The sequence below is a fragment of the Hemicordylus capensis genome, chromosome 10 (genome assembly GCF_027244095.1).
Source record: "Hemicordylus capensis ecotype Gifberg chromosome 10, rHemCap1.1.pri, whole genome shotgun sequence".
Taxonomy (NCBI): domain Eukaryota; kingdom Metazoa; phylum Chordata; class Lepidosauria; order Squamata; family Cordylidae; genus Hemicordylus; species Hemicordylus capensis.
The window spans coordinates 23,845,990-23,990,168 of NC_069666.1; the positions used below are offsets into that span (position 1 = coordinate 23,845,990).

General features: G+C 45.2%; 1 protein-coding gene and 1 non-coding gene across 4 annotated transcripts; one reads left to right on the top strand and one right to left on the bottom strand.

Annotated features, from left to right (window-relative positions):
- The first annotated feature begins 10,614 nt into the window (after positions 1-10,614).
- CHRFAM7A (CHRNA7 (exons 5-10) and FAM7A (exons A-E) fusion) lies at positions 10,615-104,684 on the top strand. 3 transcript variants are annotated; one of them, XM_053271643.1, is made up of 10 exons: positions 10,615-12,171; positions 19,046-19,185; positions 66,618-66,662; positions 77,564-77,673; positions 89,997-90,076; positions 91,215-91,382; positions 95,582-95,779; positions 100,407-100,493; positions 102,587-102,696; positions 103,920-104,684. In XM_053271643.1, the coding sequence occupies exons 1-10, from the start codon at positions 12,090-12,092 to the stop codon at positions 104,436-104,438; spliced, it is 1,539 nt and encodes a 512-aa protein (XP_053127618.1). In that variant the 5' UTR covers positions 10,615-12,089; the 3' UTR covers positions 104,439-104,684. The 3 variants fall into 3 exon arrangements, with proteins under 3 accessions (XP_053127618.1, XP_053127619.1, XP_053127620.1); XM_053271644.1 differs by having other exon boundaries at positions 10,629-11,537; XM_053271645.1 differs by lacking the exon at positions 10,615-12,171 and adding an exon at positions 12,347-12,404.
- TRNAA-GGC (transfer RNA alanine (anticodon GGC)) lies at positions 51,614-51,685 on the bottom strand. Its single transcript has one exon. It is a non-coding gene; the product is annotated as a tRNA-Ala (tRNA).
- Positions 104,685-144,179: the final 39,495 nt, after the last annotated feature.

The window sequence follows — 144,179 nt, forward strand, 5'->3', positions numbered from 1 at the left end:
TCTGTTGTGCTGCCTTGGTTGTGGAATTGTCTCCCCAGGGACACTCATCACATTCCTGTTAATTTTCAGATGCCAGCTCAAAACTATCTTGGTGGTTTTGGTTGACGTTTTCCTATTCTGCAGTCTCCTTCAGCACTTAGCCGCCTCGGCTGCCTTGCTCTTCTGCGACATCAGAGCAACTCAGCCAATGGCAGTCAGAGAGGCAGTAACAGTCCCACTGTGACCTCAGTCATTGACTGCATGCAGAAGGTTCCAGGTTCAATCCCAAGATAAGGCAGGGGAAGACTCCTGCCTGGAACCTTAGAGAGCCACATTGCCATTCAGAGTAGCCAGTACCAAGCTAGATGGACCAAGCTTAGATGATCTGACTCAGTGTAACTTAAGGCTGCTTTTCACATACCTATCACAGCAGACCAGCCATCCTCTTGCCCATGGGCTGCGAACATGCTAGTCATCACAGTGTTTATGTCTGCAAATCATGAGGCTGCACTCATGTTCCCCTCCATTGACTGAGGCTTTTCATGGATGAATTCCATTGGAGAATGAGGGATACATTTTAAAATACCCCATATGTTCCAAATTTTACAACTCACTGGTTTATTTTTCAATCCAATCCAAAACAACAGATTCAGTCCATGCGCATATCTTTTCCTCCCCCCCCCTCCATGAGCACTAATTACTTGGGATTTATGATTGGAAGATGACAGTCTAATTGTTTGTTTCCCTGGAAATGTGGCCTCACTCTATATTGCAGCTTAGTGAACTGTGAAATATCCCACAGATGCTAATCTGTATAAATGAAAGATTCATAAGGTCCTTGAAGAAAAGTGAACTGCCTGCTTGCAAATCTGCATTTGACAGAAGGCTTAACTAAGATCTATGCTTTGGTGTCAATTTGCATGCATTACTTTGTTTGTGTGTGTGTGTTCTCACATGCCTGAGGTTGTTACCTATCAAACAATCAGCAGAACTGACTACATTTCACAGACAAATGGAGCTGACCCTTTGGCTGATTTAATATTAAAATAACACGAAACGTTTCAGGGTCTTTTCAAAACGTCAAGAATAATGATCAGCCTTTGAGAACAGCAGAACTGGCTGTGTTTCAGAGTTCTGCACACATTCAGGCAAAGGACAGAAATTGGGGCTGGGGGGCATGTTGGGTGAGGGAATTCAGTGCCCCAACAACCTCAGTTTTCATTAAAGGTAAGTTTCTCATCCCTTGTGACTGTAAAGTATAGAGGCATCATGGGGAGGGCATGTTAGGGAGGTGTGTGTGTGTGTGTGTGTATTTATTATTATTATTATTATTATTATTATTATTATTATTATTATTATTATTGCTTGTTTACACAGTCAGTTGTTGTTGTAGTTGTTGTTGTTGTTGTTGTTATTACATTTATATCCCGCTCTTCCTCCAAGGAGCCCAGAGCGGTGTACTACATACTTAAGTTTCTCCTCACAACGACCCTGTGAAGTAGGTTAGGCTGAGAGAGAAGTGACTGGCCCAGAGTCACCCAGCAAGTCTCATGGCTGAATGGGGATTTGAACTCAGGTCTCCCTGGTTCTAGTGCAGCACTCTAACCACTACACCACGCTGGCTCTGTGTGTGTGTGTGTGTGTGTGTGTGTGTGTGTGTGTGTGTGTATATATATATATAGAGAGAGAGAGAGAGAGAGAGAGAGAGAGTTAGTTTATGTATTGTTAAATTTATATATCTGCCTTTCATTAAAAACAATCCCAAGGCGGTATAATTATAAAATTATACCTGGTGTGGAGAAAAAGGAGAGGAAGATTTTTTTGTTTCTTTCATAATACTAGAAACTGGAGCCCTATCCACATGTTCAATGCACATACAAATATGACAATATGACTAATACTTTCAACAAAAGTTCCCAAAGTGGTGTGTGTGTGTGTATGGCTCCCTGTCCCTAAAGGGTGCACAATCTAAAAAAGAATCATAAGATAGATGCCATCAACAGCCACTGTGCTGGGGATGGATAGGGCCAGTTGCTCTCCCCCTGCTAAATATAAGTCACCTCTTTAAAAAGCTGCCCTTTGCTCTGTTAGCTGGGACTGCAAACACACACACGATCTGTACACTGTACACTTGTGCAGACCTGAATGCACATATACTTCTTCACACATTGGCTGTATTCTTATGGTGAGAAAAGTTAGTCCAAGGAGTAGCTGGCTAAAATTCAGAGCCATAAACACTCCCAGAAACCGTGTGTGTGGTGGAAATCCTGGTCGGAGGACCAGGAAGTGATCATGTTCCAGGTGTGCAGTAATGGTTGGGAGCTGAGGAACCTCAGATCTGAAGTACAAATAGCTCAGGTTGTACTCAAGAATTCCCAGTCCTCTGGCCAGGCCTTCTGCTGCCACGTGTGTGGTTTTGGGAGTGCACATTTCTCTGAAATGTAGCTGGCCACTCCTTGATAACATTACCGATTGTAAGAACACAGTCATTTGGTTCAACGACTACCTCATGACTGTAGGTAGGTAAACTTACGAGCTCCTCTGTGCATTGAAGGGTTCACCTGGGTTCACTTCTAAAACGAATGCATGGGCAATCATTCACGCAAAAGCATGTACATGAGTCTGGATACCTGAACACACATATAGACCATGTTCTTATGATTGCAAAGCTAGCCTGAGGAGGGGTTAGTTAAGATGCCAGAGCCATGTATGCTCCCAAACAGTGATGGTGTACGAGGGAGATACCCTGGTTGGAGGATCAGGAAGTGAAACATTTCCAAGGCATGCTCATAGTTTAGTGTTGTTCTGAGTCAGCATCAGCAATCTTAGATCTCAGGTATGGTGGCTCAGTGCAGCACCAAACTGTGCTCATGCCTTGCAGATGATAACTTCTGGTTCCTTTGATCAAAATTTCCCCTTCACACATGATCACTTTCGGGAGCAGGTGTGACATCTTAGCTGTCTGCTCCTTGGACTAACTTTGTGATTGTAAGAAAATGGTCCGAGTATAATGTCTGTATTATAGAGACATTCATACAGATAATGTATTATACAGACATTAGGATGGTCTTCCAGTGGCACCGATTGACAGTCAATTCCTAACAGACAATAGGAAAAGGAATAAACTATGGAACTCACTGCCACTAGACATGGCAATGGCCGCTGGCTTGATTGATTAAGTGCTGTCAAGTCAGTGTTGACTCTTAGCGACCACATAGATAGATTCTGTCTATCCAAGTGGTTTTCTTGGTAACATACAGGAGTGGTTTACCATTGCTTTCTCCTGTGCAGTATGAAATGATGCCTTTGTCATTGTCACTGAAGTGATCATCCACCTCCCTAGCTGGCTTTAAAAGGGGATTAGACAAATTCATGGAGGAACAGTGACCTCGTTCACATGGTCATTCAAGGTCAGTAACCAGCATTAGTGGTTCCTAATTAGAACCCATGCCTAGATTTACCAATGTTGGTTTATGTCCTGAGAGGAATCTGAGTTTCCCACCTTGTCATAGGTAGGAATCATGATTATGATCATGTCAGTCACCAACTTTAAACCTAGATTTGAATGATTGTGTAAATCAGACCACACCTCTGTATACATAGACCTCTGAATACCTTGGGAGGCAGCAGAAAGGAAAGGCAGGGCCTTCCTTTCCTATTCATGGTCATATAAAAGTGACCTGGTTTGTCAATGCAGGAAGCCGCAGAGCTCAATTTGTGCATTAAGAATGGAAGAAGAAGATCCCCAGTGGGGCAGGCCAGGGGTCATCGGAGACAGCACCCCCTCTTCTGCAGTCACTCTGATTAGCTGTTCTCTGGGTTGGATTATTTTGGATCATCTACAGTGTCAGGACCCTGCAACCCCAAATCTGCATGGCTTCAAACAGAACACAGCAGATTATGATAATGTTGGCTTAGGAAGTGGATAATTCAGTGTTTTGAAGCAAGGTTTTAAATATTTGCCTAAAGATTAAGTTCCACTCTGTGTGAGAGCCTCCGTTTTTCACACACACACACACACACACACACACACACACACACCACAAGGATTTTGTTGTTGTTGTTGTTAAAAAGAAAATTGAACTGACCGGCTCTATTTTATGGGGATATGTGGATGAAACAGTGGCATGAGTTGTTAGGGAAACATTATACATTTTATACACTTTGGGATCAGTTAAAAAAACATGGAAGACGGAAACAATCTGCAGAAAAGGGCTTACTACCATGTTCTTTCTCAGAAACCTTTTCTCCCCCCCCCCCGCCTTTACATCTTTTTTCTTGGATACTCAGCTTGTTATGTGTAACTTGAGCACACAGTGAGGTTGGTGCTAATAAAAGCTTTGACCTTATCAAATAAGTGAATTTAGTTCAGCTAAACATTCTTCTCTCTTCAGACTTTATATGGTACATGTGTTCCAGTGTCTGAACACACGTACTTATGCTAGTGTGGTTGTGAATGACTGCACATGTGTTCATTTCCAAAACGTAACCTGGGTACAGGTCCCTCAAATGAATGCTAGCGATAGGAAGTGTACTGCTGTGCATGTGTAATGTGTGAATAACTGCACATGTGTATAGCTCTGGAAGTGCACACACTACTCATATGTTCATTAAATACTAGGGATGTGCACAAATCATTTTTTAAAATTCGATTTGTACCCGAATCGAATCACCCCCGACATGTTTTGGGTCCGAATCTGGCCAGCTAGCACAGGGGCGATTTGTTTTGTCCACAAATCTCCTGAAACAGGTAGATTTGGGTACAAATCATTTTGTACCCAAATCGATCTGCACAGACAGCAGTGATTCTCTCAGCAGCAGGAAGCGGGTGGAAAAAAATCTCTTCTCTTTTCCTCAGTCAGGAAAGCAGGAACAAAAAGCAGGGAATCCACTCCGGGCAGCAGGCAGGAAATGCAAAGCAAAGCTCCTCTGGCTCTCTCTCTCGCTCTCGCTCTCCCTCTTCTCCCATGAGGCAGGAAGGCAGAATGGTGGCTGCCTGCCTCCTTAAGTCAGTTTGAAAATCCCTCCTTCGAACTCCCCCACCTTTGTCCCTTCTTTGACCCTCCCCCTAGCCAATGTGGGGCCAGTCACCCCTGGCAACACAAGATTTGAATGGAAATAAGCCAATCAGGAACTAGGGGGGAATCGCCAGCCAGTCGTTGCACACTGTTAAGTCACCAATCTGAAGCTTGGGAGGGCGGGATTTTTTTTAAAAAAAAAATCATGACAAAATGGAGACAGCAAGAGAGATCACAACAAAATGGAGGTCTGAATCTACAAATTTTTCAAGTCTGAAATCTGGGCGATTTATTTTGGACCCGAATCTGGTCAGCTAGCACAGGGGTGATTTGTTTTGTCCACAAATCACCCCAAACAGGTAGATTTGGGTACAAATCATTTGATACCTGAATCCATTTGCACAACCCTATTAAATGCAATGTGTGAATAGGGTTACATGCAAAAAAGAGAGCCCTGACGGGATCAAACCAGACGCCTCAGCAAAATCCCCTCTTTTGTTTAAAAGTCCAGGAGCCATCCTGTCCTCCTTTGGGTTTTGCTAACTCTGGAAATGTTTTCACTTATGTTGAAGGGGATTACAAAATGTATATCATGAACGTATCTATCTATCTATCTATCTATCTATCTATCTATCTATCTATCTATCTATCTATCACATTTATATACCACCCTATATAAAATCTCAGGATGGTTTACAATCTAATCAAACCATAATTAAAAATCATATGAACAGATTAAAATGATCATGCATAAAGCTTTAAAACATCATAAATGATAAAATAGGTGTGTTTTCAAAAGTCATTTAGAAACCACCAGAGCGGGGGAGATTCTGATGTCATTCTGGTGGGTGTTCCAGAGCTCTGGGGCAACCCTAGGGAAGGCCCAGTTTGGGGTCACTACCAAGCGAGCCAGTGGCAATCACTACTGGACCTCCCTCGATGAGCTTCATAGGCAGTGGGGTCCATGAAGAAGAAGGAGCTCTCATAAATACCCTGGATAGTTCCCAGATATTGTTGGACTACAGTTCCCATCATCCCCTGCCACTATGGCTGAAGGCAATTGAGAACCCATACCATAGTCTTAGAACGCCTGCCTTAGTCCCCAGTAACCTACTGGTCTGGAACGAAGTCAAAGTACATCTAACTGAAACAAATACAGTCATATTCCTCCCCAGAATTAAATATATATCTTTTGCCTGTCCGTTCCACTCCTCTATGTTGTTTTTGCTGTGTATGGATTGTAAGCAGGGCAGGGCAGGGACCTGTCATCTTGTACTCTGCAAAGCATCACCTGCACTGATGCTATCCAAACAACAGTCTTATGTCAAATTCTGAAATCCTGCCCTAATTTCAGACTGGTGTGAAACTTCACCTCTGCTTTAGTTCTCATCGTAGCCTTTTGTACTCCTGGTTATGTGCTGTTCCACCTCATAGATTTGGATTCCCTCCCAAAACTGCTGGATAGCTCTGGGTATGTCTCACTCTCTCTCTGATTCACTCTCTTTGAAATGGAACTGATAAAACCTGCTTTTTAAAAATGTTGCAAGCGCAAGTCAAAGTCATATATGAAAGAGGGCAGATTCTGACAGCATCATACAGATCCACATGCATGTCTCGCCATTCAGAGCCAATAGGGGTGTGCATGGAACTGATTCAAGTGGTTCAAATTTGAACCACATTTGAATCGGACCACTGGCCCATGAGCTGGTTTGAGTCAGGCTGGGTCTCCCCTCCACCGCCTTTGCTAGTAAAAGGGAATCCTCACCAGTTTCCCCTTTACAAGCATGCCCCCTTGAATGGCTGAACTGGTTCTGAACTGGTTCTGAACTGGTTCCGTTAGAAATGGGGTTGGTTGACGCAAACTCAGACCGTACCACTTTTTTCGAGTCTGGTCTGGTGAGAGTCTGAATCGGGCAAACTGGGCAAGTTTGATTTGAACCAAGTTTGAATAGAACCAGTTCTGCACACCCTGGTGTAGCATCTCACTGTTAAGGAGAGAAATGTGAACTTGGTTGAAAAAGTTGAGAGCCAGCATGGTTTAGCAGTGCTTAGAAGATTGGACTAGAACTGGAGAGACCCAAGTTGAAATCCAGCCAGAAAACTCACTGGGTGACCCTGGAACAGTCACTTCTCTCTCAGCCTGGTCTACCTCACAGGGTTGTTGTGGGGATAAACAGAACCATGTTCACTAACATGAGCTCCTTGGAGAAAGAGCAGGATAAAAATGTAAAAAAGATGAGAATGGATGGGTTTGGAACATGTAAAGTAAAGTAAAGTAAAGTAGAGTGCGCCATCAAGTAGGTGTCGATTCCTGGTGCCCACAGAGCCCTGTGGTTGTCTTTGGTAGAATACAGGAGGGGTTTACCATTGCCTTCTCCCGCACAGTATGAGATGATGCCTTTCAGCATCTTCCTAGATCACTGCTGTAGGTGATTCCCATATAGGTGTTTCCCATAGACTGGGAAACCTACCAGCAAGGATTTGAACTGGCAGCCTCTGGCTGCCATTTCCCCACAGTGCCATTAGGTAAGGTGTGGGGAAATTGCTTGGGATAATTTGGTGAGAATGGTTACACACTCCATATATGACATTATTTACTTCCAGCCTAGACACAGCTCAGCTGAAAGAGGAGAAAACAAGCCTTCTCCAGTTGTCTGTGCTCTGCCCAGAAAATAAAGCACAAATCAAACATAGAAATAAAATGTGTAACATTTATTGCATCACATTGGGTTTAATAGTATGCAGATATAGGGCACTCTTTACAGTCTGTGCAAGGCCAGCTGATGAGAAATCAGGAGATTCATGAGCAATTCACCTTTCCAATTTCTGGTTATAAGAACCCAGGGTTTTTTTGTTTTGTTTTTTTGGTGTGTTTTTTTGTAATGTCAGATCAACACCATTATTAATAATAACCTATATTACATTTGCAACCAGCTTGAAGTTATTGGGACAGGAGGCGTAAGACTGCAGTGCTACGTGTGTCTAATCTGAGTATCCCTCAGTGTGCTCAATGGGACCTACTTCTGAGTAAACATGCACAGGTTCAGACTGTAAATCCATAATTTTGGAGTCCAGATGCCTTCATCTTTTACGTAGCAACCTGAATATGAAACCTGAATATGAAACCTGAAATGCAGAGAACTTGCATTTTGGGTGGTATAGAAATGTATTAAACAAACAAACAGACAAATAAATATATAAAATATGCCGGTGTTGGCCACTGTAAAATCTTGCCAATCTAAGGGAAGGTACTTGCACACAAACCCTCAAGGATATGCATCAGAGACCCGTGGCTTCCTAATGTGTGTCTGAAGTGCAGTTAGAGAGGAATGGATTTGGCACATAGGAACATAGGAAACTGCTATATATTGAGTCAGACCTTTCTAGCTCAGTATTGTCTTCACAGACTGGCAGCAGCTTCTCCAAGGTTGCCAGCAGGAATCTCTCTCAGTCCTATCTTGGAGGAGCCAGGGAGGGAACTTGGAACCTAGATACTTTCCCCAGAGTGGCTCCATCCCTTAAGGGGACTATCTTCCAGTGCTCACACTTCTAGTCTCCCATTCATATGCAACCAGGGCAGACCTTGCTTAGCTAAGGGGACAAGTCATGCTTGCTACCACAAGACCAGCTCTCCTCTCCATGCTCAGAGACACACTGGCCAATAATGTTGCATTCCAACCTGAGGTTTCTGGCACAGAAAACAGGAATGCCATTGAGAGAAGGAGCAAGAACTCTGTGTTTCGGACCAGGTGTGATTATTCCTGGGAAGAGCTCTTTATTTTTCTGACCAAATCATGGCTTCTCTCTATGCACTGTGATAAATTGTGAAATGTGCCTCTGTACCAAGTATGCATGCCAAAAGGGGGGAAATGTTTGCTACATAAAAGTGTGTGTGTGTGTGTGTAGGACTGACTTACAATGATCAGTGCCATAATTATTAGAAGATATCAACAAAGTGATCACAACAAATGCTCTAAAACATGTTTTATTGTATTTACAATCTGATCTCTAATGTATCTGAGAGGGAACTTAGAAATTTGTCCCAGCCTGCACAGAGAGAAGAGTACCTCAGAGCATGTGAAAACGGCCTCCACCTCAGTACTAAGTAACCATTGTATTTGCAGTGAATCTTTTCTTCCAGCCCCTGAAATCTCCTTCTCTCCACCCTTTCTGAAATCTGAAAACCAGGTAATTACGGCACATTTAATGGGAAATAATCCCGGTTTATTGTTTGTTTATTTATGCCTGTATTTATTTTATTCGATTTATATACCGCCCTTCCTAAAGGGGCTCAGGCTGGTTCACATTAAAATAAAAAATACATAAGAAAACAATTAAATTTTTTTTAAAAAACAGATTAAACATTACAATTAAAACTAGATATTAAAAGCCAGGCTAAAAAGATAGGTTTTTAAAGCTCTCTTTAAGGCCTCCAAGGAAGATAATTCTCTGATGTTCATGGGGAGCGTGTTCCACAACCCAATTGCGTCCAATGGATCTGTGATGTGCCTGCCCCCAGGGAGGGCGGTAGCTCAGCAACACAGAATATGTCCTCGGGCTTGTTTAAAGGAGGATTTGGAACAGTGCTTTAGTATATGATCGCAACTCATGCACATAAGACATTATGCCTCAACACACCTGTGCTTTCTGGTCCTTGAACTCTGCTGATGTTCAGAGACTCTTTCCTCCAGCCAATCTCATAAGATGACATGATAGATACATAGAAAGGGGAAATACGTTTGCAGAAGTTCTAGTGCAGTTCTACTTCAGATATTCCCTTGTGGCAAGGAGTTTTGCCAGCAGTATCAAGGCCAGGGGCTCTAGAGGAGCATGAACCTCTCGCTTTACTTTTCATCTTGAGAGCTGTCTCTCTCTCTCTCTCTTTTTTTACAATAGCTGACATAAGAAAACGTTGGCATGCTTTGAACCGTTGAACTCCACAAATGTTCTTTTTGTGGAGTCCACATTTTATTTATTTATTTATTACATTTATAATAATTTATTACATTTATAATCTTCCTCCAAGGAGCCCAGAGCGGTGTACTACATACTTAGGTTTCTCCTCACAACAACCCTGTGAAGTAGGTTAGGCTGAGAGAGAAGTGACTGGCCCAGAGTCAGCAATTCTCATGGCTGAATGGGGATTTGAACTCGGGTCTCCCCGGTCCTAGTCCAGCACTCTAACCACTACACCACGCTGGCTTTCATCCCTGTGTCCCCCCCCCCCCCCCAACTGCACATTTTGTGTCTGGTTGCACATTTTAAAAACCCTTGATATTTGTGACAAGAGAGAAGTTTATTCAGTCATTATCCAGCAAACATTTACAATAAAACAGTATGCATTTTACAAATTATAACCTGGCCACACCAGAGATAATGTCATTATCCACATTAGTTAAAAGATAATTTAAGTAAAATTTATCAGGCAAATTATCTACCATAGGAGATATAAGTCTTGAACGGAGTTCACTATAAAAATCACAATGAAGGATAACATGCGAGGTGGATTCTCTAGCCCCCGATATATGGGATGAAAGAGAAACCCAGGTTCAATCCCTGGCATCTATAGTTAGGGCTGGGAAAGGACCCTGCCTGAAACGTTGGGGAGCTGCTGCCAGTCAGTGTAGACAATCCTGAGCTAGAAGGAACAAAGGCCTGACTCAGTATTGGGCAGTTCCCTATATTCTGAGGATGGGGTTATAGCTCATTCCAAGCTCCCTGCCTGAAACCTCTCCCTGGCCGGCATCTCCCAGTCAGTGCAAAGAATATTAAGCTTGCTGAGCCAAAAACGGTCTGATTTTGTAGAAGCCGCTCCTTCCCTCCTCCCTCCCCCCGAAGCCCTGCAGGGCAGACCCGCCTGAAGTCGCACATCCAAGTCCCAGGAGGGCTCTCTCTCCACGCGGGGAACCCTCCGAGGCAGGCTCCTCCGAGGCAGGCTCTCACGGCTGCCGCAGAAGCACGAGACGCGCCTCCGGCCAGGCGGTCCCTGGCCCCGGGCCGAGCGAGCCGGCGAGCGGACGAATAACGAGGCTGGGGGAGGCAGGCAGGCAGGCAGCCTGGGCGGGAGGAGGAGGAGGAGTCCGCCTGCCTGGGGAGGCTCGCTTCTCCCTATAAAGCTGGGGCCGGCGGCCGGACTGCGGGAGCTGCATTTCTCCTGCTGCAGCGGCGGCCCCAGCAGCAGCCTCTTGGCAACTTGCGTCCCTCGCCCGCGCCGATGCTCACCGGTGGGGCTCCTCGGGAGGAGGGAAATCCGTCACGTGGAGCGAGGCGGAGGAGAGGCAAGGCAGGCGATTAGCATTCCAGCGACAGCTGGCGAAGGAGCCACTCGGCACTACCAGGAGGAGGAGTCCCTGCCCAGCCCGGCGGTGCCCGCGGGGCTCCCCCAGTCCGGGCTGCGCGGCATCCCTGCCTTGCGTGGCTCTCGCCAAAGCGCCGCCGCCGCCTGGGGACTGGCTGGGCAGAAGCGCCGCGGCCGCCGCCGAGGGATGGGGCTCCAGGAGCTGTCCGTGGTGCTGATCATCGCCGCGGGACTCATCCACGGTAAGCCGCTGGCGCTGCTCGGCGACGAGGCGCTGGGAACTGTCCGTGGTGCTGATCGGGGCTCGCCTCCCTCTTGGAGTTGGGCTCGCCTGCTCCGCGGTACTCCCCACCGAACCACCCGGCGCCCAGATAGGTGTCAACAGACAGAGCCCACCTCCTGCCATAGTGGGGGTGGTCCAGCCGCGGACTGGATAGGAAGGCGAGGGTGCCTCTGAGCATGGGAAGAGTACCTCTCCACCATCCTCCCCACTGTCCAGGTCCACACGTTTGGTGGTCTTTGCGGGGAGGAGGAATAGCAAACCAGAGCGTGTTAAGTCCCGAACCGGGAGGATTGCTCCATGGACGATTGTGCAGATCTGACATTTCTGTTTCTGAGTAGGCGTCACAGCGACTAACAAACAATAAAGCCAGGCATTAAAAAGAACAACAATAAAACTCTGATTGTCACTGCGAGTTTCCTCCTCGCCTGCAGTGCTCGGGACTTGCCTCTTGAACCAGCTTCTCCCTGTAAGACTGCAATTGGGCTCACCTGTGCATTATAGAGCATTCAAAATGCCCCAAAGGAGGTCCAGTGAGCTTCAGCTGGGAGGGATTTCGGATATCCACTTCTCTCAGTTCAGCCTGGAGCTCAGAGGTAGCATTTCCAAACGGCCGCTGGAATAAATTTTCCAGGGAAAGAAAATCACAGTAAAACTCCCCTGGCTATATCTTGCCTGCAATATTCAGAACTGACTGTTTTAAAGTGACTTTTTTGAACATTTCCAATTATAGATACTGTTGGATTTGGGGCTTGCAGAGAATAAAAAGCTTGAAAGTAATGCAGGCAAAAATAACTATTTTAATCCAGTTGATCTCACAGGGAAAGATGTAAGCATGTGCTTAATTCTCCAATCAAAATCCAAAATGCTTCATTTTGGACCATGCACAAGGTGCAAAAAATCTTATATTTAGGAAGTTAGTGCTTAGCATTATTGTTCTTTGGAAAAAAATAGAATAGCATTTCCTTTTTTAAAAAAAACCCATCTGTTCAAGTTGAATTGTAAAAGTGGTTTATACAGATATTGTTGATTCCTGCAGATTATGTGATGCTCTGCAGAAATGTTTATTTTAATGGGGTTTTCATGGTTGGGGTTTGGTGAAAGCAGCAAATAAAGAAGGAAAGGCATTTTTTTCAGAAGTAAAATGTGAAAATGTTTGATGTTCAGGAAGTCAAACAATTGAATGTTTGTCACATTTCAGATTGCTGTGAAACTTCAGTCACTTTTTGCACAGCAGTTTTCTGCACTCCTGGTTAAGTGCTATTACATGAAAGTGGGGCATATGAAACGTTGTGGGGGAAAGATTTTCCCGTAGGACTTCTCTATAGATTTGAATTCAGTGGCTATGAAGTTCTCAAACAGCCCCTTTGCTAAGCAGGGTCAACCCTGGTTGCATTTGAATGGGAGACTGCATTTGGGAGCACTGTAAGATATTCCCCGTAGGGGATGGGAACACTCTGGGAAGATCGCCTACATGCTTGCATGCAGAAGGTTCCAAGTTCCCTCCCTGGCATCTCCAAGATAGGGCTGAGAGAAAAACTCCTGCCCTGCAACCTTGGAGAAGCCACTACAGTCTGTGTAGACAATACTGAGCTAGATGGACCAAGGGTCTGACTCTGTATATAGCCACTTCCTATGTTCCTATGAAACCACCTTAAGTGGTGCAGTGGGGAAAATGCTTGACTAACAAGCAGAAGGTTGCCAGTTCGAATCCCTGCTGGTACTATATCGGGCAGCAGCGATATAGGAAGATGCTGAAAGGTATCACCTCATAGTGCGTGGGAGGAGGCAATGGTAAACTGCTCCTGTATTCTACCAAAGAAAGCCACAGGGCTCTGTGGGCGCCAGGAGTTGAAATAGACTCAATGGCACACTTTACCTTTACCTACCCTGTTTCCCCGAAAGTAAGACCTACCCCGAAAGTAAGACCTAGCAGTAATTTCTGATGTACCGCTAATTGCCCTAGTGCATTTTGGGGGGCTAAAATTAATATAAGACACTGTCTTATTTTCGGGGAAACACGGTATGTTCCTATGACTGCTAGATTGCCCTGGATAAGCTTCACTCTGTCTGACTCAGCTGACCATTTCCCTCCAATGGGACTGATCCAACCTGCCTCACTGAACATCTCCATTCATGCAGAGCCACACATGCAAGTACTAGGAGCATGCAAGCCTTTTTGTGATGTAGGAATGGCTACGCCAGAGTATTTTTTGGTGGTACAACTGACGCGGGATTGTTCTTGTTTTGTATACCATAGACAACGCATATATCAGGGGTTGCCAAACTTTTAAAAACAACTGTATCTCTTCGTTCATCAACCTTTAGCCTAGGTACCCCATAGAGATTTGTAGTGTGTGTGTGTGTGTACACAGACACACACATACAGGCACACACTTAAATGTTACAGTTATAAGACTGGCTACTCCAGCCACTGGTTTCCATCAAGACTGTTACTCATAAGTACCCTCACTGAAATTTCAAAAAGAATGCTTGTAACTATAATATAATTGTATTTCATAAATGTAATATTTAAGTGTGTGTATGCACATATCTACATAAAAACCACAAATCTAAGTGCTACGGTTAGGGATACACAGGCCACTACAGTCATTCGCTCACATGCACACGAAGTACTCATAAGCAATCTTATTGAAATTAATGGGGTGAGTTTACCTGCCCTATAAATTTCAACAGGAGTGCTCAATGCTAATTTTCTGAACCCTGTCAATCAGGTTGAGGGGAGGGGCTTGCAGAGATCCAGCATGCAGACAGCCAATGGGAAGTAGAGGAAGAGGATCTTCACCCACATATCGCTGAGGATGATTCAGCTTCAAGTTGGTGATCCTCAGACGGGGAAAAAATAGCAGAGCTGCAGTATGGGAAGGCAGGAGAGGAGGATGATTCTGAGTACCCCCAGGAGCCCTTCAAGTACCCCTAGAGGTACTAGTGCCCCCTGTTGGGAGCCCCTGATATAAATGATATTTTACCGAGTAATGTAACATGACAGGTCTCTGCCTGAATGAGCCTACAATTTAAATTTCAGCTGAGGACAGGAAGAAGAGTTGAAGGAGCTTTTCAATATATTTATCAGGATTGAAAACAAAACTGGTGTGCTAATTCATATCTTATACAATGGGGATGGGGCCATGCACACATCACCATCCATGAGACTAGGCTTACACGAGGAGAGGAGAGCTGGTCTTGTGGTTGCAAGCATGTCTTGTCCCCTTAGCTAAGCAGGGTCTGCCCTGGTTGCATATGAATGGAACACTTGATGTGTCAGCATTGTAAGATATTCCTCTTAGGGGATGGAGCCACTCTGGGAAGAGTATCTAGGTTCCAAGTTCCCTCCCTGGCAGCATCTCCAAAATAGGGCTGATTGATATTCCTTCTTGCAGCGTTGGAGAAGCCACTGCCAGTCTGTGAAGACAATACTGAGCTAGATAGACCAATGGTCTGACTCAGTATATGGCAGCTTCCTATGTTCCTATGTTCAGAAATGTAATGTGAGAATCAGGAACTTCGTTGAAAAGGTTGAAAGCCAGAGTGGTGTAGTGGTCAGAGCATTGGACTAGGACTGGGCAGACCAGAGTTCAAATCCCAGTTCAGTCATGAAACTCACTGTGTTACTTTGAGCCAGTTACTTATCTCTCAGCCAAATCGACCTCATAGTTGTTGTGAGGATAAACATTAGAGAGGAGAGCTGGTCTTGTGGTCACAAGCATGACTTGTCCCCTTAGCTAAGCAGGGTCTGCTCTGGTTGCACATAAAAGGGAGACTAGAAGTGTGGGAACTGTCAGATATTCCCCTTCTTAGGGGATGGAGCCGTTCTGGGAAGAGCAGAAGTTTCCAAGTTCCCTCCCTGGCAGCATCTCCAAGATAGGGCTGAGAGAGATTCCTGCCTGCAACCTTGGAGAAGCCGCTGCCAGTTTGTGAAGACAATACTGAGCTAGATGGACCAACTGTCTGACTCAGTATATGGCAGCTTCCTATGTATGTAACTGTATACTCTGGACTCCTTGGATGAAGAACAGACATACATGTTAGGGGAAAAAATCAAACAAACAGGTTGATATCTTAAGCCCTACAGATGAGGGCAATTAGGAGCCAATCACCCTTGACATAAGGGGCACCATAGTCACCCTAAAGTAAAGAAAGTTTAGTTTTGACTCCTGCAGACAAAGACTGCAAGACCCCCATATTTGTGGCCTCCTGTGGTTCCAATATACTAACATGAATTTACTAGGTTTTCTGTAATGGGGTTTCCTATAATGGAGTTCTAATATCTGCACATGTAAGAGTTGTTTTAATTTTTTTTAATCCCATATTTATGGATGGCTTCCCCCGCTCCGCCCCGCCCCACATGCTTGTTTTCTTAGTAGGTAAATAGACTTTCTCCCATGACTTAATGTATGGAAAATCAACAGAAATGTAAGAAGGTAATATTTGCCCAGGAGGCAGGAAGTCCCGGGCATGTTTTGAGGATGCATGGTAGAGCTATATTGCTGAAGCTAAGGAGGTCTGGTCAGTGTCCAGCTGGAAGGTCAGCGAGAACTCCCTGGGGCAGGTGGGGTGGGGGGAGACTGCTCCAACTCACCTCCCCCCACCAGATGATCCCTAAAAGGCTGCTGGAACCACGGATCGTGCCATGCAGTGTGGAGCTCCAGAGGCCTCTGGATATCCCACAATGCACCATGCCATGAGCGCATTGATGGGATCCCCTGTCAGACGGTCACTTTAGGTGCCCATCTCTGGGTCTCCTTGGGCTGTGTGGGGTCCCAGGAGACACACGCTCCCAGCAGCCGGGTTGAGGGAGAACTTGTTCCCGTAACTCATCTTAGAGCTGGACTTAGGAGTGTAGATCTCAGTGCTCCACATGGACAGCTCCCGAGGGCTAGGCTCCGGAGAACAGCCTCCACCTGGAGGTTCAGTGATGGAAGAAAGGTAGGCTATAAATGTTATAAAGAAATAGCTGTGATCCAGGTAAATGGACAGGAAATGTGCCTCTTTTCCAGATTGCATGGGGATTATCTTGAGGATGTGTATCTTGAGTTCAGTAGAGCACACAAACCGAATGCATTGAACAACAGGCACAGATGTGGTATTTGTGGTCAGCAATGGCTGAGGACCTGCAGAATTCTGGGGAGCAGTGATGACTCACTCAACATGGACAGGAGATAGTTGGACAATCTCCTGTTCCTGATGGGAGAGACCAGAGACAACATTCACACACTCTGTTCACTGTCACTAGGCACCTCTAGGCTAGTGGGAAATGGAAAATATATCAGAAGCCCCTTTCATCATTTCTGGGTGGGAGGTGGGCCTTGGCCATCACTGGTCCCTTTTGGTCCCATTGATGAGTCATGATGGGGAATCCAGTTAGGAAAGAGCCCATGATAGGGGGTGAAGGACATTCATGGACCCACTGGTGCCTGAGGGTCCCCACATACCTGCAGTCAGCCCTCTCATTGGCATCTCCATTTTTAAGAAAAGGTGGGAAATGTGTCATAATCTCCCTCCAGACCTCGAGAGGCTAATGTCGGTCAAAGCCAACGACACTGGGCAGAATTTCATCAGAGAGTTCCTTATGTCCCTGTAAGATCTGGCTCAATTTCATTTTTTCTGAACAACGTACACACTCATCAGTGTATCTTTGATGAATTTGTTGGAGACTTGTCAATAACATATTATTAGGATTAATTTGGAAGTGTGTCGGCTCTTGCATTTTGCTTTAGCCAATTTCCATTCTCTCTCATCCAGCCCTCTTCCTGCTTGGTAATTCCAGAATGATCTGACTGAATAGTGTCCCTCCATTTCCCCTGCAGCTGCAATTGGGAAGGATGGTTTACCTGTTGCCAAGTTCAGCAAAATATAACTTTCCTCCCAGAGGCAGTTGCTGGTTAGAGTGCTAGACTAGGATTGGGGAGACCCGAGTTCAAATCTCTGGGAAAAGCACTGGGTGATCCTGGGCCAGTCACTTATCTCTCAGCCTAACCTACCTCACAAGGTTGTTGTGAGGATAAATGTGCACCGCTTTGGGCTCCTTGGAGGAAAAGCAGGACATAAATGTGGCAAATAATTAAATATGGTGAGCTCTTTTGTGACAGGGAATGGTCTTTTCAATCCTTTGCTATGTCAACAACTTTTTGTGCTTGAAAAATGAAACATAAAAGTAAGAGTCACCACTTTAAAAGGTAACTTTCTGCCCAGTCAAGCAGGGGCTAACTCTATTGGCTAACGAACTGTACTGTGTATGGAAAGTATATAGATAAAATTGACACTGACCTATTAAAAAATAAAATAAAAAGCAGGTCAGTATCATCTGTTTTCCTAACCTTCCTCCAAGAAGCTTAGTGTCCACTGCTAACTTAGAACCTTTTTGAAGTCGTGATTCTCTTTGCTGAGCAGGGGGAGAGCAACTGGCCCTGTCCAACCCCAGCACAGCATCCCTCCAGTGGCTGTTGCTGGTGTCAATCTTACGTTTCTCTTTTAGATTGTGAGCCCTTTGGGGACAGGGAGCCATTTTATTTATATCTCAGTAAACCACTTTGGGAACTTTAAATATTCATAGTATAGTATAGTATGGTATTGTATAGTATAGTATAGTGTTTCCATGTTAACCTTGCAACAGTTCTTTGAGGTGGTCAGGACTGAGACAGAGAGAAGAAGACATGCCCATGGTCAACAAGTTAGTGTCATGGGTAAATGGGGATTTAAACCCATCGCTCTCTGGATCCTACTGTTTAAATGCTCCTTTATTGTTTTTTAACAGGGTTTCAATGGCTTTTTCACTGATTGTCAGCAAGTGGCCAGTAGATGGTGCTAATAAATAGCCCGGCACTTTTTAACACAGGAGAAGGCAACCTTGGCTCTCCAGCTGTTGTAGCACTACAACTCCCATCGTCCCCAGCCACAATAAATGGTGGCTGAGGATGATGTGAGGTATTGTTCAACCACAGCTGGGGAGCCAAGTTTGTCTACCATGGCTTTAATGTCTGGATCCCCCAGAAAATCTCTCAAACAAGGGGAGGTGGATGGCTTGCTTGGCAGAAAAACCTCATCTGGATCCCCCAGAAAATCTCTCATCGCAATTTGTGTTTATGGTAGAACAAATTTCCACCTGGAAATGCCCTTAGCCTCTGTATGTGCACTGCCCAGCACCCCCTGCAATGGGAGAACACCTCCACCACTCACCTGGCCTCTGTGGAGCTGATCCCCTGCTGGTGGCCAGGTGAGTGGTGGAGGTGATCTTCCATTGCTGGGAGGTGCACTGCTGCTCTGAGCAGCGTTCAGGTGTGGCAACAGCAGAGATTGATTTACTCTTAAAGGTGCCCCTGGCGGTGCCCGCACTGGCTGCTACTAACCCCAGCCATCTGGTGCCTGAGACAATGGCCTCCCCTTGCCTCATGAAAGGGCTGCCCCAGATCAAGTTTGTAAGCTTTTCTTCATGTGCTTCTGTATTTCAAGTGTCCCTGCAAGGAGAGTACCAGAGGAAACTCTACAAAGAACTCCTGAAGAATTACAACCCACTGGAAAGGCCTGTGGCCAATGACTCCCAGCCGCTCACTGTGTCGTTCAGTCTCAGCCTCATGCAAATCATGGATGTGGTGAGTCTTTTTCTGTTTGATCATGCTGCGTGCATTGTTGCCGAGTGTTGTTCCATGCTTCTGATTCCTTTTGTCAGAAGTAAATTCTGGGGAAGCCTCTTAGAGCAATCTGTTTCCTTGTGGGGAGAGAAAATGGAAGACACCATTGATAATAAAGTATTCTTTGGCAAATACATCAATGGAACAAATGCAAAGCATGAATGTAAGCGATGCTATTAAACAGCATCAGTCGCTCAAATACGACAGCACATACTTGCAGGTCCCCAAGGATGCTCTTTGTGAGTCAGCTCCAGGAACACATACTGCTTTTCTCACTTACTTGTCAAATCCGCTTGTAATTGATTTGCATAATTTATGCAGGTTTCAGAATTCAGATGTAAGCAGTTCTGGGTCCCAGAGCATGAGCTAAGGGCACACAATACAGCCACCTTGCTGAAGCTAAGCAGGTCTTGGTGTGCTCTGTGCCTGGATAGGAGACCCATGCATGCCACCACTTGGGGTGGACAGTAGCTCATTGGAGAAGGTCTCAGGTTCAATCCCTGGCAGCATCTCCAGGTAGATCTGGGAAAGCCCCCTTGCCTGAAACCTTGAAGAGCCACTGCCAGTCAGGGAAGACACCATTTGGAATCAACCAGAGAGGTAGGAACAGAACCACTGTAAAATGGTGCCACTCAATCCCTCCTGCTCCACGTGAAGGATACCATGCTCAATGGTACCGAAAGCTGCTGCGAGTTCCAAAAGGATCAGCAGAATCACACTCTCTCTGTCGATTAGGGGTGTGCAGAACCAGTTTGAATCAAACCCGGTTCAATTTGAATTGACCCAGTTCAACCAGTTCAAGCTCGAGCCTGACCGGCCCGCAAGAGAGGGGGCCATTCCAAGTTTAAACCGGTTCAAATCAAAATGGCCTAGTTCGACCAGTTTGAGATGTAAAAGGTCATCCTTAACAACTAAAAGGGGGTTGAAATTGGAATTGGAATCTGAATTTTTATTTCGGTCACTGACCAGACAAAAATACAACACAATAGATAAGTAGTAGGGGTGCGCATGGAACTGGCTGGTTCGGTTTGGTTCAAGTCCAAACCAGACCCAAACTAGACTGGGCTAGTTCAGTCTGGCACCCTCTCGAACCCCACTCCATCCAGTCCAGGTTGCAAACTTTTAATTTTTTTTAAAAAAATTAACTTACCCCCTCTGGGGGCTTCTCCAAGGCAGTGTGTGTGGGAGGGGTGGTTGACCGAGGTTCCCCCTCCCCCACTGGCCTTCCTTCCTTAAAAAACAGCCCTGTTCAGCCATGTTTGGGCATTTTCTCCGGTGTGGCATCCATTTTGGAGGCCGCCATGCTTGCTCAATGGGCCACTGTGTGGCCTGGGGGGAAGGCCTGAACTGGCCAAAGAATGGCTGGATGGGGCCATTGTTGAAGGAAGGAAGGCCAGTGGGGGAGGGTAAACCTCCGCAGACCCCCCCCCTTGCTGCCACCTCAGAGAAGTCCCCCCAGAGGGGATAAGTTTAAAAATAAAGAAATATTTTTTGTAAAAGGTCTGCAAACCCCCCGAATGGGCCAGGGGGGGTTGGTTTGGGGTTGAGCCAAACTGGTGGAGGGGTTCACTGGCCCTCCACCAGTTGAGCCAAACTGGTGGAGGGCTAGGGAGAGGGGTGAACACAGGCCCTCTCTCCCCTAGCTATGCCCCTGACCCCAAGGATTGGTCTAATAAATTGGGTTTGTACTAATTCTAGGGGGAGGAAATCCTTGGAATTGCTCAGCTGGGCTCCATATAGTAGTTGGGCAAAATTTTCCCCTTTTAAGACTTGAATTGCAGTGGGGACATAATCACCTCCCTTCCCGAAAAAGAATCTAATGAGCGCCATTGCACTCTTTTGTGTCTCTTGCGTAACGTGGCATTGATGTGTTCTCCAATAACCATTAAATTGGAAAACCACACCCAAATACTTGCCAAAGTTTATGTCCCTTTCTGTTTTCTTCATTTGGGCAGGATTTCCATTTTCTGCAGGAAGTCTTCTTCCCTTTTATAGCTTCCCTGTCTCTACTTGATAACCATGCTGGTGTCCCTCTGAACTTGATGGTACCTTTTCTCCTTCTTGGTATACATTCCAACTGTGCTTCTAGTATTGTGGTTTTAAATAAGTTTCATGCTTTCTAGATTGATTTGACCCCCCTGACTTTCCCTTTCAACTTCCTTTTTACCAGTCCTCTCATTTTTGAGAAGTTTCCTCTTCTGAAGTCCAACACATCTGTGTTGGACTTCCTTGACCAGGAAGCCAAGCAAGCACCAACCTAACAAGCAGTGTGGGAACTAGTTTTGAAGTTGAGCAGAGTGTGTTACCTTGATACATTTATTTATGTATTTATTTATTTTTCTGAGTCCTCCTGAGTGTAATGTGGTCTGCTTTCACTGATCTTAGCTAGCAGAGATTAAGACTGGTGTATTGAACCTGCTCCTATTGCATGGGAGAACATTCCATTGAAGTCCACTGACCTCACATAATTTGTAGAGAGACTTTATGTAATTTCTGCTGATGTTGCTCATAGAATCGTAGGCTACAAAGGACTTGGATGCAACCAAATTCAGCCCACATATCAAGACCACAGTCAGTCACAAGGATAGAGGGGAAAATGAACTTGTTTTCATCACACCACTGAGACAATAATTCATACTCAAGTAAATAAGATAACAATGGTTACAATACCATTGGTAGCCTTGTGGGGTGTGTGTGTTATTTTCTGATTCCAAATACGGTATGGTGTTTAATTGCAAGGTTATAAGAAGTGGCTATTTACAATATATACTGCCTTTCACTAAAATTAATCCCAAAGCTGTTCACAACATATTAAAAGCCATACAAATATGTTTTACAATTAAAAATACAACTATTATTGTGGGTTTTATTATGGGAAGACAAAGCATCATCTGAATCAGCCAGATATTACCTCTTTGCAGATTTTTGGTATTGTAAACATCTTGCCTATCATAGGATGAGAAGACAAGTTCTGTGTAGCTCTGTGATTCTTTTACCAGGTAAAGTAGCTATGTGTTCCTTCAAGTTGTGCAGGTTGTAGAATCCAAAGGAAAGAGTTGTGGTATGCAAGGACAACACAGTGGAGTGGAATCAAGAATATTAAATTGTTTAATGAAATAGGTATTATGTACAGAGACAAGTGCAGACTGCTCTTGCTGCTGGCTGTTTGTTAGCCCTGCCTCTTGTTAGCCCTGCCTCTTGTTAGCCCTGCCTCTTGCTGCTGGCTGTTTGTTGGCCCCGCCTCTACTTCAGTACGGAAATACAAGTAACTCAAGCCCCATTCAAAAGTTGGCCTAGATCAAGGAATAGATCAACCAAAAACATCATACAGGTGTGGGCAAAGGGTCTTTTTGATCCCAGTGGTGGCCACTGAGTTTGGCGCTGACGGGGAGCAAGAGGTGCCTTTAAAGAGTGATAGCAATAGCAATAGCAATAGCACTTACATTTATATACCGCTCTATAGCCGGAGCTCTCTAAGCGGTTTACAATGATTTTTAGCATATTGCCCCCAACATTCTGGGTACTCATTTTACCGACCTCGGAAGGATGGAAGGCTGAGTCAACCTTGAGCCCCTGGTCAGGATCGATCTTGCAACCTTCTGGTTACAGGGCGGCAGTTTTACCACTGCGCCACCAGGGGCTCTTTTTTTCCTTATTACTCTGCTGGCACCTGCAAGCTGCCACGAGCAGTGGCACCCCACCCAGCATCAAGTATGGTGGTTGCCATGGCTCTGGCAGTCACCTGGCCACCATGAGGCCAGGTGAATGCTGTGAGGCCAGGTGAATGCATTCACAAAGGCCAGGTGAATGTTGGAGCTGCAGCAGCTGCTATGTGGGATGCCAGGTGGGGCCCCACTGCTCATGGTGGCTTGCAGGTGCTAGAGGTACCACTGGGAATCACTTTTAAAAGGCCCCTTTGCCCCCCCCCACCAGTGGCCATCACTGTTTAATCCTCTTCTTTCTAGCTCTTTGTCCATAATGCATCCCTGATTTTCTCCCACAGGGAGAAATGATACAGGTCCCCATATCGTTTTCTCCCTCTGGAATAAAAGGATCTGGGGGAGCAATTTTGAGTCGACCGGTGACTGGGCAGAAAAGGGTTAGCCCCCCTTTTCCTTCCACCCCCTCATCCTCTGCTGGAACTTGAAGGCACCCTGTAGTTGCTCTACTCAGAAAGCCTTTGAAGTAAAATAATCCTGAAACCTCACATGATGAAGTGTCCGTCCACCCACACTCGTCTCTGTCGTAGCAAGCCAAGGGGATATGTGGCCACAGTTAAGTTTGACAGCACTTTATAACTGGATATTAAAAAAAATAAGTGTGTGTGTGTGTGTGTGTGTGTGTGTGTGTGTGTGTGTGTGTGAGAGAGAGAGAGAGAGAGAGAGAGAGAGACAGAGAGAGAGAGAGAGAGAGAGAGAGAGAGAGAGAGAGAGAGAGAGAGACTCCTTAGTGATAAAAAGAAAGAACCATAAAAGTATCTTTTCTACAGTCTAGAATTCAAAATCTGAAAGGGTGAGGGCCTTTTTCCACCATTGCTGTTTCCTTCTTTCATTGCATGCATGCAGTCATAAGTTAATTAATGATGGTTATTTAAAGATGAACTTCTGGCCTTCAAGAGCTCTTCCACTGCCTGAATTGCCTCAACAGATGTTCAATAACAAGACACATTAGGCACACTGGAACCGATCTTTAGATGGTGTTTTCCTCTAATTACAACAGAAACGGTCAGAAAATTTTTCCCACCTGATCATCCTCTCTCCGACTTAAGCCAGGTGTATAAGTTGTGGAAGAAGATGTGTGGTAGGTGCTGAGGCCAGAAGTCCTGTGTACTTTCCTTGCCTCTCCCCCGTAATTAGGGTTACCACCATAGGTCCTCATTTCCCCAGGACATGTTCTCATTCTCATGCAAAAGAGTAATGTCCTTGAGGAAGGTCCGTCTATCTGGTATTTGTCCACCCCACACGCAAGTCTTCCAGAAAATCTGGCCCCCTTCAAGGCAGTGTTGTGTGGGGTTAGGGTTAAACTTAGCGACCCCAAATGGTTTAGGTTCGATTTCCCTGGGGCAAGGTTGGAATGGACGCAGGAGGCTCAATTTTAGGTAAAACACTATTCATGAAGCTTTTATTCAGCATCAGCAAATATGACAATCAATAATGATAAAGGCAAAGAATATAAAAACAGGCAAGAAGACTGTGGCCACATTCGGAGACACATGTAACGGGGTCCAGAGTTGCAAGAACCTGTGGTTTCCTTATCATTACTTCTGAATGCATGCAACTCCAGTCCCATCCATTGTGTGACCGAAGAGTCAGTTTGGACCCATCTTTTGCAGTGGGTTTCACTGCTCAAAACTGAGGGGGCATGCAGAGATGTACCTTGGTAATTTTGGAGCCTGGACCTAAAGGTCTTTGGAGCCCCCTCCTGCCGCTGCAAGTTAAACATCATTTTTTAACATGTAGGTTCCTGAGGGCACAAACCACATCATCTAGAACAGATTAAAGAGGAGGAGAGCTTGTCTTGTGGTAGGAAGCATGACTTGTCCCCTTAGCTAAGCAGGGTCCACCCTGATTGCATATGAATGGGAGACTAGAAGTGTGAGCACTGGAAGAGATTCCCCTCAGGGGATGGAGCCACTCTTGGAAGAGCAGAAGATTCCAAGTTCCCTCCCTGGCAGAATCTCCAAGACAGGGCTGAGGGAGACTCCTGCCTGCGATCTTGGAGAAGCCACTGCCAGTCTGTGAAGACAATACTGAGCTAGATAGACCAATGGTCTGACTCAGTATATGGCAGCTTCCTATGTCCCTATGATTTGGGGTCCCCCAGGGAGTGTGGTGACCCTGGACTTTGGCCCCGAATTCCGGGGGTAAGAGGACCTCTGGGTCCATGGAGCCTCTGTTCCGTCCAAAAGCGGCACTGGAGGCTGCATTTTGCCAGACTGGAGTTGAGGGAGGAAGCTCTTCCTTCTCTCCCTCCCTGATTGGCTGTGCAGGATGTCCTTCAAGCAAGAAAGAAGCCCACACAGCCAGTTCCCCCTGCTCTCTGCAGTTTCACTGCATCATCTTAAATTGAGTCACCTTCTATTCGGGTAAGTACGGTATCAGTCATATAAGAGATATACTTGTCTAAATCAGCCAACCCAAATCTGATCCTGTTTTGTTGCCATTTTATTTATAAATATAAAAGCAGAAATATTACGAATGTCTAATATCAGTACCTAATAACCAGCTAGCATTAAAATTATATGTGAATTTTAAGCAAAACACCAGTCATATAAGAGCTAGCCTGGTCTAAGTCAGCCAATCGAAAGCAGTTATTTTTCATTGCCATTTATTTCATGTTTCAATATAAAACAGAAATCTCATATGTAGGAGACCCCGCCATGCATCTGTAGTGACGAACTCTCCCTTTTGGATGTGAAAACTGGCCATCATTCAGGCAAAATGCATCTGGTCTGGATTAGTCCTGGACTCAAGGGATCTGCATCAGAAACTAGATAATACCAAGTTTGCAGTCATTGGAACTGACAAGTTTGCAGTCACTGGAACTGGCATGGTTCTCTTTTTAATGTAAACAGCAGTTGCATGTGGTCCTGGTCACTGTTCCCTCTAACAGGGATTCCCAGATGTTGTTGACTACAACTCCCAGTACCCCCAGCTGCAATGGCCTTTGGCTGGGGATTCTGGCAGTTGTAGTCAACAACATCTGGGAATCCCTGCTAGAGGGGACGCTGGTCCTAATGCACAGCTAAGGGAAGCGGGGGGGGGGGGCTTTGCCATATACCCCTGCTGCAGTCTCACTCTGGAGAGTGGGAGGAGAGCTGCTCTTGTGGTAGTGAGCATGAATTGTCCCCTTGGCCAAGCAAAGCCTGCTTGGGTTGGATGGGAGATTACATGTGAACTTTGTAAAATAGGGGGTCATTGCTCAGTAAAAGAGCATCTGCAGAAGGTCCCAGGTCCCCTCCAAGGTAGGGCTGGGATAGCCTGAAATTCTGAAGAGCTGCTGCCAGTCAGTGTAGGCAATACTGAGCAATATGGACCAATGGTGTGATTCAATATATGGCAGCTTCCTATGTTCCTGTGATTTGAAACATGTACATAGCACACATAAGAACATAAGAACAGCCCTGCTGGATCAGGCCCAAGGAAGCCCATCTAGTCCAGCATCCTGTTTCACACAGTGGCCCACCAGATGCCACTGGAAGCCTATTATTTATTATTATTATTATTATTATTATTATTAATTCAATTTTTATACCACCCTTCCAAAATGGCTCAGGGTGGTTTACAATTAAAACCAAAACCATTAAAACCAATAACAGTTAAAACAAAAATAGAAACAATATAAAACATCAATTAATTAAAACACCATAAAAACAATTAAATAATCAGAACAATTAAAAAACCCTGAAAAGCAGGTTACAGCATTAAAACAATTAAAACTAATTAAAAACCTGGAAGGGCAGGCCAAACGGATAGGTTTTAAGGGTTCTCCTGAAGGTCAATAAAGAATTCAGATTGTGGATTTCTGCCGGGAGTGCATTCCACAGCCCAGGAGCAGCTACAGAGATACTGGTGGTAACTGGAGATGGACCTCCTCAGATAACTTTAACGTGCAATGGGGATCATGTAGAAGAAGGCGCTCTCTAAGATAACTAGGACCCAAGCCGTTTAGGGCTTTAAAGGTAATAACCAGCACTTTGTATTTTGCCCGGAAACATATTGGCAGCCAGTGTAACTGTTTCAAAACAGGCAAAATATGGTCTCTCCAGCTTGTCCCAGAGACCAATCTGGCTGCTGTATTCTGAACTAACTGAAGTTTCCGAACTACTTATAGAGGCAGCCCCACGTAGAGCACATTGCAATAGTCAAGCCGGGAGGTTACCAGCTGATGCACCACTGTTTTGAGGTCATTGTCTTCAAGCCTACAGCAGGAGTTGAGGGCATGCCCTCTCTCCTGCTGTTACTCCCCTGCAACTGGTACGCAGAGGCTTCCTGCCTTTGAGGCTGGTGGTGGCCCACAGCTTTCCAACTAGTAACCAATGATTGACCTCTCCTCCATGAAGTTATTCAAGCCCCTCTTAAAGCCACCACCTTTTGAGGTCTCCTGTCTCCCTTCCCCCTCCACACTATGACCTTAAAGAAGCGAGTTATCAGACATTTCTGTCAGTGATTAGGCCAGTGCTTTTTCCTGTATGCATCCCTCAGTGAATGTTCCATATTTTAAGGAAAATCACTGTCTCCTATTTATGTTGTGAGGTTCTTGATTTAACTGTGTTAAGCAGAGCATTTTGAGCGCATGTTTGGAACACTAAGATGAGGTCGGTTATGCAACTGCGACATAACTGCAAAATGGCTTTCTCCAACAGTTCCAGAAAACCATCTCGGAAATTATTTCTCTCAGTATGGCACTAATAGAAACCAGGATCCTGCTCAGCACCTGGTGCTCTTAAAAATGGAAGAACAGCCTTGCTCACATTTTAAGAAGAGAAACAAGGGAGACCCCTGCAGCAGCCAATAAATGGAGACAATGAGGCTATTCACACGATGGGAGGAAATCGGGCTAGTGGAGGCTAGCCAGATTTCCTCCCATCGTGAGAACCACCGGGCTTGGCTGCGAGCCCGGTGGTTCTTAAGTGGGTCACTCGCTTAAGTAGCCCTCCCCTAAGCCTGGGTTAGCGGAGCGAGCACTCCGCTAACCCAGGCTTCCTGATTGTGAGTTGCCACAGCGTGGCTCCACGGCACAGCTACTCACGAGGAGACCCCCAACTGGGAAGCTGAAAAGTAGCCTCCCAGATCGGGGGTCTCTCCAGTATGCCCTGCGGAGCCTCAGTGTGGGATATAAGGAAGGAGAGGAGAGCTGGTCTTGTGGTAGCAAACATGGATTGTCCCCTTTGCTAAGCAGGGTCCATTTTGGTATGGAATTGGAATGGGAGACCACATGTGAGCTCTGTCAGATATTTCCCCTTAGGGGGGTGGGACCACAGCTCATTGGAAGAGCATCTGCATGTTTGCACGCAGAAGGTCCCAGGTTCACTCCCTGGCAGCATCTCCAGGTTGGGTTGGGAAGACTGCTGCCTGAAACCTTGGAGAGCTGTTGCCAGTTACATTACTGGAGTGGACCAAGGGTCTAACTCAGTACAAGGCAGCTTCCTATGTTCCTGTCCCGCCAGTCTCCTGCCTCTTGTCCTTGTTTTTAATTGAGAGACAATCGGCAGACAGGAGCACACACAGCTCCCAGATGAGGGTAGGAGCCATCTCCTCTCCTATCATGTGAACTGCCCTACTGGGTTTGACTTCCTCTCATTTTACTCCCTCTTGACTACTGCGGTTGGGAGCAGTATCTCTTTGCTCCTTCCTCCACCCTGTTGTCCTTGGAGCAGCTCACCTTCTCTTGGTCTTTGCTGTGGACCAGATTCTGCCATCTCTTTGATCCTCCAAAGAACACGTTCCTCACTTGCTGGTGCTTCATTCTCCTGCTTGTCCCTGACAGCGAAATGGGCACAAGCTGACTGGCTGTTTATCCTCAGAAATATGAATATGATGGATACGCTGAATATTTATACACCACAAAAGTTCTCAAAGCAGTTAGATATTAGGTATTTATTCAATTTCTATACCGCCTTTCCAAAAATGGCTCAGGGCAGTTTACACAGAGAAATAGTAAATAAATAAGATGGCTCCCTGTCCCCAAAGGGCTCACAGTCTGAAAAGAAACATCAGATAGACACCAGCAACAGTCACTGGAGGTACTGTGCTGGGGGTGGACAGGGCCAGTTACTCTCCCCCTGCTAAATCAAGAGAATCACTGCATTAAAAGGTGCCTCTTTGCCAAGTTAGCAGGGACTGCTAACACACACACACACACACACACACACACACACTGTACACATGTGCAGACCTGAATGCATATACACTTCTTCACACATTGGCTGTATTCTTATGGTGAGAAAAGTTAGTCCAAGGAGTAGTTGGCTAAAATTCATAGCCATAAATACTCCCAGAAACCGTGTGTGTGTGTGTGCATGCACGCATGCGCGATAGATAGATAGATAGATAGATAGATAGATAGATAGATAGATAGATAGATAGACGGAAATAAAAAATGGCTCCCTGTTCCCAAAGGGCTCACAATCTAAAAAGAAACCTGGAACATAGAAACATAGGAAGCTGCCCTATACTGAGTCAGACTATTGGTCTATCTAGCTCAGTATTGTCTACACAGACCAGCAGTGGCTTCTCCAAGGTTGCAGGCAGGAGTCTTTCTCAGCCCTATCTTGGAGATACTGCCGGGGAGGGAACTTGGAAGCTAAATACTTTTCCCAGAGTGGCTTCATCCCCTAAGGGGAATATCTTACAGTGCTCACATGTGGTCTCCCATTCATGTGCAACCAGGATGGACCCTGCTTAGCTAAGGGGACAAGTCATGCCTGCTACCACAAGACCAGCTCTCCTCTCCTAAGGTAGACACCAGCAACAGCCACTGGAGGGATGCTGTGTTGGGGGTGGAGAGGGCCAGCTGCTCTTCCCTCTTGCTAAATACAGAGAATCACAACTTTCAAAAGGTACCTCTTTGCTCAGTTAGCAGAGAGAACAGTTTCTGTATAAATACTAAGGAGGAGGAAGAGGAGGAGGAGATAAATCTGGAAGGGAGAATCAAATCATGCTAAGCCAGCAGCTCCCTTTTTGAATTGGCACTCAAAAGATGCAGAAGCTGCTAATCCATTCCTGACAGCCTCTCAGGTCCCCGGCAGCCCTAGGAGAAGCTCACCACATTGGCATGGTGCTTTAGATTGTTTGCATTTTGTAGGCAGGCTGGAGGGAAAACTCATCCCTCTTTCTCCTGTTCTCGTTGGCATTGGCTCCTTGTGACTCAGAGCCAAGTGAGGCCACTTCTATTTTTCAGAAGACATTTTAGATTTATACATTGTATTAATGTTTAAAATTTCTGATGCATCTTTCTACTCCATGAGCTCTCAAGGCAGTAAAGAATCCAGGATTTGAGACCATCCTAAATCAAACCAGACTCTACGGGCCCAGCTAGCCTTGACACAGGAATTCTCTGGTGATCTCCGGAGGTGATTTCTCTGTTTGATAATCAGCAGTCCCATGTGGTTACTTTGAAGTCAAGACAGGGGAGAGGTGGGTGTTTAACCCTTTCCTCCCTTGCCTTTCCCTAGATTTCAGTCACCTCTCTCAAAAGCTTCAACCAATCATAGAATGGGGGTTGAGAGACAGGCAGGGCACCAGTACTTGCTTCCTTCAACAGGGGAATTTATATATATATATATATATATATATATATATATATATATATATATATATATATATATATACACACACACACACACACACACACATTTTCAACAGACATTCCCAACAAACTTTTCAACAAAAGTTCCCAAAGTGGTTTACATAGATATATACAAACCAGGGGCATAGCAAGGTTGGTGTGGGCCCAGAGACAAGATCTTAAAATGCCCCCCCACCCCACTGAAGCTCAGCTCATGAAGTAAAGAAATCTTAAATGAGGCTGAATAGTGGCAACCAAAAGCATAGTAAAATTTTTATCTATCTCTCTATCTCTCTATCTCTCTATCTATCTATCTATCTATCTATCTATCACCTATGTGCCACAATAGAACATCATCCTAAATTATTTTTAAAAAGGTTTTGTAAATTGTCGACGATGCAAGTCATTGAATGGTACTAGAGAAAGACCTGCTGTTCCTGTAGCTCCAGGTCTGAACACTCCCATCAATTTCGGAGGACGAATGCAACTGAAGGAAGCCCAGGTGGGTGCGCGGCTGGGGGAATCAGTCATGTGACTTGCCTCTGCCCCCCCCAGGCATTGGGACCCCAGACAACTGTCTTCCCTTGCCCTATTATAGTTATGCCCCTGATCCAAACAAACAAACAAACAAACAAACAAACAAACAAATGAAATGGCTCCCTGTCCCCAGAAGGCTCACAATATTAAAAAAGAAACATGAGAGAGACACCAGCAAAAGCCACTGGAGGAATGTTGTGCTAGGGATGGATAGGGCCAACTGCTCCCCCTCCCGCCTAAATAAAGATAATTACCACTTTAAAAAGGTGCCTTTTTGCTCATTTAGCAGGGGAACAGCTTCATGTGGCAGCTTCATGGGAGTGATTTAGGACCAAATCAGATGTGACCTTTCACTGCTACAGCATGTCTAGTGAGGATGTAAAGAGAAGTTATAGAGTTCCTTGATCTGCATCAGGATTACCTGGAGGCAGTCCCAATATGGGACCCCTCCCCCCACAAACACACATATACACACAACAGCTGCTGTTCCAGTGGGGAGGAAGCCTGAGGCCAACATTCACTGTGACACAATTTATATCAGAATTGCAGAAGAAACAGAAGGTTAAAAGCTTCTTCCCTATGTTGCTGACCCAATCTGGGTCATAGGAACATAGGAAGCTACCTTATACTGAATAACGCATTGGTTCATCTAGCTCTGTATTGTCTACACCAGGGGTTCTCAACATTGGGTCCCCAGATGTTTTTGGACTTCAACTCCCATAATCCCCAGCCCCAGTGGCCTTTGGATGGGGATTATGGGAGTTGAAGTCCAATAACATCTGGGGACTCAACGTTGAGAATCCCTGGTCTACACAGACTGGCAGCAGTTTCTCCAAGGTTGCAGGAAGGAGTCTCTCTCAGCTCTGTCTTGGAGATGCCAGGGAAGGAACTTGGAGCCTTCTGCATGCAAGTATGCAGGTGCTCTTCCCAGAGCGGCCCCATCCCCCAAGGGGAATATCTCCCAGTGCTCACATGAGTCTCTCATTCAAATGCAAACTTGGGTGGACACTGCTTAGCAAAGGGGAGAATTCATGCTTGATACCACAAGACCAGCTCTCTTCCATCGGGTCAGATGGTGTAATGGGAAATATCTTTGGGGGAGTGACCACTACTCCTTGCTACCTCTTGGATCCATCCTTGCCACCTCCATGGACAATAGCCATGGACAATTAGCAAGGGTTTGTTTTGGGATGGGGGGATTTTCACCAGGACCATGGCATGGAAAGAAAGGGTAACCTCCCCTCCGCCAGTCCAGATTCATATAACTGACTTTTCCATCTCCCTAATCCACAGTAAATAGCACAAATTTTCTGGACACTTTGCCAGAGTTCCAGATATTAAATCAAGGATCACCCTGCTCTGAACAGGGAAATAAAAATCTTTCTTCAAACATAAAATAGTATGTCTGGTAATATGTTTTAGATTAGATACTCTCATCTCACATTTTGGTACCTGAGCCTTTAATATTGGTCTGGAAACTCAAGTATTTTCCTCTTTCTAAAATGGGCTTAAATGATCACCTTTCTCTAGCCCTAGTAATTTTATATGGTACATCAGCTTGAAAGGTTTGAAACAGAAATCATAAACAGCATATAATATTATGTTTTTCAAGCAGATGTGGGATTCACCCCAGACAGACTCTAGCTGTTCAAAGTATCAAGATAATGCCGTTTCCTTCCTTAATGGTATAACATTACTTTCCAACAAATCCTCTGTTTTATGCAGCATATCGATCTTCAAGTATTCTAGTCTTCTTTATACATATATCATAATAATTATAACATTTAATGGAACTTGCTTCATCTCCAGATAATATTCATTATTGCTGTCTGCTCAGCATCTGTCTGTCTATCTATCTATCTATCTATCTATCTATCTATCTATCTATCTATCCCACCCAGAACTCACATCTCTGGATGGTTTATAATAAAAATATCATACCCCTGCTAACTTGGCAAAGAGGCACATTTTAATGTGGTGATTCTCTTTATTTAGAAGGGGGAGAGTAACTGGCCCTATCCACCGCCAGCACAGTACCTCCAGTGACTGTTGCTGGTGTCTATCTGATGTTTCTTTTCAGACTGTGAGCCCTTTGGGGACCGGGAGCCATCTTTTTTGTTTGTTATTTCTCTGTGTAAACTGCCCTGAGCCATTTTTGGAAAGGCAGTATAGAAATTGAATAAATAAATAAATAAATTGAATTGAATTGAATTGAATTGAGTAAATAAATAAATAAATAAATAAATTGAATTGAATTGAATTGAATTGAATTGAATTGAGTAAATAAATAAATAAATAATAAAAACAAAATCAAGACATTAAAACAACCTAAAATTTCAAACATGTTAATAGTGTAAACTATTAGAACTGTACATCTAATTAAAAGCCTGGGTGAATAGATGTGTCTTGACTAACTTTTAAAAAGTTATCCAACAGGGAGATTCTTATTTCAACAGGGAGTGCATTCCAAAGCCCTGGGGCAGCAACAGAGAAGGCCCGTCCCAGAATAGCCACCAGACAGGCCAGTGGCAACTGCAGACGAACCTCTCCAGATGATCTTAACAGGCCGTGGGGCTCATGGTGAAGAAGTCGTTTTCTTAAATACCCAGGGCCTAAGCTGTTTAGGGCTTTATAGGTTATAACCAAAACCTTGTATTTTGCCCAGACACTTATTGGCAGCCAGTGTAGTTCTTTCAATACAGGAGTAATGTGGTCTTTCCGAGATGACCCAGAGACCAACCTGGCTGCCGCATTCTGGACCTACTGCAGTTTCCAGACTACATGCAAAGGCAGCCCCACATAGAGCCATGTAATCCATTTGCCATGTAATCAGGTACCATTGCATAATTTTTAATTTGGAAAAAATTTTGTAATCTAAAGAATTCTACCTGCAAATCTGATTTTACTCCCTCTCCCTCTTCAGCTTTGGCATTTTCATCAAACCAGGAATGAGAAATAAAAAATTATCTACCTACCTACCTACCTACCTACCTACCTACCTACCTACCTATCATCTATCTATGTAAACAGCTTTGGGAGGTTTACACACACACACACACACACACACACACTTTTCAACAAAAGTTCCCAAAGCGGTTGACATGGAAATAAATAAATAAATAAATAAATAAATAAATAAATAAATAAAATGGCTCCCTGTCCCCAAAGGGCTCACAATCTGAAAAAGAAATACAAGACAGACACACTTTTAGCAGGGGGAGAGCAACTGGCCCTATCCAACCCCAGCACAGCATCCCTCCAGTGGTGGTTGCTGGTGTCTATCTTATGCTTCTTTTAAAGACACTGAGCCCTTTAGGGACAGGGATCCATATCTATCTATCTAGCTAGCTAGCTAGCTAGCTAGCTACATCTATTTAAACCGCTTTTAGAACTTTTGTTGAAAAGCCGTATATAAATATCCATCATATCTGCTGTATTGTATATTGCCAAGTACACTTGGCGAGGAGGAGCGTAAACATTATTGGTGTAACTAAGGACCCATTTTCCTTGGGTTCTTCGTTACACCATTTTCCTTGGATTGTCCATGAGCGCAATTTCAAATGTGAAAAATTAGGATACGATGAAGGAATTTCTTTGATTTTTATTGGCAAAAAAAGAACTGCCTCCATCAGTTTGAGACTAGTTTCACAATTCTCAAAGAATGGTTTTAATTTTCCCTGGTCCCATGACTGCAGAACTATCATTTGCAGCCAAGTAACAAATGGCCAAGCTTGAAGGAAATGGGAAACTCTGTAACTGTATGTTCTAAGCAGGATTTAAGGCTTCAGTAATTCCAAGGGCATAGCAGTTAACATGTACTATTAAAAATATATGCTAAATGAGCTTTTAGTAATACACCAGCTATGATTAAGGAGGTTTTGGTTGGAGTCTTGTAAAAATGAAGGTCCTAGAAGATACATTGCACATGATGGATTGCCATAGACTACCGGGGAAAGAACATAAAGCTTCCCTATTCAGTACTGGAACTATTACTGAAACAACAGAATCAGCAGATCCACATGTCATAGAATAGTTATCGTCACCATTAAGCAGCTAATGCAACAGAATTACAGCCCCATGCATAATTGTTATGCCTTGGGTGTGCACGGTTCAAGTGCCCTTTGCTCATGTCGTTTGAATTTTATAGAAGTGGGGGCAGAAATAAATATATCCAGTTGAAAAGAAACAGCACAGCCGGGTGCCACAATGCAAGCTAAGTGGAAGGCGGTTGCTAATTGCTGTGCCTTATTTACACATGATTTCCATGAATGGGTTTAGTGGCGATCCATGAGCAGCTGGGGAGCAAGTCCTTTCTCAGGGACCAATGGCTGATCCTGGAAACTGATGTTTGGCCCAGTGGTAGAATATCTGCTTAGCATGCACATGGTCCTAGGTTCAACTCCCAGTGTCACTAGGTAGGGCTGAGAAAAAGTCCTGCCTGAAGTCATAAGAACATAAAAAGATCCTTGCTGGATCCAGTGCAAAGCCTATCTAATCCAGCACCCTGTTTCACACAGTGGACCACCAGATGGCTTAGGAAGCTACACAATCAGGGGATCAAGGCATGGCCCCTCACCTGCTGTTGCTCCCCTGCAACTAGTATTTGGAGGCATCCTGCCTCTGAAAGTGCAAATAGCCTATAGCTATCAGAACTAGTGGCTACTGAGGTCATTCACACACACAAAAAAACTGTGTTCTACCTGGGTTTGGGAGCTGTGTGTGCTCCCAATTTTCAGTTGTGTCGAAGCAAAGTAGGAGGGAAACTTGGGCAGCTTTTCCTCCCACCTCGCTTCCACACAGTTACTTCTACTCAGGTTTTCCTCCTACCTTGCTTTCACACAACCAAAAATTGTGAGCACACACAGCTCCCAAACCCAGGTAGAACACAGTTTTGTATGTGTGTGTGTGAATGACCTCACTGATAGATTTGTCCTCCATTAATTTATCCAAGACCCTTTTAAAGCCATCCAAGCTGGTGACCATCGCCACATCCCATTGTAGAAAATTTCGTTGATTAATTATCTGCTGTGTGAAAAAGTACTTTTGTCAATCCTATTTCATGGGATGATCCCTGGTTCTAATGTTGTCTGAGAGAGGAAGAAGAACTTCTCCCTCTCCACATGATGCATAATTTTATAAACCCTATAATTTCTCCTCTTAAATTGTGGAGTGATGATACCAGTCAAAGTTGACAATACTGAGCTAGATGGGTCAATGTCTGACTGAGTAGATCTATCTATTATTATTATTATTATTATTATTATTACATTTATATCCCACTCTTCCTCCAAGGAGCCCAGAGTGGTGTACTACATACTTGAGTTTCTCTTTCACAACAACCCTGTGAAGTAGGTTAGGCTGAGGGAGAAGTGACTGGCCCAGAGTCACCCAGCAAGTCTCATGACTGAATGGGGATTTGAACCTGGGTCTCCCCGGTCCTAGTCCAGCACTCTAACCACTACACCATGATGGCTCTCATCTAGCTATCACAATGATAGTTTGGATAAGTCTAATTAAAAAATATGGAACACTTGACAAATTTGCGGGTCAAATGGCAGCGTCCATGGTAAACTGGAAGAGGAAGGGCTTTCTTTTTGGTAACAGACAAACTAGACCAGCTACTGTCCTAACCTGAAAAAGCTACTCACAGTTGTTGACCAACAGTTGCATGCCATCACCAAATCCCTCTGGACCACTAACAGAATCCCAATCCCTTTCTCCACTCTGCTTCCTCCAGCACTCACCTCAATTCCCCCAGTGGTCAAGGGCTCTAGGCACCAGTCTCTGTGTCAGCATAAGCTACATGTAGCCTGCGCTGACACACGATCCCAGGAGCTGGGTTAAGGGCACATTTATGCCCTTAACCTCAGCTAAGAGCTGGGCTTCAGCACTGGGTTTGGCACCACAGCACTGCCGGGTTCTGCATGGATTCCAGAGGATCACACGGGCAGCCAAGCCCAGGCATACAGACATGGAACACAGCAGGAAATAAATTCCAATCATACATTATTACGATCACAGACGCTTGTGCATTACACAACATTATACAAACGCAGACTAAATGAAGGAAAATTAAAAAGTTTCAATGTACAATACTACTGCTAATAGGGTGGCTACTAGGGAAAGGGCCTTTTCAGTGGTGTCTCCCTGTTTCTGGAATAGCTTCCCCAGCTCAGCTCTCCTGACACCATTACTTTGTTCTTTTTGATGCCAGGTGAAGACCTTTCTGTTCACCCAGGCTTTTAAAAAAGGTTTTGGGTTTTTTTTGCATTTTATTGTAATCTTTTTAATGTGCTTTAAATTTTATGATTAAACTGTATGTTTAATTGTTAAGTTTTATTGTTATGGGATGTTTTATTGTATGTCTTATGGGATGACCAACAAATTAAGTTGTTGTTGCTGTTGTTAGGGGAGAATCTCTACAAGGCATCTATTAGCAGGAGGGCTCTTGCACTTTCCTAGGTCCTGAAATAGAATCTGCTGTTTGTGATCTTTGAGCTTAGCAGCTTCAAAAATCTTCACAACAGGCATGGATATTTTGGGTCCATCTCCAGAAATCAAATGTACTCTCTGTGTAAAGGTAAAGTGTGCTGTCGAGTTGGTGTCAATTCCTGGTGACCACAGAGCCCTGAGGTTGTCTTTGGTAGAATACAGGAGGGGTTGACCACTGCCATCTCCCGCACAGTAAGAGATGATGCCTTTCAGCATCTTCCTATATCACTGCTGCCCGATATTGGTGTTTCCCATAGTCTGAGAAACATACCAATGGGGATTTGAACCGGCAACCTCTGGCTTGCTAGTCAAGTCATTTCCCCACTGCAACATTAGGTGGCTAATACTCTTTGTGTAGTACTACCAAAAGTTTTGATTGCCTGTTTTGGATTTTGGCCCTTCGCAGTAAACGAAAGACCTTTGGCACCCACAGTGAGGTGGAGGCCATGGCGGTGGAAGCAAGGATTACTCCTTCCCTTACTGGCAGCCCTAACCAACTTGGTGGCCCAAATCTCCCTGTAGTGTCCATTGCCAGGACTTGGAATACTTTCCACAGCTTTGTCTTTGACCCTGGGCAGTGTTCTCAAACAGGGGAAGGTCTAATCTAAAGTTTAAAATGTGATTTCAAAATTGGGATGTCGTCATTCAGTTGATTGCTTTTTGGCAGGCATACATGGGGGAGTTTCCCCTGTGAAATGGGCTTCAGTTGTTTCTTTAGTACCTTCTCAGTGGATGTTCCTTCTGGCAACTTGATCGATCCACTTCCTTAACACTCTGGAAAAATGCACTGTGGGACATGTTTATCTTGTGAACAGCTGAACCATCTTTTTTGTAGCTTGATTCTGTGTCGAACAGCTTTCAAGCATTTCTTAGCTTAGAAGCCTCAGGAAGATTCCCAGGGAATCTTCCATCATGCTGTCCAAGAAACAGGCTCTTCATTCAGATTGATGAGATAATTGTGTCACTAAAAGGCACCTGTTAAAAGTAGCCCATCCAGGTAATAGAAGGATGATGAATGGTCGACGGGCAAACAGTCATTGATTGGCTGGACAGAGATTCTCCCTCCCTGGTTTTGTTACATGGAGCTGTTTGTAGCAGCCTTTAGGGAGATGCTTGTGATTTTATGGCTCATGGGTTTAAAACACCCCCAGAGCATTTGCATGGATCGTATGCCTAGTACATTCATGCCATCCAAACAGCAAAAGTCATTATTAGAGCTGTACATATGCTATCGACTTGATGACAACAGCAATGAATGCACCACTGAGAGACCTTAAAGGCCAAGTTGAAGACAGATCATCCTGGAGAGAATCTATCTATGTGGTTGCTAAGAGTTGACATCGACTTGACGGCACTTAATCAATCAGTCAGTCAGTCAATCAATCAATCAATCAACATGTGCTATCATAGCACAGAAAAAGTGGAGGTGTCACTCGATTAAAGAAATCTTAGTCCATTGATTTTACAAGGTCTGAATTAATTAAACTGCAAAATTTGTAAGGGAATAAAACAATAGTTTGGAGGGGGAAATTGTTAGGTGGTGTGTGTATGTGTTGCAGCAAGTAGCATGTTAGAAGAGGCATCCTCATCTGAGAAGATGCCTGGCTTTGTACTTTGCTGCACTAAAAATAATATAGTTTTAATTAAATCTGCTTCTCACTTTAATCAGGGGCACATTTTTAATTGATCAGAAGATTTGCATTCAGTTAGTCTAACTGGTGAATCAGCTAAACATTGCAACTGTAACAAAAACACAATGTCCTGTTATCAGGCACATAACGGAGCTGCCAGGGAGGGAGGGAGGGAGGGAGGGTGTTGCTAGGTTGTTAAACTATCTGGGACCCAGGCTTACAGCCCCACTTTTGATAATTAAACTAAATCATTCCCCCTCAAGAATGATCATGCCTGACTCCTCCCCAAAGGGAAACTGGAAGATAGAAACGCCTGCATTGGGGGCTAAAACATCTATTTTGTCCCCAGCACAGCACCTCTTGGGGAGGAGGCAGATACAAGAAGTGGTTGCCTCCCCTCCCCTGCCACTCAATAGAGGTGCCTGATGGGATTTGGGGCTTTGAACCATTCATTGGAAGCCAACCCCTAATGAAGCCCTAGAGAGGATGGGAGGGAGGGCATTTCTAGCTTTTATGGCCGTGCAGGTGTGCTTCAGGGGACATCTCTCTTTGGCCATTTTTTCTCTCATTCAGTCTTTACTCATTCTCCTACTGGAAGTCAGCTTGAGAATTGCTGTGTTTGTTTCTACCAGCAATGCTCTGAGCCAAAGTTCAGTGGAGTTCTGAGCCACCAAAGCTGATTATCCCTTGTTCAGATCAGTGTTGTGGAATGTCCACTGCCTTTCTGCTCCTATCCTTTCCTGCCATTGGTTGAGACCAAGATTAATACTGTGCTAATGCCACGGACAACGATGCACCCATTCAAGACAGAGCATCACAGAGCTGAGCAGATGATCAGAGTTGCTCAGTCGCTTGGGCTCTGAGTTCACTTGCATAGGCCTTATGGCAAGGATTGTGGAGTAGCTTTGCATCATGTTCTAAAACATGGACTGGGGCAGCGGTTTGACAGCAGGGGGCGCTCCACATGTTGTGCAAGAAGCACCCCCTGTTGCACCAGTGCAACACTAGTCTGGAATGCGAGCTCCCAACTTAACAGAGCTGGGAGCACAACATCCTTCTGGCAGGCGGGATGTCAGCCATTGAAATCCACAGGAAAGTCCCTGCTCGTGCATAACTCCTTGGGGCTGTGTTCTGCACAAGCAGAGGGTTCTCTGTTCAGACCCATGTCTGCAGGTGCTCAGCATATTGTGAGGTTGTTCTCACAACAAAATGGGGCTGGGCTGGAGGGAATTCAGGATTCTACCTTCCTGCTTCCAGATGGCTGAAGTCTCCTTTGGATCTGCAGCTCACATGCTCACACGAATGCGCAGCGGTGGTCTCCAGAGCTGAAATTGGGAGCTGGGGCCTCCAAATATCCCACAATGCATTGTGTGAGCAGCAGAGAGGCAGCCCTTAGTACAGCAACAGCTCTCCTCTCCAGGCCCTGCCTTCTATTTGACTGCATGGTTAACATGCCTGCCAGTAGGGATGTGTGAACCAGCTCGAGGTCAAGCCAGTTCATCATTGAACCATGCCAGCTCAAGGGTTTGCCCTCAAACCAGACTATGCCAGGTTTGGCTTAGGGTCGAGCTGAACCCCCTAGGCTGGCTTGGGGCCAGTTTGGGGTTCTAAAAGTGAAAAAAACAACTGAGGCAGGGGGTGTCTCTGGCAGTTCCCCCTCCCCCTGCTGGCCTCCCCTGGTCTTCTATGGTGTGGTTCAGTCTGCTTTCAGGCTCTTTCAGCCCTCTCCATGGTCACAGGGCCATTTTGGAAGCTGCCGCATATGCACCCTGGCCATTTGCATGGCTGGGTCATGAGTTTAAGGTTTCTTTGTTTTAAAACAAACATGCCCAGTCTGATTCAAGTTCGGTTTGGACTCGAACCCAACTGGTCAAACCGGTTTTGTGCACACCCCTACCTGCTGGCAACCCAGGATCAGTTGAAAATTCACTGACTGCACAGTCGACCAAAGCAGAAGGTATCATGGGTGCCGTTTCTGTCCTACCTCACTTTTAACCTGGGTAGCAGATCTAGGCTACCCAGGTTTGGAACTGCTGGGCTGGGAGAACTCCTGGTGCCCCAGCTGTTCACAGGTTCTGAGTTAACCCTCTCCTATCCAGGAATCTGTGGTCATGAGAACAGGCTCTGTGTGTGAGGAACATCTATGTTCATGGGAAAGTCCCAATTTCATTCCATGTTTACTTTGGGTACACTCTCCTGTCATGCACACATCTACTGCTACCTCTGCTAGATCAGTAGGAATCTTCCATTTACTCCACACAATTTGAATAGGTTTCTCTGTTTTGCAGATTGTCCTGGATGGATGACTGGAAACTTCCATTAGTAGGAATCCATGGCTATGAGTAATTAAAACTCCCTTCAAACCACGAAAAGTTGCAAAAGCAGCTTCAGCTTTGAATAATCATTTCCACATTAACTTGCTGGAAGTGCAAATCTGGTTCCCAGAGATACTGCTTTACTATTTTTATTACCTACTAAGAAAGCTAATTTGTCTTGCATCAGTAAAAAGATCCAATTAGGATGGAGCAGATAAATCCTTTTTTATTTGATTAAACTGGATAAACTATGGTGTGTAAAAAAAATGCTGGAGATTTTCAAAAACTCCAGATCCATAGGGGCAGAGGCACCGATTATAGGGAGTTCTTTTAACAGCTTCTGAACAGTGAATTGCTCGGCACTAGGGAGAAACTCAAGCACAAGTTTTCTGCTATGACTTCATGAGACAAAAAAAAAAAATTGGCATGCATTTCCATATTCAAACACAAGCTTGAAAATATGCAAATATGACTAGAAACCAGGACAGCCTGTTTTAGTAAGAGTTTGTATTCTTCTTGCTATTGCTTTATACTCTTTTTGAAATGACTTTGAATATCATTTATTTACTATGTAAGTTATTACTCTACTGTGCTGAAGTCTATGCATTACTTATAGGGTGGCTTCACATAATCATTGGTGAGTCTGTAAGTCGAGACCATGTCAGCAAAATGTTGGCAATTGAGAAAACATGCTCCCAGCAGGCATGATGTCTGAACTCACCCATGTCGGGTTCCTTAAAATCTCTGGCTGACATTCTCCCATCATTTGGAGCCAGCGTAGTGTAGTGGTTAGAGTGCTGGACTAGGAGCGGGGAGACCTGAGTTCAAATCCCCATTCAGCCATTAAAAAAAACCAGCTGGGTGACTCTGGGCCAGTCACTTCTCTCTCAGCCTAACCTACTTCACAGGGTTGTTGTGAAAAGAGAAACTCAAGTATGTAGTACACCGCTTTGGGCTCCTTGGAGGAAGAGCGGGATATAAATGAATAATAATAATAATAATAATAATTTGTAAGGATGTGGACAAATTGAATTTTCAAATTTGATTTGACTGTTAATCGATTCTTGCTATTTTGGCACCTTTTTTGACCAATGTGCCTGAACGGTTTTTTAAAGGTGCCAAAATGTCCCTAAGCTGTCATTGAATTAATTCAGATTTTTCAGATTCATTTTATTTACAGTCAACGACCAAATAATTGAATTCATTCAAATAGATTCAAATTACCCTTTTTAGGGGTGATTTGATTAAAATTCAAATGGGCCCCAGGAGTCGAAATCAACTTGATGGCACACTTTACCTTTAATCATTTGTAGTCACCTTAAGTGGTGCAGCGGGGAAATGCTCGACTAACAAGCAAAAGGTTGCTGGTTAGAATCCCTGCAGGTATGTTTCCCAGTCTATGGGGAACATGTATATCAGGCAGAAGCGATATAGGAAGATGATGAAAGGCATCTTATATGCTGAAGAGGAGGCAATGGTAAACCCCTCCTGTATTCTCCCAAAGACAATCACAGGGCTCTATGGTCTCCAGGAGTCAAAATTGACTTGATGACACACTTTAGCTTTACTTTAATCATTTGTAACCAAGATATGAGTTAGACAGATTGCGCTCTGTGGTGTTTTTGGTTAATCCATTCCTTGATCTAGGCCAGTTTTTGAATGGTGCTTTAGTTCCTTGTATGTCAGTCCTGGAGTAGAGGCGGGGCTAACAAACTGAAAGCAGACTGCAATTGCCTCTCTGTAAATAATATCTATTTCAATAAACCATTAATATACCTGGTTCTACGCCACTGCTCTACAACATAACTCTTTCCTCTGGATTCTATACCCCCAGATCCCAATGAAGACAGGAATGCATAAGATTTTAAACCAGGCCCACATTTCATCAAATAACTGAGATCTGCAACAGTGCAAAATATTATCTATCTATCTATCTATCTATCTATCAGATTTATAGACCACCTGATATATAGTGTCTCCAGGCAGTTTATACAAAATTCAGAAAATTAAAACAGCCGATAACTACTACTGTTACTACAACAGATATTTATATACAGCTTTTCAACAAGTGTTCTCAAAGTGGTTTACATAGGAAAATGAATCATGAATAACTAACTAACTAAATAAAATAAGATGGTTCCCTGTCCCCAGAGAGCTCACAGTCTTAAAAGGAACATAAGATAGTCACCAGCAACAACCACTGAAGGGATGCTGTGCTGAGGTTGAATAGGGACAGTTGCTCTCTCCACCCTCACTAAACAGAAAGTGAATCACTCTTTTAAAAGATGCCAGTTAGCAGGGGGTAATTAAAACAACTACAAGCAATTAAAACAGTTAAGAAATATTAATGGTTTTAACTAAAAGCCTGAAGAAACAGGTGTGCCATGAGAACTTTCTTGATGGCAGTCAGAGATGTGGAGGCTCTTATTTTGACAGGAAGTGCATTCCCAGGGTGGGGTGGCCACCACAGAGAAAGTTAGTGGCAACTGCAATCAGGCTACTGATGATCTCAGTAATTGGCTAGACAACTACAGTGCGGGCAACTCTTTCCTCCACAGGGGTAGCCACTTAAGGAGGACTGCTTACCCACTGCAGGCAAAGCAACTAGGCTTTGAGGCAGCCACCTTTCTGCAATAGCTTTCCCCTAGACACCATCTCCCCTGTGTTGCCTGAGTCACTGCCTCCTGAGTCCCCAAGCTCTGAATGAGTGAGCCAAACAACTTTGTAAAGGGGTCCATTCTAGGACCATTGGACTATCCAGTTCATTGTTGCCTACACTTGCTGGTAGCCATTTCCCAGGGTTTCACTGGGGTCCAAATGGGGAAATTGTTTTTGTGGGTTGTTGTTTTTTAAAGATGAGACTAAAAGATGAATGGATGCCAAAAACAAAGGTGAGATGGGGACAGAGCTCAGTGGTAATGCATCTGCTTTGCAGGCAGAAGGTCTGAGGTTCAATCCCTGGCAGCATCTCCAAGTAGGTCTGGTAAAGATTCCTTCTTGAAACCTTGGTGAGCCTCTGCCAGTCAGCATAGACAATACTGAGCTAGCTGGACCAGTGGTCTGACTCAGTATAAGGCAGCGCCCCATGTTCCTATACATCAATCCATCAACTGAAATTAATGAGATTCAGTCATTAGAAGTAGACAATTCCATATACATAGGCTGTGTTAGGATGTAACATGGAACCACAGGTCCAATGGATGTGCGGTTCCATTCCCCCCTCACCCTGCTTTCCTGTCCACGTTCGGACATTGGGGAGAGCTGCCTCTCTGCAGTCAGTGAGACTACAAAGAGGTCGAGGAGCTGGCTGTGAGGGCTTCATTTTTGACAGAAGGACAGCCTACACAGCCAATTGGGCTAGAGAGAGGGAGGAGCTTCCTCTCTCAACTCCAGTTCCATCGGGCCCAAACTGAGGTGCCAGCATTCGGATGTAACACTGGCACTACAGAACAAGAGGTAAGGGCTCCAAAATTCCAAATCGACCGAAGGTTCAGTTTCTAGAGTGAAACTGTGGGTACCTTCTTACCCTTAACTCTGGTTTCTCGAATTCGAATGTGTGGTTTGGGAAACTGGAGGTGAAGGGAGCTCCAGTTTCCCCATATGTCTGGATTTAGCGAGTGACTGGCCCAAGCACAAATGAACCAAGAGTGTGATGCTAAATTTGCATAACACTGCTATGAGATGTTAACCAACTCTGCTCTCAGCCAAATGAGTTTATTAAGTTTGTAAATTCCAGGAGCTTCATACTTCATATGTATCTGCCCCCTTTCATCTTTTCCTTGAGTACAATGGTCAGGAATGAAAGGTCCTGGGAGATTTAAGAGTTTGCCCATAGGTTTCTGTTTATTTCCATTCCGTTCATCCAGCACATGGAAGTATAAGTTGGCAGCTATAATGACCATGGGCATAAAGAGAAAAATGGTATATGTTATAGCAGTATTTTTGTTCCACACACAGAAATTCTAGCAGAAGCCTGCTGCTGGAACTCAGCATGGACGAGTGTGTTTGGATGAGATTTAATTTTTTAGCCAGGATTACTTCCTAAGACCTGTCTTTAATTTTATGAGGAACATAAGAACAGCTCAGCTAGATCAGGCTCAAGGCCCATCTAGTCCAGCATCCTGTTTCACACAGTGGCCCACCAGATACTTCTGAGAAACCCACCAGCAGGGGATAAGGGCTTGCCCCCTCTCCTGCCACTGCTCCCCTGCAACTGGTATTTAATGGCATCTTACTTCTAAGGCTGGAGGTGGCCTATACCTCCAGACCATAACTTTGTCTAAAACCCTTTAAAGCCTCCTTTAAAGAAGGAGGGAGACAACCTCTAGATCCTGTCACCTAGAACAGGTCACTCCGAACGTCTGAAACAAACATAAGAACATAAGAACAGCGCTGCTGGATCAGGCCCAAGGAAGCCCATCTAGTCCAGCATCCTGTTTCACACAGTGGAACACCACAGACAGGAGTTGAGGGCATGCCCTCCCTGCTGTTACTCCCCTGCAACTGGTACTCAGGGGCATCCTGCCTTTGAGGCTGGAGGTGGCCCACAGCCCTTCGACTAGTAGCCATTGATAGACCTCTCCTCCATGAAGTTATCCAAACCCTTCTTAAAGCCATCCAGGTTGTTGGCTGTCACCACATCTTGTGGCAGAGAATTCCACAAGTGGATTATGCATTGTGTACAATGTTCCTCATAAACATGCCCAATGCAGAAAAAGTTAGCACTTTAACTTTTGGACATCAGGGCCTTTTCTTAAGAAAACATGGATGAGATTTAATTTGTTTTCAAAGCAATCTAGGTCATCCCTTGAATAAAACATGCGTGCAAACTTGATACCCTTTAGACAAAACCCTTATTAAATGGAATATCAGAGAAAGAAAGCAGAAAAACAGCATGTAAAGCAGCAAACTGAAGATTTACTTAGACTGAAGGATTTAGCAACACAGGAATAGAGGAAGCTGTCTTATACTGACTGTTGATCTCTCCAGTTCAGCATTGTCTATACTGACTGGTAGCAGCTCTCCAAGGTTTCAGGCAGGCATCTCAGAGAGCCAGCGTGGTGTAGTGGTTAGAGTGCTGGACTAGGACCGGGGAGACCCGAGTTCAAATCCCCGTTCAGCCATGAAACTAGCTGGGTGACTCTGGGCCAGTCACTTCTCTCTCAGCCTAACCTACTTCACAGGGTTGTTGTGAGGAGAAACTTAAGGATGTAGTACACCGCTTTGGGCTCCGTGGAGGAAGAGGCTCCTATCCCCTTCTGCACTGCTTGGCCTGGGTGTCATAGCAAGCAGAATGTAGAAGTTCCACAATTTTTTATTCAAGGGGTAACAGGGATTCTAACAGGACTCTTGACTACACTCCGTACAGGCATTGGAGAGAGTCCAGTAAAAAAGGAGAGGGCTTGCGGGGGGGGGGGTGGAGTACACTCCCTTTCCTGTCTCTTTCCAATCTTAAAGCCTCCTTGAAGGAGGAAAGACTGACCTACTTAAGTTATGTATGTATTCATTTAGCCTGTTTCTACCAAACCTTTTGCACAATGGCCCCAGGCTCAGATGCAAGATGCCTCTCAATACCAGTTGCAAGGGAGCAGCAGCAGGGAAGAGGGCAAGCCTTTCTCTCTTGCCTGTGGGCTTCCCAGAGTCATCGGATGGGCCACTGTGGGAAACAGGAGGCTGGACTAGATGGGCCTTCTTGGGCTGCCTGATCCAGCAGGGCTGTTCTTTATGTTCTTATGCAGCTTACAAGAAGACACAAACATACAAAATGAAGCAAACACGAGTAAAAAAAATGATTGGGAAATTTCACTCTTTGGGTGCAAAATGCCACTGCACCACCGGACTTGTGGTAGCAAGCATGAATTGTCCCCTTTGCTAAAAAGGGTCTGCCCTGGTTGCATTTGAATGGAAGACTACACGTGAGCACTGTAAGATGTTCCCCTTAGGGGATGGGACCACTCTGGGAAAAGCATTTGCATGCTTGCATGCGGAAGGGACCAAGGTTCCTCTCTGGCATCTCCAGGATAGGGCTGAGAGAGACTCCTGCTTGCAACCTTGGAGAAGCTGCTGCCAGTCTGTAGACAATACTGAACTAGTTGGGCCAATGGTCGTACTCGGTATATAGCAGCTGCCTAGGTTCCTAGGAGGAGGAAAGGTGGTGTTTGGTGACTCCCTAGCAGAAACTACGGAGGTGTCTTGTGCTGAACAGACTTGTTAGTTCATGAAGTTTACAGATCTAGGATGTGACAGATTGGCTGCCAAGACTTATCAAGCTCACTGATCATTATTGATGGGCCGTGATGGTGCTCAAAGTGCTTTTTTCAAAGGAAAGCCTGCGACTTTGAGTAATAGCCAATTTCAATACCAGAATACAGGCAAGATCTTTAAGGTGCTCCTGTTTCTTGCTGAGAAATGTCAGTGGGTTTTTTTACCCTTGCCTGTTATTGGGATGGAGGAGAAGTGGATGAGAGGTTATCTGCAGATCGCAGTCCTGTTTAATGTTTAAACACTTCTTTCCCTCCCAAGGATGTGAGTTCTTTTATTGTCTGCTCAGGAAAACAGAAATGCTGGCACACCACTCGGTTAGATAGAAATTTATAGCCTTGCATGCCTCCCTTGACACAAGTTCCTTCCCTTCATTAATTATTGGGTCTTAACCTATTACTGCAATTAACCGTGCAACAATTTAACCTCTGAAGTAGAGGGTCATTATTTGGACAATGACTGATGGAGGGGGAAGGGTTAGTCCTGCTCTGGGAAGGGCTGGAGCGAAGCAGAAAATAAAGGCGAGTAAATTAAAAGCTGCTCGAGTCAGCTAAATGGCTTGACCAATAATTTCTCAGCAGTCCCCACATCTATAATTCTTCTGTGATTTAAGGCCTGCATTATCCAAAGTAGATGGCTTTTATCCTATGGGCAAACAAACAAACGGAAAATCAAGAAGTCATTTCGCTGATAGATGTGTTGGAAGGCTTTTCCCCCTCTCCAGCCCTCCATAGAGATAGTGCCGCCTTGGAAATTCTGCACTGTGAAACCTGGAAGGATAAGGGCTGATATAGAAATCATCCAAAAGCATAGTAGAAAGCAAGGAGAGCTGGTCTTGTGGTAGCAAGCCTTTGCTAAGCAGGGTCCACCCTGGTTTGCATTCAAATGGGAGACTGCATGTGAGCACTGGAAGATTAGGGGATGGGGCCCCTCTGGGAAGAGCATCTACCTGCTTGCATGCAGAAGATCCCACGTTCCCTCCCTGGCAGCATCTCCAAGACAGGGCTGAGAAAGACTCCTGCTTGAAACTTTGGAGACAACTTGGGGTAGACAATGCTGAGCTAGATGGACCAACAGTCTGACTAGGTAGAAGCCAGCTTCCTGTGTTCCTATGAAGCAATAATCATAATCATAATCATAATAACTAGCTGGGCTGGGCACAGAGAACATCTGTGCCTCCTGCATCCTCCTCCCATCACTGCTGTCCCACCCCATGCCGGCATGCCCAGCTTTCTGGCTGGCTGCTCCCCCTTCCCCCCGCTTCTGCCCCCTTGTGCTTTCTGGTGGGCCAGCTGGATGGCCCACCTCCCCTCCCCCCTACCCCACGCTTTCTGGCTTGCGGGCTGGCTGGAAAGCCAACCCGCCACGTCCTCCTACCCCCTTCTCCCAGAGGCTGGCCCAAGCTGGCCCACCACCTCCTCCTGTCTCTTCCTCCCAGCGGGCGGCTGGGCCAGGCCAGCCTGCCAACTCCTCCTCCAGCTGACAGGCAGCTGGGCTAGGGTGAGGCCGGCCCTCCTCCTCCTCCTCCCAGTGGGCGGCCAAGCCAGGCCGGCCTGCTGCCACCTCCTCTGGCTGGCCAGTGGCTGGGACAGACCAGACCGGCCCTCCGCTGCCACCACCATTGTCTCCCGTCCTGTTGATATCCCCAGGCAGATAACACATGGGATTAGCGACAGGTACGTTTAGGAGAATTAAATATAATAATAATAATAATAATAATAATAATAATAATAATAATAATAATAATAAAGCCAGAGATAACTGTAGTCAAGAAGAAAGAAAAACAAGTTAAAATAATCGACATAGCAATACCAGGGGATAGCAGAATAGAAGAAAAAGAAATGGAAAAAATCACCAAATACAAAGATCTACAAATTGAAATTGAAAGGCTGTGGCAGAAGAAGACCAAAATAATCCCCGTGGTAATTGGCGCCCTGGGTGCAGTTCCAAAAGACCTTGAAGAGCACTTCAACACCATCAGGGCCACAGAAATCACCATCAGCCAATTACAAAAAGCAGCTTTAGCAATAGCAATAGCAATAGCACTTACATTTATATACCGCTCTATAGCCGGAGCTCTCTAAGCGGTTTACAATGATTTAGCATATTGCCCCCAACATTCTGGGTACTCATTTTACCGACCTCGGAAGGATGGAAGGCTGAGTCAACCTTGAGCCCCTGGTCAGGATCGAACTTGTAACCTTCTGGCTACAGGGCGGCAGTTTTACTGGGAACAGACTATATTCTGTGACGATATCTGTAATAATAACAGCAACAACACTGACAATAAAATTCAGCCATCCCAGGTCCTTGGGAAGGACTCGATGTCTGGATAAAACAAACCAGTCAATAACACCTGTCTGACTGTGTAAACAAGAAATAATAAATAAACAACTTTATTTGTTGACTGCCCCATAACAACCATTCTCTGGGTGGCTCACAATAAAACAATTGAATAAACATACTATTAAAACAATTTTAAAAATCTTTATTATTATTATTTTTTAGCTTTTTAAAAAGACCTGGGTGAACAGAAAGTTATTCTGGGTTCGTATCGTTTTAGAGAGCAGGTGGGGAACCTTGTGTTTGACCTTCTCCTGCATAAAAAAAATCCCCATTTGTAGGAAGCTAGCATGTAAGGCAAGTTTCTAGAGACCAGTGTTTTGCAGGGACATGTCTATATTGGCTCAGGAGGGCTATATTGTGTGCTTTTTCTGAATGAGAGTGTAAAATAGCTCTGCGACATTAAGCTTTCTAGAGAGGTTGGTAGAGACAGGGATCCAGGATTGTTCTCGTGGATGTAAATCCAGTGTGTTCTTCTGAATAATGAATCTTCCTTTATACAGATCAAGAAAGGGCTTCTGCTTCTCCCTTCTTGCTTCTTGGCCAGGTTACTTTGCGCCACTCAGCACAGTGGAAAATGTCTCTCACACTGAAGTTTTCTAGCCAAAAATTTGAAAAACACTTCACTTGAAAAACAGCGAAGATCACTGGCCTATTGGTTTTGCTTCTGCGCCATTCTGTTATTTAATTGCTGTGACATCTTCCCGGCTTAGCCATATGGGCAATCCCAGCCAATTAAGGATCACGTATGGGGTGATGCGATTACACAACATGCTAGTTACATTCCACGAATGGGTGTTTCTTTCCAGCACCCACCCAAGCAGGTGGAATGCCTTCAAAACTGAGTCGTCGCCACCCCTAAGGAAATTACAGTGCAGCATAGTCATTCCGATTTGGCTCCCTGGCACTGGGACTGAGAGCTAATCAAGCCGATTCAGAGTGAGGGTGATTGTTCCTGAAGGGGTGAACACTTTCAAAGCAATCTCAAAAAAAAAAAGTCTGAAGAGCGGGGGTGGGGGCACTTTTGTTGGTGAAAAACTGAGTCTTTCAGCTCTGCAGTGTCCTAAATGCTTTACTGATTTCATCAGCAAATTAATTTTTTTTTGGTGGGGGGAATGGGGGGTTGTGTGTGACCTGAGGCAATCTCAGCTACTTCACATCCCCATGGATATTATGGCAAGGGAACAGAAATGGCAAGATTTCACCATCACTTATACTTTTTGAAGCTTTACCTGTTGACATTTTGCCTGCCATATAACCTGATTCACATTGGAGTTGTGGCGGGCTGAACAGGAGCTTGCCCACAACTTGCCTTATGGCTTTCTTGTGAATGCTGGCAGAAGAATCAATATTGTCTAGAACACAGAAGTGTAGAAGAAAAGATAAATGTATTTTGCACACAGGAACATAGGAAGTTGCCTTATACTGAATAAGACCATTGGTACATCTAGTTCAGTTTTGTCTATACCGACTGGCAGCAGATCTCCATGGTTTCAGGCAGGGGTCTCTCCCAGCCCTACCTGGAAATGCCAGGAATGGAACCCAGGACCTTCTGCATGCCAAGCAGATGCTCTACCACTGAGCTACAACCCCCATCCCCTAAGGGGAATACCATGCAGCACAGCACTCACATGTCGAAGCTGTTCTCATGAGCAGCCAAGAGTAGCCAAGCCTGGCCTGGATGACATAAGAACCACTGGGATCCGTGCGGATCCCAGCAATGCTGTGCCAGCAAACCCCGTGCAAAAGCCTGGCTCTTAGCTGAGGTTCAGTATGCAGATGCACCCGTAACCCAGCTCCTGAGATCGTGTGTCAGCTCGTGTGTCAGCATGAGCTACTTGTAGCTCATGCTGACACAGAGAAAGGAGCCTAGAGTGCCCATCCCCTAGGGAAATCCTCCAGTGCACTGATCTCAGTGTGCAGTGCACTGTGGGATACCTGGAGGCTGGGATAATGAGTGCCGGCCTCTGAGCAATCTGCCCTGCTCCATGCTGTATGGAGCAGTGAGGATCGTGTGGGAGCATGGAGTCAGGGGTGCACCATTAACAAGGCAAAGGGAGATGAATGTCTTCTAGACCACAGCCTCTGAGGGACTCCCAAGGCCAGTCCTTGCCCTCTCTCCAGCATGCCTGCAAGGGAGAGCAAAGGCAGCTGTTTGCCTGCTCATCTCTCAGCATGCTTGCAAGAGTGAGAAGTAGCAACTGGGAGCCCGAGGCCATGGAAAGAGGGAGAGAAGCAAACTTCCCCTCAGTGAAGCTTCCTCCTTCCCAGAGGGCTGAGGCAGCTGAGAACTATTGTTTGGATCGCTGCTGAGCTCTGTCCTGCTCTTGGGGGAGGGGTATGGTTCTATCTGCCTCTTATTACCCAGGCTGTACCTGGAGGTGGAAGGGGGTGGGAGACGCTACAAGGAAGACAAGAAAAAGTAAGCCCCTTCCCTGGCCCCTGTTTTTGTTCTTTGCAAATTGTGGCGCTCAGACTGCAGTTTGAAAACTGTCTCTCTTCAAAGGGGGAAGGGGAAGAGTTTCATGTGTGGGGGTGTGTGGAGAATGGAGCACCCTTGTGGAGATCGGGTCTGTCTGTGTTGGTTTCATTTTTTGTACCAGTGTCTGCTCTCTCTGCTTGTAAAACTCCTGAACTCTACAAATGTCTTGAAAAAGCAAAAACAGCAGGAGCAGGAGGGAAGCTGGGAGAGGAGGAAAATGCCTTCCTTCCAAGCACTCCACTCAGCTATGCCAAGGCTGAGTTGAGGGGCTGCTTCCCTCAATGCCATGAGTGTACTTCAAAGTGGCTTTGCTCAACATTTACTCTGAAGCCTGAAGCCAAGTGTGAATAACCTCCAGGAGAGAAAGGTGTGAGGGAGCAGCTAAGCAGCTCCAATGTTTTGCTTGCATTTCTGAATGGTGGGTCTCTTTCCCACCCAGCCCTCAAGTTGCATTAAAAAATGACAAAAATCCCAAGGTCTCCCCCATCCTCCCTCACCCCCCCATTACCTTGTGTTTTTGCATCTTTATATTCTTGCAAATTCAGTTCTTTAAATATTTAGAGACAAAGATGGGAGTGGATGAAGCATTATGCGGGATGTGAGAATATGTTGTGTGTTGAAATGTTTCTGCTAATGCATATTTGCATGAATATACTTGTTTTATATTATTACATACTTGTGAGTTCAGTTGCTGTTTGTGCCCTCAAGAACTCACATGTGTCATGTGGTGTGTGTGTGTGTGTGTGTGTGTGTAGCATGGTGGGGGGGAGATGCTTGACTTCCCAGTCAGTGTACATAGGATTGCAGTTTTATTATAATGCCCCTCCTAAGGCCTGGTGCTGCAGGAGGGGAGTTTGTCTCAGCCCCACCTGTGCACAAGCTCTAGAAGGCACCCGATTGTCTGGGGCCTTCCTCAGGGCGGGGCTTGTGATACAGCAATTGCTGCTGCCCGCTCCAAGCTTCATTCGAAGCTGAGAGTTTCCCTCCTGCCCATCCCTAAGCTCAGAACGGGCTCTGCTGGTCATCCTTTTGGGGACCCGGTAGGAATTTTTTGCTCCCAAACACATTGGCCTGGTTTGGGGTTTTTTCCACCTACCCCGTTCTGAGACCTTTATGGTTAGGTAATAGTTGGCTGGTCGCAACTTGGCAGGGACAGTGCGGGCTGGGTATTAGATAATGAGATTGAACATCATGTAGCACCCTTGGGCAGTTAAGCAGGTTCAATGGTCAGTCGCTCCCTTGTGGTTTGTGGGGGCTGGCTGGCCAAGGAACCTAGTGACTCTGCAAATCCTAGGGCTCAGCGGTCCGGGAGGTGTGAAGTCATGGAAATGCCCAGACCCTTTGGGTTGACTGTGAAGGGACAGAAGCGGGTTTTCACCTGCTTCTTTCCTGAGTCAGAGTGTGTCACCCATTTAGGGCATGGGCTAGGACTATGGAGTCTGAACCCCGCCTTTTAGACCCACACTGTTGTGGGGGGTGGAGTTTCTTCCCTCCTATTGTCTGCTGCTCAAATCAATTACATTAATATGAAAATAAAGTTGTGGCCCCTTTTCATACCCATAAGATTGTTGTCTGTGTCTTCTTGGGCTAGGGTCTGGGGACAAAAGTATATCGGCACAAAGTCAGGCAGTGTGGTTGTGTTTTGAAATAATGGTCAAGGCTTGGTGACAACCCTAGTTCGGAAAAACTCTGAAAGAACCCCATCCAAGCACTGGTTTGCAGGATTGTTTGGATGTTAAATTAATTTGCATTGCTCTTTAAGACATGTTATGTTACCATGGAAAACCTCCACTGTGGAAAGCCAATATTCTAAAAATGCAGCATGTAATTTCTACAAGTCGCCTTTCCCATATTTTGCAAATTGTTTTGTTGGGCTTGAGAACAACCCCCCATCATTTGGTCCATATATCTTGGAGTGGATTGAGATGACAGTTTGGGTTGTCTGTTAATCTGCTACACTATATTACCTATGTTCTTCTGCAGCAGAGACATGGGGCCAGGAGAAGGAGAGGAAGGCAGCGACGAAGGGGCCCTTTTAAAATCTTGTCTCTGGGCCCGGACCTCAGTACACGCCTGAGTGTGCTCCCACCAGGCTCAGGATGCTAATCTGGGGGAAAGCAAGTTTTGCAAAGCCTTCCTCCTGCCCACCCATGCACCCAGAAGGTTGTGTGAATGGTCACATAGTCACCCATCCAAATGCAAACCAGAGTGGACCTTGCTTAGCAAAGGGCCGGGGACAATTCATGCTTGCTACCACAAGACCAGGTCTCCTCCCTTAAAGGAGATCTGCTTTTGGCTTTAACCCCGCCTTGATTTTCTATTTTAAAAACTCAACAGTATCAAGTAGTTGAATTTTATGAAAATCTGAGAAGTCAGTTCTGAAAAGGACCCATAAGGAGCGGATATATGGTTATTTATAATGAACCAACAACAAGAACTCCACCCAAATATTTGTGTATTTTGTCAAGAGGCAATTCCTTTTTTGCAGAAAGGCACAATTCCATTTTTTCTTGCAAATGTTTTTATTTATTGTTCAGTTTCTATACTGCCTTCCCAAAAGCATCCCAAGGCGGTTTGCAAAAGTTAAAGCGCAATAAAACTCTGTAAAAATCACCTTTAAAACCTTCAAATCAGTTAAACAGTACAAACCATAAAAACACCCAAAAAGTAGCAAACATAAAAAAGATAAGACAGAATAGCAGGAATGCTGGAAAGCCTGGCAACCCCTGAGGGGTAAAAGCCTGAACAAATTAAAAGGTCTTTAGTTTTTTGGGTTTTTTTTTTAAAAAGCAGCCACAGATGTCAAGGAATGAACATTCCTTGGGACAGCATTCCAGGGCCTGGGGGTGGCAACAGAAAGTTGTTGGGTTGGTTATCATGCTCATTGTTTGGCAAGAGATGTTAGCAACCTCAGGTCTGGCCCTTTGTTTCCAAAGGAAGCTGTTAGAAATACAACAATGGGGAAGGGAGCTTCTGAAAGTAGAGCCCTGTCTTGATGAGAAATGGCCAGAACTGTTTAGTGAAAGCCTGTGGACTCATTTGCTCATGGAGGGAGCCGTTACTGGCTAAGTGTCAGCGTGCTGCGATGTTTTTATGGCTAGGTAACACTTGCCTGGAAGATGGGATTTGGGGAGTGAATCTTCAGTGCAGTAATCCATAGGGGAGCTATTATGTCCAGAAATGCTCTCCTGCATTCTGAATTTTTTAAAGGAACGGAATACACAAGAGGCAACCAGTTGCTAAAAGTTGCCTGTTCGTCTTTGCTTATGCTCAGTTTGTCAGAGCATACAACGACAGTACAAATGAGTGTTTCTAGAACAAGAGCAAATACATGACTCTTCACTTCCTTCTTCCTGGCGCAGTTTTTGACATTTGAGTGGAGTGGCTGTTCAAAGCCCATGCAAACTGAACAGCACCTCACAGCACTGGATGAAAGAATCCGGGCACTTAGGTAGGTGTGGAGCTGCAAGAAGAGGGGTGATCAGAGGGGGAGGGCTACGGGGGAATTTGAGCAAGGCCAAGGAGTTCAAGGCTTGCAAATGTCTATGAGAGGCATAACAGTGGGGCTGGCTGCATGTCCATCACCCTGCCCTCCTGGGACACATCTAGACCAAGGAACTGCTAGATGGAGCCCGACAGGTTGGTTGACCAATAGAGGAGCAGAACCACCTCTAAAGAGAGAGATTATTGGGGCTTTGGGGTGGTGGCTTGCTGAGAGATACTGGCAGAAGTGGAGCACTATTTCAAGCTACAAAAAAGATGGCCATTAGCTTCCAAGCCACTGAAAGATCCATGAAAGGAGGCCAGATAGTGGGAAGGAGACTGTCCTTGTGAGCAGAACAGACACTGATGCCAAATTTAGATGTACTAGGAAACTAGAAGTCCCTTCACCTCTGATTTCCCAGCCGCACATCCAAATTGATTAAATAGGAGTTAAGGGTGAGAAGGTACCCAGAATTTCCCTTCCCAAACGCCACCCTGAACCTTTGGTCAGAGTGGAGTTTTGCTGCCCTTCCCTCTGATTTTGCAGTCCCAGAGTTATATCCGAACACTGGCACTGCAATTTAAGCTCCACAAAACCAGAGTTGAGGGAGGAAACTCTTCCCTCACTCCGATCTGATTGGCTCTGCGGTCTTGTTGACTGCAGAGAGGCAGTTCTCCTGAACATCCGAAAGCAGACCGGACGGAGGGAGGGCACAGGACCATGGGTTCATTGGACCCGCAGTTCCGTGTTACGTTGGAAGGCATCCTGAGTCTGTTCTCACAATCACATATACCTGAGTAGTATGGGGTTAACCCAGGGATCCATGGTCATCTGGGGAGCTGTGAGGCTTCCCGACCCAGCAGCTTTGAACCTGGGTAGCCCAGATCTGCCACCCAAGTTAAAAGTTACGAGGAAAACTGAGCTTGTTCTACCTTCTCTTCTGGCCACCTTAAAGTGCTCCCAGGCAGCCAGTGGCCATGTCAGCCAGAGAGTCCTGTGGCTTGTGGGGCCAGAGAGAGGAGACCTGCTGCAGTGCTGGGGGCTGCCTCTCCACTGCTCCCATACCATAGGACTATACCTCAGTGGAAGGCATCTGCTCTGCATGCAGAAGGTCCCAGGTTCACTCCTTGGCAGCATCTCCAGGTAGGGTTGAGAGAGACTCCTGCCTTAAACCATGGAGAGTCACTGCCAGTCAGTGTAGACCAGGGATTCTCTACCTTTGGTCCCCAGATGTTGTTGGACTTCAAATCCCATAATCCCCAACTAAAGGCCATTGGGGCTGGAAATTATGGGAGTTGAACATAGGAACATAGGAAACTGCCATGTACTGAGTCAGACCATTGGTCTATCTAGCTCAGTATTGTTTTCACGGACTGGCAGAGGCTTCTCCAAGGTTGCAGGCAGGAATCTCTCTCAGCCCCTATCTTGGAGATGCTGCCAGGGAGGGAACTTGGAACCTTCTGCTCTTCCCAGAGCGGCTCCATCCCCTGAGGGTGATATCTTGCAGTGCTCACACATCAAGTCTCCCATTCAGATGCAACCAGGGTGGACCCTGCTTAGCTAAGGGGACAAGTCATGCTTGCTACCACAAGACCAGCTCATGGTTGAGAATCCCTGGTGTAGACAACCCTGAGCTAAATGGACTGATCATCTGAGTTGGTATAAGGCAGCTTCCTCTGTTCCAGTTGCTGAGATTTCCAAGGCAGCTAAGAATCACATAAAGCCATTAGTTCCAAATAGCAGACAAAGTAGCCAAAAAAATCCAGTTCCACAGCACATATCCCACCCCATTAAAAGCCGGGGCGGGATGGGGGAGTGTTTCCAGATGTTTTCTAGGAATCACCAGAAAGTGCTCCAAGCTTCAAAGCATGCTTGAGCATCCATCCTTATGCCTGGATCCGACACTATCCCAAACTCCCAAACGATTTAGCAATATTTTGGTGTGTCTTTAAAAACGATGCTCTTCGGATCTGGATTTTTCTGCCTCACACACTAAATGGCCAGGATCTCATCTCCTAAGGAGATGAAGCAGCTGCTGCTGCTTCTCCGCCAGCTCTGTCACTCGCCTCTTCCTATGCTTGTTTTAATGAGTGCAGGATTCCAAATGTGGCAAATAGCAGGACAGGGAGAAGGTGGGGAATAGGGCCGATGGGGAAGGAGAAGCAGCAGCAGATTGCTAGAGGAAAAAGAGGGACACCAGTGTGCAACTTGCTTAGCCTAGTGGGAAGGATGTTTTCCCACCACTTTAGAAGTGTGTGGGGGTGAGGGGGGAAGGAGGGAGGGAGGGAGAGATTGGTTTAATCCCCTCATTCTTCCATATTTTGGAGAGGCTAAATTTGCCACCAACTGAGCAGATGATGGAGTTGCTGCTTTCCGACACAGCAGATGAGACCCCACACAGATATTTCCTTGCCAGGATCTCCACTGCAGTGACAAAATTCCACACGCATTTCATAATGGCACCACCGCCACCCTCCAGGAGTGCCAGCAACTCACGGCACTGCCTCCTTTGCTGTTTTTTTTTAATTTAGTATTTCCGTTAATGTGTATCCCTTTTCAGTGGAAGATATTCAAAGCATTTTACATATTACAAAATCTTCCCTATAAAACAATCATAATAATACGTGTAGAAAACAAGTCACAGCAAACAATGGCAGATGAACATCTGTATAATATTTATTTATTTATTTATTTATTTATTTAATTTTATTAGAAACATTTAATATACCGCCCACTCCGAAGACTCTGGGCAGTATACAAAAACATGCAAAGCATAACAGCATTAAAATTGCATTCTAAATTAAAAACTGAAGTAACTAACAAAAAAAAAAAAACAAATAGGTAAACTACAGGGCAAAAGCCTGCTGAAAAAGAAAAGTCTTCAATAGGGATTTAAAAATCAATAAGGAAGGAGCTAAATGAATCTGAAGGGGAAGGGAGTTCCAGAGAAGTGGGGCAGAACTGAAAAGGCCCTTTCATGGGTCCTAGCACCCCGAACTTCTCGGAAATCATGGACCGACAGAAGGGCCATTTGAGAAGATCTGACCAGACAGGATGTAACTGGATGGGAGAGGCGGGTCCGTAGGTAGACAGGCACCAAACCCCGCAAAACTTTGCAGGTCAAAACCAGGACCTTAAATTGAACTTGGAAGCGAATAGGCAACCAGTAATAATAAGGCATTCAAGCAATAGTCCAATGTCTGTTGAAGCAGGTAGATCTTCAGAGCCCTGCCAAAGTCAAAAAGCAATGGAGCCTAGACACACAGGAAACTGCCTTCTACCAAGTTAGGCCATTGGTCCATCTTGCTCAGGATTGTCTTCAGTGGCTTCTCCAAGGTTCTTGGAGTCTTCCGGAGTCTTCCTCAGCCCTATCTGGATATGTTGCTGGGAAGGAAGAAATCTAATAGCTGTCCCCCTTTCCAGCTATCCTGCCAGCAGTTTGACCTCGGGGAGCACTGCCAACATCCCACATAACCTTACCTTGCTCCTCTGCAATGCCAGGTCGGTCCAAAATAAATCAGAACTCATCCATGATTTAATCATGGATGAAGGGGGCGACCTGATGTGTATTACTGAGACTTGGTTGGGGGAGCCTAGTGGTCCAGTTTGGTCCCAGCTTTTCCCGCCAGGATATTCTGTAGAGGAGCAGGTGAGGGGACGTGGGCGGGGAGGTGGAGTCGCTGTAGTCTATAAAGATAACATCTCCCTTACCAGGGTTCCTGTTAAGGTATCGGATCATATCGAATGTGTGTACTTGAGTTTGGGGACCAGGGATAGATTGGGACTTCTGTTGGTGTACCGATCACCCCGCTGCCCAACGGAATCCCTTACTGAGCTCACGGACTTAGTCGCAGAACTTGCATTGGAGTCTCCCAGACTTTTGGTGCTGGGGGACTTCAATGTTCATTTTGGGACCAATTTGTCCGGGGCAGCTCAGGAGTTCATAGTGGCCATGAGGACTATGGGCCTATCCCAAGCGGTCTCTGGATCAATGCATATTGCAGGTCACACGCTTGATTTGGTCTTTTATTCTGATCAGGGTGGTGTTCCATGGGTGGGGACTCCTACGATCTCCCCGTTGTCATGGACGGACCACCATCTGGTTAAGGTTGGACTTACAACCACTTTCCACTTTCGCAGGGGCGAGGGGCCTATTAGAATGGTCCGCCCGGAGAGGTTACTGGATCCGGTAGGCTTCCAAGAAGCCTTGGAGGGATTTAATGTTGGCTCTGCTGGTGATCCTGTTGATGCCCTGGTTGAGAACTGGAACAACTTGCTCACCAGGGCAGTAGACACGATTGCTCCTAAGTGTCCCCTCCGACCTGCTTCAAAATTGGCCCCTTGATATACGGAAGATCTACGTGGGCTCAAGCGGCAAGGTAGGCGACTGGAGCGCAAGTGGAGAAAAACTCGACTCAAATCCGACAGATTATGACATGGAGCACATTTAAAGATCTATGCTCAGGCGATACCTGTGACAAAGAAGCGGTTCTTTTCTGCCCGTATTGCCTCTGCAAGTTCACGTCTGGCGGAGTTGTTCAGGGTTGTGAGGGGACTAGTATCTGCTCCCTCTCCCTTGAACCAGAATTTGGAAGCGTCAGTTACCCGCTGTGGTGTGTTTAATGAATTTTTCGCAGACAAAATCTCTCGGATTCGGACCGACCTAGATGGAGACTCCACAATTAATTTGATGTCTGAACTGGAGGTGTCCGACAACTCCTCTTATACGATTCGACTGGATCAATTTCAGTTTGTGACTTTTGATGATGTGGACAAGCTGCTTGGAGCGGTGAGGCCTACCACTTGTCCTCTTGATCCTTGTCCAACATGGCTTGCAGGGAGGCTGTTGTAGGCGGCCTGGTAGAAATCATAAATGCTTCTCTGAGGGAAGGCAGGATGCCTCCTTGTCTTAAGGAGGCAATTATTAGACCTCTTCTAAAGAAGCCTGCGTTAGATCCCTCAGAGCTGAGCAATTATAGGCCAGTTTCCAATCTCCCATGGCTGGGCAAGGTAACTGAGAGGGTGGTGGCCTCTCAGCTCCAGGCGGTCTTGGAGGATACTGATTATCTAGACCCATTTCAAACTGGTTTTCGGGCGGGCTATGGGGTGGAGACTGCATTGGTCGGCCTGATGGATGATCTCCAACTGGCAATGGACAGAAGAAGTGTGACTCTGTTGGTCCTCTTGGATCTCTCGGCAGCTTTCGACACTATCGACCATAGTATCCTTCTGGAACGTCTGAGGGTGTTGGGGGTGGGAGGCACTGTTTTACAGTGGTTCTGCTCCTACCTCTCGGACATATTCCAGATGGTGTCGATTGGAGATTTGTTGCTCTTCAAAATCTGAGCTTAAGTATGGTGTCCCTCAAGGCTCCATACTCTCTCCAATGCTTTTTAACATCTACATGAAACCGCTGGGAGAGATCATCAGGGGATTTGGAGCCGGGTGTTACCAGTATGCTGATGACACTCAGATCTACTTCTCCATGACAACTTCTTCAGGAGTTGGCATATCCTCCCTGGAAGCAGTAATGGGCTGGATGAGGGAGAATAAACTGAAGCTGAATCCAGATAAGACAGAGGTACTTCTTGTGCGGGGTCGGAACTCTAGAGATGATTTTGATCTGCCTGTTCTAGACGGGGTCACACTTCCCCAAAAGGAACAGGTTTGCAATCTGGGATTACTTCTGGATCAACGTCTCTCCTTGGTTTCTCAGGTTGAGGCGGTGGCCAGGGGTGCTTTCTATCAGCTCCGGCTGATACGCCAGCTGTGCCCATTTCTCGAGATCAATGACCTCAAAACAGTGGTACATTTGTTGGTAACCTCCAGAATTGACTTCTGTAATGCGCTGTACGTGGGGCTGCCTTTGTACATAGTCCGGAAACTTCAGTTGGTTCAGAATGCGGCAGCCAGGTTGGTCTCTGGGTCATCTCGGAGAGACCACATTACTCCTTTGTTGATGGAGTTACACTGGCTGCCAATAGGTTTCCGGGCAAAATACAAAGTGCTAGTTATAACTTATAAAGCCCTAAACAGCTTATACCCAGTTTAGGCCTGGGTATTTAAGAGAGCATCTTCTTCACTATGAGCCCCACCGGCCATTGAGATCACTTGAGGAGGTCCGTCTCCAGTTGCCACCAACTCGTTTGGTGGCTACACAGAGACGAGCCTTCTCGGCTGCTGTCCCAAGATTGTGGAATGTGCTCCCTGCTGAGATACGATCCTCCCCATCTCTGGCAATTTTCAGAAAACACCTGAAAACACATCTCTTCAACCTTTCTCAGCTTTTAAAAACTTGTTTTTAAATTGTTTTGATTATTTAATTGTTGTTTTATGATGTTTTTAATTGTTAATCATTGTTTTATGCTTTATAATTTTTGTTTTAATTATTAACTGATTTTAATGGTGTTTTAATGTAAACCACCCTGAGCCTTTTGGAAGGGCAGTATAAAAGTTTTAATAATACTAATAAATAAATAATAAATAAATAAGGGGACAGGGAATCTTCTGTATGCAAGCCCCCTTCCCACGGGGGCCTCATCCCCCAAGAGTAATATCTTATAGTGCTCACACATGTAGTCTCCCATCCAAATGCAAACCCTGCTTAGCAAAGGGGACAAGTCATGCCTGCCACCACAAGACCAGCTCTCCTGATCTCCTGGGATCGTTTTATTCATTTGTTTTATTCATTCGTTTGTTTGTTTACATTGCACCATTTCATTTATTTATGTCTATGGGAACTTTGGGAACGTTTGTTGAAAAGCAGTATATAAATATTTGTTCGTATTCGTATCTCCCATAGAATTGGAGACTTTTGGAGTTGGGAGGTCTTCTAGTCCAAAGCTGTGCAAGAATCTGCGCCGGTTCCTGACCTGTGATCCTCCAGATGCTGCTGAACTACAGCTCCCATCATCCCCAGCCTATAGCTGGGAATGATGGGAGTTGCAGTTCAGCAACATCCGGAGTACCACAAGTTGGGAACCTTTGTGCTATGGCATCCTTGATGAATGGCCATCTAACCTCCAGTGAAAACCTCCAGTAAAGGAGAACCCACCACTGCATGAGGCAGGCAGTTCCACTGTCAAAAAGCTCATATAGACAGGAAAGTACAGTCCAGCCTCTTGGGAGGGCATTTCAAAGCTGAGGGCCATTGTGGTAATGTAAGCTTTGTTTGTCTGTTTATCCTATTTTTATACCACCTGATATGTTCATCTCTAGGCGGTGTACAAAATTTAAAATATTTACAAGTCAACACAGATTAAAATACACAATGGAATAAAAACAATAGCATAAAATGGAATGGAATAAAAAATAGCATTATTAAAACAAATTATTACAATCATTAAAATACTAATTAAAAGCCTGTGAGAACAGGAGAGTCTTGAGGGGCTTCCTGAAAGCAAACAGAGAAGGAGATGCTTCTATTTCAGCAGGGAACATATTGCAAAGCCCTGTGGCAGCCACAGAGAAAGCCTGGTATTTAAACATCCAGTGACAAGTAACTTTGCTAGTTACACTACAAATGCCCAAATGTCTATTTTCACCCTATCCAAACAAGGTGGTGTTTAGTCATCAACAGCCATCAAAAGTCATCAGTAGTCATCAGTATTCAGTCATCCTCATTTAGTCATCAGGAGCTATCAAAAGCTATTGAAGCTTGGGTCCCCTGATGTTCTCAGACTACAGCTTCTATCTGTGCAGCAGCAGTTTAACATTACATTAAAAATGGAAGGATTGTCCAGTTCACTTCAAATTCACTGCATAGAGTCCTTCCATTCTGTACTTCACCTCCCCCAAATCTCAAAGTCCTAGTTCTGCATAGAGAAGGATAGCTAGATGTCTACTGCTCAGTTTCAGTGGGTGAAATTCCAAATTAGAAAGTCTGTCCACCATATCATTAAACTGCATCCATTTCTTGAGATAAATGACCTCAGGACAGTGGTACATACACTGGTAACCTCCAGACTGGATTACTGTGGCATGCTCTATGTGGGGCTGCCTTTGTATATAGTCTGGAAACTACAGCTGGTTCAGAATGCAGCAGCCAAGTTGGTCTCTGGGTCATCTTGGAGAGACCACGGGCAAACAAATAAATAAACAGTAGTGGGGTGGCCCAAGAATCTGATTCTGATATTTTCAAAAGCAGATCAGATCAGATTCAAATCAGATCCCATTTTTGTTACACACACACAACCCTACTGTGCAGTGTCCTCTGTGCAATGTGCACACGGTGCAATATGCACACAGTTGCTCAAGAGTGCTGTCGTGCAAAAGATGGAATTGTGCAGTTTCTTAATGATACAGCCTTTATTTCCAGTGGCTATACCATCACCCAACTGGATGCTGTGCAGTATGTCAGCCCGTGGTTGATGGCCACTTTGGCTAGGGATGATGGCAGTTGTAGTCCTTAAACAGTCATCAGAGAGGGGGCTTTGCTGGGCATGCCAACACTGAGGGAGGCTTGGTTGTCATGCACACAAGACAGAGACTTTTCTGTTGTTGCCCCCAGACTCTGAAAAACCACAGAGCTGGCAAGATCCCTTCACTACAGCATCTTCTTTGCTGCATTTAATTCATTACAACAACAGAAGTTGCTACTTGGTCCAAAGTAGATAAAGCTACTTTGGACCAGGATCAGGATGTTGGCTTACATTCACACCAGTCATGAAGCTCTGTGAACATAGGAACATAGGAAACTGCCATATACTGAGTCAGACCATTGGTCTATCTAGCTCAGTATTGTCTTCACAGACTGGCAACGGCTTCTCCAAGGTTGCAGGCAGGAATCTCTCTCAGCCCTATCTTGGAGAAGCTAGGGAGGGAACTCGAAACCTTCTGCTATTCCCAGAGCAGCTTCATCCCCTGAGGGGAATATCTTGCTGTGCTCACACATCAAGTCTCCCATTCATATGCAACCAGGGCAGACCCTGCTTAGCTATGGGGACAAGTCATGCTTGCAACCACAAGACCAGCTCTCCTCCCACAAAAGTGGGTTTGTATTATTCCAGAGTTACATAGGAACATAGGAAACTGCCATATACTGAGTCAGACCATTGGTCTATCAAGCTCAGTATTTTCTTCACAGACTGGCAGCAGCTTCTCCAAGGTTGCAGGCAGGAATCTCTCTCAGCCCTATCTTGGAGAAGCCAGGGAGCGAACTTGAAACCTGCTCTTCCCAGAGCGGCTTCATCCCCTGAGGGGAAGATCTTGCAGTGCTCACACATCAAGTCTCCCATTCAGATGCAACCAGGGCAGATCCTGCTTAGCTATGGGGACAAGTCATACTTGCTACCACAAGACCAGCTTTCCTCTCCTTGCATATGATTAAAAACCCCATATGCCCATTGAGAAAAGAATAATTAATTTGTGTAAATAATTCACACAATTGGTTTCATTCCTCCCTACTGGCCTAGAATTCTTCCCTAGTAAAATCAATGAGGCTTTTTCTGTGGACTCCAATCGGCATAAGCTCCAGCTCAGTCATAGACTGATGCCCTCTGAGAGCAAATTTCCGTGTGCTTCAGAGCTCTTACAAGACAGACGTTTGACTGATGCATTGCACAAATGTTTGTATGGCTGGGAAGTCATAATGTTGCCATTAACACTGATGAGGTATTGCTTTAAATCCCTGCAAAAACCAGCATCACCTTTATGAAGCCATTAGCAAAGCCTCGAAGGAAACACAACACTGATACTGACTAATGGATTCCTTTGCCAGGCAGAGTCTTGGTGGGCAAGTGAGTGTGTTCTCACTGGGAATCTTAAATAACCGCTTGGCTGAAAGGCACTACTTCTAGGGATGTGCACAAAACCAACTGGCCTGGTTCAGTTTGAGTCCAAACAGGACCTGAACCGGATCAGGCCAGTTCAGTTGTGCACCTCCTTGAACCCTGAACACCCCCCCCATTCGGTTTAGGAGGGGTTTGTGGAAAAGTTCTTTTTAATCATTTTTTTTACTCCCTCCCTCCAGGGGGCTTCTCCAAGGATACGGGGGGATCTCCAAGGGAAGGAGTTATGGTATGCAAGGACAAGACAGTGGCGTGGAATCAAGAATATTAACAGTTTAATGAATTGAATATTATGTACAGAGAGGCAAGTGCAGACTGCTTTTTCAATGCTCCTGCTTCTGGCTGTTTGTTAGCCCTGCCTCTTTTCGGTGCTCTTGCTGCTGGCTGCTTGTTAGCCCCGCCTCTACTCCAAGACTGGAATACAAGTAACTAAAGCCTCATTCAAAAGCTGCCCTGGATCAAGGAATGGATTAACCAAAAACACTACAGAGAGGAGAGGGTTTCTCGTCCTCCTCTTCCTCATTTTCAGGCATCACAGGGGGCTCCCCAGGCCCCTTCTCACTCCCTGAGAGGTCCTAGTGTCTCATGGGGGATCTGGGTCCTTCTGTGAAAATTGTGGCAATCTCAAGTTTTGAAAAGATGGTGCAGGGGGAATCAGTTTTGAATAAGGCGTTGCATTTGAATTAAATGGATGCCCTCTCAATACAGCCACTGGAGCTGCATTTGCGTCTTAATACAAATATTGATATCTCGCTTCTTCTCCTGTTGCAGGATGAAAAGAATCAAGTTTTGACCACCAATATTTGGCTCCAGATGGTGAGTTTTAAAGCTCGGGATTTAGCTTTCAAAGTGTGACCACGATCATTTACTGCAGGAAAACTAAGCAAGAGTCCTGTAAGCCTTTTGCCCTCCCTCCAAGAAGATGCGAGCCAATCAATCTAGTGAAAGGGTCACAACCTGATTAATGTCTTTAGCAACTCAGATAACCGCAGCCGGTCTGACTCTCCACTCTCTGAGCTATGTGGACACGACACTCAGGGCAGAAGTTGGGCAATCGCATCGTCCCCTCAAGCCTGCTTCGGCAACCCCACCCTGGTTCAGAGCAGTGAATTAGAATGATTTGGATTGCTGCACCTCCTTGCCAGGCCTTGCTAAGCCCGCCCTCCCCGCAGAGCCCGAAGAAGCTCTTCTCATGGATCGTGAGAAGAGCTTCAGTATATGGCAGCTTGCTGTGTTCCTGTGTTCCATTTGGATGGGTGACTATGTGTGAGCAGTGCAAGATATTCCCCTTAAGGGATGGGATGGTTGCTCAGTGAAAGAGCATCTGCTCTGTAGGCAGGAGGTCCCAGTTCAGTCCCTGGCAGCATCTCCAAATAGGGCTGGGAAAGACTTCTGCCTGAAACCCAGGAGAACTGTTGCCAGTCAGAGTAGATAATACCGAGATAGATGGACCAATGGTCTGACTCAATATAAGGCAGCTTCCTATGTCCCCACCGACGCACCGTGCATTGTGGGATTCTTGGAGGCCGGGATGTGTCGTCCTGGCCCTCTGGAGCTTGAACAACTGGGAGCATGATCCGTGCTCCCAGTTCACTTATACTGATCATCTGGGGTGGGGGGGGAGATTGGGTGTGTGCAGACTTCCCCCCACCATACCCACCTGCCTGGTAGGTCATGTGAATAGCTCCTGTGTCTACATTCAGCCATCAGAACTTGTAAAATATTGAGTACTGTTGCTGCCAGCTGTCAAAAAGTGTATGCCAGAAATCATATTCACTCATTATTTGTGGCCACTATTTATTTAGAAGATCTAAATATTCTAAATATTCTTGGCTGCAGGCTTCTGCATGCTCTCCTACCTACTTTTACTTGAAAGGATGCAAGGAGAACTTGGAGACACTGATGGATTCATTCTGCCCGAACCCTGATTTTCAAGCCAGTATTCAGAGAGGTTCTCCAGATGACTTCACATTCAGAGGGAAGATTTATCCTGAAGGAGGTGCCATTCTTTTGAACTGAGGGCACCAATCTCTCCGTGTCAGCATCCACAGCCCCGTCTCCTCTTCAGGGGGGAAAAACTGAAAGGGGATGCTAATTCAATTTGTCATGAGTGTAGGTGTTGGCAGTGCTGCAAGAGCTTCTGAAATAAATTATTTGAAGTGCTGAAGATCTAGAAATCATCGGGAGTGTAGGCATGAGGTTTAAGACCAGAAATAAACAAAAAAAGTCTGCAAAATGGACTCACTAAAGAAGTGGTTCTGCAACTTTATTTATTTATTTATTGTTAAATTTGTATAACGCCTTTCATTAAAACAATTCCAAGGCAGTTTACATAAAAATAAAAAAACAAGACTATAAACATGACACAATATTAAGCTAAGATATTAAGCTAAAATATAAAATATTAAGCTAAATTTCATGATGGTGGCCTTGATCCAGAGCCCTGCATATGAAAGGCCTATTCTTTTTTCGTTTCAATTTAGCATCCTCTCTGCCCAGCTGCCAAATCAAGTTTTGAGCTCTCCTGAGTGTAAAAAAATATTTATTTATTATTTGTATTTATTTAACGGATTTATATACTGCCCCAAACCTTTGTCTCTGGGTGGTTTACAATAAAAAATAATACAAATTAAAACAAAAATAAAACATTAAAACAATTTAACACAATTTTGAAAGCTGTTAAAAGCTGTTAAAAATCCTTTAAATTGTTAAAAAAAAAAAAACTTCTGCCAAGATCCCTATTCCCTAGTAGGAATAGGGATTCCTACGTCCTGCTTGTATGGGATTCCCCATTCATTTCGAAGAATACTGTAAGAATAGTCTTACTCACTGATTCTCAACCTTGGATCTCCAGCTGTTGGGAGACTATAAATTTTGTGTTTTTATGCTTGTTTATATGTTTTTAGCTTGATGTTTTTATTGCTTGATGTTTTTACTGCTTTTATTGTATGTTTTAATTTTTGTAAACCACCTTGGGGTTTTCTTTTAACGAAAGGCGGTATAGAAATGTAAAAATAAAATAAATAAATAAATAAATAAATTCCATCACCACAATGACCATTTGCAGTTGTTGCTGGGGGTGATGGGAGTCCTAGTTCAACAATAGCTGGGGATCCAAACTTGGGAACTCCCGGTCTAGAAGGAAAGATAAAGCAACTGTCAAAATTTCCCCACAGAGGAAAGATCTCAGGAATCCTGAGAACTAAAAGAGGTTAGAAATAGAAAACACTCATGAAATTTCCCAGGCAGTTTTCTTACTTCTCAGTCTTTAGTCCGATGTTCAACAACAGGAGACACAAACTTGTGATTCCCCGTTCTAGGAAACATCTAGTGATAGTTGGGAAATCAGAATACTTACTGCCAAAATTTCCATTTTTCTTGTGAAACTCATGTGAAAATATGAACCTGTTTTATAATAAACCAGATCATCAGTACTGCAAGGTTTCAGACAAGCAGTCTTTCCCTGTCATAGGAACATAGGAAGCTGCCATATACCGAGTCAGACCATTGGTCCATCTAGCTTAGTACTGATCTACAACCAGGGATTCTCAATGTTGGGTCCCCAGATGCTATTGGACTTCAGCTTCCATAATCCCCAGGCCCAGTGGCCTTTCTTTGGGGATTATGGGAGTTGAAGTCAAATAGCATCTGGGGACCCAACATTAAGAATCCCTGGTCTACACAGACTGGCAGTGGCTTCTCCAAGATTGCAATCCGTAGTCTCTGTTGGCCCTATCTAGAAATGCCAGGGAGGGAACTTGGAACCTTCTGCATACAAGCAGGCAGGTGCTCTTCCTAGAGCAACCCCATCCTCTGAGAGGAATATCTTACAGAGCTCATATGTAGTCTCCCATTCAAATGCAAACCAGTGTGGACCCTGCATAGCAAAGCAGACAATTCATGCTTGCTACCACAAGAGCAGCTCTGGCTGGAGGAAGAGTCCAGTCCTTCTCCAGTCCTCCCTGGAGATGCCAGGGATTGAACCTGCATCCTTCTGCGTGCAAAACTTGTGCTCCATTACTGAGTTTCAGCCCTATCCCCATAAATAATCAGGGTAAGCTTTCCATAGCATGGAAATAAGAACCATCAGCTGATAAATCATGTTTATAGACCATGTCGAGGCACAAGAGATAGATGACCTTAGTTGCTGCTGCAAGGGCTATTTTGATGGGATGGACATATTTATTTATGTGACTGTTTATTAAATTTCTATACCACCCAAACCAAATGTCTCCTGGAGGATTTTCCAACATCAGGCTTTACCGTGAGTTTACCATGGGGCTTTACTGTGAGTTCAGGCCATAACGGATACAAAAAGAGGATTTTTTTTTACCCCGGACATAAATCGGGCTAGGTTCCAATACGGAGAGAAAAACCCGAATCGTGTGTGAAGTGGTCTCTAAAATATCACACAGACTTTGGGGTAAATCTGGCCAATAAGTGAATGCACACCCACCCTCCCAAAGTAAAGTCACAGTAAAGTCGCCATCGGAAAATGCTGGCAGTTTACAGAAAAAATGAAATAGTAAGCCACGGATTAAAACTAAACTAGTAAGATCAATTAAAATAAAATAAAAACAACCACAACAGTAAAACCCTCCTACAGCTGATCAAAGATACGGAGCCCATTCTCACAATCAGAGAATGGGCTCAGATGGGGCAAGGGGAAGAAGCTGCAAAAAGCTTACCTCCCCTACAGATGATCCTACCCATTTTCCTGTTCAGCTGCCCAGATGATTGCCAACTTCTGCTGGTAGCTGGGAGGGAGCAAGTAGGTTTGGGGACCAGGCCCCCCCCCCCCAGAGCTTCCATAATGCACCGTGCAAGTCCACAGTGCATTATGGGGAGTGTAATTGGGTGTGTGCTGTGCGAAGCCATGCAGCACCAACACATGAGCATTTAGCCTGCTTTTTGGGTGCCCTCACACCCCAAACCCAGGCTAAGCAACAGGCTCCCTAAATGGGCTTGCTGCTGCCTCCAGGAACCGTGTGGCTCCCGGCAGTGCACACACACACACACACACACACACACACACACACAAACGGGCTGGGCTTCCTTAGCCCAGTTTTTGGAGCTCATGTGAGTAGCTTCTTTGTTAAGCAACGGTGTCTCGAGGACAAAAAATGCTGCCCTATTTAAATAAGGAAATGCATAAGCAAACCTTTTCACAACACCAAACCATGACCCAAAGGGGCCAGTATTGTTGGTACTACCAAAAGTGGTTAGTAGTGGTCAGAGGCATATCTAGGGAAAATAGCGCCTAGGGCAAGCACTGAAATTGCGCCCCCTGTCCAAACATCTGACACCCATCTTTCAGATAACTTTACCATAATATCAGCTGAAAAATACAAGTCAAGCTCATTAATCTTTTAATATTTCAAAAACTATTTAGCAGTGGACGTAGCCAGACCAAGAAAATGCTGGAAAACTACAAATTACAAAACTACAAAATGAGCTGGGGCTCATGAAATACCCAAATATTCTGCGGAGGTATACTTGGAAACACTAAATAGAAGTGTCTGTCTAATTCTCTGCTATGCATTGTAGCATCACGATTACATAAGTTTTTAAAATAAATGGAGAATTTGACTTTTCCCAGATACTCTGAAAATAATTAAAGGATATGAAGAGTAAACTGTGTCACTGCTTGGAATATATTCTAGTCTTTCAGAAAGACAGTTAAAATGAGAGAAAGAGCAAGAAACTCCCAGTGGGCCTTAATACTAAGGATTTCACACTGATTCAAAGACAAACTCACATTAATAGCCATATTATTAAGACATCACATTTAACTTACTTATCACAAGAAGCAAAGTAAGAGCAAATGAATACAATCTTAGCTCATAAGCTTCAGCTCAGTATTCACAAGCCCTGATTCTCTGTACATAGTGCCAATCTGAATATGTGTACAGTGACATATTATATTATTATTTTTAAAAAAATAATTACCTGTAGCCCCTTTGGGGGACTTCCTAAAGGCTGTGGGGGGTCTGCAAAGTTCCCCCCTCCTCCCACTGGCCTTTAGGGCCTCACACAGGCACCATTTGAGCATGTGTGGTGGTCATTTTTAAAAATATATTTTTAAAAATGGCCGCTGAAAACAAAATGGCCATCACACTTGCTCAAATGGCCTCTGCGAGACCTGGCATGGCCTAGGGCCTCACAGAGGCCATTTGAGCATGCCGAGTGGCCATTTTGTTTTTGGTGGCCATTTTTTAAAATTTTTTAATTTTAAGAAATCGCGCCCCCTTCAAGTGGAGCTTGGGGCACGTGCCCTGCCTGCCCCACCCTAGATACACCCCTGGTAGTGGCATACTGACATTGGTAGTGGGCCATATCTAAATTGTTTAGTGGCTCACTCCTCTTTCACTGTGCTTTGCTTCCCTTTGTTGGCCACAACATAGTATACGGACATCACTGCACTGATGCAATCAGTCCTAGGGACAACAGAACCTGGACAATGATATCATGATAGCGCATAATGGCTGGCAAAGGGATGTAGGTCAGCTGTGACTGTGGTGGTGAGTGGGGGCTATGGAGGCTGGTGGTGGGCAGGCAGGGGCCACGCAGTGGGGAGTGGTAAGTAAGCCCAGTGGCTGCAGAGCACATGCATTCTACCCGGTATGCACATATACATACATATGCACACATGCATACTCGATGGTATGCACACATGAATACTCGATGGTATACACACATGCATACACGATAGTACGTATGCATATACGTATTGTATGCATATTGTATACATATGTATTTATGTGTGCCACTGGGCTCACTTACCATGCATGTATGGAGGCTGGCAGTGGGCAGGCATACATACATACATACATGCATACATATGCACACATGCATACTCGATGATAGATCTGCCCCTGATGGTTAGAAAAAGTCATTTTCTTTTGGTAACCACAAAAAAATGCACATGCAAGAAGCCCACAAGAAAAATGCCCACAGAAAAAACCCCACTCTCATAAAAGCGCACAAGAAAAATGCACACATGGAGCATTGCTCACACGGAAAATTGCCCACACGGAAAAATGACCACATGGAAAAATACATACATATATACTATGCTCCAACACAAGAATTTTTCTGTGTGGCCATTTTTCCATGTGGGCATTTTTCGGTGTGAGCAATTTTACATGTGCGCATTTTTCAGTGTGAGAAATTTTCCGTGTGGGTAATTTTCCATGTGGGCATTTTTCTATGTGAGCAATGCTCTGTGTGCGCATTTTTCTTGTGCGCTTTTTTCATGTGTGTGTTTTTCATAGAACCTTTTCTTTCAGACCAACATTCAACAACAATACAAATAAGACAAATATTTATATACCGCTTTTCAATAAAAGTTCCCAAATAGATATAAATAAATACATAGGCATAAATACAGATAGATAGATAGATAGATAGATAGATAGATAGATAGATAGATAGATAGAGAAAATGGCTCCCTGTCCCCAAAGGGCTCACAATCTAAAAAAGAAACATCAGTTAGACACCAGCAACAGCCACTGGAGAGATGCTGTACTGGGGGGATGGATAGGGCCAGTTGCTCTCCCCCTGCTAAATAAAGAGAATCACCACTTTAAAAAGATGCCTCTTTGCACATTTAGAAACAACAACAGTCAGAAGAAGTCTACAGTCACTTAAGGTGACTTAGCCTCATGACCACTGCACTTGAAAAATATGTGGGAAAGGCATGTGTTCTTCAGAGAGAGCTCGAAAACAATTCATCAGTTTGTGGAAGTGGCACTTGAACACGTCCGGCAGTTTAATTAAGGACAGGATTATTAGGCTTTGGAAAAGACAAGAGCTAATAATTGGGCATCCTGATAGAATGTTGCTCCCAGCAATTGACATCTGTAGAGCCAGAGGGTGCAGCAGAGCAGAACTTTGATCATCTGCTGGTTTGGCACTCTTGTAAACAGCACACTGGGTTGCAAAAGAACAGCCTGGTACAAATCAAGGGAGGGGGGAAATTGAGCTCGTGGTCGAGCAGGAGTTCTACAAGAAGTCAACACCGGCCATAATGAGGCTTTTGTATGGTGTGCAGAGCACAGACAATTGTTGCGGAAGTGTGTGACTCTCTGAAGAGGAGACCAATGACTGGGGCAATGGTGGGGAAAGGAAAGGAAAGGAAACCCACATGAGAGCTTCTCTGCTTAACACTGAACAGAAGCCAGATGGCAACCAACAGGCTGGTTAGTTCAAATCAGTCTGAGACATTCATCCTAGCCTTCATTTTGGGCCTTGCTCTCTGTGCTGACAATATGATCATCAGCTCTGTCAGAATTTATCCTTGAAAGCTAGAAATTTTATTTATTTATTTATTTTATTAATTATTTTATTTATTAATTATTGTTATTATTTCTTGTTTACACAGTCAGACAGGTGTTATTGACTGGTTTGTTTTATCCAGACATTGAGTCCTTCCCAAGGACCTGTGATGGCTGGATTTTATTGTCAATTGTTATAGATATCATCGCAGAATATAGGCTGTTCCCAGTAAAGCTGCTTTTTGTAATTGGCTGATGGTGATTTCTGTGACCCCTATGGTGTTGAGGTGCTCTTCAAAGTCTTCAAAGACCCCTATGGTGTTGAGGTGCTCTTCAAAGTCAGGGCGCCAATTACCACTGGGATTATTTGGGTCTTTTTCTGCCACAGCCTTTCAATTTCAATTTGTAGATCTTTGTATTTGGTGATTTTTTTCTATTTCTTTTTCTTCTATTCTGCTATCCCCTGGTATTGCTATGTCGATTATTTTGACTTGTTTATCTTTCTTCTCAACTACAGTTATATCTGGTGTATTGTGTGGCATATGTTTGTCTGTTTGTAGTCGGAAGTCCCATAATCTTTTTACATCTTCATTTTCTTCAACTTTTTCAATTTTATGGTCCCACCAATGTTTGGCTACAGGTAGCTTGTATTTTTTGCAGATGTTCCAGTGTATCATCCCTGCTACCTTGTCATGCCTTTCTTTGTAGTCAGTCTGTGTGATCTTTTGACAACAGCTGATTAGGTGGTCAACTGTTTCTCTGCTTCTTTACAAAGGTGGCACTTGCTGTTTGTTGTGGATTTTTCAACTTTTGCTCTTATTGCATTTGTTCTTAGTGCCTGATCTTGTGCAGCCAGTATTAAACCCTCTGTTTCTTTCTTCAAGTTGCCATTCTTAAGCCATTGCCAGGTCTTGGTGATGTCTGATTTTCCACTTATATTGTGCAAATATTGACCATGCAGGGGCTTATTTCTCCATTTTTCTGCTCGGTTCTTGACTTGTTCTTTCTTGTAGGCCTGTTTTGTTTCATTGGTGTTGAATAGTTTCGCGTTATTGACCATTTGAAGTGCATCTTCTTCACTGGCCTTGATATATTCTTCAAGGCCTCTTTTCTCCTCCTCTACTGTTTGATGGACTTGCAGCATTCCTCTTCTACCTGAGCTGCGAGGGAGGTATAGCCTATCTACATTACTGCGGGGGTGCAGAGCATGATTGATGGTCATGATTTTCCTGGTCTTATGATCTAGCGTCTCTAGCTCTGCCTGGGTCTAGTCTATTATTCCTACAGTGTATCTGATAACAGGTATAGACCAGGTGTTTATGGCTTGTATGGTGTTCCCGCCATTGAGTTTGGACTTGAGGATTTTTCTAACTCTCCTGATGTATTCACTTCCTATTTTTCTTTTAACTTCAGTGTGTGAGATGTTATCAGCCTGGAGAATGCCCAAGTATTTGTAATGTTCTTTCTCTTCCAGGTTCTTGATGTTGCTTCCATTGGGCAGTTCTATTCCTTCTGTTTTTGTTATTTTCCCTCTGTTCATTATTAATGCAGCACACTTGTCTAGTCCAAACTCCATTGCTATATCGCTACTGAATATACGGACAGTGTTTAGCAGTGATTCAATTTCTGACTGGGACTTTCCATACAACTTCAGATCGTCCATGTACAGCAGATGGTTGATTTGACTTGATGTTTTAGATGTTTGGTATCCGAGGCCTGTTTTGTTTAGTATTTGTGAAAGTGGGGTCATGGCGATTACAAACAACAGAGGGGATAGTGAGTCCCCTTGGAAAATGCCTCTTCTAATGCTAACCTTTCGAAGTGTCTCGCCATTGATTGTTAACTGTGTACTCCACATGCTCATTGCTTTTTAAAAATAAATATCTGAAGGTTTTTGCTGACACCAGTTGTTTCTAAACATTTTAGTATCCATGTGTGAGGCAATGAATCGAAGGCTTTCTTGTAGTCAATCCATGCAACACTGTTTTTCTTCTCTTGCAGTTTTCTAAAATCATTTTGTCAATCAGCAGCTGGTCTTTTGTGCCTATTATTATTATTATTATTATTATTATTATTATTATTATTATTAATTCAATTTCTATACCGCCCTTCCAAAAATGGTTCAGGGCCATTTACACAGAGAGATAACAAATAAAGAGAATCACCATGTTAAAATGCTGCTGAAATTCTCTGGAGCCCAATGTCTCCCCAGATTTTGGAGTTTGCAACATGGAACAATACATTATGGCTGTCCTCATGATTGTATGTTAGATAAAAGTTAGATCAGAGGTGGGGAGCTTCCTCGTCCGTCAAGCCCTAGCTGGGCGGGATGAGGCCGTCCTATCCAGATTCCATCCCAAGCTTTAGAATGAGGTAAGAAGGAAAACCTTCCTACCCAGCAGGGGGTTGACAAACAAGCAAGCTCCCCATCTCCAACCTTCTTCTTCTTCTTCTTCTTCTTCTTCTTATTATTATTATTATTATTTCAATTTCTATACCGCCCTTCCAAAAATGGCTCAGGGTGGTTTACACAGAGAAATAATAAATAAATAAGATGGATCCCTGTCCCCAAAGGACTCATAATCTAAAAGAAACATAAGATAGACACCAGCAACAGTCACTGGAAGTACTGTGCTGGGGGTGGAGAGGGCCAATTATTCTTGATTTGTTTATCAAACACATGATCAAATATCAGGATTAGATAAATTAATGGAATAGGATGGGTCTGCCAACGGCTGTTAGTGATGAGGCAATATGGAACTTCCATGTTCAGTGACAGTCTACAAGCATGGGTGAATTGGTGCTAGAGTTCTCTCCTGCTCCTCTTCCTCCTCCTGCTCCTCCTCCTCCTGCCCCCTTGCCTCCTCCTCAGAGGGAAATGTGAACAGAATGTGTGTTTCATTTCAGGACTTCCCCCCAGTAATAAGCCTGCCCTTGTTCCTTTGAGGAGGTGAGAATTTGGTCACGTTTCTTATTGGTGGAGATTCGGCCTTTGGTCTTCTAACCTAATCTGCTTCTAATCGGTTATTACAGCCTAATCATTTTTCAGCTAAAAGGAACTACCCGAGTTACAGCTTTAAAGAGAAATGTAATTGGAGTGAATGTGTAGACTTTTAAAAAGAAATTCTGCTGTATTCCAATTTTATGCTTGAGATGGCATGAACTATAAGTCACAAATACGGAAATTTCTTTTATAGGCAGTTGTATGTAATTGGGTGACCTAAAAATGCAATTTTAATGCGTTTTGGTAGGGTTTTTTATTCCCAAGGAGGCCAAATGCTCCATTTGTAAAGAGACGCAAAGTGTTGCTTTAAAAAAGAAAAAAGAAAAAAAAAGAACTGGGCAACGCTTACTTCCAGGGGGAAATCTCAGCATAACACTGAATGAGCAAACTGCTACTAACGCGAAGTGCAATAAACCAAGGTGTTCTGTTTTCCCCAGTATTGGAGAGACTACTATTTGCAATGGAACATGTCTGAATATCCTGGAGTGAAGAATGTACGTTTTCCTGATGCCCAGATATGGAAGCCAGATATCCTCCTATACAACAGGTAGGCTTGTACTGCAGAAATATTTATTTGGGATGTCTGGGTATTGGGAAGAATTTGGTGTAAGGCAAGGGTTCTCCAACTTGGATCACCAAATATTGTTGGGCTATAACTCCCATCATCTTCAGCCACAACGACCCTCTGTCTATTCAAAAAGCAGAGGCCAGGAAAGCTGGAACAGCAGAAAGTGTGTTTAATCCTTCTCTCCATCCCTCCATCCCTCATCAGCACCAGCAAGAGGTCAGCACGCATGGGCCAGCACCAGGGAAGCTGCACACCACCTGCCTCCACATCTGCCTGCCCACCTCTCTCCACAGCTGTCTCCTCAGACATGGGCTAATGTTGCCACCACCTGGCATGTGTTACCAGGATGGTGTCACCATGTATGAGGGTATTAAGGAATGAGGCCTGAGCCACATTTTTTTAAAAAATTAAACTTTATTAGAGTTTTCCCTTCAAAATACAATGACAGGTAGACATCATATTATGGAATTAAAATGACACATATATATAACATCAACTCCTCCTGCATCGTTCAATTAAATAACCAGTTTTGTACATAAAGAATAGAACCAGCTTGTTTCTACAAATGAACATTCACTTTCACCAAGAGAAAATACAGATTCCTATACTGCATATGCATTTGCTTACTCCCTGTGTTCATTGTTAAAAGGCTGTCTAGGGGCTGAAAATTCGCAGCTCCTGTTCTATAGTTTGGTTTAGGAAGGAAAAGAGTTTTACTGGTTAACCTTTGGTGGGGAGAGAGGGTTTGATTTGATTGGGTGTGCTTTAAAATAATGGAGGGAACTTGAATTGTCTTGATTGACTGGTTTTGCGAAATTTGGAGGGAGAAAAGAGAATAAAAGGAGGCTTGCCTGCAGCAGAGAGTTGGGAAAGCTGAAGAGTTGAAAAGTATGAGTGCAGAAGAGCTGAAGCCAGTTCAGGTTGGTGTCTGGGAGAACCAGGAGAGAAGAGCTGAGAAGAGTTGCTGAAATTAGAGCTGAAAAATCACTGGAGGGTTAAGCAGAAAATTGTCTTGAGGCCTGAATCACCCTCAGCTGAAGATCCAGTCTGGAATTGAACCTCCAATACTGGAAAGGAAGATCAAGACCTGAAGCTGAGAAAGGGAAAAGGCCAGGCTCATTGCAGAAGCTAATTGGTGCAGGTTAGACCGGATGTGCTTTTCTCATATTTTATTTGTTCCTTGAGCTCATATGGTTGCTGTTTTGTACTAAATTTTCCAAAAGAACTGCTGTTCTACATTGCACTATTTTAAAGTAAAATTTCTCTTTTTTTGAATTTAACAAACTGTAGCCTCTACCTGTTTTCCCCACTCCACACTTAGAAGCCTTTCTGCCCCACCTAACTTTGACTGAAACAGAGGTTTGGAAGGCTGTTTCAGTAGACACAGCCAGAGAAAATAGAAAAGTCTACTTGGTGGCAGTGGTGAAGCTTAAGTTCATGGGGCTGTTTGAGACCAGGCTGTGACAGAGGGCAAGATGTGGGTGGGCAGTTCCCCCAGCTCTGGCCCCATACTCTTTGCTAGTGCTGATTGGGGGAGGGAGGTGGCTGGCCGGCTGCAGAAGCAGTGTGCCACACTGGCCCTTTTGGGTGCCCACCCCACCCCAGCCCTGGCCCTAATCAGCAACCTGTGTACATGGCACACAGTCACCCAGTTGTCATTCTGCCCCTGGATAGTAGTGAGACTGGGTGGTGTGAGGTGGCTAGAAGCAGCAGAGAGTCTGCAGGGGGAGCCCATCTGCCACCTCCACCAATCCACCGCCTGAGGTGACTGCCTTACCTTGCCTCATTAGTGGGACACTCCAGTTTTCCTGATGTGCATCTGTGCTGCTGGGCATTAGTAAAATACCACACAAAAGGAATTTTGTTGCAATAATATGCACAACCAGATGGAGAGTCCATTTCTGCTATGTTATATCCATGTGCAAAATGGAACACGTTGCTGTAGCTCTTGGTAATGTCGAAGAGGGGACAAGGCATAAATGAACTGAAACGTTTGTGCACAACACATGTACAAAAACCAGAAACTAAAAAATAAAATAAAATAAAATAAAATAAAATAAAATAAAATAGAGGATTCCTAATGCATCAGTTCCACTTCAGAAACAAGCTGGGGTAGTTTGGAACCACCAAATCCAAAGAGAAATTTGGATAGACCTTTTGAATGCACACTGCTTCTGGGCTTGCCCATCCAAGCACTAACCAACCTAAGACTATTCACTTTAATAACACCACAACATTGTGTGTCCTCAGACGTTTCTTCAGTCAAGGAAGAGCGGGCAACTTCTAGCCACCACTTGCATCACTAACTCACACACAATTTTTTGACTCCCCAAGCTACTAATTTCCATTGCTATAACCTTCCTGCCAGGTTTTGAGGGAACAGGGCTTAAAGCCCATTGATGAAAACAGAAGAAAGAAACTGGGAGAACATGTGGGTAGTTTTCACAAGCGACGGGGGGGGGACCCTCCTGGTTGCTAGGCAACCACTCACCCCCCCCCCCACCTACCCCTTCTAAGATTAAGCCATATGCCTGTGTAAATCTTCTTGTACAGATACAGTGGCCTGGACAGAAAGAACTGTGGAACTGCGATGGCTTTACACTTGGGTGCTTCTCAAACAGACAGCAACAGACTCTGGCAGAAGCAGCTTGTCCTAACAAGCCGGGGGGGTGCCAAATGTGCCACATCTGTCTCTGATTCCCAGCAGCCTGGTTGTACCTTTTCTTCCCCCTTGCTCCACCCCTGTTAATGACATCTGTGCTGCCTGCAGGCTGGTCGTTCATCCGGTAGAGCTGGGTGGCCTTAACGAGAGCCGCACTGTCTGCAGGTTGGCCATTCATCAGGTAAAGCAGTGTGGGCCAGCTTTACCTGATGAATGGCCAGCCTGCAGGCAGCATGGCCCTCATTAATGCAGGAGTGGGGGGTGAGATGGGAGAAACAGGCTGCATGGAACCAGAGGCAGCTGTGCAGACAAGGTGCTGCTGGTCTCTGGTGAGTAATTTGGATCTATTGGGCTGGAGGGGTGCTCTAAGGACTCTGGAGAGCTTCAGGATAAGAAGAAATACCATGGCAAGGCTTGGCACAACACCAGCTAGCCAGCCAATCTAGCTGCTGACCAGGGGCCTGGTCCACTGGAGGATATAGTTTCTATATGCTGAAGCAACAGATGCTCTGAATCATATAATCGTGCAGCGATCTGTTCAGTGGGCCTTTCTTAAAATGCCTCTGTATAAATGAAAGCATTAATGGAATGAAGCTATCTGGCAAACTGAACAAAATTGTCACTTAACTGTGCACATTGTTGCTGCCACAATAATGCTTTTATCGCAGCCTTAATTACAAAGTTACATTGCATTATGAAGAGAGAGAGATATTTTTATTCAACATAATTCAAGTCTATAACAGGAAATGTTACTTCCTTAATACTTTTCCTTGAGACAACACCGACAATTGCCTGCGAAGGCTTCATGCTGAATAGTAAATACATATCTCATTTGTGAACTAGAGCATCACATTAACACATAATAAGATTATAATTTTTTTGAAAAATATTTGGTATAATTGGGAATCGGAGCAAGTTCTTGCTAACCATCCTTTGTTCACTCCTGACAGGATGGTTGATGGGAGGGGGAAGCAGAGATTTGCACTATGTCCTCCTGAATGGGATAGGATGAAAGAAAACAAAAATAATACAAACTGTGCCATTGGCTGGGTGTTCAGCTGATTTGGGAATGGGTGTTCGGGATGAGATAACACTACTACTACTACTACTACTACTACTACTACTACTACTATTTCTATACCGCTCTGCAACCAAAGTTCTCAAAGTAGTTTACAGAGAAAAAGAAATAATACATAACTACAGGAGAACCTCAATATTCGCAGGGGTTCCGTTCCAGGCTGCAGTCACAGATATGGAAACCGTCAATATCAAGTCATTGGGGGCTATGGGATCGTTGGGGTTACATTCCTGATCATCTAGAAATGGCCAGAAATGGGCCAATTTCCGAGGAGGGAAAGCTTCTTATTATGCTCTGCTATTCCTCCCGAGTCATGCTGTAACCCCAAATTGGCACCCCCACTTTTTTCTATTTTTTTACAAAAACAGGAGCAGTTTTGTGGCTCCATCAAAGAAATGGCAGTCGGAAATTACCTCTGTGGTCATTTCCGGCCACCTCCAACCCACGGATACACAGGATCAGGATGTTTTCCTTTTTTCCCTTTTTTTGCATACACTGAGATTGGGTGTCTTTTCTCCTCAAGGAGGATACACGAATCCACAGACAACAAGGTCCACCTGTAATTAAGATGGTCACCTGTTCTCAAAGGGCTCACAATCTAAAAAGAAACATAAGGCAGATACCAGCAACAGCTACTGGAGGGATGCTATGCTGGGGTTGGATAGGGCCAGTTGCTCTCTCCCTGCTAAATTTAAGAGAAGTGTTTTTGTTTGTAATCTGTTTATATTTGTCTGAGAAGAGAGCTGGTCTTGTTTGTAGTCTGGAGCTACTCCTTGATCTTGGGTTCCACCCTGGTTCACATTTGAATGGGACATTACATGTGTGATTCCCCTTAGGGGATGAGGCCACTCTGAGAAGAGCATCTGCATGCTTGCATGCAGAATGTTCCAAGTTCCTTCTTGGCATCTCCAAGATATAGACGAAAGATAGGGATGAAAGAAAATCCGGCCTGTAACCCTGGAGAAGCACTGCCAGTCTGTGCAGGCAGTACTAAGATAGATGGACCAGTGGCCGGACTCAGTATAAGCCAGCTTCCTATGTTGTGTTCCTATTGTTTGTTTGTTTGTTGTTTTTTTGAAGCTTCTGCAAGCTCAAAGGGATTCTTCTTCCCTGTAGCAGTTCAGCTGATTTCCATAGAAGCATTGCAGCACTGGATTCACTTGGAGCCTGCATCCCTTATTGAAGATTTTTGCTGGCATTGAGTGTCTGAAGATCAAATGCTCCTCTTATTTTACATGTCACCTCTGGCAAAAATGCAGGCTCCACAGGTAGCAGCAGGGGATGCTTTACAATTCTCATTCATCCTTGCTCTTAGGCAATCAGCGATTAGGACTGCAGTCCCGTTTGCATTAACGAAGAAGTATGTTTCCATTGAACTCAGTAGGATGTACTTAAAAGTGAAAACACATCCAGAAACCCAGCAGTAAGCTACTTACTGCAAATTGGAACTCAGACTCATGAAGAAAACGAACCAGCTCTTGTTCAGAAACTTCAACTGGGAAAAGATCCATCAGATGTTGGATGGGAAACTCACAGGTTTTGTCATACGAGATTTGATGCTCAAGAGGTGGTGATGGCCACGAGCTAAGATGGATTTTAAAAGAGCTGAGAGCTACCAATAGCTCTTCTTCATCTTTTAGGGAATCTCCCTATACAGGGAATCTCCTTATTTATTTATTTATTTATTTATTTATTTATTTATTTGTTTGTTTGTTTGTTTGTTTGTTTGTTTGTTTAATTTTATATACCGCTTTTCAGGCGAACCTCTCTGAATGGCAGTTAGGAACATAGGAAGCTGCCTAATATGGAGTGAGGCTGTTGGTCCGTCTGTGGTCCATTGGTCCACAGTCACTGTCTACAATGACTGGCATCGGCTTTCCCTGGCTTCAGGCAGCAACAGCAACAACACTATTTATAAAGTTCACATAATGCATAATCCACTTGTGGAATTCTCTGCCACAAGGTGACAGCCAACAATCTGGATGGCTTTAAGAAGGGTTTGGATAACTTCATGGAGGAAAGGTCTATCAATGACTACTAGTTGGAGGGCTGTGGGCCACCTCCAGCCTCAAAGGCAGGATGCCTCTGAGTACCAGTTGCAGGAGAGTAACAGCAGGAGAGAGGGCATGCCCCTTTCAACTCCTGCCTGTGGCTTCCAGCGGCATCTGGTGGGCCACTGTGTGAAACAGGATGCTGGACTAGATGGACCTTGGGCCTGATCCAGCAGGGCTGTTCTTATGTTCATATACCACTGTTTAATAAAAGTTTCCAAAGCGCTTCCTTCTTTCCTTCTTTGCTCCCTGCCAGCCGGCACTAGAGTTCAGGCTTCAGCGAGGGCAGAGAGGAAAGGAGCTGCAGCAGTTTGCAGACTGCTTGGTATGCCTGTCCAGTGAGCAGGAGGACGAGCAGGCAAGGAGGACTGGCTAAGGGGCCTTGTGGGGCCTCCAGACCCTGTGGGCCTGGGGACAATTGCCCTCCCTTGTCCAATCTTGCTACGCCCCGGTGAGGGGAGTTGTGATTCAGCAGATGGAAGGCCAGGTTTGCCCACCCCTGCTGTAGACAATACTGTACCAGGTGGACCAAGGGCCTGATATTATAGGGATATAGGGACATAGGAAGATGCCATATACAGAGTCAGATCATTGGTCTATCTAGCTCAGTATTGCCTTCACAGACGGCAGCGGCTTCTCTAAGGTTGCAGGCAGGAATCTCTCTCAGCCCTATTTTGGAGACGTTGCCAGGGAGGGAACATGGAACCTAGATTCTCTTCCCAGAGCAGCTCCATCCTCTGAGGGGAATATCTTACAGTGCTCACACTTCTAGTCGCCCATTCATATGCAACCAGGGAGGACCTTGCTTAGCTAAGGGGACACGTCATGCTTGCTACTGCAAGACCAGCTCTCCTCCCTATTAAGGCAGCCTCCTGTGTTTCTGTGTTACAGATTGGATACATTCCAGTTCTCTGCCCTAACTTTCTGTTCATCCCTGTCCCCTGTCCCAACCCAAGACTCCAGCCTTTACACCACATTGGCTCCATCGGCTTTCGCAGCAGATGCTGCACATCTTATCAGGGTTCTGTTTCCAAGTCTGGAGGCACTGTGAGTTGGACACTCCACCGGAGGACTCCTGCCAAGACCCTGAGCAATAACTGCTGTCTTTCCATTTCCTGCTGAATCTCATTAGCCCATGCGGAATGGATAAACAAAAAGGACATCTGTTTTTGTACCATGCCTTTCCCTGGTCACCTCCTGTTGTGGACAGGAGGCTTTCTCTTCTGCCATTCTTTATCCCAGCTAGCAAGATGACTCTTTTGTGGCCCGAGTGCCTGCTTGAGGTTTCAATTCTCTTTGCCATATGTCTGTTGATTAAACACTTCCCTGCTGATGGCGAAGAGGCCAGATTGCCTGCCTCCCTCTCAAAAAGCCACTTTTGAGTTTCATCTCCACTTAGAGGAGCTGACATGTCAGCTGCAGTTGCACTGTGCCCCGTTTCTCTCCAGAGAGTTTGATGTGGCTATTACAGGTGTTGCTCAATATGCTAAAACTCATCATATTGTTTTAGCCATGCATGGAGAAGATGGAGTTCCTGTCACCCACCTGAGTGCTTCTTCTTCTTCTCCCAGGCCAGATGAGTCCCCTCTGTTTCCTTTCCTTTGAAAGCATCTCTCTGTGGCATATTTAACGTTAAGTGATTTGGAATGAACCCGACTCCAAAGATCATTGAGCCAACTGCATCTGCCTGTCAGGATGGGTTATTGTTTCTGGCTGGAGCATTTCAGTTAGTGCTTCTGTTGTACATATATCAGTCTTGGAGGGGAATAGAAAAGATCCCTGAAGGCTTCCTGGCACAAGATTGATCCATGGGTGCCCCAAACAGGGCATTAAAATATTACTATATTAATATTAATAATCTTTTCCCAACATTAATATTCCATTTTCCTTGCAAACTTGGTGACTTCCACAGAAATGCTCAAAGTGGTTTACATTGCAAAATTAGTGACATTGTGTTCATTAGATGAGATTATATTAGCTCAAAGATGCCTGTAAGCAGTTTACAGGTGGATGCTGTAAGCTGCATAAAACCCATCAAAGATCGCAACTAAAACCTGTTGTCCCCAAAGCTGAGCACTTTAAGACCACACTTAAAAAAGGACAAGAGCTGGTCTAGAGAAGGAGAGTTGGTCTTGTGGGAGCAAACATGAATTGTCCCCATTGCTAAGCAGGGTCTGCCCTGGTTTGCATTTGGATGGGAGACTACATGTGTGAGCACTGGAAGATATATTCCCCTCAGAGGATGGGGCCGCTTTGGGAATAGCGCCTACGTGCTTGCATGCAGAAGATTCCTTGTTCCCTCCCTGGCTGCATCTCTAAGATAGGGTTGAGAGAGACTCCTGCCTGTGACCTTGGAGAAGCTGCTGCCAGTCTGTGCTGACAATCCTGAGCTAGATGGACCAAGGGTCTGACTTGGTAGAAAGTCATTTCCTATGTTCCTAACCACAGCATTCAGACACAGCCACTGATATTTGGGGCAGACCTTATTTTGTATCCAAATTGATTAATGTTTATTTCAGCCCTGTGAATCCATGCTGAGCGAGAACTGTGGAAGAGCAAAGCTGATTCCTAGCTAAACATATGCTAGTGCTCAAGACATTCTGGCAGCCTCCCTTAATTTTTCTTTGTAATTGCGAACATGTCCGTGTGCCAATTTATCTACTGCCGTAAGTGTTGTCATTGAAGTGCAGATGATGCTCCGAGTTCTCTCATTCCCGCCCCAGCCCCCAAACTGGGCTAGATCCCACTAGAATATAATAGACAGTTATTATTTATATACAGGCCCCAGAGTTTTGAAAAGTACAATGTTGCCTTCCTGCTGAGGATGGTAGACAAACTGGCAGGTGTGACTGGCAGTTCCAGAGCAGAGATGGCAGATTTCTTTTATCTTGACACAGGTCTAGTAGCTCTCTAGATTCTCTGACTCTCTGATTTTATATGAAATGGCCTTTCCCCCCAAACGGGATTGCCTCAATGGGAGAGCCCCCTTTTGAGTCTACAAGGCAGGTAGCTGAATTACCGATCCTTTTTTGAAGGTTGGCTGGGGAATCCTTTGTCATGGAACAGCAAGTCCTATTCAGACACTGTGCTGGGCACTTGTACAATGAGTGTGCAGTGTGTGTGTGTGTGTGTGTGTGTGTATTTATTCAATTTCTATACTGCCCTTCCCAAAACGGCAAAGTGAGGCACTGCACAGTGAGAATGGTCAACTCTGCACGGTGCCAGAGGGACTGTGCAGAGTTTTCAGCTTTGGCAGAAGCTTCACACGTGCCCAATAAACCATTAATCAGGGAGCCACACTGAGGGTTGATGGGGGGCCCCGGGTCCTGCCATGAAGAAGCCCCCCCCCAGCAAAAAGAATAGCAAGAATAGCCCCTGTCCCAAAGGGGCTGATATAATCTGATATAATCTAAAAAGAAACACCATGGAAAGCTACTGGAAGGGGTGTGGAGGAGCTGAGCAGGGCCAGTTACTCTCCCTTTGCTAAATATAAGAGGGCTGCCACTTTAACAAGGGCCTTTGGGCCCAGTTAGCAGGAGTTGGTTGGTTACCTGGAAGCACAGGGAGCTGCCCTATACTGAGTCAGACCCTTGGCCCATCTAGCTCAATATTGTCTACCCAGGCAAGCAGCAGCTTCTCCATGGTTTCAGGCAGGAATATCTCTCAGCCCTATCTTGGAGAAGCCATGGAGGGAGCTTGGATCCTTCTGCATGCAAGCAGGCAGGTGCTTTCCCCCCATCCCCTGAGGGGAGTATCTTCCAGTGCTCAAACACGTAGTCTCCCATTCAAATGCAAACCAAGGTGGGCCCTGCTTAGCAAAGGGGACCATTCATGCTTGCTGCCACAAGGCCAGCTCTCCTCCCTGTCAATACGAGCAAGGCAAGGGGACAGGGCCGATGGTTTGCGTTCGCCGATCTTGCTCAGAGCACAGCTACCATTTGCTTTCCCAGTGTGTAGGCACAGCTGCAGCATTTAGCAGTCCCTGGCTGCTGATTCTGAGTGCAGGTCTTGCCAACAGATTGACAAATATATTCAGTGCCGCACTGGCAGCCTTCTGTTCCCAACTTGAGAGGTCCGAGAGCGACAGCTGGGGAACTTGATTCCTTTCGAGTTGCGTTCTTTACTCTGTTTGCAAACTGTTCATAAATCAGCCCCGGTTTTCTCGGAAATGGTTTTCTTTGCGTGCGTGTGTCCATGATAAATCTGTACCATTTCCCAAACATTCCTTTGGGAAGACACGTTTCCAGAAATACAGAATGGCCCATTCTTCTTAAAAGAGCCTCTTGAAAGTGCAATGATTTTCTGTCCATGAGCTCAATGGAATGCAAACACATGTTACGAATGCCAGCTCTTCCTCCTACACAAGCCCCTTGAAACATGTACTATGATGCATGAAAGGAAATGACTTTGCTCTGGAGCTGATGTTTGACTGGTTGGGATGAGGGGCGAGGTCATGTTAGGCAGTAGCACCTCACTCTAGAGCCCGCCCCCCAAGAAATAGGCCAGGCCTGCCCTCATTTTCTCTTTTAGGAAAATAGCCCCTTTCTGTACCTACCCCTCCCCCTCTGCGGGATTTGCCTATTTGTATCTGGGCTCAATTCAAGAGGCGGATCTTCATTTTTAAAGCCCTAAAAAGTGGTCTTCAGGACCACTTCCTCACATATGTGCTTCTTATGTGATGCTGCTGAAGATGGTGGGACGTGACATTAGGGCTCTTCTCACGATTATTTTGGTTTGGGAGCTGCCCATGCGCTTGATATTTGATAGTGTGGGGTACATAGGAGGGTTTTTCCCTTGTTATGGAATTGATTGATTGATTGATTAAGTGCCATCAAGTCAGTGTCGACTCTTAGCGACTGCATAGATTCTCTCCAGGATGATCTGTCTTCAACTTGGCCTTTAAGGTCTCTCAATGGTGCATTCATTGCTGTCATAACCAAGTCCATCCACCTCGCTGCTGGTCGTCCTCTTCTTCTTTCCTTCAGCTTTTTAAAGCATTATGGACTTCTCAAGGGAGCTGGGTTTTTGCATCATGTGTCCATAGTATAATAGTTTGATCCTGGTCCTTTGTGCCACGAGTGAAAATTCTGGATTGATTTGTTCTAGGATCCATTGGTTTGTTTTCCTGGCTGTCCATGGTATCCTCAAATGTCTTCTCCAGCACCAAAGTTCAAAAGCATCAATGCATTTTCTATCTTGCTTCTTCAAAGTCCAGCTTTCACATCCATAGAGTGTCCATGAGCAAATATCCATGAGCATCCATGAACAAATATTTGCATCCATGAGCAAATATTCGGAGCATGGGCCGCTCCTGGCTCTTTTGCCAGATTTGGCTTTTTTAAAGCCAAATTTTGGGTTACGGCCCATTTGACTCACGAGTATACCCCTGAGATTTTGGCCACCCCTGAACTAGAGTAGGAGATGCCTCCTATCCAAATAATAATCATGAAGACAGCCCTAGGATGTGCCCAGATATGCTTCTGGCCTATGCTTCAGGCAGGTTCAGAGGCAAAGAGTTTGTGATGAGGGGACCTAAGGGAATGGGGATCATTGCAGAATAGAGCTTAAATATGTGTAGCCTGGTACATCTGAAGCTCTTTAAATGTACCCTTTTTCTTGTATCTCCACAAGTAAATGTGCTGGAGATTCTCTCCCCCCCCCCCTTTAAAATGGAACATTTAAGGAGGAACCTGTGTTGCCCTTGAGACCAGGGTTCCAGAGCTGCATTGTGGCTCCTGTTCTGGGATTGAAATGAGGAACAGAGAGGAAACCATACATAAATGAAGCAGTTACACTTGACCCCATTTTCCAAGCAGGGGTTCAAGAAGGGTGTCAAGTCTGCCCAATGGAAGAGAACTACATTAGTAGTGGAGTGAGAGCCAGCTCAAAATCAAAATTGGCTTGAAATTCCATGACCCAGGTCATGCAAATGGCCAGTGTGCATGTGCAGTGCCCCCCCCAATGGCCACAACACACATGCAGAGGGCCAAAACAGCCTTGAAATGGGCCAAAATTGGCCCAGGGAGACTTGGGGGAGGCTGATGGGGGAGGGAGAGGCCCCACCAAGGCCACCACAGCCCTCAGTGGCAGTAAGTCATTATTTTTAAAACTCAGTTATAATGTCCCCACCACCACCACCACCACCACCCTTGAACCAGACTCAGCTTGAGGGGTTGACAAAACCGAACATTTCCATTCTGAACAAAACCGCCCAATTCAGTTCTAATCCAGTTCAGATTTGAACTGAACCAGCCAAAGCAGTTTTGTGCACATCCCTATACATTAGGACATAATTATTATATGTATGTACAGGTATGTATGTTTTATTTATTCATTTATATTTATTTATTTATTTATATTTATTATGTTTTAGTTATTCGATTTATATACCACCCTTCCAAAAATGGCTCGGGGCAGTTTACATCAAAGGACAAAATTAGGACCAAAATGCTTCTCTTTTGTAAAAGGATGGAATATTTTCAGTCTTCCCCCCTCCCGTTTTCCCCTCTAGTGCTGATGAGCGTTTTGATGCTACATTCCATACCAACGTGTTGGTGAACTCTTCAGGGCACTGTCAGTATATCCCTCCAGGTAAGAAGCAGACGTAGGTATGCTCAATGTAAGCAGCCAGCCCAAGTTTGACACATTTAGACATTGTTGTGAGATTGCACTTTGTCTCTATGTGGAGGCATTCAGAAGCAGAAATGGCAAGCTTTCTCAAGCTCGATTCAGATTGGGACTGGCAATTATGACTGATATTTGACAATGCTCACCTATAGATAGACAGATAGACAGACAGATAGACAGACAGATATATGACAATGCCTATCTATCTATCTATCTATCTATCTATCTATCTATCTATCTATCTATCTATCTATCTGTCTATCTATCTATGGAGAGTTCTAAATGTACTTCTCTTTCTATCCCTAGTCCTCTTCCTCCCCCATCCCTTCTCTCTTTCTCCCCCTTTCCCTAAATGTAGTTCCCCAAATATGTTCAGTGCCCTGGGGAAATTATATTTCTCAAGGCACTTGGGATACTGCCCTAGCAAAATTCAATTTACCTGAGATGTTGGGAGGTGGGAGACAGATGGAGGGAAGGAGAGAGACTGTGATCTCTCTTCCTCCCCCAGCTATTACTGTTAACCACCACCACTGTATCAGCAGCAAAGAAAATGAGTCGGTGGCTAGAAGGGGGAGAGGAAACCTGGATTAAAATCCAAGTTAGAGAAGAACTCAAGACCGTAATACTTGCTCTCATATTGAAGGCAAGTATTATGAGCCATCAGAGCTTGTCTTCCTGGAATTATGGACTTCAGCAGCTCCAGTTCATGAATTCACTGAAAAAAGTTAACGTACCATGGAGTAAATATGTACAAATCAGTCATAATGAGAAAGAAGTATGTGACAAACTGCTTCTGCACCTGCATCATCAATTATTATGAGAGACCAGTGGTGGGATTAGCTTTTGGAAATGAGCTTTTTGGAAATTCTCATTTCTGAATGAGAATTTGGGATGTAGAAAATAATGCTGTTGGGAGTCAAGTATGAGCAATGTTGCCCCATAAGAGATCTGATAAAAGTCTTCAAAAGATAAAGCATAGAATGTTGTCAGTTTGATGACAGTGCTGATACCTTTATTTTCCATTTGTTAGTACAAATGCTATCAAATAGATTTACTGAGGAATATCTAGTCATATATATTTTCTTCCTCAACTTCCACCTAGGAATATTCAAGAGTTCTTGCTCCATCGATGTGCGCTGGTTCCCCTTTGATGTCCAGAAATGTACATTGAAGTTTGGATCCTGGACTTATGGGGGATGGTCTTTGGATTTACAAATGCAAGATGCAGAAATAGGTGGATATATTTCAAATGGAGAGTGGGATTTAGTAGGTAAGCTTCTTGGGCATGGTTCTTCTCAATAACTTTCACAAGGGAAACCAGCTTCTATAGACACATTTGGTGCAGATGTACATTTCAATGTCCATCACCACACCAGCTGCATCATCTTATTCATTTGGGTCCCACTGAACTTGTTGGGTATGTCTCTTCATATGTTTGCACATCCCCGTCCACAATTGCTATTTACTATGGACAGCTAGGGCAAAGCCATACTATTGTTCTCATGTGCTTCACTTTCTTGGATTTTAAAACTGGAGATGAACCACCCTGAACGAACAAGGGAGCATAGTTCTCCTTACAAATGTAAAGGGAGGGGAGAAGAATGACTGGCACCCATAGTTCCTAGCTTCCTTACATTTCATTTTAAAAATCCCAGTCTTGAGAGTTACAGAGAAAGCTGTGGAGAACCTGCTCAAGACTTGCTATATGGAACCTGCTCCTGGTTCGATGCTGGAATGTTTCCTGGAGATGGAGGTACAAAATAGCACAGCAGTTTCCTCTTGTTATCATGTCCCACAAATGTGGAACTCGCACAGACTCAGTTGAGTTCACCCTTAAAGCTTACAATATGCTTTCCTGACCTGAGGTGAGCAGACGTGGCAGTGTTGGATGGTGGAGCACCAACAGGGCAGAAAGTACGGATGTGCATGAACCGTGGTTCAAATCATGCTAGGAGCACATTTTGGGAAATTTGAAGGGGAACTTGAAGAAAAAGGAGAACAGGTCCTTACTTCCTCTCTACCACCCAATTCAGCTTCTTGCTGGGGCAGTGCACATCCCAATAACCTCCCACACAGTGTCAGCACACACATGGTATCCGCACATGCTATTATGATTATTTCCCAAAATTTGCTTGAACAGTTCAAACCATTGTTCGTGCACATCATGGAGGACAGGTCTATCAATGGCTATTAGCCTGATGGCTACAGGCCACCTCCAGCCTCAGAGGCAAGATGCCTCTGAATACCAGTTGCAGGGGAGCAGCAGCAGGAGAGAGGGCATGCCCTCAGCTCCTGCCTATGGCCTTCTGAGAGGCATCTGGTGGGCCACTGGGTGAAACAGGTGGACTTTAGCTTTGGGCCTGATCCAGCAAGGCTGTTCTTATGTTACCTTATGGTCTTAAGACTTATGCATACAGGGACATTGGCTCAGCTCCTGCTTATAACAACATCTTAGCCATGCCCTTTAGAAAGCAGGGCTGCTCAACTTCAGCCCTTCTGCAGATGTTGGCCTACTTCTCCCATAACCCCTGGCTATTGGCCACGGTGGATCGGAATTATGGAAATTGTAGTCCAAAAATAGCTGGAGGGGTCAAGTTGAACAGCCCAAAATTCGGGTCAGAGGTTCTGGATTCTGAGAATTAGCATGATCCCTTAAAACATTGTGGCTGGGAATGATGAGAGTTGCAGTTCAACAACAGCTGGAGAGCCAGAGTTGCCTATCCTGCCATAGAACAGGGGCTCTCAACTTTTGGTCCACAGATGTGGTTGGACTACAACTCCCATTGTTCCTATTCTTTGACCATTGGGACTGGGGATGATGGGAGTTGTAGAGTGCACCCACATCTGGATACTCAAGGTTGAGAACCCCTGCCTTAAGATGTTGAGGAGGTGGGTGATTCCATGGAATAATCCGGTGGCATTCATCTCTTTGTATCTATCCATACCATAAGCAGCAAGTTCGTTTATGTATGGAGGATTATCTCCATTTGCTCAAGTAACAAGGTCATTCAATGGAATCTAGCAAGCCACAAGCACTCTTTTCCGTGTTCAGCACAAATCAGAGGGAGAAGCTGGTTCTTTCAGCCAATTCTGGCAGACTAAAACCAACATGTAAAACTGCTTAAAAGGGCCCTGGAGCAAGATTTGTGTTTAAGGGACTTAGATGCACAAGTGGGCCTTTCTTCTTTAAAAGACCTAAAGGATTAGTGAAATCCAAACTAATGCTTCCCAAACGTTGCCGGCATTGTCAACTTCTCATATGCTTGAATATTAATTTAGTCCTTGCCTGATGCAAGCCTTTCAAAATGGCTAAACAGTTTAACAGCCACGGCAAACGTACATAGGGTCAATTGTTCAGTTTATTTGCGGTCGCTGACCAGAAAAATATATACATACAGTCCAAACAGTAACAATAACTAATCCAGGCATTCATAAACCTCAGATACAGGCACTGTTTTACTAGTTTCTAATGGCAAGAAGGCAAAACTCAGTGACTGCATAAGTGATTTTGTCATCGCTGTAAGATAAAAGATAACTAACATAGAATTCATCCAGACGGCCAGGGTAATTTGCTAGAAGGAGCACTATTAATTCATAGCGAATGTCCCTGTAGAAACTACAGTATAGTAGCACATGAGATAGTGGCTTGATGGCTCCTGCCTTGCAAGAATAAAGCCACTCCGCGTAAGGGACTTTTAAAATCTTACCCTCAAACACAGCAGAAGGTCAAAGTGTGCTAGTGTAAAAGCTCTATGGCAGGGTTTCTTAACCTTGGGCCCCCAGATGCTGTTGGACTACAACTCCCATCACCCCCAGACATGGCCTTTGTGGCTGAGGATGATGGGAGTTGTAGTCCAACAACATCTGGGGGCCCAAGGTTAAGAAACCTGCACTATGGTATTTTGCTATTGTAAGCTTATCTAAATAATTATCAGGTTTCATATTCAAAAGTTGGTTACCCACCTTTAATCTCCTTGATGTAGAATGTCTATCAGATCATAGGGTTGATATGAATTTAACCACTAATTTCACCATCATGGCTTTAACCATCATGGCTTTATCACTGTAAGATCTTCGTGGCATCATGAATATCTTACAGTGTCACATGTGAGCACTGTAAGAGATTCCCTTCAGGGGATGGAGCTGCTCTGGGAAGAGCAGAAGGTTCCGAGTTCCTTCCCTGGCTTCTCCAAGATTAGGGCTGAGAGAGATTCCTGCCTGCAACCTTGGAGAAGCCACTGCCAGCCTGTGAAGACAATACTGAGCTAGATAGACCAATGGTCTGACAGTATATGGCAGCTTCCTATGTTCCTATATCCCTATAATATCAGGGCCTTGACTGTCTCTTCTATAGAGGTATTTGGGAGCCCACTGAATTTTACCAGAATATTTTCTTATAAAAGCATTCCACTAGGGCATGGTCTGAAAGGATGGGCTTTTCAGCTGTCTTGTGGGAGCTAAGCAGATCTAGGTATGTACAGCACCTGGATGGAAGATGCATTTAGGCTGCCCTTGACAAGGTATTAAAGTAAAGAGTTCTACTTTCTTTAGGACTGCAGTGCAAAATATGAATATGACAAATATTTAAATAGCGCTTTTCAACAAAAACTCCCAAAGCAGTAGATAGATCGATAGATAGACACACAGCTCTCTGTCCCCAAAGGGCTCACAATCTAAAAAAGAAACCTAAGGTAGACACCAGCAACAGCCATTGGAGAAATGAATGATGTGCTGGGGTTGGATAGGGCCGGTTGCTCTCCCCCTGCTAAATAAAGAGAACCGCCACTTTTAAAAGGTGCCTCTTTGCCCAGTTAGCAGGGGATAAAATCAATTTAACAATTAAACTAAGCTAGGGGTTCACAAACATTTAAAACAAGTGTAACCCTTCTGTCACAAGTGTTCAGCTCAGGTACTCCATAGAGATTTTTAGTGTGTCCATGTGCATGTGTACATGTGAACACACACACTTGCACACATGTGTGTGCGTGCGCGCACACACACACACACACACTCTTAAATGTTACAGCTATGAGCCAGGCCACTCCAGTCACTGGTTTACATTCAGACTAAGATACTCACGCGTACTCCATTGAAATTAATAGGACAAGCTTACTGAAGCCTGTCAGTCAGGCTGAAGGGAGGGGTATGCTGAGTTTCCAGCCAATCAGAAGCAGAGAGGCAGGATCTTCACCCTCCTACCTCCCCTTCTGCAGTGGACACAGTGCTGAGGATGCGTCAGTTTCAAGGTGACAATCCTCAGATGGGGAACAAATAGTGTGGCTGCAGCGTGGGGAGTCCTGCACCTTCTGAGTGTCCTTCAGGTGTCTCTAGGGTACCAGTACCCCCTGTTAGGAACCCCTGGGTTAAACTATTAAACACTTTTCAGTTGACTAAAAAGGTGCTCTTGGTCAGACAGTTGGCAAGCACAGAATCTAAGACTTCCCCCTTTCTTTCGCTGTTTCTGCACAGGAGTTCCTGGGAAAAGGACAGAGTCTTTCTATGACTGCTGTAAAGACGAGCCTTATCCAGACGTGACCTTTACTGTGACGATGCGGCGGAGGACTCTCTATTATGGACTCAATCTTCTTATTCCCTGTGTGTTGATCTCTGCCCTAGCCCTTCTGGTTTTTTTGCTTCCAGCGGACTCTGGGGAGAAAATTTCACTAGGTAAACCTAAGTTTGTTTCAGATACAAGGATCGTTGACATGAATGTCCTAGGTCTAACATGGTTTGAATGCTATGCTGTTTCTAGCAAGGAGAAAATAGGTACCAGCTGGACTCACTTGAAGATTTGTCCTCCCTCACCTGAGGGGTATCTGGACCCAAGATCATGAGAGAACCTCAAGTTTGTTAGACTTGGCATTGAGATTCATTTGCCTTCAACCCAAAAAATGGAATAGAGCAAGGGTTCTCAAACTTGGGCGCCCAGATGTTGTTGGACTACAACTCCCATCATCCCTAGCCAAAACGGCCAAGAACAGCTGGAATAGAGTGTTCCACAATGTGAAATAGGTTGAGGGGCTCAGGCAGAGAGCCCTGCTGTGGGAACTGAGGTTTTTACAAGCATGTCTCTCTTTAAACTGTGAAATTGTGGAGGGGGTGCCTGAACACCCCCCCACCCCACCAAGCTTGTCCTTTTCTTCTGGTTGACTGGTCTGATCCCAGGAGCTGTGAGCTGATTGTGATCTATCACAGACTGGAAAATCAGAAGTAGGTTTGATAAAACGAAAGTAAAGTCAACAAATTCGAATAATAGCATTTATGTGTCATTTTGTTATAGCATTCCAACTGCTGTATTTCTTACAACAGTCCTTTAAGGTAGAACAGCATTAGTAGCCCTACATTGCAGGTTGGAGGCTGAGGCTGGGAGGGAGTGACTTGCCTAAGGCCACCTAACTAAATTCATGGCAGTGATGAGATTTCGTCATGACTTTGGGTCCAGAAACCCCTCAGTTGAGGGAGGAATCAAGGTGGGAGAATGCCTCCAACTATTCCCGGAGGAGGTACCCTTTCCTGCAGTTTTGAACATGAAGAACTTCTCTGATGACCAACCGGCCAGCATGTCTCCCTAGTTGGGGAGACAATGTCTCCAGAGCAGTGTCTGTAAAGGCCATGTCTGGGGATGATGGGAGTTGTAATCCAACAACATCTGGGGGCCCAAGGTTAAGAAACCCTGGCATAGAGTGCTGCCCCTTTAAGCCCAAATGACTCATGCAGAGAAAGGGGGTGGAGCTAGAGACAGGAGTCAGAGAGCAAGACTATTGCAAACTTCCGCTGAGGACCACGCTTCCCAGAAGATGCATCCTTGTATCTTTGATGGATGCCCTGCACACAGCTCCATAGCTACTAAACGCGGAGCTCTCCAAGTCCTGATCCTGCCCTTGGAGCTACCCTTGGTCCTACTCCTCTGCTGGCCTCCTGCCCAGACCTGGCCCATTGCACCAATGACCTAGACTGCTGGAATCCCTGCCTGGGATAGGATAGACCTGAACCAGGATTTTATTGACCACAGCTCAGTCTCTTAGGCACTGTGCTACATCAAGTTGTTACCCATGGTTCGACAGCATTTCCATACTCTCTCTCTATCTATCTATCTATGGGGCTTTATTTTGGCAATTTTAGAAGAGGAGCAGTACTTCCACTGGGGGGGTGGGGAGAAGCTTGGCTATAAAGGTTAGCTTCATGTTGGCATTCAACTTTGGCATTGCTCTGCATGGAAATGATGAGCAATGCAAAACCAAGAGCCAGAGGTCACTTTGCAAAAAAGTGTTGGGCTCTTTCCAAGGAAATACTGCAAAGAAGATGATCGCCTCTTCTTTATTCCTGCGGCTCAAGTCCCACAGATGGGAGCAGCAGCAATGCAGAGTTCTCGCACTCACACGGCTTGGTGAGTGCAATGTTAGTCGGGATGCTGGCCAAGGTGTGGTCACCCCACACTGAAACTTCAGGGCTCCATCTGTGTTGTGTAGTGACCCTTAAACAGTGAGAGCTCAGGAGGAAAAGAGACAGACATTATGGAAAGAAATGTGTACACATTTGAATGGAAGCTGTTCTTCTGTGATTCGTTCATGGGTGGCTGCAGTAATTATGCCAGTAATATGGGGTGATAGTGGTTGAGGCAGGTCTGGCCTGGCAACTAAGAAGACATAGGTGATCATGTAGGGCACCAATTATTGGGGGCGTCGCAGCTCCCTGAGCAGAATTTCTCGTGGGCGGGGCCTGCCTCCTAAGTGGTCTCTGACTTGCTTTCCTTCTCCTCTCCCTTCAGCCTGTCTCCCTCTGTTCTGATACTGCTGCAGCTGCTCAGGCAGAAGCCTCCACCCGTGTTCCTTAAGTGCCTGGACCTCAAATTTATATCAAGGGGAAAGCATTGTAGGGAGCCACAGTTCAGGAAGTAGGATAGATCTGCTGGTTCTAAATGGGGTTACACTCATCCAGAAGGAACAGGTTCACAGTTTGAGAGTACGTCTGGACCCAACCCTCTCTCTGATACCTCAGATGGAGGCGGTGGCCAGGAGTGCTTTCTATTAGCTTTGGCTGTTTCGACAGCTGCACCCTTTCCTGGGTGACCTTAAGACAGTGGTGCACATGCTGGTAACCTCCTGGCTTGACTACTGCAATGCACTCTATGTGGGGCTGCCTTTGTATGCAGTCTGGAAATTGCAATTGGTGCAGAATGCTGTTGCCAGATTGGTCTCCGAGATGTCCCAAAGAGACCATATTACTCTGGTTTTAAAAGAACTACATTGGCTACCAATAGGTTTACAGTCAAAATACAAGTGCTGGCTTGGGCCCAGGGTATTTAAGAAAATGCTTTCTTCATCACGAAGCCCACCACCTATTAAGTTCTTTGGCATGGGGGGGTCGTCTGAGGGTGCCACTGGCTCGTCTGGTGGTGACTCAGAGGCAAGTCTTCTCTGTAGTGGCCCCAGAGCTGTGGAATGTACTTCATGCTGAGCTTAGAGCTGCTCCATCCCTGTTGACTTTTAGGAGACAATGGAAGACACATCTCTTCAGCCAAGCATTTTAGCTAGTTGGTGGTTTTTATAGGGAGTTATTTTAATTTGAACTTCTATATGATTTAAATTGTTTAAAAATTTCTTTGTTTGTTTTAATGTTGTAAACCACCTAGAGACTTCGGTAGGGGGTGGTAGACCAATTTGCGAAATAAGTCAATAATAAACAAATAAACAGGAAGTAGGTGGTGTGCGTGGGAGCTGGTATGGCTGTGGTCGGACCTGGTGAGTCACTGAGGGAAGTTCCTCACAGCATTGTTAAAAGCTGCCTTTCAAGAGGAGAGTTGGGTTGCCCCTGAGGATCGCAGGGTCTCCACTGCTGAGGGGAGGCAGGTTGAGGGAATAGGGGAAGGTGGGTGTTAGGCAGGCTCTGAGTGCCTCAATTGTTTTCCCTCTCCACTGTAGCTTCAAACCAGTGTGGGCCAGTCATTTGCTAGTCATCTGTGTGGGCTGGTCAATCAATCAGGTTAAAGAAGGCCTGCTCAACTTAGGCTCCCCAGTGGTTTTTGAACTATAACTCCCACAATCCCCAGCCACAGTGGCCAATAGCCAGGGATTATGGGAGTTGTAGGCCAACATCTGCAGGAGGGCCAAAGTTGAGCAGGCCTGGGTTAAAGCCAAGGCTTTGCACCTCTCAGCTGGAAGGGCGCCAAAGTCAAACTTCACTTAGGGCACCAAAAATCCCTAGGCAGAATTGCTGATTCCAGGGTTGGGACTCCTATGATTGGGTCCTGCCCAGTTTGTTGGGCCATTTCAATGTTATGCAAGAGAGGCCCAGGAATGGCTTCGGACATTGAACTACTGGCTCAGATTACATGTCTGCACCCAGGGCCTTGCCCCTTTGGTACTGAAAGATGAGTTTCACTCTAATCGGTGCAAGAGCCTTTATGATAATCTGGGCAGATATGGCTTCTCTCCACAATATCTACTGGCTTTGGGTTACAATGCTGCCCAAGACATTATTAAACATCATGTAGTGGATATGGAGAAGCAATTGGATTTAAGTCTGGTTATCACCAGTAGTACTTTAGGTGGTTTTTCAAACCTCTCTCAGCCAGCTGCACACCTCACACACGTGACCACCTTAAATCAGAGGAGAGCTTTCTCGCTGGCATGGTTAATACCTTGCCTTCAGCCATTTTGGATGGCAGATTTAAGGGGATACTGCTTAGGAACCAGTTATGTCCATGCGGTTCGGGCAACACTGAGTCCGTCTCACACTTTCTCTTACACTGTGCATACTATAGGGACATCCATACTACCTGGATTGAACCATTCTTAAAAAAAAAATAGGCCAGGTTGATCAGAAGAGTACTACTATCTCTTGGTGGACCAACATGCAGTAGTTACAACGGGGACAGCAAGATTCTGTGCAGCAGCTTGTAAATTGAGTAGCGGTGATTGAGATTTTTGTATCTGATGCTCTGTTATTTAGATTTACTGTTTTGATTTACTTTTGTTTTAAGCTGATTTGTATTTTGATGTGTGTGCTGACCAGTCATTGACTGTAATATTAAAATTATTATTAATGTTACGTAAGCCACATGAGAGCCATTCACAGGAAAGCAGATCCCACACAGCCAGGGCTTCGTGGAAAAGGCCACGGAAGAAGGACCATTGCATTTGCTGGTTCATAAAAAGAGTAGGTTTGCTTTACATGACTACTATAACACAAAGGAATGGAAGCAGAATACATGGTTCTCTTGATATTTGCTTTCTCTTTTCCTCCGCGCTGAGAACATCTTGGCCTAATTCCATACCACATATTTGTCTTTCAGGGATAACAGTTTTATTGTCCCTCACTGTCTTTATGCTCCTGGTGGCAGAGATTATGCCAGCAACATCCGATTCAGTGCCACTAATAGGTAAGTTGGGACAAAATTCCTTTCAGACTTTCAAAATTACTACAATAGTAAGGTTGAGAAGAAGGATGGCTGAAGTACATCCCCTTCTGGAGGTCGGTAGTCGAAGACAGTAACAGAACACAGATTTGACATGAAAAATGGTCCTGGTTTCAGCCCCCAGGTTCCCCAGCTAAAAGAAGGAGAGCTGGTCTTCACCAGCAGAAATGGTGTCAGGCAGTCATGCCGGAGCTTCCTGTGGCTCCTGCAATCAGGAGCAAGAGCTTTCTCATCTGCCCTGCACACAGCCCCATAGCCACGGCACTTGGAGCTCTCCAAGTCCTGATCCTGCCCTGGGAGCTAGCCTTGGTCCTACTCCCCTGCTGGCCTCCCGCCCAGACCTGGCCCATTGCATCAATGGCCTAGACTCCTGGAATCCCTGCCTGGAACAGGATAGAGCTGAACCAGGATTTTATTGACCACAGCTGAGACTCAGGCACTGCATTACATCAAGTCTCAAAATAGTTACTCCTCGTTTGACAGAATTTCCCATTATATAAATAGTAGTTAAATATGGAGCTTAAGTCAAACCGCTAACCCAGCTCATGTGATGGAGAGCTGGTCTTTCAGTAGGGAGCATGGATTGTCCCCTTTGCTAAGCAGAGCCCACCCTGGTTTATGAATGTTTGATGATATGATGAATGTTTGTATACCGCTTTTTGATAAAAGTTCCCAAAGCAGCTTACAAAAATACAGATAGATAGATAGATAGATAGATAGATAGAGAAAATGGGTCCCTGTCCCAAAAGGGTTCACAATCTGAAAAAGAAACATAAGATAGACACCAGCAACGGCCACAGGAGGGATGCTTGCTGGGGATGGATAGGGCCAGTTGCTCTCCCCCTGCTAAATAAAGAGCATCACCACTTTAAAAAGGTGCTCTTTGATCAATTAGCAGGAGACAAATGGGAGACTACATGTACATACTGTAAAATATTCCCCTTAGGGGATGAGGCCACTCTTGGAAGAGTATATGCATGCTTACATGCAGAAGGTTCGAAATTCCCTCCCTGGCATCTCCAAGATAGGGTGGAGAGAGATTCCTACCCGCTACCTTGGAGAAGTTACTGCCAGTCTGTGTAGACAGTCCTGAGCTAGATGGATCAATGGTCTGACTCAGTATAAGGCAGCTTCCTATGTTTCCTATTATTTATGTTTAATCTCAGGCAGTAAGACAGGCCTATCTGAGTCTTTGGAGAGCCGTTGCCAATTGCAGTAAATAATACTAGGCTATTGGTCAATGGTCCAATTGGTCAATGGACTTACTTTATAAGGCAACTTCATAGTTTTTCAATTGCACCATTCACAGTTTTACAGAAATGCAGAAGGTCCCAGGTTCCCTCCCTGGCAGCATCGCCAAGATAGGGCTGAGAGAGACTCCTGCCTGCTACCTTGGAGAACCTGCTGCCAGTCAGTGTAGGCAATACTGCACTAGATGGGCCAATGGTCTGATTTGGTATAAGTCTTATACTGAGTTCTTATGAGAATTGTCAGATCAATACTAGCTTCACTTGGTTCCCATGCCTTCTTTCTATGACATTCAATCTGAATTCAATCAAAACCTCAATATTAGAATAATGTGCAAATGATGCAAAGAAGATACAAATAGATTTAATGCATATAATTTATTCTAGACACCGAATCTGATGGGTATGGGTGTGTGTGTGTGTTTGTGTATTGGGGCAGTAAATATTCTGCCCTGGCAACTGCCAAGGCCATTAATTATTAGATTTTCCTTATGATTCATTTGTTTGTTTAACATTTGTACACCACCCTAAATGCAACTCTCTGGACAGTTTACGGCAAATTGTGATCCCATTCAATACATGCACTCAATAGGTGATCCCATTCAATAGGTGATCTCTGATTGGCTGGGATCCCCTCTGTAACTGAGCCAAGAAGCAATAACCAGGGCTTAGTGCTTTTCATGCAAAAACTGAAACCAGAGATTATTGGACGCAGCTGTAAACCTAATATGTGGATAACAGTCATTTGAGCCAAAAGTCCATCCATCTAATTGTTTAAAAATCCTGATAATCTTTTTTCCCCTCTTACAGCGCAGTATTTTGCCAGCACCATGATTATCGTTGGCCTCTCAGTTGTTGTCACCGTCATTGTTCTGCAGTATCACCACCATGATCCAGATGGGGGGAAAATGCCAAAATGGGTAAGAGCCAACTGCAACTCATGTTCTCTGTATAAACGCCCCCGTCGCAGCTGTGCCACTGAAGCAGGTGACCTGCTTTTGTTCCCAAACACAATTTATTAGTTAAACAAGGCAGGGAAGGAGAATCATTTGGGCACAGGTGCTGTAATTACCTGCACACACCATTCTGGAATGTTCAGATTAACTCCATATAAGCTCTGTACACAATGCAACTCTGGCGTTACTGATTGGTCAGTGCTGTGGTGCAAGACTGCCACTGCTTAGGAACCTAGGGAGCTGCCGTATACGGAGTCCGACCCTTGGTCCGTCTAGCTCAGTATTGCCTACAGTGACTGATAGTAGCTCTGCAAGGTTTCAGGCAGAAGTGTCTCCCAGCTCTACCTGGGATTGAACCTGGGGCCTTCTGCATGCACAGCAGATGCCCAACCCACTGAGCTATGGTCCCCATCCTGTACTTATAACAGCACACACTTGGGCAACACTGTGGGCTGACTTTTATATGCACAGCTGCGCCAGCTGGTGATGCTTTGCACATCATGTTGCCAGTGGATGGCTAATGTCCAATATAGGCTCTGTACAGATTAACGCAATAAAAGCTCTCTACAAATTGTATGTTACTGGGCAATGTTATCATTGCAAAACATGTTTTAAATAAGAAAGTAAGGTGCAAAGGACCAGACACAGGAACATAGGAAGCTGCCATATACTGAGTCAGACCATTGGTCCATCTAGCTCAGTATTGTCTACATCAGGGATTCTCAAACTTGGGTCCTCAGGTCTTATTGGACTTCAGCTCCCATAATCCCCAGCTTCAGTGGCCTTTGGTTGGGGATTATGGGAGTTGAAGTCCAATAACACCTGAGGACCCAAGTTTGAGAACCACTGGTCTACATTGACTGGCAGCAGCTCTCCCAGTTTTCAGGGAGGAGTCTCTTCCAGACCTACCTGAAGATGCTGCCAAGGAGTGAACCTGGGATGAGGGACCTGGGACCTTGGGCAGGCAAAACACAAAGGTCTTCTACTGAGCAATAGCCTCATCTCCTAAGGGGTATATCTTACAGCGCTCATAGGTAGTCTCCCATCCAAATGCAAACCAAGGGTGGACCTGCTTAGCAAAAGGGACCATTCCAGCTTGCTACCACAAGACCAGCAATCCTTCTTTGACCATGTTCCGAGATGTAACCACTACTGCCTGTCAAAATGTCTATACTTGTATTCCCCAGACGAGAATCATCCTTCTCAATTGGTGTGCCTGGTTCCTGAGGATGAAGAGACCAGGAGAGGATAAAGTCCGCCCAGCATGTCAACACAAACAGCGTCGGTGCAGCTTGTCAAGTGTTGAGATGAACACCATCAGCGGACAACAATCCAGCAATGGAAATATGCTCTATATTGGCTTCCGAGGTCTGGAAGGGGTCCATTGCACTCCTACCACTGATTCTGGAGTGATCTGTGGGAGAATGACTTGTTCCCCGACAGACGATGACAACCTCCTTCACAGCGGACATCCTTCCGAAACTGACCCAGAACTGTCCAAGATCCTGGAGGAAGTCCGATACATTGCCAACCGATTCAGAGACCAGGACGAGGCAGAAGCCATCTGCAATGAGTGGAAGTTTGCCGCTTCGGTCGTGGACCGCCTATGTTTGATGGCCTTCTCTGTCTTCACCATCATTTGTACAATTGGTATTTTAATGTCTGCACCCAATTTTGTAGAGGCTGTTTCAAAAGATTTTGCTTGACCTGCACTCATGGACTCATCAGCCATCTATCAACATATATTATGTAGCAATAGCCTATCCCATGCACTTTGCTTTTACAGGCTGTGTGGATGCAGCTTTTGCGGGGGTACAGTATAAGGAAAGGACAGTCTAATCATTAATGGCCTTGGCAGTTCCCAGGGCTGCATATTTACTGCACCAATCCACACACACCCCCATGCACCCACCAGATTTGGTGTCCAGAATAAATTATTTACATTAAATCTATTTATATCTTCTTTGTGTTATTTACACATTATTCTAAAAACCAATGTTTTCTTTCATCAAGGTCACTTCCTTTCCCTAAAGATCACTTCCTGTAACCCAGAGGATGCCATAGGAAGCAAAGATGCAAGGGGACAGCTTCTCCCTACCCCATGCCTGCTGAGCAGCTGGGCACCACTCTCTGCCCATTTTGGGTGCCCACCAGTCACCCAGGGTGTCCACCAATGGGTGTCCACCAGGGTGAGAGAGACTATAGGGTAGTTCACACAACCATCAACTGGGTAGGAGACAAGTTCTACCTGTTTCAGACAGTTTCACGAGCAGACAGTTCAAGAGACAGTTTCAGGAGCTGGGGACTCTCCTGTTTCCTGATCATGTGTGAGATGAAAACAAGGTTGGAGGTGGGGAGTGTGATTATCTGGTAAACCCAGCTGACAAGCACACTCTACCCACCCAGATTCTGTCCCCAGCTTCTGAATCGGAAAAATTGCCCTACCCAACTGGGTCTTGACTGATGATCAAGCTCCCTGCTGCCTTCCTTGTTTTTCTCTAACACACAGTTACAAAACAGAAGTGCTCCTAGCTTCTGAAACTCCTCTCCTAGTTGATGGTTGTGTGAATTGCCCTTATACATGTTGCCCTTATACATGAGTTCCCTGGAAGAACAGTCTAAACACAAAGTAAATGAACCTATTAGGTTCCTAGACCCTTTAATATCTGCCTGCCTTGCACCCGCAAAATGCTTTCAAATCTCCATACTCATGTCAATAGCGGGGGAAGTGAAAAAATGCCAAATTCAGGGCTTTGCAGCATAAGAGCGATCTTGGCTGCAATCTGCCTCCAGCATCCTTCTCAGAAGAAGTCTGGGGCCCAAGTGCTGCTGTCATGATTGCTTCCCCAGCTGAGCAATGCACAATTTATTGTTGGGAGTAGCCTGTAATCTCATCATCCCTTAGCTACTGGCCAAGTGTGCATGTTTTGGAGCTGTTTTCATCGGAGGAGTCTTTGGTGTTGATTTTCTGCTCAGCAGAACTCGCCTGCAGTGCTGCTAATGGGAAGTGGGTTGGTTTGTGTTTCAGTGCCAAGGAATATTAATAAAGTACAGCATTGATTGGCCTTGATATTTGCCAGCAAAAGGCCCACCCAGAGGATATATGGGGCCTGGGGCAGATAGGGTACTGTATATGATAATTTTAACATAGGCATATAGGAACATAGGAAGCTGCCTTATACCAAGTCAGACGATTGGTCCATCTCACTCAGTATTGTCTATACCAGGGATTCTCAAGGTTGGGTCCCCAGATGTTATTGGACTTCAACTCCCATAATCCCCAGCCAAAGGCCACTGGATCTGGGGATCATGGGAGTTGAAGTCCAATAACATCTGGGGACCCAACCTTGAGAATCCCTGATCTACATAGACTGGCAGCAGCTTCTCCAAGGTTGCAGGCAGGTGTCTCTCTCAGCTCTATCTTGGAGATGCTGCAGGGGAGGGAACTGGGAACCTTCTGCTCTTCCCAGAGCAACCCCACCCCCTGAGGGGAATATCTTACAGTGCTCACACATGTCTCCCATTCACATGTAAACCAGAGCACACTCTGCTTAGCAAAGGGGACAGTTCATGCTTGCTACCACAAGACACACATGGATGGCCTACATGTGAGAATTCTGACATATAGCTCCCCCTTGCTCAGTTGTCCTGTGAAAAAAGGCTCTATCCCTGCTTATTCCTATGGCAAGGGATGAGCAGAGGCAGGGGCCCCTTGCTTTGTGGGGGCCCAGGGCAGACTGCCCCAGTTGCCAGACCCTCTGGCCAGTCCTGGGCAGCAGAGTATATAGTGAAAGCACAATGTGTGTGAGAGAGGGGGGAGGAGAGGGAGGGACGGAGAGAATGGCTTCACCAGGAAAAAGGGGGGGCACGGAAGGGGCAAAGCACATTTATGGGTATTTATGAAATCAAATTCAGTAATATTTGATTTCTGAAACAGAAATGGAGGTCAGTGGGGGCAAGCCACTTTGGGAGGGGGTGCTTGCCTCCTCCCCCCCCCGGTGTGTGTGGCTCCCTTTGTTTGTTTATTCATTGTTATTTATTTATTTGACATATTTTTATACCACCCAAAACCTGCGTCTCTGGGTGGTTTACAATAAAACAAAACAAAAATAAAACTTATAATAATTTAAATTATTACAATATATAATAATTTAAAATTTAATACTAATTTATAATTATTATACATTAGAATAATTTATACATTGTAATAATTTAAAATTGAGAACATCTTTAAGAACTATTAAAACAATATCTAATTAAAAGCCGGGGTGAACTGATGTGTCTTAACTGCCCTTTTAAAAATGGTCGGAGATGGGGAGGCTCTTATTTCAACAGGGAGCAATAGAGAAGGCCTGTCATCCCTGAGAAGCCACCCCACAAGCCGGTGACAACTGCAGACAAACCTCTTCTCATGATCTCAGTGGGCAGTGGGGTTCACGGTGAAGAAGACGTTCTCTTAGAGACATCCTCTTGACAGCTCTCTCTCCTCTCAGGACCTGACACCTCCCTGAGCCTGAGTTTCATGCGACTTCCTAGGGAGAAGAAGGAGACTCCTCAAGACCAGGAAGAATCCCCCCCCAGTGTTAAAACTGGGAATGCTGCTATAAAAGACACCCAGCCCAGCACCCCACTGAATTCAGCAATCCAGACATGTACCTTTGCCCTATGACTGGGCTCCCTCTGTACCATGGTCCCCCCTTTACTAACTTCCTAGACTCTTAAGAGCAAAGATGGCAGTAAACCTAATATAGAAGCCACCATCAGCAAACTGGTAGCACAAGGGCCCCGTTTACCAAATTCTGCTTCTGCGGAGGAGACCCTGAGGACCTGCACTGAATGTACCAGGTCCAGTGATGTATAGAGGGATGGTTGAATGGCAAGGCCTACTATGTTAAGAACCCTCAACTGCTATCTAGCCTCTCACCAAGTTTGTGGTTCCTTGCCTAATTTATCTTGTGGACAGCTCTCCTAATGCTTCAGCAGTCTTGTCCCTGGCTTACCGGCCATATTTGTCTCATCTGGCCAGCTTGCAATCATTCGTTCGAGACAGCTTGTTTCAGCTTTGCCTACCAAGGTCTTTTCATACCAGCATTCCTTGCTTCTGCATTTTCTCATCAATGCTTTGGGTGCATTCATAAAGCTGAAACTTTTTTTTTTCCTTTGCAAAATGTCAATGGTCATCAAGACAGCAAAATTCTACATGAAAGGGTATAAATGACACTTGGTCTCTTTATATCTTCTGTATCTTGGGGAGACCACGTTACTCCTTTACTGATGGAGTTACACTGGCTGCCAATAGGTTTCTGGACAAAATACCAAGTGCTAGTTATAACTTACAAAGCCCTAAATGGCTTAGGCCCTGGGTATCGAAGAGAGTGTCTTCATCATTATGAGCCCCACTGCCCATTGAGGTCATCTGAGGAGGTCCGTCTCCAGTTAGTGCCAACTCGTTTGGTGGCTACACAGAGACGGGCCTTCTCGGTCGCTGTCCCGAGATTGTGGAATGCACTCCCTGCTGAGATACGATCCTCCCCATCTCTTGCAATTTTCAAAAAACACCTGAAAACCCATCTTTTCACCCAAGCTTCCTCAGCTTCCTATTTTTTTTAAAAAAAAATCTGGTTTATTTTTGTTAAATTGTTCTAAAGTTTTTTGTATATGTTTTTAACTTGTTTTATGCTATTGTTAACCGCCCAGAGACAAAAGTTTGGGGCGGTGTACAAATAGAAAGAAAGAAAGAAAGAAAGAAAGAAAGAAAGAAAGAAAGAAAGAAAGAAAGAAAGAAAGAAAGAAAATTATCCAACTAATGTAACATCCTTTAGGACAGTTCAGACCATCGACATTAGGGTCAGATTATTATCCCCCAATTCAGAAGCTGTGTTTGCTCCCATTTGCCAATTAAAAACAAGATAAGAGGCAGGAAGCTTGATCATTTGTCAAGCCACAGCTGGGTAGGATGATTTGTCTTCCTACCTCATTCTGACGCTGGGGACAGAATCTAGGTAGGGCATTCTAATCCTACCCAGCTGGGGTTTAGCTCATAAACAAGATCCCCCACCTCCGATCTTGTTTTTAACTTATGTGCATTAATTTTGTGATGGATTCATCCCTTCCACTGTAGGATCTGAATGCAGTACTGGGCTATATCCCAACTGAGTGGGGACTAAAATTAGGTCCTAAACAGTGGCTATGGAGAAGCTGACTGGTAGCCAAGAGATTAATACTGCGGTGATGGAAATCTCCCACTCCTCCTAGGAGTGAGGATTGGGTGCAGGACCTGCTTGAGCTAGTGGCACATGCAAAATGGGCCCTCCTAAAAATGAATAAACTGCATCAATGGCCAAAAATCTGGGACAACTTTATTGAACGATTCTTGGAATAGTTTTTTTTTTTAATTTATTAGATTAATATCTTCCAAAATGGCTCAGGGCGGAGTTTACAGCACAATAAAAACAATTAAAACAAGTTATCAGTTATAATCAAAGTCTAAAAACAGAATAAAACCAAGTAAACAATTAAACAATAATTTAAAAAAACCCCACACAAACAAAAAACAACCCCAAACACCCTTTCTAAATTACTCATATCTCTTGGTGCAACGGTGTGTCTCTCCTCCTCTCCTCCTCTCCCTCCCCTCCTGCTCCCCCTCTTCTTCTCTCTCTCCCCCCCCAGCTCTCCTTTCTTTTCCCACCATTCCGCAGCCAGAGCAGTGCGCAAAGGGGAGGGGAGGTCGGCCTCGGGGTTGGGGCGGGGTGAGTAGAGGGAAGGGGGGGAAATGGGGAAAGAGGTATGCAAAATACAAAATGTCAAAAACATTAAATTAAAACAACAACAACCTGATACTTGATGACCAGCAAACAAGAACCCATCCAGCACCCAGATTAGGGTAGGAGGTTTCTCGTATTGTAATGGCAATTGTAATTGTGTTAATAATAATAATAATAATAATAATAATAATAATAATCCCCTCTATCACTAGCCCCTCTTTTGTTTGTAATCGCCATGACCCCACTTTCACAAATACTAAACAAAACAGGCCTCGGATACCAAACATCTAAAACATCAAGTCAAATCAACCATCTGCTGTACATGGACGATCTGAAGTTGTATGGAAAGTCCCAGTCAGAAATCGAATCACTGCTAAACACTGTCCGTATATTCAGTAGCAATATAGCAATGGAATTTGGACTAGACAAGTGTGCTGCATTAATAATGAACAGAGGGAAAATAACAAAAACAGAAGGAAAAGAACTGCCCAATGGAAGCAACATCAAGAACCTGGAAGAGAAAGAACTGTAATGTTCTTTCTTGGGCATTCTCCAGGCATTCTCCAATACTTGGGCATTCTCCAGGCTGATAACATCGCACACACTGAAGTTAAAAGAAAAATTGGAAGTGAATACATCAGGAGAGTTAGAAAAATCCTCAAGTCCAAACTCAATGGCGGGAACACCATACAAGCCATAAACACCTGGGCTAGACCTGTTATTAAATACACTGCAGGAATAATAGACTGGACCCAGGCAGAGCTAGAGACGCTAGATCGTAAGACCAGGAAAATCATGACCATCAGAGGAGGAGAAAAGAGGCCTTGAAGAATATATAAGGGACAGTGAAGAAGATGCACTTCAAATGGTCAAGAATACGAAACTATTCAACACCAATGAAACAAAACAGGCCTACAAGAAAGAACAAGTCCAGAACCGAGCAGAAAAATGGAGAAATAAGCCCCTGCATGGTCAATATTTACACAATATAAGTGGAAAATCACCAAGACCTGGCAATGGCTTAAGAATGGCAACTTGAAGAAAGAAACAGAGGGTTTAATACTGGCTGCACAAGATCAGGCACTAAGAACAAATGCAATAAGAGCAAAAGTTGAAAAATCCACCACAAACAGCAAGTGCCGCCTTTGTAAAGAAGCAGATGAAACAGTGGACCACCTGATCAGCTGTTGTAAGAAGATCGCACAGACTGACTACAAACAAAGGCATGACAAGGTAGCAGGGATGATACACTGGAACATCTGCAAAAAATACAAGCTACCTGTAGCCAAAAATTGGTGGGACCATAAAACTGAAAAAGTTGAAGAAAATGAAGATGTAAAAATATTATGGGACTTCCGACTACAAACAGACAAACATCTGCCACACAATACACCAGATATAACTGTAGTCGAGAAGAAAGAAAAACAAGTCAAAATAATCGACATAGCAATACCAGGGGATAGCAGCATAGAAGAAAAAGAAATAGAAAGAATCACCAAATACAAAGATCTACAAATTGAAATTGAAAGGCTGTGGCAGAAGAAGACCAAAATAATCCCAGTGGTAATTGGCGCCCTGGGTGCAGTTCCAAAAGACCTTGAAGGGCATCTCAACACCATAGGGGCCACAGAAATCACCATCAGCCAATTACAAAAAGCAGCTTTACTGGGAATAGCCTATATTCTGTGACGATATCTATAACCATTGACAATAAAATTCTGGCATCCCAGGTCCTTGGGAAGGACTCAATGTCTGGATAAAACAAACCAGTCAATAACACCTGTCTGACTGTGTAAACAAGAAATAATAATAATTGCCCTTTTATCTTTGAGAAACACAATGGGGCCATTCACACAACCTACCAGATTGGCAGGTGGGTGGGGGGAAGGTTTCTCAGACCTTGACTTCCACCCCAGATGATTGTTCATTGTATGGTGGGAGTGTGGAGAGTGTTCCCACAATATCAGCACAGAGCAGGGCGGTTTGCTCTGAGGCTGGGACTCATTGTCCCAGCCTCTGTGAATCCCACTGTGCAACATGTGCTGAGCACAGTGCAATGGGGCACTCCCCCACAGATGAGAGGCACTCTAGGGGACAGGCACACTGCAAGCAACTTGCACTGACACATGATCCCGGAGCCAAGATGCAGTCCTGGGTTTAGCACCACAGCACCACCCGGAGCTGCATGGATTCCCGCGGTACTCCTGGGCAGCCAAGCTTAAACATGGTTCTTGGCTGCTCATGAGAACAGCCTCAACAACTTTGTAAGGTTGGGCAATATTATTATCCCCATATTGCAAAATTGGGGGGCTGCAGGACAGACAGACATTGGTTGCCCAAAGCTCCCTAGTGAGCTCCCGGAAGAGGCGAGATTGAAACCAGGGATGTCTTAATTCATCGCTGAGTCCCTTCACTGCTGTGCTTTGCCAGCTCTCCGACAGTTGCTGCTCTCTTTTTGCTGAGCCATCTGGATATTTGCCCCTCCTCCCTGCCCTTCTGGTAAGAGCTGAGTTCACAAGTCAACAATATTCCTTATTACAGAATCACAAACTGCATAATTGATTTGCAAAATGATGTACTCCAAGAACTGTCACCAATCTATCGCCCCTTTCTGCAGACCATAGCAACATTGATTTCCCATTCTGCGGAGGGGGGGAAAGAAATGGACATGCCATAAAAGCCATTTTAAAATGTTTCCCTTCTCCTTAAATAAGGGATATGTCAAATTTATTCTTCTGCCTAAAACTCAAGCCGTGTGAGTCAATGCAATAGATCATAGTCTGCAACAGAGAGCCTTTTTCATCAGCTCAATGCTGGAGCTTATTTCAAAAATGATGCTCTCCATCCTGGCTAGTGTGAAGGCATAAGAACGCCACTCTGTTTTGTGTGCATAGAGAGCTGGGGCTAAGGGGCTAGCAGGGGCTAGCCTGAGGGCTAAAAATGACTTCCTGGACTTCTTCAAATAGCTGTCCCCCAAATTATGAAATTCCCTCCCACCGCAGATTCACCAAATTCTAACCCTGACCAACTGCCGGAAGCAAGTTCTTGGGGCTGGTTATTCAACCAGTAATGAATCCACCAAACAATAATATCATCTAGCCCACATTTTAGCATCTTGTCGATTTCTTCTTGACAAACCCATGTTGACTTCTACTAATCAGCCCATTCAGTTCTACGTGCCCACAGACCAACTGTTTAATAATCTGTTCTAAAATCTTGCTAGATATCTGCACCAGATTGACCAGTCTATCATTTTTGGGGGTCCTCCTTTTTGTCCTTGAAGATAGGGACATTTCTTCTCTTCCAGCAAATTACCCACTGCTGAGTTCTTAAATATGACACAGTGGCAGGATTATTTAAGTATGATGGCAGGACTATTTAAGCTTTAGCCTCTGATCACTGCTGTAGGAGAATCCCGTTATCCGCATACCTGACATCTGTGGTTTCATTTACCTGTGGTTGGGTAATAGGGCACCCGACCTTAGTATATGTGGGGGGGGGAATGGCAAAAAAGGGTTAAGACTCATGAATCCCTGGGCCAGGGGTGGATGATCGTGACCCCCAAGGTCATTTCATTTCCACCCATCATTTTGAGTAAGGGAGCCATTTTCTGGCTCATTTTTGTAAAAACAACAACAAGAACAACAACAACACAATTTTTCACAGGGGAAAAATGAAAATTGCCACATTGGGGGGGCATTGCAGTACATCTGGGGACAGACAGAGCATGATTGGGCACACACACACCCCAATCTTCCCAATTTCTGTCCGGTTTTGTCCTTTTACTCCTTTGTTGCCCTTTTGTTCCCCTCTGCCTCAGGAACCCCCCAATTGCCCCAATGCCCCTTTATCTCCAGTTTTGCTATCCGCCCAACCCCACGGAACGGAGCCCCTGTGGATAAGGGGGTTCTCCTGTACTAGCTTCTTAATTGGGGCTGTCTCTTATCCAGCCTGCCCCTGTCCATGGTCCTGACCAGTGAGCTGCTTCTGGTCATATTTCTCTGATTCTTTCCTCCTTTGTATTCCTGCTGACATCTCCACCAGACTCTGTCAAGAACCTACCTTGCCTCATTAATACATCTTCTCTCTAATACACATGTACACACACATGCATGTTTATGGCATCATGTCATCCATTGCTATCTACCCTCTTGACATGTGGATGATATCCATTTTGAACAGATGGTAGCCAGCATCCCCTCTAACAGGGATTCCTAGATGTTGTTTACTACAACTCCCAGCATTCCTAGCTGTAGTGGCCTTTGGCTGGGGATTCTGGGAGTTGTAGACAACAACATCTGGGAATCCCTGTTAGAGGAAGCACTGGGTAGGACAACTGTGTGTTTTTAGCATCTCTTGTCAGTCTTGTCTGAGGGCAACTAACCACCTCTCTGGGATAAAAGGGACTGATGTGAAAGCATAAAGTGATTCACCTCCTCATCCTCCTGCCATCCACCTCCACTGCATGTCTGCATGGGTGGCCAATGAAAAGAAAGAGCATTTCAGGCAGCTTGGGTGGGACATAGGAACATAGGGAGCTGCCATATACTGAGTCAGACCATTGGTCCATCTAGCTCAGGATTGTCTACCCAGACTGGTAGCGGCTTCTCCGAGGTTGCATGCAGGAATCTCTCTCAGCCCTATCTTGGAGATGCTGCCAGGGAGGGAACTTGGAACCTTGATGCTCTTCTCTGAGCGGCTCCATCCCCTGAGGGGAATTATACAGGGGCGTAACTATAATAGGGCAAGGGGAGACAGTTGTCTGGGGGCCCATTGCCTTGCCCCCCCCCAGAGGCAAGCCACATGACTGACTCCCCAGCCACACACCTGTCTGGGCTTCTCTTCAGCTCAATTCGTCCTCCAAAACTCGAGCTACCAGAACAGCAGGTCTTTCTCTAGAACCATTAAATGACTTGCATAATCCACAATTTACAAAACCTTTTAAAAAATAATTTAGGATGATGTTCTATTGCGGCACATAGGTTATTTATATATTTAAATTTTACTATCCTTTTTGTTACCACTATTCAGCCTCATTTAAGATTTCTTTACTTCATGAGCTGAGCTTCAGTGGGGGTGGGCCCATTTTAAAATCTTGTCTCTGGGCGCACTCCAACCTTGCTACACCCCCGGGGGACTCTCTTCCAGTGCTCACACTTCTAGTCTCCCATTCATATGGAACCAGGGTGGACCCTGCTTAGCTAAGGGGGCAAGTCATGCTTGCTACCACAAGACCAGCTCTCTTCCTTCTTCTTCTCCCTTACACACATGCTGGCCTCTCTCTGCACCATGTGTGCACACATGCTGTGCACTCAGATGCTGTCTGCATCCAGCTGAATTTTGGAGAGCCTGATGATAAGCAGAGAGGTGGAATACCTTGGGGTGCAGAATCAATCTCTGGGGAACTTTTGTACCCTGTCAGGATCATACGAACCTGCCTTATCCTGAGTCAGGCCCTTTTCCCCACTACCTCAGTCTTGTCTACAATGACTGGCAGAAGCCCTCCATGGTTTCACACAGGGGTCTTTCTCAGCCCTACCTGCAGGTGCCAGGGATTGAAACTGGGATCAGGGCTGATGCTAGGGGCTCTGGCTCCCCACTGCCACCTTCTGCACACAAGGCAGATGCCCCACCACTGAGCTATGACTCCACCCACCCCACCCCCAGAAATGACACCAATATATAGGAGCAGAGGAAGCTGAGTTATCCTGAATCGATCCCTTGGCCCTTCTAGCTCAATATTGCCTACTCGGACTCAGCTCCCCTTTCCCACATCTACCTGGAGATGCCAGGCAGGCCTGGGACCTTCTGCATGCAAAGCAGACACGCTACCAAGGAGCTGTGGTCCTCCCCTAAGGACTGGTTGATAACTAGTAAGGATGAATGGCACCAGTGAATGGGGAGGGGGGATTGGGGAGTATCATAACTCACTGTGATGTGGCATATAAGTCCTGAGGTACAGATTCACCCACAGGTGAGGTGGAGGCCAGGCAGTTAGGGCAGCTAGGGCAGCTAAAGCATAGGTCAAGCATAGCCATGGTCAGCAAGCCAATGTCAGGAGACACCGAGTTTCAAACTATAAGGAATGAATAGGAGACAAACTCATAGGAACATAGGAAGCTGCCATATATTGAGTCAGACCATTGGTCCATCTGGCTCAGTATTGTCTACACCAGGGATTCAATGTTGGGTCCCCAGATGTTATTGGATTTCAGTTCCCATAATGCCCAGCCCCAGTGGCCTTTGGTTGGGGATTATGGGAGTTGAAGTCCCAAAACATCTGGGGACCCAACGTTGAGAATCCTTGGTCTACACAGACTGAGGTTACAGGCAGACCACGATTACAGGCAGAAGTTTCTCTCAACCCTATCTTGGAGGTGCTGCCAGGGAGGGAAATTGGCAAGCATGCAGGTGCTCTTCCCAGAATGGCCCCATCTCCTAAGGGGAATATCTTACAGTGTTCACATGTAGTCCCCCATTCAAATGCAAACCAGGGTGTACCCTGCTTAACAAAGGGGACAATTCACAAGCAAGCCCTACCTAGCCAACCCTTGACACAGGCCTTATGTATTTAACTGGGGGCAGGAACTGGGGAGTCAGGCCTTTTTTATTCGAAACTGTCATTTCATCTCTCGTTTTCTTAAAATCTTTTTTAAATGTCTGCAGTCTTTCTTGGATTTGTGTTGATGTCAAGCAAGACAATAAAATCCTTTTGAGTCCATTAGAGGAAGAGGCCAATGACCAAAGGCACAAACCAAAGGGAAGGAGTTCAGAAAAAAAACCTGAAGTCAGATCTATTTTTCATCAGAAAAGTAGTCCAAAGGAAATTGTGAAATGATGCAGGCAGCTGTTATTTCCCCACCCACGTGGAGCTGGCCCCTGCTGAGTTAGCAAAGTTCCCAAATATGTGAGGATGGAGATGACAGCCAGCCACCAGAAGCCATTATTTATAGAGCTGGTTGGCAAAAAACTGCTTGGAAAGTTAAAAAAAAAATACAATTACATTAAATTAAAAGGACCAAACAAGATGAAAGCCTCTGCTCCACTAACTATCCACTTACTCTAAAGGATTCCTACCAAAGGCTTTGGAATCCTTCCAGTGGGTGCGGCCTGTCCATTCGAAGTGGAATTCTTATCGAAAAGGGATGACAGGGTCCTATAGGAATGACACACTTTTTAGTTCTCAGTGCAATTCTGCTGGTGTACTTGGAGGTGCTTGAGACCTCCCAGACAGACTAATGGATAGGAGAGCTATTCCGTGTCACTTTGTATATGTGACGCCGAGGCAGGTATTCTCAAAAGCATCCATGCAGATCCCGGCCATGACTACAGAAGACTGATCCCCAAAGGAAACAGGTTTCCACTCAGTCTTCCCAGCCACCCGTGCAAGCAGATGATAGTGTGGGTGGGATCCATTCACCAGATGGCAGAAATCATGAATCAGAGCATGGTGGTCCCACATGGCACAGCTGTGTTCTCTCTTGGGTGCTGTCAGTTCAGCTTTGTGTTGGGTGTGTAAACTCAAAAATGTTTCCAAACATTTTTTGCTCTCGTCTAGCAAGGTCTTGTTCAGGCTCTCCAAGGTTTTGTTCAGACACTCCAGTCATTAATTAAAATAAAATAATAGAAATATAATAAATATAACATAATATTAAGCCCTCAACTCCTGCCTGTGGCTTCTAGCGGCATCTGGTGGGCCACTGTGTGAAACAGGATGCTGGACCAGATGGACCTTTTGGGGCCTGATCCAGCAGGGCTGTTCTTATGTTCTTATGTTAGTCTGCGTCCCACGCCAGGGGTGGATTGACCTTTTTGCCACCTATAGGCAAAAAGGCTTTTGCTGCCCTTAAAAAAAAAAAAAAACTCCAGGGACAAGGGGAAAGTCCCCCCATTTACTTAATGTTTTTTTAAAAGCCGTGGCAGTAGCAGTAGCTGCGAGGAGTGAGGCAACCGGGCAAGGGGAAAGTCCCCCCTTTTGCCCCCTATAGATCGCCACTGTCCGCAGTGGGATGGGGCGCAGCGGCCTGCTGCAGGGAGAGTGGGGGTAGAGGTGGAGAGTCAGTGCCCCCAGTTTTGTTTTTTTTAAACCTCTAAGCCCACTGTGCAGGCACCGGCAAGCTCCTTCCTCCTCCCCTCCTCCCAGGTGACTGCACGGCCCCCAGGCTCTGCAGCCTGTTTCTGGCTTTTCTTCCATGTGGAAGGAAAGTGGGAAATGGGCCGCAGATAGCAGAGCCTGGGGCCCTTGCAGTCACCTGGGAGGAGGGGAGCGGGAAGGAGTTTGCTAGTGCTCACACAGCAGACTTTCCGAGGTTAAGAAAGGGCCACTGTGACTCTCCCTTCTTTGCCTCCCCCACCCTCCCTGAAGCCAGCTGCCACCGTGCCCCATCCCACCATCGACAGCGGCGATCCTTAGAGGGCAAAGGGGGGAACTTTCCCCTCGCCCAGTCACCCCTCCTTGCAGCCACTGCCACTGCTGCAGCTTTTTAAAAATTAAAGTAAAAGGGGGAAACTTTCCTCTCCCCCCCTCCTCACGCTGCTGTCACCACCGATCCTCAAATGTTGCCACCATAGGCTGATGCCCAGGGGCGTGTCTATGGAGAGGCAGGCAGGGCACATGCCCTGGGCACCACTTGGGGGGGGCGCCATTTTTAAAATTTAAAAAAATGGCTGCCAAATACAAAATGGCCACCGCGCATGCTCAAATGGCCTCTGTGAGGCCCTAGGCACAGTTTATTCTGCATATCCTTTAATTATTTTCAGAGTATCTGGGAAATGTCAAATTCGCCATTTATTTTTAAAACTTGTGTAATTGTGATGCTGCAATGCATAGAAGAGAATTAGACAGGCACTTCTGTTTAGTTTTCCAAGTACACCTCCACATAGTATTTGGGTATTTTATGAGACCCAGCATACTGAAATTTGTAGTTTTCCAGCATTTTTTTGGTCCAGCTACGTCCACTGCTAAATAGTTTTTGAAATATTAAAAGATTAACAAGCTTGACTTTTATTTTTCACTGATATCATGGTAAAGTTATCTGAAGGATGGGTGTCAGATGTTTGGACAGGGGGCACAATTTCAGTGCTTGCCCTAGGCACTATTTTCCCTAGATACACCTCTGCAGATGCCTCCTCTGCCTCAGCGTTTAATCTGCCATTGGTCCCACCACAGAAAAAGCTGTTTTTACATAAGCTGCCACCTGACTTCAGAATGTGTGGGTACACAGATAAGGGAATTTGAACCCTTCTGAATGTTACTGCAGTGTTACTGAATGTTGTTTTACTTAATGTTACTGAATGTTGTGAGCTGTCCAGAGAACAATTTGATATGGAGTGGCTAACAAATAATGTTATTTTTATTTTTATTCTTCTTCTTTATTCACACAGTCAGACAGATGTTATTGACTGGTTTATTTTATCAAGACATCGAGTCCTTCCCAAGGACCTGGGATGCTTGAATTTTATTGTCAATATTGTTCATTGTCAATATTGTTTCTTATTATTATTAATTATCATCATCATCATCATCATCATCATCTATTTACACACAGTCTACCAGATGTTATTGACTGGATTTGGTACTTTAATTATAGTGCCCTTTCCAAGGGACTAGGGTAATGAAAGAAAAAAATTAAAGATAGCGTTGTAGTATTCGTGCTGTCCCGAGTAGTGTGGCCTTCTGTAGCTGATGTGTTGTAATTTTATCAATGCCCAAGGTGTCGAGATGGTGTTCACGTTCTTTTGGTACTGCGCCAAGGGCACCCACAACTATTGGCATCACTACTGTTTTCTTTTTCCAGAGCTGCCCAATTTCAATCTGAAGGTCCTTGTGTTGTTGTTGTTGTTGTTGTTGTTGTTGTTGTTCTCCTCCTCCTCCTTATTATCAGCATCTATTTATTTAGCTATCCACCTATATATATTTCGCTAAGACGTACTCATGGCTAATCTCATGTGTGGCAGCTCTTGCAAGAGTTCGCAAGCACTGGCCAGATAGCGATGGGCACAGGCGGGAGGGAAGAAAATGGTGGCGGCAGCCAGGCCAGCGGGGGGGGGAGATGGTGGCAGGCGGCAGGGGGCGGCCGGGCAGAGAAAATGGCAGGCGGGGGAGCTGGCAGTGGTGAGGGAAGCAGAAGGGGCAAACAAGAGGCCCACCTGCTGCCCAAAAGGAAGGATGGCCCACACTGGAGAATGGCAAGCAGGCGGCAGAGAGGGAAGGACCGGGAGTTAGTGAATCTGGGAGTTTGGACCAGGACCAGGAGTTAAGGACCGGGACCAGGAGTTAATTAAGTTAATTAGGCGGTGGGGGGGAGAATGAGGGGGAACTAGATCCACAGATTATCTGTGCCCGGATTTGCTAGTTATTATAATTGCAAGTGGGTAAACCAGCTGATATGCATACATAAATATGAATATAGGTGTAGGGAGGTACGTGCGACTGGATGTGAATTGGCAAAGTGCGCATCCAACATGGTCCTAGAGATTTAAAGGTGAGCAGATAGAAATGAACAGGATTACTGGCTAGAGCCACAAGCAGTATTTGTTTGCTTATTTGTCTGCTTATTTATTTATTTAAAAATATTTATACCCCGCCCCTAAAGTACAATACTGCTTGGGGTGACTCACAACAGGAAGACAATAAAAGCAATATAAAATGTAACAATGAAACAAATAAAACACCATGCAAAACAATTAAAATAAACCCAATTAAGATTTAAAACCCATCAGGCAATAGCAAAACACATTAAAAAACCTCTATAAATGAGTAGGTTTTAGGATCTTAAAAAAATAATAATGAAGGTTTTGTAAGCTGGAGTCTTTCCCAGCCTGGCCTTAAGATGCTGCCGGGGATTGAAAGTGGAACCTTCTGCATGCTGTTCTAATACTGAGGTATGGCACCATTTTCTAAGAGAAAAGGCTTACATAAGACAATTCTCACATGTGGTCACCCATCCAAATGCAAACCAAGACAAACCCTTCTTAGCAACGTGCTCACTACCGCAAGACTGACTCTTCTTGGTTCCTTCTGGCTGATTTTGACGTGGTTGTGTGAGCCCACTCCAAGTCTCCAGTGCTCTCTCATCCAAAGAAAACCAATTCAGAGTTGTCCTACCACTGAAACTCGTCACCAGTGGGGGAAGGCACAGCATACCCTGATACATTATCTCAGGCCATTGCATTTTGGTTTTCTGTTATGTTTTATATTCTGCATGCAGCTATTGACATTCAATGGATGGGGAGAGCATCTCTTTTTCAGGATAAAGAAGATTACATATCATGGCGTTAATTCCCCCCCCCTCCAAAAAAAAATCATTGGAGGAAATCTGAACGAAATGCAGCTTTGAAATGTCGCACTGATAAACTATCCATATAAAATCTTCCAATTTTCCAAGAGGAAAGATAAAAATAAATATTGGGATATGTTAGCAGCGGAGGGATCCAAACACCCAGCTCATTTGAGTACAATAAATATTTATTATTATTACTTGTTTACACAGTCAGACAGTTGTTGTTGTTGTTGTTATCATTCATTCATTCATTCATTCAATTTCTATACTGCCCTTCCAAAAATGGCTCAGGGCGGTTTACACAAAGAAATAATAAATAAATAAGATGAATCCCTGTCCCCAAAGGGCTCACAATCTAAAGAGAAACATAAGATAGACACCAGCAGCCATCACTGGAGGTACTGTGCAGGGGGTGGATAGGGCCAGTTACTCCCCCCCTGCTAAATAAAGAGAATCACCACATTTAAGAGGGGTTTGGATAACTTCATGGAGGAGAGGTCCATCAATGGCTACTAGTCGGAGGGCTGTGGGCCCAGTCTCAAAAGGCAGGATGGCTCTGAGAACCAGTTGCAGGGGAGTAATGGCAGGAGAGAGGGCACACCCTCAACTCCTGCCTGTGGCTTCCAGCAGCATCTGGTGGGCCACTGTGAGAAACAGAATGCTGGACTAGATGGGCCTTGGGCCTGATCCAGCAGGGCTGTTCTTATGTTCTTATTAACAGGTGCCTCTTTGCCCAGTTAGCAGGAGAATTTCTATATACCACTTTTCAACAAAAGTTACCAAACCAGGGACATAAAATAAATCCAATGCAATCTATGCGATCTTTGTGGAAAACATTGCATATCAGCTCAGTGATATCCTATTCAAAATAATTATCTTCAAAACAAAACAGATAGCAGCTGTGAATAGCATATTGCAGTAATATCCACATCTGATTTTTGTTTCTCTCTTTGACAGTTTATGCTTCAAGGCAGATCTATTCTCGGAAAGCTCACAATATTTTGAAGGCTTTAATCGGTAACTGCGCTGTGCGCCAAGAGCTCAAACACTCCTTCTGCCCAGCTTCTTGCCAGAAATGGGGGAAGCCTATTTACCTGGGGGCGATCATGCACACAATTTTCTACCGAGCTAAAATGAACCTGTGGTAAAACCCTAGATTTAAAAAAAAACAGGGCTACCACGGTCTGGAGCAATCAGTAGTGGAGAGCTCCCGACACGAGAGTTCCCGGCACGAGCCTCCTGGGTTACCCCTGGCGGCCCGTGTCGTGTGGATTGTATTTATTTATTTTTATTTTTTACACTTCTATCCTGCTCTTCCTCCAAGGAGCTCAGAGCTTATTCCTCACAACATTTTATCCCTGTGAGCTAGGTTAGGCTGGGAGATACATGACTGGCCCAGAGTCACCCAGTGAGTTTCATGGGCTGAATGGGGATTCAAACTCAAGTCTTCCCGGTCCTAGTCCTTTTGTGTCTGCCAAAAAGAGATTTCCCTTTAAAACTGCTTTATCACAAGTAATGGGAATGAGGGGAGACAAGAAAAGGAAAATCATTTTAAGGGATTTGGTTCTGAGATTAATGTTTTTAAAAGATCAAGCTACTGAAGGGAATAAAATATGATAATACATCTCTAATGGCAGACTCTCCTTGGACAAGAAAGACAGCAATTCGCATGTTGGTGGAATGAGAAGAAATTGCATTTAAAAACAGAAGATCCCTTCCAATATGGGCACAGCCACCCATGCATGGGGGGGGGAGGCAGAACAGAGCTCTGTCTGCACAGCACCCCCCCCCCAGATGTGTGTGGGTGCACCACAGTGGGTCACAATCTTAGTAGGAGCGGATGGTTAGTGCATGCATCCCTTCTTTCTATACAGTCCCCTCTCTTCCCTAGGTGCAAATGCCTCGTCCACATTTGTACTCGGGTGTGTTTGGAAAAGTTTGGCAGGGATGTGTAGAAACCACGTGACACATTTCACTTCACCCATAGAAACTAATTTGGCTGCCCTTGGAAATTCTCAGATATTTCGCCTTGGTGGAACCTTGAAAAGGTGAGCAGGTGGCAGGGAGGCCACTGGGAATGGGGCCACATCTCAGTGGTAGATCATGCAGGTTAAGTCCTTGAGAGCATCTCTAGGTATGAGATGCTGAGAATGATCCGTGCATAAGGCCCCAGGAGAACCACTGCCAGTCAGTATAGATGTAGCAAAACATCTGCTTACAAGAATGATCCAGATTTAATCCCTACCATAAAACATTAGAACAGCCCTGCTGGATCAGGCCCAAGGCCCATCTAGTCCAGCATCCTGTTCCTCACAGTAGCCCAGCAGATGCCTTTGCGAAGCCCACAGGCAAGAGCTGAGGGCATGGCCTCTCTCCTGCTGTTGCTCCCCTACAACTGGTATTGAGAGGCTTCCTGCCTCTGAGGCTGGAGGTGGCCTAAAGCCACCAGACTAGTACCCATTGATAGACTTGTCTTCCATGAATCCGCACCAGCAAGTAGGGTGAGAAGAATTCCTGCCTGAAGCCCTGGAAAGCTGCTGCCAGTCAGAGTAGAAAATGCTGAGATGGAAGGACCAATAGTCTGACTCAATAGACACCAGCTTTCTATGCTCCTTATCTCCCATATCAAAATGGAGCTCACAAATCTCCTGAAGGCTCTCACGAGTGAGAATGCAACAAAGTCCTTAAGGATGTGTTTGACAACTTCTGCTCTCCAAAGTCATGGGATCATCAGTTGCTTGAGGTTTCCCAAACAAAGAGCAAGATCTCTCAGAAACACATTTACATTTCAGATGAACTGTAAAACCTTTTGCACGCTGTATCGATCCATATTTCTAACCTAGGTATGTCAATATGCAAGGTGTGTGGAACAGAGTGAAGAGAGAAATAAATTTCAAAACAAATTGGTTTATTTTAAATGCAGCATAGCAAAGCAAACCGTCTCTCAGCTAATGTTTGATTTTGCCTGCCAAGATGGGTTTCTGTCAACAGTGTGTCCCCCCCCCCCCCCGCCCGTCAGCTTCCTTACATAAGAAACCAAGGTTAGCTTGCAGCAGCAGACCACATTCCCTGGCAGAAAATTAATATGCAGCATATTAAGCTGTCCAGGAGACAAGTTCTGGAAAGCAAAAAAAAAAAAAAGGTTTATGCAGTTTTAGTCACAGAATGCCTGATGATGATATGCCTTCATGACCATAGCTCAGACATTCAGGCCTGCAGTAATGCCAGGATTATTGGTCTATTTGCAGCATGATTGTGTTCAAGTATAGTGTTCTTCATTGTAAGGCTTGGGGTAGGGGGCAGTGGTGGACCCATCGACTCTGTGTGGCTCCCTGACTGGTGGTTTATTGGGTCTACGTGAAGCTTTGGCCAAAGCTGAATACTCTGCAGAGGTGGGTGCATAAAAGATAATCAAATGTACAATATACAGAACATATAATATTTCAAGGTTGTTCTCACGACCCAAATTGGGTTGGCTGGGGGGAAGGCAAGCAGCTCCCACCCTCACCCCAGACAACCCAAGGCTGCCATCACCACTGCAGATCACACACCCTCGTGAATGATCTCAGAGCAGTGGGGGGCGGGGTGGGGAAATCAGGATGCGACCTCCAGTATCCCATATAATAGGAGTGCAGTGCATTGTGTCTTCACCTACAAAGATTAGAATGATTTGGACAATTGTTTTTTTCCATGACACTCTATGGATGCAAAAGCTGGACTTTGAAGAAGTAAGATGGAAAAAGCATAGATGCTTTTGAACTTTGGTGCTGGAGAAGACTTCTGAGGACACTGTGGACAGCCAGGAAAACAAACCAATGGATTCTAGAACAAATCAATCCAGAATTTTCAATACAGGCACAAATGACCAGGCTCAAACTATCATACTTCGGACACATTATGCAAAGATCCAGTTCCCTTGAGAAGTCCATAATGCTGGGGAAAGTGGAAGGAAAAAGAAGAAGAGGACGATCAGCAGCAAGGTGGGTGGACTCGATGACGACAACAATGAATGCACCACTGAGAGACCTTCAAGGCCAAGTTGAAGACTGATCATCCTGGAGAGAATCTCGCTATGTGGTCGCACCAACCTACTGTCTCAGCCCTGTGATGCCACAGGCATGTGACACTCCATACTCAAACTGTGCAGGCACACGGGCCGAGGTGATCCACCTGTGCAGGTGTACTAGCTGAGGAGGCCCACCTGTGCCCACTGCAGGGCGTGGCTGTGGCCTGGTCCATTCGGCCCAGCCACTCCACCCCTGGCAGTGAAGAGGGCAAAATAGCGGCAAGGCAGCAGTGGCAGCGTGGTGGGGCAGCAGTGGCAGCACAGCAGGAGTGGGGGCGGGGCAGGAGTGGCGGGGCAATGGGGATGCCTCCAGATCATTTGGAGGCCCCCCAGGAGGAAGGAACAGCAGCAGGGGGAGGTAAGGTATATTTTAAAAAAATTAAGGGGGGCCTCACGGCAGTGGTGGCTCGCAGCAAGAGGTGGGCTCCAAAGGTCCAGGCACCAAAATTACCTAGGCATACCCCTGCCTAAGCACTGGAAACTATGATATAAATGTCCAGTGTCATTAAGCAGAAAGGAAGCCGTTTCTCTTTCTGGAATGTGCTGCGGGTGAATGTAATACTACTCAAGAAGGTCTCTCCACAGACCTTTCTACTCCTCTGTCCTCAGACATCCCTGCCCATGACTATTGCTCCACCAGCACCTGCCTCAGCCAGTTGAGGGGCTCCTACTCCTTTTAATGATCCTGCTCTTCTTTATTGCTACCCCTTATGCCTAGAACGGCCTTCCAGAATACCTCGGAGATGCCACCTCTCTTATTTCCTTCATATCCCTTCTGTTTACCCCATTCCATTTTAGTCCTTTTCTTCTGTTGCCTTTCCATGTCAAATTTTAGAGTGGAATCTCCTCAGGGCTCCTGTATTCATATCACATCCTGCACACACATGCTATATCTTGCTCTACGTAACAACAAAAACAGTACAAACGATGATAAACTGGTGAATTACGACTGCATTTTATTCCTCTCAATTGTGAATGCCCTTCTTTTTGGGGGATTACATCAGTCTTATGCCAGAGAGCAAGAATCATCAGCTAAGCAAGGTTTGCTTTGGTTTGCATTTGGATGGGTTACTACTTGTGAGTGCTGTCTGCTGTAAGATATTCCCCTCAGAGGATGGAGCCATAGCTAAGTGGCAGAACATCAATCAATCAATCTTTATTATGGTCTGAGACCAGCACAGGTTATAATACGATAATACAGTATGATGAATAGGGCAATCAGATTATGTATTTCTAAGACTGAGAGTGATATTACAGTTAAGACTAGGTGAAGTAAGATCTTAAAAATACAAAATATTTAAAATATTCTATAGAGAGTAATCAAAATTATTTAAAATAAGGCTATACTAAAAGGAAGTTTGAAGCATCTAATTAAAATAATAAGGCAGCTAGCTAAAATGGATAAAATATATCTCTAAAACCTAAATGCAGTTCTAATAATAATAATAATGCAATTCTAAAAATAATAAAATACAACTCTAAATCTATAAGACAATGCACAATGTAAAATACTCCAGGCTAATCCTAAAAACTACCTATCTAAAAGCATAAAATGGTTAAAAAGCATATAGGAACTACATAGAATATATATATATATATATATATATATACACACACACACACACACACACACACACACACACATACACACACACACACACACACTATAGAGTGGCAAAGCAAATTAACATTATACAATCTAATAGAATCAAAAATCTGCTGCCAGGGGTATCAGCTGGCGATCAGGCCCCGGTGGATCTTGCACACTTCCCTACAGAACTTGGCAACATTGTAGGTGAAGGACCAATTGGCATCTGAAAGCAGCAACTTGGTATCGGCTTGTCCAGAGCGACCAGGGTCTTTAAGAAGCAGTGGAGATATGACCTTGTCCCAACTGTTTTTGTAAAAAGAAGGTGAAAGGAGCACATTCTCTATGGTTTCTACCTCCCCAGAGTCACAAGGACAAAGCTTTTCCATGAATGGGATCTTCCTGTATTTGCCTTCCAGAAGGCCGGAGGGAAAAGCATGACACCGGGCAAGAGTGAATGCCCTTCTATGACGGTATTTCCAATTATGCCAAATACTCGGGGGGGGGGCAGAATATCGACTTTGCATACAGAAGGCCCCAGGTTCAATCCTTGGCAGCATCTCCAAGCAGAGCTGAGAAAGGCTCCTGAATGAAGCCTTGGAGAGCCACTGCCAGTCAATATAGAAAATACTGAGCCAGATTGGCCAATGGTCTGACTCTGAATAGAACAGCTTCCTTTATTCCTATGAAGGTTGGAGTCAAGGAGACCTTGGTCAGGAGCCTCTAGCCCTATGGAGGAGCAGCATTTCCCCTATGGAGGAAATGGTGCTCAGCCATCTGCTCTTTGGATCTGTAACCTTCTCATTGCTCAAGAGTGGATGTATTCATAATTCAGGCCTCATTAATATTAAATTATCTGTTTCTCGCTCTTCAAGCAAGAAGGGACCCCAAGTCCTAAGAGTGGTCCACACATCACAGCAGCAAGAATGTATGGACTCCTGGTGTCCATGGGGTGTGTACTCTCACTATTGCCACCACTCGTGTCTTGTGATGCCACCTGTGTTAGGTGGAGAATGTTCCATATCCACCTCACTCTGACATTCATCCAACATTTGCAACCAAAGTTTGAAGTTGGGAGGACGATATCAGACGGATGTGGGTACCCAACCAGCAGATTGTCCATAGTTACTTGCTGCTGTGACCCAAGAACCCTCCCTAACAAACATCACATTCCCTTTTTTATATGTGGAAGCTCAAAGTCTGGGCTACAATTGGGAGAAAAATTACTAAAATGGCTCTGTAACTATTCTGCCTGCCTTTTTGGAAAACTCAGGGAGATGGAGATCTTTCAGTTCTCGGGGAGTTTATTGCCATGTTTTAAAAAGGCTTGATTAGATCACTTGGATCTGTCTCATTAGAGAATAACAGTGAGCATAAATCTTTCTTTACCCATTCCCCCTTCTACACACATCTCTGTCAAGTGGCGTAAGTATTTTGACAATGATGTTTGCAAGAGTTGACTGTGATGCCCTTCAGTGGTCTCATTCATATTCCCCCGGCTTTAATTACTCTTGTCAATTCTTCATGTTTCATTACCTTCACTTTAGATTTTGTCTGTACAAACAGTTGGGGATTTTTTCCCCCTCCACCCTATCAGGAAATGGCGCTCAGCCATCTGCTCTTTGGATCTGTAACCTTCTCATTGCTCAAGAGTGGATGTATTCATAATTCAGGCCTCATTAATATTAAATTATCTGTTTCTCGCTCTTCAAGCAAGAAGGGACTCTTTCATAGCCGAACAGTAGTGACAAAATGAACCTTGTAAAATCCTTTCTGGAAATGATTATAGCCCTCGCCCATAGACAAAACATCTTTTCATTTTATTCATGATGATTGAGATTTATTGACAAAGTTAAGAACAACTTCTTTTTTAAAAAAATGGACTGAGAACATTTAATAGAATGTTTAATCTTAACATGAATATGGCTGTACATATAGAAGAGGAGGTATAGCTCTAAATATAGTCAGCATTAATGTATTAATCAATCCATCAATTTATGGCATTTTAAATACCCTCTAAATTCTGTCCAAGATTTGGTAATTCTAAGCAATTTCAGAGAGCAAGAAACCAGCAGTACAAGAAAGTAAAAAAATATTCTGCATGGGTTTAATCACTCACCAAATAGGGAGGAGTGATCAAATCAGGCGGGCTTACAGAAGTCACTGGCCATTGCACAGGTGAGTTATGCTACTTTGGGAGCTTGCATTCCAGACTAGTGTTCTGCTGGCTTAATGATGATGTTGCACAAAGAAAGGAAGTCTTTGTGCTAGCAGAAGATGCTAAGACATACGAACATAGGAAGCTGCTTTAAACCAAGGCAGACCATTGATCCATTTAGCTCAGTATTGTCTTCATAGACTGGCAGCTGCTTCTCCAAGGTGGCAGGCAGGAATCTCTCTCAGCCCTATCTGGGAGATGCTGCCAGGAAGGGAACTTGGACCCTTCTGCATGGAAGAATGCATGTGATCTTCCCAGATAGGCCCATCCCCTAAGGGGAATGTCTTATGGCGCTCACACACATAAAGACGATTCTCACGACTGCTCGAAAGTGGGGTTAAGGGAGCCCAGCCCCAGCCGTTGTGAGAACTCGCAGGCGAGCCCAGTGGTTCAGCAGCAGCTAGTCTAAGTACTTAGCGGAGTGAGTGCTCCGCTAACCCGTTACCATGGTCATGAGTTGCCACAGCATGGCTCTGTGCCACGGCAACTCATGAGGAGACCCCTGACCGAAAGGCTAAAATAAGCCTCCCGGCGTCGGGGGTCTCCCCAGGACGCCCCACACTCTAGCGCAAGGCACCATGGGACTTCCAGGGGCCAGGCAGCTCCCTATCCCCACAGCCCCTACCAGCTCTGTGACAGAGCTGGTAGTCATGTGGGCGGCCGATCCAGTCGCCAACGGCTTGATGACTGCTCATGTGTGAGGAGATGGGGCTTCAGGGGCGTAACTATAGGGGGGCAGGGGGGCACGTGCCCCGGGCACCAACCCAGCGGGTCACGTGGGGGGCGCCAAAAAGTGGCTTCCCCCCCACCGCCCCCCCTGGATTGCCCGCCGAGTGTGGTGGCGGGCATGCGGGCGGCAATTCGGTGGTGGGTCACCCGCCGAGTGGCGGCGGCAGGTCGCCCGCCGCGCCGAGTGAGGCGGTGGCTGGTGTGGTGGCTGGCCTGGCGGCTATGGGATGGCCTCAGTGTAGCTGTAGCGGCCGAGTGGCGGCGCGGAGTGCAGGCAGCAACGCCGCGCCTGCCTTCTGGCCCGGCATCGCTTCCCGAGCCGGCGTCGCTTCCCAACTGTGCAGGCGCGCCAGGCGCGCCTGCACAGAAGCGACGCTGGGCCAGAAGGCAGGCTCAGCATCGCTGCCTGCACTCCGCGCTGCCGCTCGGCCGCTACAGATAGACTGAGGCCATCCCATCGCCACCAGGCCAGCCACCACACCAGCCACCGCCGCACTCGGCGTGGCGGGCGACCCGGACCCCCCGCCGCCACTCGGCGGGCGACCTGCTGTGGCCCGCCACATCGCTGCCACCGCGGCCCGCCACATCGCACATAAACTTTGAGGAGGAAAGGGCCTCTATGAATAGGCCTCCCCAACTGCTAAGTGATAAGAAAGATTGGGCCATAGCCTCTTATTTTTACACAATCTATTCACCAAAACTTCGCTGGGTGTTTACAAGAGCTCTCTTGAATGCCCTACCCTCAGCGATGTTATCAGGGAAATTTGAGAGAAAACCCTATGATGAGAGACTGTGCCCTTGTGGATCTGCTCCCGAAACATTGAAGCATTCATTGTTACATTGCCCACTTTACATCGTTGAAAGAGATTTATTTTTATCCCAGTACCTGAAAGGTCTCAAAAGCCACTCAGAGGAGACGATTCTTACATGTTTATTAGAAGATAGGGACCCAACAATATCCTTAGCAGTTGCCAAATTCTGTTATATTTTGACCAAATTAAGAGAGGCTAGAGCACAGCAATCAGCTGCTGCCAAAGGTTCTTGATTTTATGTATGTGATAACATTTTAGTTTTTGTTTCCACTTTTCTCTTTTTATGGAGTATATTCTGTTTCTATTGCTGTTTGATCTAAGATGGTAAATAAACAACTAACTAAATAATAAATGAATAAATGAATAAGATGGGTCCCTGTCCCCAAAGGGCTCACAATCTAAAAAGAAACATAAGATTGACACCAGCAACAGTCACTGGAGGTACTGTGCTGGGAGTGGATAGGGTCAGTTACTCTCCCCCTGCTAAATAAAGAGAATCTCCACATATGTAATCTCCCGCCTGGAGAGCAACCGCTTTCCCCTTGCTACGAAACTTCTTTGGAAGGGAACACTTAACCTAGAGAATAGATAGATGCCCTACACGGAGACGGGCTGCGGGCCACTTGGAACAAGATGGTCTGCTGCTCTAGATTCATGTCTCACTGCACTATTTAACATGATGGACACCCCACCCCCTTTTTAAAAGCAGGGTTGGGAACTGCTTGGGAAAGGTTGTCTGGGGTGGACGTTGGGGGTCTACTTGCTCTCAGGTTAGATTGTATGTGTCTCCCCCATTTAGAAGCAGGCGGGGCTCCAAATTCCCACCCACCCCGCCACTTTCCATTGTGTCTCTCTGTCAAAGAGTGGCTTGTTGGACAGAGGTGAAAGTAAACCACATGGAAGTTTGGCCCATCCTGTTCCTTGAAACACGCCATTGTCTACCTCTTCACCATTGATTGACGGGGCCATTGCCTAATGGCTGAGCATCTGCTTACATGCTGAAGGCCCCAGGTTCAATCCTGGGAAAGACTCCTGCCTGAAACCCTGGAGAGGCACTTGCAGCCAGTGTAGATGATATTGCACTTGACAGACCAAGGGTCCTCAATATAAGGCAGCTCCTGTGTTGCAATGCTATTCCAATTTTGCTGAAGGCTGTGATGGTGTCATAGTTTTTGGAGAGCTCTGCCCAACTCACGTAGATTCCCCATTCAGTTTCACAAAGCTGCGTGGTGGTTGGTCACCAGTTTTTAAACAACTTCCTCCCCCGCTTGTCTTTCCCTTTCTTGTGGGTTGGAGTTTGAGGAAAGGGGGGTGTATAGTCTGCCATTAATACTGATGGGGGGTACCAATTTATAGGTTGCAGGGGGCACCAGAACCCCTAGCACCAGCACTGGAGATACTAGGGAGTGAACCTGGACTCTTTTGCATGCTACTGAGCTAAGACGCCCATCGATTCAACGGATGTCAGGGCCTGTGTGATATGCATGAGTTGCCCCTAATTACTGAACTCTGCGGAACCGAAAAGGCGGCCTGTGCTATGAATAAAACAAGCCGAATGATTAAAAGTTCACCTGCATCAGAAATGAAGGCAGCGGTTCTAGTATCTGAAATGTGTTTCTACATAAAGAAACATAAAAGTTTAAGTGCACCTGCAGATCGTATCCCACATTAAAAGATCCAGTTCTTCTGTTCCCTAGGGAGCTGTATTCCATGCAATGAATTTATACTCACTTTTAACAGAAGAGATTCACATGCACTGACTGGAATATAGAGAGATATTTTAATGACAAATCCTTCAATACCTGCGTTGTCACTATTATATGCTAAAAGGCTGTGAGCTGTTATGATGTGATAAAGAATTTACTAGCATTATAATCTCAAATGGACAGAAGGAATTTTAAAAGACAGTGATTCCTAGACAGATAAATAGATAGAATAACTCCTTGGAGTCTTTTAATTTAGATTATTGTGGTGCTTTCAGGGGTTTCCAAAATTACTCTCAGGACCAATTCTCACATTCATAGGAACATAGGAAGCTGATGATTGGTGAAGCTAGTGTGGTGCTATGGAATGTTCACAAACATTCTGCCTGCTGGGGATATAAACTTCATCTCTCACCCACGGATGAGTCACAATAGCAGCCTTAGACCTGTGGAGTAACTTTACGGGTGACCTCAAACAACACACAAGGTCAGTAAACACCTTGTCCTTGATTGTCTGAAGCCATGTCAAGACAAGAACATGAGCTTAAATCTGGGCCTCAAACCTAGATGTGTAACCAGGATTTGAAGCTGGTTGATTCTGTGTTTGAACCTAGCCTGAGAGAGAGAGAGAGTCTATATAGGAACATAGGAAGTTGCCATTTACTGAGACAGTCCATTGGTCCATCTAGCTCAGTATTGTCTACACAGACTGGCAGCAGCTTCTCCAAGGTTGCAGGCAGGAGTCTCTCTCAGCCCTATCTTGGAGATGCTGCCAGGGAGGAAACCTGGAACCTTCTGATGCTCTTCCCAGATCAGCCCCAACCCTTAAGGGGAATATCTTACAGTGCTCACGCATGTAGCCTCCCATTCAAATGCAAACCAGGGTGAACCCTGCTTAGCTACTACAAGAGCAGCCCTCCTCCCATAAGCAATTTCTTTCTGGGTACAAAACTAAACACTTTCTCTTGTCCATTTCAGGTGGAAATTTAATGCAGGTGAGCAATACTTTTCTCTGGCTAAACCGATTCAGCTGTCTAATGAAAACAATCTCCAGTTATAACAGCGGAGCTTGACTGTAGGTGTTGGGATAATCAGAAAGCTTCCTTTTTCTCTATCAGTGACCTGAGTGGAATACAGATGGCCTTCAATTTGCAGAGATAAGCAGTTCCTATCCAGAAATCCCCATCCATTTAGGTCTCAGGTGTCCTATACAGTCTTTCTATCAATGTTTGCAAATGTGGATGCCAGAGATTTGCAGCTTTGCACTGGTGATCTTATTAGAACATAAGACAGTACAATGCTGGATCAGGCCCCAGGCCTATCTAGTCCAGCATCCTATTTTGCACAGTTGCCCACCAGATGCGTCTGAGGAGCCCACAGGCAAGAGATGAGGCCATACCCTCTCTCCTGCTGTTGCTCCCCTGCAACTGGGAATGAGAGGCATCATGCCTCTGAGGCTGGAGGAGGCCTATGAAAGCCCACAAGGAGATCATAAAGGTGATGATTTCCCTCTATTGTTTGTTCCCTGCACCTGCCATTTAGTGGTTAACTGCATCTGTTTATGGAGGCTTCATTTAGTTATCATACTTATTACCAGGCCAATCAAATTTGAGATTGTATATATATCACTATATATGGCCTTCTAAACTAGTGTCTTCCGAGTCCAAGTATGACATTTTATTTAAAGGTAAAGTGTGCCATCAAGTCGGTGTCAACTCCTGGTGACCACAGAGCCCTGTGGTTGTCTTTGGTAGAATAAAGGAGGGGTTGACCATTGCCATCTCCCACACAGTATGAGATGATGCCTTGTAGCATCTTCTTGTATCATTGCTGCCCAACAGAGGTACCAGCAGGGATTCAAACCGTCAACCTCATGCTTTCTAGGCAAGTCATTTCCCACTGTGCCATTAGGTGGCTGACATTTTATTTACTATAATTTATTTATTACATGTGTATATTGCCACTCAAGAAGGCAGTTCACATGATCATTAACTGGGTAAGACAAATGTCTCCTCGAATTCTTTGGGAAGAGAGCTGGTCTTGTGGCAGCAAGCATGAATTTTCCCCTTCGCTAAGCAGGGTCCACCCTGGATTGCATTTGAATGGGAGACAACAAGGCTATTCACACATGCAGGCTAGGTTAGAGAGCCCAGCCTAGGTTAGGCTGCATATGTGAAGCACTGAGATTCTGGCACTGCCAGCACACGTAACCTGACTTTTGCACTCAGCCATTAGCCTGGCAGACCGAATAAGCTGTACCCCTGGAGAAGCCACCACCAGTCTGTGTAGATAATGCTGAGCTAGATGATTGGGTATAAGGCAGCTTCCCCTGTTCCTATGTTCAATTTTGGGAGTTGAGCATGCTTTTGATTTTGGGAGCTGTGCATGCTCCTGAGAGAAAAACAAGGATGGAGATACCAACAGTGATAAATGGCAGCTGGATATGCAGCCTTTCCCTTCCACCTCATTAAAGAGCTGGGTACTACTCTTTAATAGGGTGGAAACCCATTATGTAGGATGGAAACCTCATACCCAAATGCCGTTTAACAGATGACCACTGTCGGCACCTCCGGCCGTGGTTTTCCCACACAGACAATATTTTAAAATCCAAGAGCACACACAGCCAGCTCATGATCATGTGGACTGCCTTAATAAATCCCACAACAGTTTACAATAAAATAATATAAACAATCAAAAAGATTTGAACTTTTAAATCCTTGCTAACTTGGCAAAGAGGCACCTTTTAACGTGGTGATTCTCTTTATTTAGCAGTGGGAGAGTAACTGGCCCTCTCCACCCCCAGCACAGTACTTCCAGTGACTGTTGCTGGTGTCTCTCTGATGTTTCTTTTTATATCGTGAGCCCTTTGGGGACAGGGATCAATCTTATTTATTTATTATTTCTCTTTGGGCCATTTTTCCGGGCCATTTTTGGTGGTATAGAAATTGAATAAATACATCATCATCATCATCATCATCATCATCAAAATAAAGTCAAAATAATCAACATAGCAATATGAGGGGACAGCAGCATAGAAGAAAAAGAAATAGAAAAAAATCACCAAATACAAATTGAAATTGAAAGGCTGTGGCAGAAAAAGACCCAAATAATCCCAGTGGTCATTGGCGCCCTGGGTGCAGTTCCAAAAGACCTAGAAGAGCACCTCAACACCATAGGGGCCACAGAAATCACCATCAGCCAATTACAAAAAGCAACTTTACTGGGAACAGCCTATATTCTGCAACGATATCTATAATAATAACAGCAACAATACTGATAATAAAAATCAGCAAGACAACTACAGGAGCCCAATAGGTCAAAAAAAGACTAACTAGAACCAGCATAGATACTGCAAGCTGGAGCTGCCAGATATCCCACAATGCTTTGTGGCATCTCACTGTGGCAGTAGCTTTCATGATCTAAAGCCCATTTAATCCAGAACTGAGTCTGTCAGCAGTAATTGGAGCCAGAGTTGATTGCAGATTGATAAAATAGCTTCTTTGTGTTTCTAAGGTGTGTTTAAATTAGTTGGTCCATGGCAGAATGGCATTCCTGCTCCATAGTCAATCGTGGTGGTGATTTTTCCCATAGTAAAAATCATAGCTTTTTGAAGATCCAGCTGTGAGATTTTGAATAGCAAAACAGTTGGCAACCATGCCTATCAAGGACTTTAGCGGAGCCAACTGAGACTCTGCTAACTGAGCAAAGAGGCACCTTTTATAATGGGGAAAGCAATTAGGCCTATCCAACCCCAGCAGAGCATCCCTCCAGAGGCTGTGTTTCTTTTCCGATTGCGAGCCCCTTGGAGACAGGGAAGCAACTTTTATTGTTTATTTTTCTATGTAAACAGCTTTGGCAACTTTTGTTGAAAGGTGGTATATAAATTTTTGTAGTCGTAGTCAATTACTGGTAGAGGACAGGGAGTTGATTCAATTTCCACACCCTCCAGACAGGCTATCAACCAAATCAGAAGAAGGCAATGAGGGTATTCTCACGATCACTGGAACGCAGAGCTTAGCCCGCTTTCCAGTCATTGTGAGAACCAGCGGGCTTGCAAGTGAGCCTGGTGGTTCCCTGGCGGCTAGCCTGCCAAAGTAGCCCTCCCCTTAGCCCAGGTTAGCAGAGCGAGCGCTCCGCTAACCCTGGCTTCCTGATCTTGTTTTGCCGTGCTGCAGCTCCACGCTGCGGCAACACATGAGGAGACCCCCAGCCAGAAGGCTACAAGCAGCCTCCTGGGCTCGGGGGTCTCTCCAGGATGCCCCGCGTGCTCACTTCCGAACTTCCGGGGGCCACGCAGCCCTCGATCTCCGCAGCCCTTGCCGGCTCCGTGGCAGATTCGGCAGTCGTGTGGGCAGCCAATCCAGCCACCCAGGGTTGCCATTTGATCATCTACAGGGAGAGCGGGCTGAGCCTGCTCTCCCCGCAGAACCCCCCCCCCGGCAGGTCTCACTGATCATGCGACTTGCCCAATTGACTTAAAGGGTCATGTGTTGATTAAATTACATTTACTGGTCAAACAGCAGGGCCATCATGATTCATTGTAGTCCATGGACCAGTAAATGGAGTGTGTGGGGAAACCCCAAATGCGGAAATAACTTTTGATCCCGGGCTTATATTTTAACTGATTGGTTTGACTGCCTTGAATGAAAAGAATCAATCTCATCACTTCAGATACCGAACCATTCTCTGTGATACTGAACCTCCGTGTGTGGGGCCCTGCAGCAACTTACTCCCCTTATTCATTCATTCATTCGGTTTCTATACTGCCCTTCCAAAAAATGGCTTATGGCAGTTTACACAGAGAAATAATAAATAAAGAAGATGGAACTCTGTCCCCAAAGGGCTCCCAGTCTAAAAAGAAACATGAGATACACACCAGCAACAGTCACTGGAGGTACCGTGCTGGGGGTGAATAGGGCCAGTTACTCTCCCCCTGCTCAATAAAGAGAATCACCACATCAAAAAGGTGCCTCTTTACCAAGTTAACTGGGGTTAACTATGCCAAGTCAATAGGGGTACTCCCCTTACTCCCCCAAAGGTCCTGCTTTTATGGGGTGCAAAGGCTGTGGGGATGGAGCATATACTACTCACGGCACTTCAAACTCATGACAGAGATTCTTCTCGTGCACACTGCAGGTCAGTAGGAGGAAATAGAAGGGAAGGGATGCAGCAAACTGAAAAGGGGAAACTGTGTGGCAAACTCCGCCTGCACACCTATTGCTTATCCTCTATTTGTCAGTGTCAAAAAGAATTTGTTTCCCATTAAATAATTTTGCTTTTTTAAAGGCTCTCTAAGCAGATTTATGAAAGGGAAATACCAATGATAATGGTGTTATTTATCATGTCCGCAATAATTCAATATAGGATGGTCTTTGTATTTAATAACCAGGGCTGTGGGTTGTTGTTTATCCCCAACATTAAAAGAAATATTGTATGTGTAACTTTAGAGGACATGCAGACAAACAAACAAGAACGTGGAAAGCAAATGGGTTGTTTGCTACAGAAGTTCTTTCAGGTAGGGGGCAAGCAAAAACTCTCATAAAAAGCAGGCCTGGCCATGGATGTAATCAGACCAGAAATGTCACTGATTGTGAATTGTGATGATATTGCAATAAAGGGGCAGTTGCCAGGCTGATTTGAAAAAGTTTGTTACCTTTTTGCATGCAGAGTGCAAACCAAATATTACTTCTAAGGTTCTCAGATTTTGTGCGGAGGCCTGCAGGATTTGGCAGGAACTGGTAGGCCTTTGATTTGGTTTATTTTGGATTTTAAAATATTTTAAAATTTTCATCAACATCATCATCATCACCATCATCATTTACTGTATTTCTATACCTCCTGATACAGAAATCTTCAGGCGGTGTACAAATTAAAACAAAAAACAATATAAAACAATTAAAATGCATAACACATAAAATCTCAATTAATAAAAACACATTAAAATTTAGATTTCAATTAAAAGCCTGAGGGAAAGGGTATGTCTTCAGGGTGCCCCTAAAAGCAAGCAGAGAAGGAGGTGCTCTTATTTCAGCAGGGAGTGCATTCCAAAGCCCCGGGGCAGCCACAGAGAAGGCCCAGTCACGAGTTGCCACCAGACGAGGCAGCAGCAGCTGTAATTGGACCTCTTCAGATTATCTTAAAAGGTGACAGGGTTCGCAACAGAGAATGCACTCTCTTATTGCACCCAGACCCCAATAAAGACATGACACATGGAAATGGGTTAAACTAGGGCCACTTTTTATTAACTCTCTACATAAAACATAAACAAACGGAGCAAAACTTAACAACTAAAGTGTGGGCAACTCCTCCTCTGTGGGACGCAGCCTCCGAGTGAAAACCACTGTCCCACCATCGGGTGAATCAACCCGGTTCAGAGGTTGCAGGCAGCCTGAAGTAAACCTATTTCCCCCCTAAAGTTCAGCCTGTTGGCAGCCTTACAATCTCCTTCCCCTTCCATGGTTCCAATCCAGATCACCTCCACCCCATCCATGTTATTTTTAAAAAATCAAGCCTGCCAGGCCCACAGTAGGGATGTGCACGGACGGCTCAGGCAGCCACTAACAGGATAGGGAACAGTTTCCTTTTAAAGCAGGTAAGAAGCTCCCATCTCACTGAACTGGCTTGAATGCCGGTGCCAGCCAGTTCAGCACTACCCAGAGGAGGTGCCAAGCCACCTCGTGCACATCCCTAGCCCACAATGTGATTCATCATTTCTAGTTGGGTCCCCTGGCTCCTGCCTTGTCTAAAAACAAGCTGAGCATGTCTAAGAGACAGTCCCCTACAATCCTGAAAGCACACGTTAGCAAGAGCACTGAGTGCTGCTTCTTTGCTGTTGCTGCCATGCATTGTGGCATTATATAGCTAGAGGCCCCCTCTCTTGATTTCAGGAATGGAGATGGCCACTGCACTGTTCATGTGGGCACACGAATGGCAGGACCCAGAGAAGGGTCTGGTTGTTTGGGAACAGGCAGGTAGGGTGTTCGTGTGCGGCTGCCACCATGGCCCCATGGCCCCACCTCCCACGTCTGATGTCAGATGCAGGGGCCTGGCTAGCCATGCCCTGCATCTGACATCAGATGTGGGGGGCATGGTCTCCCTTCCTAATGGCGCTGTGCAGCCCCGTTGGGAATGGAGATCGGCCCACGCTGCGTTGGGCAGCATGGGCCAGAGAGACTCTCCCTGCCTTAAAGGCAAGGAGAGCCATTTTGGCCGCACTGCCAATGCAGGCTGATCTCTCTCTCCGTGCGGCCCCATTTGGGAGGGAGATTGATCGGCCCAGGAGTGGCTCTTCCTGCCTTTAAGGCAGGAAGAGTCACTCCAGCTGCACTGCTAATGCAGCGCTGGCCAATTTTGGCTCCAAACAGGGCTGCGTGGCCCCATTTGGGACCAAAATAATACCCCCGTGTCTGACGTCAGATGTGGGGGGCTTGTCTAGGCACACACTCTTGTCCCCTGATTGGTGGCAGCCTGGGTTCTTTGAACCCATTCTCCCAATGGTGGCTCCGCCCCAGGGTAGGGTCCTTCCTTCCCTCCAACTCCCCAACCCCGTTTGGTCTTGAGAACAAGCTCCATCACTGTCCATGCCTCCTATCTTGTTTTTTATGCTAATGCACCATCCGAAAATGGGAGTGTGGACAGCTCTCGAACTTGGACACTTGCCCTACCTGTTTCTACATCATGTACCTACATGTTTTGGGGGTGAGTGACTGTACCTGTGTTCATTTGGAAATAATGTGCATCACAAGAGTGTGGATCAATGTTACCATAATAGGGCTCCTGAGTCTCCGGGATTTCACCTGGGGCTTTGGAACGAGCAAAAGTTTTCTGAGAGCCCAAATCCTGGAGGATTCAAATTAAAGTTAGAAATGTGGAATGGAACCAGTGATGCAAGGCAGCTACAATAATAGGAAGGCTTTGGATATGGAAATGCAGCTATCTTGATTAGCCTGGAGTTTCCATACACATGACTTCTACACAGATAAAGAGTCTTTCTTCACTGATTCAGGACACAGAAGCTTTCAGCTGCAAGACTTTTTGTTAGAATAACCTTGGGTTATCTCATATAAAATATTATGGGACTTTAATTAAAGTTTATGAAGAATTTTGGCACCCTCGGGGGAAAGGTGAAAAAGATGGAGGAACAAAATAGCTATTATAGTTAACATGGGGAAGATGGGAGAAGAAAGAAAATTAACAGCTAATTGGGTGTCTGGGGGGGGGAGCATTAATTCATTTAAACCCCCCCCCCCATAATTCAAGTCCACAGAATGGAAAAAACAAAGTTAGCATTATCAGTTTTAGAATCACAATGATTTGAAGTCTGGAAACAAAGGAAGCAAGATTGAAGTCTGCTCTTTTACTGCACCTGGATTCTACTGGAATTGAGTACTGATTAACCCAGCCTTAAACTACCAAAGCTGCTGGCAGAACTGGCCCACGGGTATAGGGCCCCGTAGGGGAAGTATGACATTGCCCCTCCCATTAAATATATTTAAACAGTCATAATCCCTGGCAGGCGCGTTACCCTAAGGATAAGGTTACTACAGAACTACCAGGAGGCAGATGAGCGAGTGAGAGAAAATAAGCCCTTTCTCACAATCTGTGAGAACAGTCTTGAAGGGGCAGGGGATCAAGAAGCTCACCTCCCCTGAAGTCAATCCTCTCTATTGGTCTGGGCACGGAGATCACGCACCCAGACATGCAGCTGCCTTCTCTGCTTGTGAGAACCCATGTAGCTCTTCCCATCCCTGGAACCCTCAAAAGGCACCACACATGCGTGTCGTGCATAATGGGGATTTCCCCGACACTAGCCGGGAGCCCCCGGTATCCTAGACGATCAGAAGGTGGCAGATGATCAGAAAAATGAGGTTAAGAGAGCGCTTGCTCTCTTAGCTACATTTAAGAGGATGAAACCCGCGCTTGACGGGTTTGCGGCTGAGGCACCACCAGGATCGGGCGTGATACTGCTGGTTCTCACACACGGGCAAGACCAGGCTCTGCTTCCTTAGCCCAGTTTTGCCTATGCATGAGAACAGCCTCAGTGTGTGTATGTGTAGTTAGCTTGAGGCCAGGGCTGATGGGGGCAGGCGGGCGGAGCTGGTACAAATTACCACGGCCCAGTAGTCTGGAAGGGGCTAGGGGTGTGCATATGTTGCTGCTTCGCACTCATTGAACTTTGCTGCTTGGGTGCCCTGCCTGCACCTGAGACTGAGGGAGACTCACTGAAACTGCCTCTTGCCAGGTCTGTCCGCCACCAATGCTGTGCTGCTGAGTGAGCGCGGTTTACAGTGGGTAGCGGCAGAAGCCGCAGGCTCGCACCCTTCCTTCTGCCCACTCATCGTCATTTATGACTGGCTCCTCAACCGTCTCCACTCCTGATTGGAACCCTGGGAAGAGGTGCGGCCAGACAGACACACAGTTGAGGCAACTGAGGTAAACCATTGTACCTATGCCCCTGCTTCTCCCTAATATGGTGCCCCTTAGATCGCAACATCCTAGGTAGCCTCCTAGGTTGTCTCAAAGGAATGGGCCCGCCCGGGCTGCTAGTGTTCTCTGAGGAAGGACCTCTATCACTGCGCCATCCAACCCTAATGTTGATCATGTGAACTGCCCTATATACTTGCTTAATTTAAGGAGGACAGCATTTTGGTTTTATTCTTCATTTGATTTCTGTGGCCCCACATATACAATCCTGCTTCAACTAATATTCACAATTGGGTTGTGTTGAAAAGCCCTTGTTCTTGCACACCCTCTAAAATAGTTTTGAATACAAGGAAATCTAAAAAATGGTTTCCTTTCTAGGATGAAAGACTGATTTTGCAGTCCTCAGGGTTTTCAGACATGAACAGAGAAGAAAAGAATCAAGAAACAAGTCACTAGCTTATTTATGAATTTAAATCAGCTACTTATTTTGTCGCATAGAGTACACATGTCTCCAAAAGACATTTATGGCATCATGGACTTTGTTCATTAAGGAAGTATTTATTTTTCCAACTAAGAAAGTCCATAATCTTGGGGCTGAGTGACAAATCAAGCACAGGATATACATGATAAGAAGTTCAAAATGAATTCATTTCTTTTATTGGAACTAACTCAGAAAGACAAATATGGCAGAATGCTGGCTACAGTCAGTGTTTGTAAAGGCAGTGATCCACGGCATGGCAAACAACAGTGGGCTTGTTTACATGGCCATTTCGGTGTGGGCTGTAGGGCAAGAGAACTCCTACCTCATTAGCAGCACATGAGCAGAATCTCTGTTTGGGTCTGCAAACTCAAGAAGCAGGAGGTGGACACAGCCCTTCTAAAGTGGCTCCAACTTCAGGATCATAGAGTGTGGTTTGTAGAGTGACACGTCCATGGATGGCAGCCACTGTAGTTAGAGGTCTCTATGGTCTTTGGGGTGGGGGAGTCTGTTCTGTGTGATGGCTGGATAGAAAAGCTCACAACCAGATAATCAAGATAGGGGAGCTCTCTTCTTCCCTACCCTCAGTTAAGAGCAGGGTAGAAAAGCTGGGTTGGGAAAGCCTGGGCTGGAAGGATTTTCATGAGTTCTCACGACCATGCAAAACAGCATAGACCAACTCCTACTCTGATTTTAATGGTTCTGTGAACCAGCAATATAATGAGCTGACAATATAATGAAACTGCTCTCATGACCATATGGGGTGGATTGGAGGGGAGGCACATTAAGGAGAGGAGAGCTGGTCTTGTGGTAGCAAGCATGGCTTGTCGCCTTAGCTAAGCAGGGTCCACCCTGGTTGCATATGAAAGGGTTACTAGAAGTGTGAGCACTGTCAGATATTCCCCTCAGGGGATGGAACCACTCTGGGAAGAGCAGAAGGTTCCAAGTTCCCTCTCCAGCTTCTTCAAGAGAGAGAGATTCCTGCCTGCAACCTTGGAGAAGCCACTGCCAGTCTGTGAAGACAATCCTGAGCTAGATAGACCAATGGTCTGACTCAGTATATGGCAGCTTCCTATATTCCTATGTTCGACCCTTTGCCTTCCAGACAACTCAGGCCCCCACAGGATCAGGCTGTTGCACACTCCAGGAGGGAAACTGGGTTTGTGGACCTGTGGTTTGGTTTGAATTCGGTCCGAATTCGGACTGAGCTACAAAAATCGGCCAATGCACACCCCTACATACAATTTTTCATATATGTTGAACATGTGTACAGTAGTACATTTGACATCCGCATTTGAGAGTGTGTGTACACAGGTTGACTTTTGGTACAGACATTCACACACAAACTTGTACATGTATAGAGGCATATGTATGCATATATGGCATAATGTTTGAGCAGAGCAATGAATTCAAGAACATTTCTTTTTCTGAAGGTACCTGTCTTAGGGACAACATAGTGTACTTTAAAAGGATGTAGACAGAACCATTGGGTACTGTATCTTTTAATTTCTAATTTGGCCGCAAAAGTGGTGGTGGTGATGGTAGTCATACGAATTAATTCTTCACAATGGAAAACATCTTTTCAGAGAAGTTTCTTGTGGAGCCTTTGCCTCCCCCTGTTTTCTGGGGAGGCGGGGGGAGACCTTTTCTTTGAAGGTATTACTGAATAAAAGAACATCTCAAACAGGAATTAAGCCCAATATGCATTTGAATACCAAAGGGAGGTCTTGGAGAATTGTTAAAATGGTTGCCGTGCTCAGTTCTGTGAGGGAAGTCATGAACTGAATGTTGGCAAGAGATAATTATAAGAATCACATGAAGCATCTTTAGGGCTTTTAAGCACAATATGCATTCACAACAGAGAAATCCTTTCAACAAGCTGATGCAGGGATCGAGCTAGAAATATCATGGCAAGGACCCTAAGAGTACATTAGTGGGGTGGGTGGCATTAATGTGGAACAGAAGGAATCAAAATATGTGCAGTTTAATATATTTAAATTTATTTAATTACATTATAAACTTATACACAATCACATACACACACATGTGTGTATATATGTGTATATGTGTGTGTGTGTGTGTATAAAAATATTTAATAATCAGGTCCACTAGTCCACTATCACAGTGTTGTTGCACTGATTGGCTTGTGTTCTGAACGCCAGTCCCCATGGCCCTTATTCCCTGCTATTTGCCATGATGTCCTGAACTGTTCCTACACCTATAACTCTCTGGCCACATTCACACGTAACACAGTTGCGTTGAACAGACCTGAGATTCCACGGACATTATGTCCAAATGCAGGGAACTGGTGTCCAGCATGGTGACGAAACTAAGGGTTCAGAATTGGAACTCCAATCTGAACCCTTGGGTTGTAGTGAGTT

Excerpts from the sequence above, each read along its gene's own strand:
- CHRFAM7A (XM_053271643.1), top strand. The coding sequence starts at position 12,090 with ATGCCCCAAAGGAGGTCCAGTGAGCTTCAGCTGGGAGGGATTTCGGAT. Across the intron at positions 66,663-77,563 it reads CCAATATTTGGCTCCAGATG|TATTGGAGAGACTACTATTT; the intron begins GTGAGTTTTAAA and ends TGTTTTCCCCAG. Across the intron at positions 91,383-95,581 it reads TGGAGAGTGGGATTTAGTAG|GAGTTCCTGGGAAAAGGACA; the intron begins GTAAGCTTCTTG and ends GTTTCTGCACAG.